The 102,349-nt window shown below is 32.9% G+C and overlaps 8 protein-coding genes and 1 pseudogene across 14 annotated transcripts; 5 read left to right on the forward strand and 4 right to left on the reverse strand.

Annotated features, from left to right (window-relative positions):
- Nucleotides 1-1,152: 1,152 nt before the first annotated feature.
- Nucleotides 1,153-1,776, forward strand: LOC140964692 (uncharacterized). Its single transcript, XM_073424563.1, has one exon. It carries the CDS (start codon nt 1,153-1,155, stop codon nt 1,774-1,776), a length of 624 nt encoding a protein of 207 aa, XP_073280664.1.
- A 12,521-nt stretch (nt 1,777-14,297) lies between these two features.
- Nucleotides 14,298-18,609, forward strand: LOC140964374 (probable LRR receptor-like serine/threonine-protein kinase At1g14390). 2 transcript variants are annotated; one of them, XM_073424081.1, is made up of 7 exons: nt 14,298-15,681; nt 16,836-16,969; nt 17,250-17,496; nt 17,585-17,769; nt 17,887-17,960; nt 18,035-18,143; nt 18,222-18,609. In XM_073424081.1, the coding sequence occupies exons 1-7, from the start codon at nt 14,439-14,441 to the stop codon at nt 18,477-18,479; spliced, it is 2,250 nt and encodes a 749-aa protein (XP_073280182.1). In that variant the 5' UTR covers nt 14,298-14,438; the 3' UTR covers nt 18,480-18,609. The 2 variants fall into 2 exon arrangements, with proteins under 2 accessions (XP_073280182.1, XP_073280183.1); XM_073424082.1 differs by having other exon boundaries at nt 17,887-17,939.
- LOC140964375 (SNF1-related protein kinase regulatory subunit gamma-1-like) lies at nt 18,477-21,141 on the reverse strand. 2 transcript variants are annotated; one of them, XM_073424083.1, is made up of 6 exons: nt 21,018-21,141; nt 20,444-20,620; nt 19,871-20,313; nt 19,294-19,560; nt 19,041-19,213; nt 18,477-18,962 (listed from the first exon to the last, which is right to left on the reverse strand). In XM_073424083.1, exons 2-6 carry the CDS (start codon nt 20,610-20,612, stop codon nt 18,680-18,682), a joined length of 1,335 nt encoding a protein of 444 aa, XP_073280184.1. In that variant the 5' UTR covers nt 20,613-20,620; nt 21,018-21,141; the 3' UTR covers nt 18,477-18,679. The 2 variants fall into 2 exon arrangements, with proteins under 2 accessions (XP_073280184.1, XP_073280185.1); XM_073424084.1 differs by having other exon boundaries at nt 20,444-20,614; nt 21,018-21,126.
- A 3,213-nt stretch (nt 21,142-24,354) lies between these two features.
- LOC140964693 (uncharacterized) lies at nt 24,355-24,828 on the forward strand. The gene has a single exon (XM_073424564.1). The coding sequence runs from the start codon at nt 24,355-24,357 to the stop codon at nt 24,826-24,828; it is 474 nt and encodes a 157-aa protein (XP_073280665.1).
- Nucleotides 24,829-27,432: 2,604 nt separating this feature from the next.
- On the forward strand, nt 27,433-30,922 carry LOC140964075 (transcription termination factor MTEF1, chloroplastic-like; annotated as a pseudogene).
- Nucleotides 30,923-31,861: 939 nt separating this feature from the next.
- LOC140963807 (pectate lyase-like) lies at nt 31,862-37,627 on the reverse strand. The gene is made up of 4 exons (XM_073423215.1): nt 37,273-37,627; nt 32,843-33,488; nt 32,334-32,576; nt 31,862-32,266 (listed from the first exon to the last, which is right to left on the reverse strand). The coding sequence occupies exons 1-4, from the start codon at nt 37,473-37,475 to the stop codon at nt 32,039-32,041; spliced, it is 1,320 nt and encodes a 439-aa protein (XP_073279316.1). The 5' UTR covers nt 37,476-37,627; the 3' UTR covers nt 31,862-32,038.
- Nucleotides 37,628-38,632: 1,005 nt separating this feature from the next.
- On the reverse strand, nt 38,633-42,245 carry LOC140963806 (serine/threonine-protein kinase PBL34-like). The gene is made up of 6 exons (XM_073423213.1): nt 41,464-42,245; nt 40,703-41,037; nt 40,462-40,597; nt 40,156-40,292; nt 39,882-40,005; nt 38,633-39,658 (listed from the first exon to the last, which is right to left on the reverse strand). Exons 1-6 carry the CDS (start codon nt 41,639-41,641, stop codon nt 39,141-39,143), a joined length of 1,428 nt encoding a protein of 475 aa, XP_073279314.1. The 5' UTR covers nt 41,642-42,245; the 3' UTR covers nt 38,633-39,140.
- A 7,701-nt stretch (nt 42,246-49,946) lies between these two features.
- Nucleotides 49,947-58,119, reverse strand: LOC140964323 (uncharacterized). 5 transcript variants are annotated; one of them, XM_073423993.1, is made up of 12 exons: nt 57,954-58,119; nt 57,173-57,479; nt 55,476-55,553; nt 54,806-55,368; nt 53,472-54,104; nt 53,139-53,293; nt 52,088-52,299; nt 51,871-51,998; nt 51,448-51,794; nt 51,264-51,367; nt 50,270-50,341; nt 49,947-49,981 (listed from the first exon to the last, which is right to left on the reverse strand). In XM_073423993.1, exons 2-11 carry the CDS (start codon nt 57,459-57,461, stop codon nt 50,271-50,273), a joined length of 2,580 nt encoding a protein of 859 aa, XP_073280094.1. In that variant the 5' UTR covers nt 57,462-57,479; nt 57,954-58,119; the 3' UTR covers nt 49,947-49,981; nt 50,270. The 5 variants fall into 5 exon arrangements, with proteins under 5 accessions (XP_073280094.1, XP_073280095.1, XP_073280096.1 ...); XM_073423994.1 differs by having other exon boundaries at nt 49,957-49,975; XM_073423995.1 differs by lacking the exon at nt 49,947-49,981 and adding an exon at nt 57,574-57,877 and having other exon boundaries at nt 50,092-50,341; nt 57,173-57,475.
- Nucleotides 58,120-73,008: 14,889 nt separating this feature from the next.
- On the forward strand, nt 73,009-75,077 carry LOC140965168 (homeobox-leucine zipper protein HAT5-like). Its single transcript, XM_073425263.1, has 3 exons — nt 73,009-73,339; nt 73,912-74,276; nt 74,479-75,077. The coding sequence occupies exons 1-3, from the start codon at nt 73,213-73,215 to the stop codon at nt 74,884-74,886; spliced, it is 900 nt and encodes a 299-aa protein (XP_073281364.1). The 5' UTR covers nt 73,009-73,212; the 3' UTR covers nt 74,887-75,077.
- The last annotated feature ends 27,272 nt before the right edge of the window (nt 75,078-102,349 follow it).

Raw genomic sequence — 102,349 nt, forward strand, 5'->3', positions numbered from 1 at the left:
GTGTTTGACTTCAGTTGGTCTCCTAGACTAACAAAGGAGATATGAGCTGCTGCACTGATGGTGTGAAGACATGATTGAAATCAAGTCTTCAAGTGGGAGAATTGTTAGGTGAGTTATTATTTAATGGGGTGGGACCCACATTAAATTAAATAATAATAATAACGTATCCCACATCGGATTGTTTTAAAAACTGAAAGAAAGAATTAGTTATAAATAAAGCTCAATTCCTTCAGTTATTGTATCCCAAAATCAAAAGCTTTTTAGCTTTGATAAAAAGAGAGTGCATAGAAAAAAAGAGTGTATTTTTTTCTTGAGTGCGGGAATTCTCTTGTGTGAGTTAGAGAAATTATTTTCTCGGTATACTCGGGTTGGGAGTGTGAGAAATATTGAGTGTATTGGTGTATACACTTGTTGTAATATTTCTTCCGGTTATAAAAGTTGCAGTGCTCCGTGGACGTAGCCTATATTGGGTGAACCACGTAAATCTTTGTGTTCTTGTTGGTTATTTTATTCCGCATTTTTGAGTACTATTATCATCGTGATTGGCATCGCTTCGGAGGTGTAATTCCCCAACACATATTTAATTTTATATCAGCAATTTTTTTCCTTTTTCTGCAAGCTCATAATCACTAGGTGTATCTATTTATTATGCTTGTTTTCTTTTATTAATAAATATATTGATAATGCCTCCGTAAAATCAATGAATCATTATCTACGTACGATTATATATCCAAAGATATATATCGTATCCTATTGAAATAACTTAGTCTTTCAAATTTAAATATTTACAATGCCAAGTTTCAAGATAAGCTAAGATAAAATATAAGGAAATTAATTACCATGTTGATAATTTTTTTTCTCTCTCTTTAATTTCCATATTGAATCAATTTTTAAAATTTTTATTAGATAAAATATGAAACAAAATCAAGAAATTACTAAATCACTTCAAGAAAATCTTAAAAGATTTATACAAAATCCCTAAAGACCTGAAATTTCCTAGCATAAGCAGCGAGTCTAATGAACAACACACACTACATTCTTGTATACATATTTCTACATATATCAAAGGAACCCCGACAAAGCGGCCATTAAATCGAACCATACAAATTCCGTGAAGAACATCATTTTCTTTAGTCGGCGAGTCTCGAAACCATGATGAGGATGGAAGAAAACGTGGATGAATGTCACCAAGGATTAGAGTACGAAACTCCGGTCTCGAGAACGGAAGCAGTCGATGATAAAAAATACCATACCATTAATTTTTGTTTTTCTTGCAATCCCGTGTACATCTATATGATGAGATCACATGATAATAGGCATGTTGATTTCATGAGCTTCGAAGAGTTGCCCACCATCACGAAATCGATCCGTGTGGACATGCAAGATTTCGATAACTGGAAAGAAGCGTGTGAAAAACTGGATGGACTGCTGACGGATTATCCCATGACCTATCAAATGCGTGAAGAACTGATGAACTTCGCGGTCGATACCGCAAAGAGTATTCTTGCCTCCTCCGGCCACCATGTTCTTGATCTCCATATCCCTTTTGAAATCATTCACGAGCATATTTTCGAGGAGAACAATGCCACGGACGACGGTATTAGTTCATGTGACGTTTACGGGAGTTGCGCGATTTGTCTCGAAGATTTCTACATGGGTTGCGAAGGACTATGCATGTCGTGCTCTCATGTATTTCATGGAGATTGCATCAAAACATGGTTCAGGACTAGCCGGTGTTGTCCTCTTTGTCGTTTTGAGTTGCTGACAAGCGAATGAAATACCATGTAGTAGTTTTTTTCTCTTTTTTTTTTTGGTAGAATTTGTTGAAGAAATTTGCAGTGGATCGATCATCCTGGTTAGATTTCTGAATGTACATGTAAAAGAATGAAGAAAGACATGAATTACTCAATAGATATATGGTTTTGGACCACTTGATTATTTGGAATGTCATATAATAATTATTTGTGTAAGTTCTCGATAAGTGAAAATTTTAACAAGGTTGACTTAATGCGAAGGAGTAAACTAAGGGAGGTGTGATCAGGATTTGGTCATATTGACTCGAGTGTATTTGTCTCTTTGTAATTTTCATCGTCAAAATTAATTATGATACCCCATAGGTCCATCAGGGTTAGGCCCATACCAGATTTATGGAAGGCCCATCACGGGTCCAAATACTCTCCTATAAATATCAGGTTTGAGTGTTCAGTTCATTCAATATATTATTTTTCAGCAGCACCTTTAGCTGTTCTCCACTTATATCCACAGTCTCTGACTTGAGCGTCGGAGGGCTACGCCGGGACACCCTCCCAGCCCCTTTCTAACGGTCTTATTCATGATATCAGGCTCAGGGTAATTTCGAAACATGCGTCTGGACTAGTATCAGATTATTACCCTTATATCTTTCAATTTTTAGCAATTTTTGTCGGGAATACTAATATAGTAATTTATAACCAGTAACACATAAGATATGTCATCTTGAAAAGAGTTCAAGGCCGTGGCAATTTGAAAGGGGATTAGTGTTTGCAAAGAATTCTTTGTTGTTTAAGATCAACGACAGAAATCCTAGCTCTTTGTTGTTTCCGGTGGCTATTACTATCGGTATTTGTAATTGGTTATTGGTGTTGTGAAAAAGTGAAAATTTACGGTAAAAAGTAAAAATCTCAAACTTTCAAAATTATCACACTACACACTTTATAATATTTTTCTCTCAACTCAATGGTGATTTTCTTCACAAATGAGAGATCTATTTATAGAAAATTTTTACAAATAATCCAAAAATAATTACATCATTACCTTCATCATCACACACAAATTTCAATATTCAACACCTAATTTTCAACATTCAAATATTCAACATTCAATATTCAAATATTCAATATTAAAATATTAATTTTCAACAATTGGATAGTATTTTTGAATTATGTGAGATAAATTATATTATTGTTACTAAATGTTTTTTGAATTACCAAACATACCCCTCCCCATTTGCCACCAAATCGCTTGGCCCATAAGTTGGCTTATTTGTATGGGTCATATTTGGAGGCCCATTTTAATTGGGCATTCTCATCATTATAAATGGGCCTCCATGCCACCCCATGTCGAAGCCCATTCTTCACTAATTTTCCTATTTGGTACAAGATTAGTAGAAGGTGACAGACTCAATAATTCACATGAAGATTTTCTCTTAATTTATTTTGTAAATGAGGTATTTCTCAAATTAATTAATATAGTACAAATTTACCATTACTTTTTCATTGCACCCCTATAATTCTTATTTCATTCATCTTTGAATTAATTTTAATTTTAATTTTAATTTTAATCTTGGGTTATTCGAGTTTCATCCGACTAATCTTTCTTGGTGCTATATGTCATTTTCCCATGATTCGAATACGGTCACAATTTATATATATTTGGAGCTTTCTATCAACCCTTCTTCTAAAATTCCTCTATCCATAAAATCAAGAAGAATGGATATAAGACCCTGTCCAGTGTGATTTATTTAACAAACTTGATTTGCATATTATTACGTTAGTTCGAGTTTTTACCAAGCATGCATAGAATGGTAAAGTTCACGTGTTCTCACGTCATTTTAAAAAAAAATTGGATAAAATTTATATATGTATTATACGGTTACCAAATACCAATCCACCCAATTCGGTTCTTGTTCCATTTAATATAATCCATTGTCAATATTAGTCGCTTCAAAGTCAAAAAATTATAATTTTGATTGTTTCCCAACTACTTGATATTGCTCATAATTAGACATTCGACATTTTGACCTTTTTTTTAATATAATCAAATCCTAATAATTAATGCATATATCTAAGTTATTTATAAGAATAACAGATCACGAAAATTACATGGACCCTACAAAAATAAAATTAAAATAAAACCACAAAGCCAAATTTTTTATTAAAAAAAAATCAGAACACCAAAAAACCAATTAAAAGAGAGAAAAAAATTATTTTATTACATACGAATTTTTTTTTATAAAATAATAGTTTTGATACTTCGAAAATTTTTCTTAGAAATCAATATGTATCATTTGTAATCTACTTTTCTCTGATAATTAAATGAATAATAATCTTTAAAATAATTAAATGAATAATTATCATTTAAATCATGATTAAATGAATAATCTTTGAAACAACTCATAGAACTACGAATTTGTTGTTCGAAAATCCAGATGGAAGGTGAATCATATTCATAAATTTAATTGTGATATAATAGACAAAGTAAATGTAAAAAATTCCAAAAATCATTCTACGAGACGTTGACCGAGCTACACAGGGTTTCGGTTCTCTAACTTGTAAAAATCCGATTCTAATGCAATATATATAAATGGCACGATATAATTATCATGTCAACATTCTAGCGAAAATCGCGCTAAATATACAGAAGAAAAGAACGATTACACTAAGATAAAATTTTGAGAAAGGTAGAGTACTGCACTATTTTAGAATTTTATCGATTAAACAGTAAACACATCATCTTGTCTGTAAATTGTTTCGATGTCCTTTAACTTAGAATATATCTTATTTTATTAATAATTTAGGAACAAAAAGAAAGAGACAATTCGGTAGAGACCAAAAAGAAAAAATTGAAAAGTAAAAGGATTGGGTAGTACCAAATACCAATCCATTCATCGCTAAAGTTGTCTACCTCTTCCGACAAACTTCGTTTTGCTGTGTCTGAATAGAATCTCTCATTCTGTACTGGTAAATTTTATAATAAGATAAGAAATTTAATGCATATGAGAATTTTTACCATACTGCATGCTACTTAATATATCTAGTCTATGACGGATGAGGCTTTGGTATAATTGTTAATGTTGGATCAAGAAATTTTATGTTTTGTTGTCAACAAATAATTAAGACGACAAAACTGACCTAAACGAAACTGATCTAGTCGAAAAAAACTGATATGGTCATAAACTGAAATAGTTCATATCATATTATCAGTTTACTCACTGAGTTTCAAAGATTTCAGTTTACTAGAATCAATTTACACAAGCTGACAAAACTGATCGCAATATTGTACAATATAAAGCTAACCGTAAGTTTGTCAGAAATTTGTTGACATTGAGTAAAAAAAAAGTCAACGGACACAAACCAATTGACAAATTTTTTTGGTACAGAAACTATATATAGAGAAAAAATTCAGCTGAACAAAGGTGATTCCAACTATTGAGAAAAATCAAATGTTCAAGCTTTCATCTTAACAAAACTCAATAAGATTGGTACACTTTCAAAAAGTATTGTATCTGATCATTTAAGGATCATCAAATGCTAAGATAATATTGTAATTTATTACTTTCGAATAGCAGTTTGGATACTGTTTATTAGAGTAGAGATTTGCTTGGAGTTTCAGTTTGGCAATTTTTAAGTCTAAACTAAACTGGGATCTTGTAAATCATTTATATAATCCAAAGTCTTCTAGTGTGAGTTTTCCAAAAGGAAGAAGTGGTGATGTAGGAAATTGAGTCTCTGAATATCCAGAAACATATATGTCTACTTTCACTGTCAGTTTACCTTTCAACTGATTTAGACAACCTTGTTTGTGATTTGTTTTAATATATCAGTTTGACTTTTTTACGCACTTATTTGTTAATCAACTGATATCGACACTCGAGAATATATAAAAGTTAGTTGCCAACCCAGCTAAATTAACCAAAATTGTTAAGCGTTTATTCAACTCCTCTTCTAAACACTTCACCCAATCCTACAAGCTAAAGTTGAAGCTCTGAGACTGGTTGGTCTCAAGTTCGAGTCATGTTGATTGCGGGTAGATTTTTTAATTTATTTAGATAAATTTAGTTGTTTATTTGTACTTTTTTGCTCGAGATAAGCAAGTCTTTGGGTTCATGCTCAAATCTTGTTAATAATGCGAGCAGTTACATTATATTTTTATTGTCCGGAACAATATTATACTTATATTTCTAAAAAAATATCTAATCTAGTAAGGGTTCGCTTGGTTTGTAGGATGTGATAATTGAATTATTAATAATTTGATTGATAAATGGTTGATATGATAAGATATATAATTAGAGGGATATATAATATCATGTGTGGTGTCAAATTAGTGAGATGGATAAAATCATGATAAATATATTAATGACCAAAATACCCTTCATCTTAATATTTAATTTAATAACCATTAAAGTTTTTTCCTCCCCAAACCTACAGGATGTCTTCCGATAAATCACAGACCAATTGAAAACCCTCTCACTTTTCTTCGTCCCTGAAGATTGAAAGCTGAAGCGAGATCCGTGAAAGATTTTTTAGGATTTTTTAAACTATATAAATTCTCACTACAGTAGAAGAACACACCAAAAAAACTACAACATAACATTATTCTTTTCTACAATACATTCTTACCAGAAATTGAAAACACAAAAACATAAATCGCTCACAAATCTACTATCAAAGGCCCAATGTAACAGATCCAACATCAGTAATCACACGTAGCTTAAAAGATGTAATTAATCGAGTTTTACCTTCGAATAAGCAACAAAATCTTCAGATCTATAATAGAAATGAGGATTTCGTACTCTCCTGTCGATTTCGAATTTCTTCAGCACTGGTCAATGGCAAGAGTGTACTGATGAAGAAATTGAGAATGGCGTAAAAAAGACACAATTGCAAATTTGATTTTTAAAATCAGGGGTATTTAGGTCATTACTCTTTTGTGGTGTTGTCGGATAGTTTTTATCTTTCTTTTATGACTGGATCTCTTCTCCAACACAAACAGTGAAAGCTGTCTCAGAAATAGTCAATCTCAAGTTTAAAAATCAAAGCAAACAAAATATTAATAATCTATTCAACCTTAATACCGCTAACCAAACCGGGCGTAAATATTTCAAATAAAGCCAAAACAATAGTAATATTTATATCATTCATGTGTCGGCTAGCTCTCTTACGTAAGTTGGCATAAATGAGATTTTGGTTCTTTAATTAATCAAAATTGAATGGAAGTGCAATAAATTTAACTTTGCATTTTTAAAAACTTTTGTGGGAAATTTCATTGATCCTCTGATATTACCAGAATTATTCAAGTATTCCGACAAAAAAAAAATTGTAAATGCAAAAACGTTAAATATATTGGATATTCCTACAAAGTCAAATTTTAAATAATTACCCTACTAAAATCTTTGTAAGTCAACTTACAGAACGATTTTAAAATTTCTCCCAACCTCAAGCATGATTATGCCACTCGGTCTAGATATATTTTTGAACTCATCGAGCTTAAATGTTATAGTGTTAAAAATGAAAAGAGGAAGAGATCCAGTTTTTATTTAAATATAAGATTTAGTGTTCAAAATGAAAATAGAATAAATATATCAACAAGAATCGAATTTACAAATGGTTTGAATAAGTTCATTAACATTTATAAATTGACATAATATAATTTTTTAAATATAAATTTGTTATAGCATTTAAACTTACAAATATATTATTTTAAAGTGTATATTTTACCGCAAAAATTAGAAAAATAGAAATGATAAATATAAGTGTAAACGTTTTCCTGTAGAATGCAAATTTTATATAATTTTAATTGTAAAATATTGAGTTTTAAAATATTTGATTTTAACACTAAAAAAAAACTAAAATGTTTCTACACATACATTTCTTTTGTAAATCGTTAGATTATATTATTATAATTATTATTGTTTTTATTATTATTATAATAAAGAAAAAAATTGAGGATAGAATTCCGTTCACCAAGAGTAAAAAATCATAATAAAATTAAAATAAATGACACATGTGAATTTTTCATATTAGCCCAAATATTATATGTATATGTAGATGTAAGTATGCAATAGATCAAGATTCTAAAAGAGTAAAACTGACGAGTTTGTATTTAATGCCTGTATTTTATTTCAAAAAACAAATGAATTTTGTCTGCATATTCAGGACAAGTTTCTTGAATTTAATTATTTGGCTGTCTCGAGATTCACTATTATTCACGACACAAATTAATCACAAACTTTTCCAGATCTAAACATATATATATAAGCATGTTGGTTTAATCACTCGTATAATATATGAAAGGAATATTTTTTTTATTTTGTCAAATTGATATTATCAATTTAAAATTTTGTCTTACTAGATTATAAAATTTTGTTTGATTTATTTCTAAATGATAAGATCTTACTTGATTTATCTCTAGATATTATATGATTTGTTTTAAAATATAATTTTTTATTTTTAAAATATTTTATTCTTATTTAAAAGAGTTTTAAATTTAATGAAAATCTGTTTCCATATTTTCTAGTACTCTCTTATGAAATTGATTTTAGGCCAATCATTAAGTATAAATATGGAGTCCCTTATACCCGTGGAAGGCCTTTTCGGTGTGAGTCTTTTCGTGAGAGGCTTCAGGAAGGTCAGTAGGAGGAGTTCTTTCATAGAAGAAAAATATGAGAGCCGAGCTTATTTTGATGATAAGTTTTTGTGTGATCGAGTGATAACTTTGTGCAGCTGCTGAAGTTTTTCATGTGATCTGTTGATCACTTTACACAGCTGGTGGAGTTTTGTTTTAACATACACAAGTTCAGTATTGAAGATTTTTGTGTGAAGAGTTTGTGTGATTGATTCACATAATCACCATGTTACTGATTAATGTTGACGACACTCAAGAACAATACTGCGTGAAGTGTTTGGTGAAAACTGGTTTCTTTTGGTTTTAATCAATACGATTTTTTGTTTCATGCATCTAGTATTTACTTTGAGTTTTTGATGCATTTTAATTCCTTGGAGGTTGAAGGAATTTGGTTTTGTTATTTTCACTCGTATTGTTTTGTATAAACGATTTATATATTTTTCTAGTGAATTTTTGTCATGAGGCATTGCACAAGTTTTTAGACTTGTGCATAATTTAAATATGGTCCCTATTTATTCAAGTTATACTTGTGTGTTAAATAATTAATTTATGCTGCATGTTGTGTGCTCGTGTTGACAACACCATAGCACAAAACTAACTTCTTATGCACACAATATATTAATTTCCTTTACTTTTATGATCAACAAGGTCCTTTCAATATATATTAGTGATCGTCGCACGTAATTATAATTTAATCATGAGGAGGAAAAAATATTTTAATAAAACTGATAGGGGTAGTATTTTTTTCACTATGAGTTGATATCGAACTCATTTCTCTCTCTTACTCGCAATATTTATATCAAAAATAGTTTTTATTTGAGACAGTCTCGCATATCTTTATTCATGAGACACGTAAACTCTACTCATATTTACAATAAAAAGTAATATTTTTCATAGGTGACCTACATAAAATATTGGTCTGACAAAATTGACATGTAAGAATGTCTTATGTGAGTTTTTGTGTTATACAAATACATTATACGTGGGTGATATTTTGAATTTAAAAACTACAAACATAGTAGAATTATTGGATGATAGTAATTCGATCAATTATTTAATTTCAATTAACTGTACGTGACAATCAGGCTTTAAGATACTTTTGATGTTCACAATACATTAATTTCAATTAATTGTGACAATGAACCAAAGAAAATGACACTTGTATACATGATAATAACATGAATTAGATTAAGTGAAAAAATGCACATCACATCCATAGCTTAAACGCATATGAAAAACACCATTTAACAACAAAATTTTAAGCTAATGAGTCTAATATACGTAAACTAACTAAAAAAAACTTAGCTTATTTTGCACTTTTCCACTTTTCGTAAGAGTATTGATCCGACGCAAAAATATGAATGTCCCATATCATATTAGCAATGTCAGCATTTCTATTAAAAAAAATGACTACTATTGAAAAAAAAAATCAAATTAGTGGACACAAACTTATTAAAGTGTAACCATAATACCAGATATACAAGGTTAATTTGTGTTCTTTAACAAATTTTAATAATGAGATTGGATAATACTTGGCATCCTCCTGACATTAACTTAAAATCTGCAAGTTAGTCTATGTTCATTGGAGTAATCCTCGTTATATTTTAATATTAGATCACATGAGTTTCTCACATATTATCATGTGTTAATGTTATAGAGTATATTTTTCATAAGACGGTCTCACATATCTCTATTCGTGAAACAGATCACTCGTGTCCATATTTACAATAAAAATTAATATATTTGACATAAAAAATAATATTTTTCGTAAATGACTCATATAGAATATCTGTTTCACAAAATTGATCCGTGAGACCGTCTCACATGGGTTTTTGTGAATGTTCTAAGAGCTAAAATTTCAGAGGAAAGATAACACTCCAGCTATAGCCGTAGGATATAAAAATTCAAAAATGCGATACTGAATTTATCTTGTTTGATAATTTAATTACCAAGTAAAGAAATAATATTTTCTAATTATGAAATATAAAATATGTTTGGCCAATATTTATGCCATGCATAACGGGTCAAATTTGAATTCAGGGTTGCGTTGACGTTGTTTGAACCGTTGATTTTACCGACAATGGACGGTCTCGATGTGCGTTGTTTTTGGTGGGATTATTTAACTAAATGACATTTATTTAACTATGAATTTGAAATTTAACTTTTTAATTTTTTTTATTTTTCTTTTAGTATTTGTATTCCTGAATATTTGAAGATTATTTTGCAATTTTTTTAAAAATATTTGACCAAATTCAAATTTCAAATTATCCCCATCTTCTGTTTGAGTATGAACACCAAGAAAACATGGTCTCATCACAATACCCGGAAGCTCACACTTCCTAATTCTATTTAATTCTCTGTCAACTTTAGCTGGCTTTTGGCATATATATAAAAGATTTTTTAATTATTTTTTCGGTTATTTCAAATATATAATAAAATTTCTATATTTATTTATTTTTCATTGAATAGGTCTTTCATAAGACTGTCTCACGGATCTTTATTCGTGAGACGGATCAATCATGTTCATATTTACAATAACAAATAATATATTTGACATAAAAAATAATACTTTTTCGTGAATGACTCATATAGAATATCTGTTTCACAAAATTGACCCATGAGACCGTTTCACAGGAGTTTTTGTTTTTTTCATTAGTTTACCTCTATTAAAAATTTTAAAAAATGCAAAACTATTTTTTGAATAAATTAATATTAAATGTAAAAAAGCAAACAAAAACTATATATTTGGTATGAAGAATACACTAAGGATCTCTTTGGTAGCCACGATAAGAGAATGATTATTAAATAATCATCCCTTATCTCATCTTTGGTTCATTTTTAATTTAACATGGATGCCCTTGATTATGATTGAAAGCCCTAATTATTTATGTTATTTGTGTGATTAAATATTCTTTCTCAAAGGTGTGATAATGTATAATTTTTGAATAGTGATAATGATAAGATTGTACATTGACAATAATACCCTTGAATTGTTTTCTTCAATATAATATGAAAATTAAAATTAGTGAAAATTTAATAATTAATATAATATTTAAATTTTTATTATATTTTTTTATAAATTAATTTCATATATTTTTATTATTTTCAATCATTTTAAAGAAAATAAATTGTAATGCAAATCTATCTTAAATTAAATTTTTATAAATTTTTAATCTTGTTAATTAATTTTTTTTATGAAAATAAATATTTATTAAATTCTAATTTATTTTGTTTAATGATTACCGTAATATTTTCAAATATATTTCTAATAAATATATTTAAATTAGTTTTAATAAATATAAATTATAATTATAAATATTTAATTATCTATCAAATTATTTTAAAAATATTTATAATTATTTTAAAAAAACAATAATATTGTAATTATTTCTAAACTTTATTTAACATTAACATTCAAAATATTATTGCTATTTTAATTATTAAAGTAAATGCATATTTATAAATTTATTTTTAATAAATATATTTAAATTAATTTTAATAAATATAAATTATAATTATAAATATTTAATTATCTATCCAATTATTTTAAGAATATATATTTAACTAACACTTAGGGCATTTTGGTCATTGCAATAAATTTTACAAAATTAATCAATCATTTTAAAATCATACCAAACACCATGTTATTTATCCCACCATACTATTAATCCATATCTCTCATTTTTTAATCACTCTAATTACTAATAATTTACTTATCCCATCACACGTACCAAACGGAGCCTAATTATATTAGTCGACCTATTAATGGCGTTCAAAGGCAAAAAGAAAAAACATATTTCAATTAAACAATTGGGTTGGAGGTGGAGGCAGTCTTTGTTAATCACTTGCCTACACGGATTGGATGCGGATATATCTAGAGTTATATCTCATATATTTATTTAAATGTATTAATTTTGAAATAATATTTAAAAAAATATTAATATATTTATATATGTAATTAAAGTAATAATTTGCATAAAAAGATAAGAATACAAATATTTATTATTTCATTAAAGAAAAATTTATTTTGAGAAATTTAAATCTACAATGACATACACAATAATTATGAACTATACAAGTATTTACAATTTTTTTTGTAATTCATTAAATTAAATAAGTAAATATTATGAATAAAAATAAAAATAATTATTTAAAGAGAAAGGAAATATCTTAAATTCGCTACAATATATATATATATTTTTAAAAAATACTAACAATACTTAAAATGTTAGAAATCAATAGTCTAATTAAATTGTTTGTCGACGTATTTACAAAAAATTACTCAATGTATAATTTTTTTACCTAAATTAGTTTGACTTAGTATCTGTGAGACGGTATCACAGATTTATATTTATGAGACGAGTCGACTCGATCTATATTTTGAGTGCAAATTAATAATTTTGATATAAAACAATATTTTTTCACCAGTCAGATGGGGTAGAAGATTTGTCTCATGAATTGACTCATGAGACGATCTCATAAAGTTTTTGTAAATTAGCTTTAATATTTCTTATATTTAATAAAAAAATGAATAAAAAATATTGTATATTTATATCAATATTTTAAAAAATTATTGATGATATATTAGGTATTTTAGAGTAAATAAATAAAAATGAAATGTATTTTTTTTTAAATGGAGTTTACTTTTAAGTGTTTGCATTGATAATATCATTTTATTTAATATTGGTTACTGTTTTTGGATTTTGTGTTATCATTATATATTAGTTTTTCATGTTCTCTAAAATATTAAATAAATTATAAAAAAAATTACATAATATTATGTTTTTCAACTTTTTAGTAAAAAATATCATCGGGAATTTTTGATATATCAATTGTCCATATATCGAAATCATTATTATTATTATTTAATCAGAATTTTAGTATAAATATTTTTAAATTATTCAAAATAATAATAAAAATTTAATCAAAATTTTCATCTAATAAATGATTTTTTTTGAACAATATTTATTTATTCTTTTAAATTTTTATCATTAATATTTAAAATCAATCAATACATCGAATGCAATGATAAATAATTCAATTTGACGACATGATTATTATCTTTATTCAAATATGATCTCAAATGATATAAAAAATATATAAAATAATTAAATATATTTATTATATCAATAATTTTAAGTAATTATTTGAATATTTGTACTTACTAATTTTATTAATATCTCGTGCATCGCACATACTGGGACAGAGCCAATGAAGACGAGTGAGTGAGACTGTCCTCCATCAAATTTTAAATTTTATTTAAAAATAATTATATATTTTTTTTCACATCTTCTTTAATATTTGTTCTTATCTATTAATTTTTATTTTCTAGCTCTGTTCTTAAGCGATATATTATCAAAACTAAAAGAAAGGGTAACTAAATCATCAGGTCCAAGGCCCGTGCAAATGGGGTTGTGTGATTGGCTCCAGCAACAACTATTAATTATTTATTTGTTCTCGTTTTACGCATGGATTTGATTATCATAAAAGTCCAAGAAAAATTACTTAACTAATGAAACCGACATAAAACATAAGATTGCATATCATGAATCTTAAATCTTCATCTACAACTTAGAAGTTGCACTTGAACATTAGGTGAAATGCAAAAATTTGTGTGAGACGATCTCACGAATCGTATTTTGTGAGACAGATCTCTTATTTGTATCATCCATTAAAAAGTATTACTTTTTATGCTAAGACTATTACTTTTTATTGTGAATATCGTTAGGGTTGACTCGTCTCACAGATAAAGATTCGTGAGACCGTCTCACAAGAGAGCTACTCTATATAAAATCATTAATTTCACTCGGTTCCTCGGAACTTTTCACACAAAATCAAGAACCAATTCTTCTCATTACTTTCACCTTATTACACACACACACACACACACGCACACACATTCATTTGAAACTTGAAAGCTTTCTTTTTCTCATGATTTTCAAGAGTTTTCAGCACATTTTCTTGAAATCAATCCCCTCTTCCAACCTTCTGGTCAAAACCTCTTTCACTGAAACTCTGAATTTCGTCACGGGCACCGAGCTTGATACTCCACGACAATGGAGAATTCATGGATCCACTTCAGATTCTTGGTTTCTTCATTGATTTTCTTACTTTCATTCCCAGTTTCGAATTCCCAGCTTGCTCCGACAGAAACCAGAATCCTGTTACAAATCCAGCTGCTTCTTGAGTACCCACCAGTTCTTCAACAGTGGAATAACTGGACCAACTTCTGCGTTCTTCCCCCAAGCCCTTCTCTTACAATCACCTGTTCAGACAATCATGTGACTGAATTAACGGTAGTCGGAAACAGAAGCTCTCCTTCTCAAATTCCCCGGCTCTCTCCTTCGAACTTTGCGGTTTCTGATCAGACTCTTTCTGCAAAGTTCTCACTGGATTCGTTCTTCACTGTTTTGACTAAACTCTCTGGTTTACAGAGACTTTCACTGGTTTCTTTAGGATTATGGGGACCATTGCCTCCGAAAATCAACCGGTTTCGATCCCTTGTGGTGCTGAATATCAGCTCGAATTTCATAAACGGAAGCATCCCGGGATCAGTCTCCACTTTCCAAGGATTGAAAAGCCTTGTTCTGAGCAAAAATCTGCTCAATGGGAGCGTTCCAGATCTAAGTAGCTTGTCGGTTCTTGAAAACCTGGATTTGAGCAACAATTTTCTCGGCCCCGAATTCCCATCTCTAGGCCTCAATCTTGTACTCATTTCAATAGCAAATAACTCCTTCAGATCTGAAATCCCTCGAGATTTGAACAAAATGAGCAGACTCCAACTCCTCGACGCTTCATCGAACACACTCATCGGGTCAATCCCTTCTTTCCTGTTCTCCATGCCATCCATCCAACACATCGAACTCGCAAAAAACCAGTTCACCGGAGCACTCAAAGCGGACACTTCCTGCGGTACGAATCTCACTTTCGTGGACATCTCGAATAACCTTTTGGTCGGGAAACTTCCCTCTTGCCTCGCGCCAAATGCTGGAAACAAGACGGTGATCATCATGTTCAATTGCCTGTCGAATACAACATCGAAGTACCAACGGCCTTCTTCTTTCTGCCGAAAAGATGCATTGGCGGTTCAGCCGCCGGCGAGAAGCGGGAGGAAGGAATCGACGCTGAAACTGGGGATTGTGCTTGGGATCATCGGGGGAATTGTGGGGATCTTGGTGGCATTAGGGTTCTTGATTCTTGTGATCTTGAAGAGAACACAGAGAAGAAGTTCGGGTGGCAAGAACAGATGCGACAGCTTCGTGATCGAGAAAACTTCAGTTCGCGGTTCTCCCATCGGAAGTAAGTTTTCTAATTACTATCTCGTTTTTCTTCAATTTCTTGAAACATATTCATACATGTTATTGTCATTTAAATTTTTCCTATATTTACTTTATTTTATATTTGTCATATGTAATGATGTATATTCATTTTTGTCATATGATCATTGTACGTTTTTTTTAATTATCTACATCTATTTCACGAGAGTCTTTAATAATATTGTTTTGTCAAATTATATATATATATATTTTTCCGGAAAGAAATTTGTTATAATTAGATTTCGAGTTTCAAATTTAAGATCTTGATATAAGTTATTATTAATGCATTCGTTTTTTAAATGGTATTAATCTTTTAAACATATCTAATATATGATATTCATCTTTTTATTTATCTGTACGAAAAAAATTCTTATCAGACTGTCTCACAAGTCAATTTTGTGTGACGGATAACAACTCAATCTAAATCATGAAAAAAATTATTTTTTATATTAAAAATATTATATTCGTCTCACAAATAAATCAACTCTTATTTTTAATTATAATAATTTATTTTTGTATGCCCTTATAGGTTTATATATTGTGACTATTAGATTTTTATATTTTGAGTGGTTCATAATCTCTCAGCAGTCGTATTTTTATTCTTATGCATATGCATGTTGAGACATATTCAATTTGCATGAGTAGTCAATTTGCCTAAAAAGGTTTATTAAAGATTTTTTAAATCTTTTTTGGAAAAGTAGGTTGGAACATTATTATACGAAAAAATGGATTTAAATTTATTTTTATTTTAATAATTCCGAATAATTTTTTAATGTTTCTCCATCCAATTAGCAAATCCCAAATCAAATTTGTATTAAAAAAATATTATAATCCCTGAGAAAAATGTGGGACATGATCTAATTAATTAGATTTTGGCATTAAATTATTCAAAAGATATACAAGGTGATAATCTGAATAATTTCCATCGAACTAATTTTATTTCTCAATTCCTTATTAATTAGTTTGTGCTTTTATTATTCGATATTTAATTGAATTTAGATCATTTATGTTTGTATTATTCTCCAAATTCAAAATCATACAATATTCAAAATTATATGAAAAAAAAAATAAATTTTTGTATTGAATAAAAGATTACAGTTAATATTGTGATATGAGAATGTGAGAGCATTTATTCAGGGCATGTGCCACAACCAATGAGGATGACATCACTAGGACTTCCACCTTATCACATCTTCACACTCGAGGAAATGGAAGAGGCAACAAGCAACTTTGATCCATCTAGTTTAGTAGTAGAAGGATCACAAGGCCAGGTAAGATATATTCATCTACTCAAAAATCAATCTAGAGACTAACCGAAATATCCCTTTTCGCCCCCATCGAATTCTCGGAAGAGTCGAACGATTATGGTGAGCGGAAACAGTCTAGAATGAGTTACATGTCTCATTTTAGCTTCACAAGCAAAGTGGTCCAAGTATGGTTTTTTATATTTTAATAAAGTGGGAAATGTACATCTCGACTCATGTTAGAAATCACTTTGCTTATTCAATATACTTTTACACTGTATATGTGATTGGGCAATCATTTTCACAGCTCTACAAAGGGTGGCTTAGGGATGGAACAGTGGTCCTAGTGAAGTGCCTAAAACTGAAACAGAAGCATTCATCACAAGCTCTGCAGCAGCACATGGAGACAGTCGTGTCGAAGCTAAGGCATCGTCATCTGGTGAGCGTCTTGGGGCACTGTATCGTCACGTACCAGGACCATCCCAACACAGCTAGCACAGTGTTTATTGTGCTTGAGAATATTGCATGTGGCTCATTAAAGGATCACATTTCAGGTATAGGACTTTGCCTTTTTAAGGAACTTCATTTACTCATGTCTGAATCTTGAATAGATTAAGCACTTGATGAATTCACTACTGGCAGATTGGAGGAAAAGAGATGTCATGAAATGGCCACAGAGAATGGCTCTCACACTGGGGATTGCAAGAGGGATACAGTACTTGCATACCGGAGATATCCATGGAAACGACCTGAAAATCGACAATATCTTGTTGGATGAGACCTTAACCGCGAAAATAAGCAGCTATAACATAAACTTACCTTCTAAGGTGCGTTCATTTGCATTCCACAAGTCACCCAAAACTATCGCCGTATTTAATTGATCGTGACAACATTGAAAGAAATGGCATGTTTTCTTTCTGTAATCTGTTCTATTCTTGGAACAGGTTGGTGCAGAAAGCCCTCTAAACGGACAAGTTAACTCAAATCAATTGAACAGGCAACTTTTTCCAAATTTCATGTATAATTTTTGTTGCCCTTCCCAAAAAGAAACTGTGGCCCTTATTTACTCACAATAATTGCATTTATCTGCAGTCAAAATCCAGAAAAAGAAGACATTTATCAGCTAGGGGTTATCCTACTTCAAGTTATCGTTGGCAGACCTATAGATTCTCAAAGTGAAATAGATGACCTGAAATTTCAGGTAATGCAACCATTACTCAATTTTTTGTTCCATTTCCCTCGTACTTCATTCAACTTATCTTCATTTTTTGTGTTACAGCTCGAAAGGAGCTTTGCCGATTCACCATCTAAACTACGTGATATGATAGACCCGTCCATACGTGGGACGTTTGCGTACGAGTCGCTGAAGACAATGGTGCAGATCACCTTAAACTGCCTGTGTAAAGATCCGAGCGGGCGCCCAACCATAGAGGATGTGCTTTGGCACATGCAGTACTCAGTTCAAGTTCAAGAAGGGTGGACAAATAGTGGAAATCTCAGCGGAAACCTTAGTGGAAATCTTAGCACAAAGCTGTAAACTAATGCTGCAGTGTTTGTAATTAGCTTTTATCTGTTCCTTACATCATAAAATTAATGTCTTATAAATCAAATTATTCAATGGCTAACCAAAAATGCACTTGAAAAGAAAAACATTGGTGTTGATAGACTGATGCCTGAAGATTACAGACTGGAACAACAATGTATAGACAATGTATAGATTGACTGCACTCAGACGTCTTACTTATTCAATATTTCTTTAGCAGCAAATCCAAAGTAGTCATCGAAGAAGTTTGGAGGTTCTGTGATAAAACACGAAATAACATCTCTCAGCGTGATTACTCCGATAACTTCATTGCCCTGGCCTGAGACGACGTAGACTCTATAAACTGCCATGTAAGCAAGTGTGTCTATTACAGAACCAAGTGTTGAGTCGTGCTTGCACGTTATCGGTGTTGCAGTCTTCCCAACATTGTTGGTTGCGGACGCAATAGTAGTGATGAAGTCCTTGGCAGTGAGCTCCCTGCAATCCACACGGAGTTGTTTTACAATGAAAGACCAGACCCACATAATTCAGGTCAAATGTTTCTATAATTTTTACCGGAAACTTGCAAACAGCTCAGGTTTGAGTAACAAGAAGCGAATATCTCTAATGCTAATGTTGCCAATGATTTTCATGTTCGGTCCCTCAACGACCGGAAGACCTCCAATCTGTTTATCTTTCATTTTCTTGAATGCTTCTAGGATTAAGTCCTCGCTTTGCACACTTACAACCTCATCGATGCATTTTAGGAAAAAGGTCAGCTCGAGCGCAATGTAAGCCGACTGAAAATCAGTTTAATATAAGCAGTTACCTGATCTGAAGACATGAAAGGAAGTCCCAAAGCGGATATAGGATGACAAGTGATGCCGTCGAACCAGTCCCTGCCTTTGCATTCTTGGAGACCATGTATAACAGCCGATTGAGTTATGAAGTTCTTGACAGTCGGGCTGCCCATTTCAATAACAGGTACGTTCCGAAGCCTATATTTTGAAAGCAACAGCAAGACACTCAACATTGAACTGTCTGTTGCCACAGGAACAAAAGGCGCCCATCTATAGGATTTCAAGATCGACCTCACCTATAAGATTATAACCCTACATTAAATAGCCTCCCCAACTTTTTAAAATACAAAATTACTATCGAGCTCAGTTACCTCCTTCAAGCTCGAACTCCGAAAAGTAGTCCCTAAAATGATACCAGTACGCACAAGATTTATATAATTTGTGAAGTTAAGCATAGATTTTTTTTTTTTTCTAGCTACACATTGGTTTCGACAAAGGTGGCTCATGCATAAAGAGGCTCTTTAAGGTACGCATAATTCAACCTTCTATGAAAAGTGAATTCTAACAAAATTATTTTGTTGGTTCGTATTAAAACCATTAATTTACCATGGTCGACTTAAAAGGCTCTTCGTTTAGTAGAACCTTGTAAAAATCTTCTCCTAGCTTATCCGCTGCGGTGGGGGCGTCTTTTCCCATTCCTTTATCTGCAGCCATGCCTCCCACCACGGCCGCCCCAACGGCAGCTGCGGTCAATCCAGCAACGGCAAGAGGACCCGTTGCCCCAAATGCCAGTGCTCCAAGAGCACCAGCAGCACCAGTACCAATCCCTGCAGCAGCCGCCGAGCTAGCAGCTAGGGCAGCTGCAGCAAGTTCTGCATTCTGTAGCACCCAAAGAACGATGGCCGAGTAATCCACGATTCCCAGATACCTTTCTCTCCAATCCTTGCTGTTTGTGGCATCGGGATTTACCACGGGAGCCGATAAAATGTTGGATTCCGACAATATCTTGACAGCATCAAGAACCGTAGTGTCTGCTACAATCTCTATAACTGGCAAAAATGTTTCAGGGAAGATAAAATCAGACTACAAAATCCGATATCCGGCACTTGTACATGAATTAACTAGTATCCAAAATGGATCGGTCGCGAAACTTTCTGACGCCTTAAGGGCCTTGATTACCTTTGCCTCCGGGAACTTGGGGAAATGACGAAACCCGAATATGTGCAAACGCAGATGTTAGAGATTCCTGCAATGAGGGAGACAATTTCTTCCTGCTCTGTATCGTCTCAAAGTACTCATCGCAGCTCTGAACATTATCCTCACTCCTAGATTCTTGCCCTTGCGCCATTTCTACCACTACAAGGCAACAAAAATGGGATATTTACGTCATTACGTGACATAGATTGGAGCAATTATCTAAAGACATCAATCTATTCGTGGCTTCCGACAATTTAAACTCGGTTGTTCTTTCTCTCTAATCTGAATATAGAAGAAACGGTGCCTGGATTATTACATTTACGTCATTACATGAGGTTACAATTTTCACTAAAGCTATATATATAATCATTCGGATAATATGACATACCCCACCAAATGAAATCTGGGATTCTTTCATAAAAATCCATATTCACAGATGAAAGACAATTAGCTTCTAATCCAATCGAATCGCGTCAGATTAACAATGTTGAATAAATAAATATTCTAATTTCATGATAACAACATTAAAAAAACAAAAAACCAACAAATTAAGGACCTTTGTATGATGAAATCTCAATTCAAACCCTGAATCTGCTACCTGTCTGTAATTTTCTTGTTCAGGAAAAGAAGAAGATCGAGCTGCAGCTTAATTTGTTATATGGAACTCAGGTGTATCTGCCACCTGCAACAGAATACATGCACGTGTCAACTTTTACTTATTTATTTGAAAATAAACTATTCGAATCAAAAGTGAAACCAGAGTTTAACCGAATCGATAAATATGATTTCGGTTATGGTTCGTTTTAATTTAGTTAAGATTTGAACTAAATTTTATTTCTTTTAGTTTGAAATTAAGTATGGTTCGTGTGATGATAAAATTAATTAATAATTTTATTTCATAATTATATTATAATTTATCATTTTCGAGCAAAGTGAATTCGCATGTCTGGACCGAAGTCACATTGTTCAGATGAACCATATACCCGAGTTAACAACTCATTATTCATTGACTTACTAACCGGGCCAAAGCTGCGTTGTCCAGTGAACTCAATTTCCAGTACGATGGTGTCACGCCCCGAAACCGAGACGTGCCATCGGCGTCGTTTAACAATTTAAAATCGTATAACAACAAGCCACGTAGTACATCAAATAGTCAAAAGTCAGTATATTACATAAATCAATAATCGTCTTTACAATGCGATTAAAACGAAATGCGGAAGCGTAAAACATTATAATATAACTAAAGACGGAATAATAAGACTGGTCTTGAATTGAATTGGCTTTATCACCATCCTAAAAAATATTATTGTTCTTTATCTTCGATTTGTTCTTCGTTCTTATCTGGGTTGGGAATGTAAGGGGTGAGTATTTGGGAAATACTCAGTAAATGGTGGTCGATCGGGCATAACGAATATCAAAGTTATAATTATACGAATACGTTATCATAATTTCAATCATAAGCATGTTGAAGCGAATACGAACAAAATACAAACATAGCACTGAAAATCATCTCTTTTGCATAGTTTACTGATCAGTCCCCTATATGTTACTCCTCTAAGGGACGAGGCCAAAAGAACGGTTATTATAACCCACCGCATTAGGGCCTTAAACAAAACATATCAAATATCGGAATTTCCTTGCCATTTCTAATTCGAATCATTACAGTGTATTTCAAATATTTCAAACATACTTTCAAATATTATAACTAATATCAAACAAAAAATTGTTCAAAAATTTTCATAACAAATAGGAACGAATATATCATGCCGATTGAATTTCAAGAAACATACATAATGTATTTTTAAGCAAATGTGGACATACTTACGAAGAACGAATATGTTGATATATTTATCGAGTAGTACACTTATGAAAAACAAGTGTACATAATAGTATTGCAACAGCCTACTTACTTGATGATAATCTTCAAAGATTTGAGGGAAAGACAATTAAAATTCGGACACGAAAGCTGCTGGATTGCGTCGAACCGGACAAGAATTCGGCTGCTGCGGTGCTTCGAAACTGGACAAGAATGAGTTGCTGAAATGCTGCTGGAAAGTGTGATTTCTCCTACCCTTTGGCCACTATTTATAGGCTCATGGAAGGGAGGTGAAAAGGCTACCATTACAACCATGTTTATGGCCTTTTTAATGGCCTTAAACACTATTAACATGTTGTTATGGCTCTTCAAATTTCTCTTTGAATTCATGGCTTGAACTCTTCGAACTCCTCTTTGAATTCATGGCTTGAATGTGTTTTTAATTCATGATTTTGTGTGTTAATTCTTTGGGTCTTCATAGATGGGCTTCAATAAACAGTCATTCATCTATTTATTTACGGTAATTCATTAATGTTTAGAATTTTAATAGTATCCTTACAGTATCAAACATGTATTACAATATGACAAGTGTGAAGTTCAATAAAATACAATATCTAATAAAGAGAAAGAATATTTTATCATAAATGTCAGGCCAAATGCCAAAAGTTATATAGAAATAAATTCGGAAATAAAATATCACATCAACGACTTACTTAATAGCTTGCTTTTTTATTTCGATTGCTTCAATAATCCTTAGAATGATAATTTTTGTGATATTATGAGTATTATAAGGCTATTAGATATTCGAGTACCTTAATGTTCAAACTTTTAGTCAAAATTGAGTTTGATATTATATAATATTTTTCAAGAAAAATCATAATAATTTGAAATCATCTCCAAAAAATTTGAAAAGTTTACAATAAGTGTATCTTACTTAGTTACAAGGAAAAACATAATAATTTGAAGCCATCAAAAGGTTTTGGTGGCCGGAAAAATGTGGTTTTCTTGAATGTTTCTGTTTTGGAACTTTGGTGTACTAGATATCATGGTGAACAACTTTTATTTTATATTTATGTCCAAAAACAAGGTGCATTATAGTACAATGTAAGCATCAAAATATTTCCTAAACCTATCCAAAAAAACAAGTGATAGAACTTTGGTTTTCAAAAATAATTCATAATAAATTGTATACTAACTGAAAAACTCTGAAATTTGGATTCAAAGCCCAAAATCAGTACAGAAACCTTCGGCCATAGATTTTAAAAATGACACAGCACGTAATGTACATGCGCCACCTTGCCGGATTGTCGCCGTGCTCCAGCTACCATGCGAGGCCGAAAATTTTCCGACAGATTACTCTTGTTGCATTCTACAACTTTTGTGTTGAACTTTTTTCAAAATTTCTAGCTGATCTTGCCTATATTGTATTTTTCCGACATGGTTTTCAACAGTATTAAGTTGTCAGAAATTACGACTTCCCGCGACTTTTTGAGTGATATTTATAAACTAGGTAACATATTGAACAACTTTTATTATATTTGGAAGATCAAAAACAATATGTAAAACAGTAAAATAAAAAATCATGAACATTCAACTTGTAGATGATAGTTTTTCTTTTTGATTTTTGTTGATGATATTGATACACCTCCAGTACATATGGACTTCTGGGTAGGAGAGGAGTGGTATGTATTTTTTTCAGAATTTTTAGAGAAATTTGGATTTTTAGGTGAATTTATTTCCTAACTCATTCTCAATCACTCAATATTCACTCCACCATCATTACTTTTCTAGTACTAAATGCACGAAACTATCATTGTTTCTCGTGGTTTGAAGTGTTCAAGTATGCATATTTGTGTGGAAAAAATTTACAAAATGTTGACAAGTGATGTTATAATTTTTGACACCTGGTTAATGTTAATTTGATTTGATCATCCAATTGCTATTTTTTCATGGGTTATCTGCCACAAATAGATAATTTCCTAGGTGTATGTTTTATATATTTATTTCTTTTTATTCTCTTATAATATATTTGTTATTTGTTTATTTCTTTAGAATGATTGATTAACTTTCTATACACATGAGGTATTCACAGTTAGATGGATCTTTGGCTCAAGACCATGTGTGGCATCCACCGTTACCAAATCAGTTGCGATTGGATGTTGATGCTGGTTGTTGTGAAATCATGAATAAATTCAGTGTTGGGGTGGTTTTACGGAATTCGGTTGGGGGAGTAGTGGGAGCAAAGGCTTGCCTTGTTAGACTTTCGAGTTCAGTGAAGGGGGCGGAATTTATGTCTATTCGAGAAGGAATTGACTTTTGTCCACGTTACAGTTTCAGGAATGTTTGCATTTTTTCAAATTCAATCCAGGCGGTTCAGACAGTAACCAAACCTGGCGAAGATCGTGGCCCAGATGGGTGGATCATTATGAAAATCAGATCTTGCTTGGAATCTTCGGATTTTATATCACTTCGACATGCAAAAAGAGCGTCGAACAAAGCAGCTCATCATCTAGCAACGGAAGCTATTAAGAATGATGCTATTGGGGAATGATTTAATTGTATGTTTTCATCAACCTTTATGAATATTGTATTGACTGACACTTTGGAGATGAATTAATGGATATGTGTGATTTANTTAATTTAATATATATGAATAAATTAATAGGTTTAATGGTATAAAATAAAGTTAGCTATGTATATTAGAATCCCTTAAATTTTAAATTTAATCTAAGGTTAGAAAATTTTAGGAACCGAAACGAACTGTAGGTCATTGATCAGTCATTTTCACTATTTCAAAAGCCAAACACTAACCCAAGAAATGATAGTCGACAAGGAATTTCATTAATAAAAAGTCGTTTTGATCTTGTAGAATCTACAAACAATATTTCAATGAAAAGAATATCATGCAAAAAAATTAAAATAAAATTATATTATAAATATGTAATATACAAAATTCATTGATTACGTTACACATACAACTCATTTTCCTTGTCAGCCGGCATAACTAACAAATCAAAAGCAAAAAAAAAAATAATAACTTTCGAATTTTCATTCAATATCTATTTGATTTTTTTTTTTAATTACTACATCAGGAAACTTTTTTTCATCAGTTAATCACGAGCTACAAGATAACCAATATGTGCTAGCATCCATCTCAAAATCTACCATGCTAAGTTGCAATCCACATATCCATGAGAGCTTCACGTAGACTCGTAAGGATTAGGGCAGGCAAAATCTTCTAAAATCTCAACTCATCCTGGATCTCGTCTCAATTTTGCCCAGAAAATATCATGACCTGCATTTTTCCGACCTTAGTTTCGGGGATTTTTCCGATCCCGATCAATGTCAGGAAAAAGATTTGACAAATAACCTTAACTCGATGGAATTCCCATCACGATACGAAATAATATTATTGATAATTTAATATTTTATTGCCCGTACACAAATTAGCCAATCTTTTTAAAGGGGCTAGCCCATATATGATATTTTTATGGTTAAAATTAAATTGTTAATTAATTCATTCCAATAAATAAAAAAAAATTCTTATTCTAGCTCATCTTAAATATATATTTTAAAAATAATATTATATAATGTAGCCTTTGGTATTTTAAAAATTCTAAAATACCTTTCATTTATTTATTGTAGTCGTAGATTCATTATTTGCATATGGATAAGATATCTTATGTGATTTGATAAGTTAATGGTAAGAAGAATATCTTGTCAGAGTAAGATATGTGCATTTTGAAAACGTGTTTCCTCAGTTGCACATGTCATGTCACTGTTATTACTCAAAGATATATCACATCGTCATTGAATTCATTAAAACTCTCGATATATCAATGATTGCAAATTTGATCTAGGTATATGAGTTGAAGGGACTATACCCTAACCATAACTTAAGATTTTTGTAGGTACTATTAGTGATACCTAGAGGATCATGGAGAGGTGTTACTAGGCGCTCTTACCATGATTCGATGGATGCAGTCAGCCTTGAGTTCTGACATTCTTGATCAAGAGGTTGATAAAAAGAATGAGACTAATCAGGGTAAGATCGAATGAGAATAAATGTTATTATGAATCACATGAAGTGTTGATCTCACGGCTAGCTAGGGGTGTTCATCGGTCGGTTCAGTTCGGGGTTCGGTTTTAATTTCGGTTTTCGGTTTTACAAATACATAATCCGATATCCGAACCATTTTCACCGGTTCGGTTCAGTTTTCGAAATGGTTCAGTTATTTTGGTCGGTTATTTCGATTTTTGATACAATTATTTAAATTAATGAGATAAATATATTGTAAAATATAATATATTATCTTTTTATATGATTTCTTAGTAAAATATTTAACTATAAAGTCTAAATGAATTACATAAATAACAATCAATTAAGTATTTTTCAAAATAATTCATCATTAACTAATATCATCTCAAAAAATATATAATAAAAATAAAATTATTAATTTAATGAAATTTCGATTTTTTCAGTCGGTTCGATTTTGACATATAACATTTATATCCGAATTATGAAATTCGGTTTTTGGTTCGATTTAGTGTTCGATTTTTTCGGTTTTGATTTTTGATTTTTTCGGTTTTATCCAAAGTTTGAACACCCCTACGGCTAGCTGTATCCCTAAAAAATTGAGGGGCACACAAGTATTGGATTTTATGTTCCTGTTGAGATAGTCAAAGCTCAAAGAATTGAATTTGTTTAATGTAGTTTGATGGAAATCAAACAGTTACTTATAAAAGAGTTTATAAGTTCATTCAATATAATGTAAGATGTGGAAGTAAGCTTAACAGCTAATTAAATTAAGAAAGTGGAATTGCTCATTTTACCGAAGGAGTTCATACAATTACTTATAAAAGAGTTTATAAGTTCATTCAATATAATATAAGATGTGGAAGTAAGCTTAACAACTAATTAAGTTAAGAAAGTGGAATTGCTCATTTTACCTAAGGAGTTCATAGAATTGGCAGCTGCAAAAAATGAGGCAGTGAAAACTTTTATTCTTCAAAAATTTTATTTTTTTTTTATCATATGAACGAGATTTGTACATTCGGCACATCGGTGTTGTCTGATTGTCGATCAGAGTTATAATGAGTTCACAATTATTTATGTAACAAATTTAATGTTTACTAATGAAATAATAACCCTACCTCTTCATCTCCGAAGCCCTGGCTATAAAAATGATGATCTATATTTCCTTCTCAGGACTCAAAGTGCGTGACATTGAGCTAGTGTCGCGCGCGGTGCTGCCCAAGTTTTATGCCGCTGACGTGAGAGCTGAGAGTTACGAGGTCTTTGACAAGTGTAAGAGGAAGGTGATTATAACGGCGAATCCGACGATAATGGTGGAGCCGTTCGTGAAGGATTTCTTGGGGGGAGATAAGGTGATCGGGACGGGAATTGAGGTGGATCCGAAAACGAGGAGGGCCACGGGGTTCGTGAAGAAGCCGGGCGTACTGGTGGGCAAATGGAAGAAATTGGGGGTACTGAAAGAGTTCGGGGAGGAGACACCAGATGTTGGGATCGGAGATCGGGAATCTGATCATGATTTCATGTCCGTTTGCAAGGTAATTAATGTTCCTTTTTTTTAAAAAAAATCTAAACAGATTTGGCCTATTTCCGTGAAAGTGACTTCTTGATGAAATTGATTCAACAGCATGTGCCAAGATTGCTTGATTATGCGGTGAAAAACTTCGTGAATTTTAGATAGTTGAACTTGAAATGTGCAGTAGTTGAAATTGGGAAAACCATCCCCCCTTTCTTTTGTTGAGCAGATTTACGATTTAGGTCGAGTTCACAAAATTGTGTCTTGGATATTCGTTTTTTTAAAACACAATTTTTAAAAGAGACATTAACTTTTAAAAAGATTCTTTCTTAATTAACCCCCAAATCCCAAAATCGAATTGGGCCCAAGATAATTTGAAATCGAGTGGGATGGGATCCAATATCCCTATTAAGAAACGTTGTCGCTCATAGTTCTTTTTTACAGAGTATAACCCAAAAAAATGGAAGCCGAATTCCTCGTGTTCACCATGCTTACTTTCTTTTTATTTGTTAAATAAGTATGAACATAATATATCCTTTATCATAAGAAACCTACTCAAAACTAATTTGTCAAAGAAAGAAAACTTTCTCCATCCAAAATCATTTAAGGGGGGACTACAATGAAAAATATATAATGATTTAATTATGATATATTTTCAAAATAGAAAATGCATACATTAGAGATTTTAAATAATGAAATAATCATGTTTTGATCCAAGTAGGATTTGTGATTTGAAACTTATAATATTTCATTAAAGGTTATATGAAACAAGATAATTTTTGCACAAAAGTTTTGTTTTCGGTCACCTCACAAAATTTTAGAGAAAAATTTCGGCCACTTACGCCATTGCATCACCACCGAATTTTTGAAATTTCGGCGATCCAATCTCGACGCAAATTTTGTTTAGATCTCTAATGCGGTCTATACCAAGAATGCAGTTTCTGATCATAAACCTTATTTGACGATCGAAAAAAGAAGAAGATCCATCCGTAATGATTTACAAAAAAAAGGCCAACTCCATTAATCTCGTACTGGTTTGTTCTTCAGCGTTAAATACGTAAAGATAAAAGATTTATATACATTATGAATGTTTTAAATCATATAACGCTCAAATAATGTTTTGAACGAAAAACAAAAAAAATTTAAACTGCACATGTAATGTGAGAAAACTATGTTCCAGCAATAACAAGAGACGTGAACAAATATTTATTAAAGCTAATGCTATAACAGTAGGGGCAACTCCGTAATAGAAATATACACATTATCTTGTCTGAAATCGAGTGGTGACCAATAAGAGAATTGCACGAGGATAACGAAGCAATAGAGTATGTTGATATGTACTTCATCGACACTACCGTTAACTAATAATTCTTCGCAGGCCTTCAATCCAAGGAACAAATCAGTTGTGTTTTTTGTGAGTTGGGGGCTGACCCGACATGCATCGAGGGGTAAACTCTTCGTTGCTCAATAATGGTGAGCGTCAATAGCATCTGGTGCGCACCCATTTTCTCTCCATTCTCAACAGGTAAATACAGTCGCAAATGCTAAGTGTAGCAGCTTGATATCGCAGAATGTTGCGATCTTGTTGTGGATAATTAACGAAGGTCGAAGTTAAAATCTTGGAATGTTGATTTTGTGTCTTTGTATACTCGTATTTTCTTGAGACAAATGGTAGTGGGCGATTCGGGCTTAGCTTGATTTCCCAAGTATCTAGAGATCGGTGCTTTGTGCTGGCTAACAAGTCCCTTTTTCGTTCAGTTATCCTAATTTAGCTGATTTTGGTTTATTGTACTCTCAACTATCTTCACCAGCTAGACAATAGAATCAGCTTGTTTACAGCTTCATTTTGCTTTGTGCAGCGTGGTATTGAAGCATTTTCGCTCTGGTGGTTGTTTTTGTTGTAATACCAGTATTATATTGTGTTTGTATTTCAATAGTTTTCATTGTTTTCTTGAAGTTATTGTCGTAGCCGTTGATCAGCTTGATTGGTCACTTAGTTACAGTTTTGTTTGAAGATGCCGGCGGCCGCGGCATTGAGCTCGTCTCTGTGCTTCTCTTCCCCCAAACCGGCATCGTGTTCAGACCAACAGAGCAACCTTTTGACTGTCAAACCCAAAACACTCCTGCATGACCACCCACTCTACCATCCAACACATGCAAACATTCCCTCCAATTCAAAGAAAACATCCTCTGCCTGGAAATCTTGGGAGTCGACTCGGGGCGTGCCCTGGCCCGGAACCCGTCTCTCTACTCAGCTTCACTACATTCAATCCACGACATAGTCACATTCTTCCAATCCAAAGGCATCCATCTCAAAGATCTTGGTAGAATCTTCGGCATGTGCCCCAAGATTCTGACTTCAGACATAAAATCTGCACTCAACCCAGTGTTTAACTTCTTATCTGTTGATCTAAAAGTCCCTTATCAGAATACTCGAAAAGTGATCAACAAATTCCCACGACTCTTGATTTCCAGCGTCAAGGATCAGCTGAAGCCAGCTCTGTTCTACCTTCACAGGCTTGGATTCAAGGATTTACATGCGATGGCATATTAGGACCCCGTTTTGCTGGTCTCCTGTGTCAAAAGAACTCTGATTCCGAAGCTGGATTGGGGTTTTCTAAATCCGATGCGGTAGACATGGTCTTGAGATGTCCGAGCCTATTCACGTTAGCATGGAGGGCAACTTCAAGCTGAAATTCGATTTACTTTGCAAAGGAAATGAAGGGGAGTCTGGAGGAACTGAGGAGATTTCCACAATATTTTGGGTTTAGTTTGGAGAATAGGATAAAGCCTCGGCACGCGGAGATTGTACAGAGAGGATTGGAGGTTCCATTGCCATCTATGTTGAAGGCTACTGACGAGGAGTTCAGTGAATTGATCGTAACTCAAGGGAGTGGATAAGTGTAATATTACTTCATCTTTTTCTGTGCATACCTGTGAATCAATGGAAAATAAGTACATTTTCCTTTATGATTAGTCTTTTATTATTTAATCTAAAGGGCTTAATTCTTATCATGTAATTATATGTCTATTAGGTTTCGCAAACCAAATATCTTGTAGTTATCACGTAATCGACAACATGTGTGTTTTTTCCTACATACAGGCTTTTGTGGTAGAATGAAATCAGATGTTCTCCGATATTGTGGAAAGTAACATGATCATTGCATATTTTAACCTTCATCTTATGATATTAAATCTTTGAACTTCACCTGGTGGAAGAGAGCTCTGCATAACAGGGAAAAGCATCATGTTTTCTTTATTATTTCAACCCAAATTTTTCTGCCCATTATTTTGTATAATATTTTTGAGCTAGCCTCGCAAGAGGCGAGAAGGCTAAAAGAACATGTAGATCAGCAACAAGCATTGGTAAGTGCTAGCAACTGAGTGAAGTGAAGATTCACCTTATGGAGGCAATGGGGCAGATTGACATTCAGAAGGTAGAAATGCACACTCTAATTTAAAAGATTGAACAAGCTGGGGACTTAAAAGAAGCCACTAAAAATAGAAACACATAACTTGATCTTGCTCAATAGAGGCATGATAAGTCATTTCGACGGAAGGAAACAGAAGTTGCGGATATCGTGGTCAAGGGACTGTCGAAAACTATCTATTAAGGATCACATGCAGAACGTCCTGAAATCAGAATGCTTATTCCATGAAAACTTGATGGAAACGCTTTCAATGTATCTATTCAGAAAAGTTCTCTTTTTTATTGTGATTACAAGGTAGTTGCCTAGTAAAAATGGTACTAATCCTACAACATTGTAGTATATCAGATACAGATTCATAAGGCTTTTATTGGAGATTGGTGTGAGCCGAATTTAAGTACTATCACTTGCACGCGATGCATCTTTTACATTTCGACATCACTAAAATCAAATTCCTATTTATATTTGCAACATCTGGCTGAAAGATAAGATCCATTTCTGAATTTTGAATTCTATTAATGGTTTTTGGGCTTATCATTGTGACTACTAGGTTGGAATATATGAGTTTTACATTCAAAATCTCTTACCAAGACTGCTAATGCATTCAGAAGATAAGGGCCGATGACATTTGATCAAAAACAAAACAAATTTATTTCAAATAAAATTGTTAAAAGGGCTAAATTACCACATAACAATAACACCACCACTCGAGCAAAAGAGGCTACTGTCATGAATTCTCCACTGAATTAATAAGAAATCAAATAAAAATAAGAAATAAGTCAAACTAGCATGGTTTTCCTACACGGCACTTGAGCGCGCCGGAGAACCGCGTGAGCCTGCCAGCGTATGAACCAGGCTTGAAATTGATCAAGTTACTCTTCCGTGACCTTTTTATTTGTTTGATTGGTGGACCTGATTCGGTAAAGAATGCTCCATTCAAGAACTTGTCACCTTCTGATCTCCATTGCCATTTCATCCACTCGCCCTTCGTGGCGTAGTCCCTCTTCGTCACCTGCTCAGAACAGATTCATTTAGTTGACACAAACCGGATTTGAGTTCTTCAATGAAAATGAGTGTACCTCTTTGGTGTAAAGGTTTTTAGATGCCTTGAATCGGTTGCCTTGGCTGATAATGGTGGGATGGGCGCTGCCGCCAATTGCGTAGAGCTCCCATTGGGCATAATCGTTGTTGACGACATGGAAGAAGCCCCATCGGCACCTTGGCATTCTCTGTATGCAACCAATTCCGAATTTGTTGAATGCAACAGTCACTTGCATTATTGCATCTTTAGAGTCGCTGTCATGTGCACCCAACAGTATCACCTGCATGCATGGTGTTTATAGTTATCAAGGACCACCTCACTGAGGAAGCGACGAGAGGACATCGTTCCCTCGATCCAAAAATTTAAAATTTTAATTGTAACTTTAAAAAAAAAAAATATTTCCCCCAAAAAAGCTCATATGCTATATATCTTTGCTCTCAGCACTCGGAAAAAAGTCGAAGTAAATGTGCAAAAACAAAATCAATTTACTACTATGTTAGCATGTAGTTAATTTGAATGAAGAAATATATGAAAGGCTCAGCTTACATCATTGTGATGGTTGAATTTGCAGTTAGATATTGTAACAGCCGTGGATCCCTCAATCACATCAATGAGACCATCTGTGCCTTTAGCCAAGGACACGTGGTCGATCCATATATTGCTCGAACTAAAGATCGAGATCGCATCCCCATCGCTCCTCGTACGTAGGCCGATGTGGTCGACTGCGTCCCTGATCATCCCACCGGAGGCCGGAACAATGTTGTGCATCCAAATATTGTGTATAATAACATTTTTCACAAATTGGAGGGTGAATCCTGCGCCGTAGGCAATGTGAACTTCAGCACCCCGGCCATCGATGGTCTTGTGGCTGGTGAAAATGAGCTCTTGCCTAAGCTTAATGATCATGTGGTGGGAGAATGTGATCCATAGTGGCCGAGGTTGGATGATGGCGTGGCGGAGGGTGCCGGGTTTCGGGTGGTCCATGTCATCATCGGAAGGGTCGGTGACGATGTAGATCTTCCCCATTTCCCCGCCGGTGGCACGGCCACCGAAGCCGAGTGCACACCTTGCTAGCCGCTTTCGATTCTTGGCCCAGTTACGGTCGCAGCGCCAGCAGTTGTCGATGGGGTTCGTGGACTTGCAACCATTTTGTAGAAGGTGTCTCCTTGTGACATTCTCACTTACCAGCTCCCTTCATGTATCATGGCATGCATGATACAGTAGAAATTTGATTAGCGCAAAGAAACATCAAATATGATATTTTATTTAGGATATTTTAGAAATGAAAATATTTTTAAAATTTTAAAATTTATTATCCATGCATGGCACATATCGAGAGAGAAAGACCGGAAGAACAAAAATTTATATTTTTCTATTTTATATTTAGAAATTAAAAATTTTATATTTCTTGACAAGTCGTCTATCAAGTCGAATTATGGATATTGTAATATCTCATTCCTAAATAGTGTTTTATTAGTTATTAAGGGTTAAGCGGAATGTTATAGCAACTTGGATTACTCAATTTCATAGTACGGATCTTCGGCCCGTAGATAATTATAATGCTAGCCTTACATTTTGCATGATAAATTACAAAAGGGTTATTACATGTGTAGATTGTCGAACCATTATGTGACAAAAAATAAAGAATCCGACTAAATTTTCAGACAAAGAAGAAGTAGCGCACGAGATCACAAAAGAACAACTTCGGAAAATTGAAGAAACAAAATTCTTCTAGATTTGTATTTAAAATTTATTTATATATAAGCGTATAATCAATGATATAGATTATGATTTTTAAATATTATGTGAGTGTATTGATATTTTTACTTTCTAGGGTTAAAAGTGAACATTGAAGATTTTAAAATTTCTAATATTGAGGATTGAAAATGTAAACATTTAAATTAGTATCTAGTTTATATTTGTTCAAACAGACAAATTTGTGAAGTTTTTTTTTATCTTCATAGTCAAAAACTTGTGTGAGACGGTCTCACGGGTCGTATTTTGTGAGACGGATCTCTTATTTGGGTCATCAATGAAAAATTATTATTTTTTATGCTAAGAGTATTACTTTTTATTGTGAATATCGGTAGGATTGACCCGTCTCACAGATAAAGATTCGTGAGACCGTCTCACAAGAGACATAATCATCTTCCTATTTAAGATCTATATGATTTAACTTGTTCTTTTATATATATTGAATTGTGCTTAAATTTTTAAGATTGAACTTTCATGGTTAAAAAAGTAAAGAATTTGCGATGTGAATTGAATTATAACTTATAAAATTGATTTTGATTACAAATGAAATATTACAATGAAGAATTAAAAAATATGTGATTTATTCAAAAAGAAGATTAATGATGAATGAGCATCAACGAGTAAATTAAATTGGCCAAATAACGCAACTCCTTGTATTTCAGAACAAGACTTAACTAAAAGACCAAGACTTGAAAATGAGATTTTTAACTGCTTCCATGTAACAATTTTCTTTATGTTTCTGATCCTGAAATTCGCATTCCAATATTGCAATATCCCATTGAACTACAAGATGAGGCAAAAAGAGCATATATTGACAATAAAAAAAAAAACGATCGAGCCTATATATGATTATATTGAATGTGAAGGTAAAAAGCGTAGAGATTTCAATCTTCTTGGTTTCAGAAATATCAATTGCTTGAATTTTCTATTGAGAAGCAAAGTACATTTTGTTTCCTTTGAAATTAATTCATCATAATTTGACAAATTCACTGTCAAGGGATTTAAAATTGGAAAAGAGTTGATTATAAAAAATTTCATTTAAGAGATATGAACGAGGAAGGAATTCAAGGCATAGCTTTGCTATGAGAAATTGGGGCGACTTGAAAAATCTTGATTAACATATTGATAGAACATTAGGAAAACAATCTTATGAACACATTGAGAGAACTATGTTGCTCTTAAAGGTGCCTATAGAAATTGTGAAGTTTCTTGCAATGCAAGGTTGTGCTTTTAGGTGCCATGATTAATCTGTTGATTTTAAAAACCATGTTGATCACTTCGTTGTGAAAAATGAATCCAGAAATTAGTAGTATTATAGAAAAAGCAACTAAAAATACAAAGCACTACATCAACAAAAATTCAAAGAGAGATTTTGAAAATTATTGTTTATATTGTGAGAAATAAAATTCGTGAAATTTTTGAGAAACCAAGTTTTGTATCCCTGTTGATGAAGTAATTGATGAGTCAAATAAAGAACAAATGGCTATCATTTTAAGATATGTTGATACTGATGGATTCATTATAGAACGATTTTTGAATTTGTTCATTCCGAAAGATCAAGTGCATGAACTTTGAAAAACGATACATGCAATGTTTTCAACCAATACAATATTTTGACTGAAAATCGAAGGGGGCAATGATATGGTGCCGCAAGTAACATGTGTGAGGAATAGAATGAACTCTAGTTGTTATTTCTTAAATATTCTCCACATACTTATTATATTAATTGTTTTGCTCACAGACTACAACTTGTTTTAGTTGCAATTTCTAAAGAGGTGCATGATGTATGGTGTTTCTTTTCAACATTAACTTCAGCTATTAATTTTGTTGAATCATATGCTAAGCATCATTTTCAATTGAAATCTATCTAAAATGCTGAAATTAATGATTTGATAAATCAGGAGAAATTGACATTAGTAATAGAGCTAATCCAAATTGTTCTTTGATACGAGCTGGAGCTACTCGTTGGAGTTCACATTTCAACTCTATGAGGAGATCCATTGGTTTGTTTGGTTCAGTGAGTATACTTCTTCAAGACCTTGTTGACAAATGTCTCAATAGTAACATTCGAGGAGATGCTAAAGATTTGTACTTAGATGTAAAATCATTTGACTTTATATTTGTATCGTTTTTTATGCATGAAATTTTGGGAATATCGTATAAGTTGTGTAAGACATTAAAGAAGAATGAAATAGATATTCTGAATGCAATGCCATGAATTTAATTTCTACTACTAGATTAAATCTTCAGCATATTCGATATGATAGATGAGAAGGATTTATTTGGAGTGTGTTGAAGTTTTGTGAAAGCAATGATATTGAGGTGTCAGACTTTGATGATTGCTACACGCGAGGTACAAAACGTTATTGTCATCCGAAAAATAATATAATCGTCTATGATCATTATCATTTTGAAATATTCAACACAGTAACATATTTTTAGTTGATGGAATTCAATGAGAGATTTCCAAATAGCACAATGAAACTTCTTACTCTCGGTAATTTTTTGATTCTCGTTGATGTATTTAGATCATTTTCATTGTCTGACATTTGTTCTCTTGTTGATAAGTTTTACTACCATGATTTCGGTCAAGAAAAAAGAGAAGATTTGGAGAGATAGTGGGATCATTATGAGTTTGATGTACCGCGTCATGCGCAGTTTCAGAATCTTTAGTATTTGCATCATTTGTGCCAAACATTGGCCAGAACGACGAAGTCAGTTATCTATCTTTTGATTGATAGGTTGATATGGTTGGTCGCAACTATAGAACTGAACATTTTCAAATATGACTCTTTTAAGACATCACATCGTAATAAAATAGAAAATGGTCTTTTAGCAATATCTTGGTTGTTTATATAGAGAAGGATATTGATATGGGTATTAATACAAAATTTTATCATAAATAAGTTTGATGTATAGAAAAATCGCAAAACACGGCTTAAGTAAGAATTCGGTTTGTTTCTTTAGTTTCTTTTATTATTTATATTATGTGAAGTTCAAATTATTATTTATAAGAATCCATGTGTTTCTTTTATTTTTATAATGTGAAATTGATATTGATATTTAAAAACAATCTGCCTACTCGAGAAAATATTTCTCGCTACATCCTGATTCAAGGGTATTTTCATAACTTATCGTGCAAAATGTAAAGTTTTTCCGAGAGATAAATGGAAGGAAAACAGGAAATTAAACATCATGGAGGGAAACAAATGGACTTGTACCTGCCCACTAGTTCGTTAAATTCCTCGGTGACTTCCTCCGGCTTAGGATAAAACGCCTTCAAAGAATCCTCAAGAGATTCCTCAGACCTTTTCTGCAAATACTCATCAAAATTTGCGATTTTACCCGTCGACCGTGGCAGCGTAGCCGCGACGGAGACGATGCAAACAACAGCTAACAATATTTTACTATTACTAATAGCCATCAATTATCATATGTATGTAAGCTCGTTCTATCAAGATATTAGATTAATTTTTCTTTCGTTAAATTTTCACGTCGAATCACTGGAAATTTTGTACCAGTGATTCGCTTTTTTGGAGGAATTGAAAGGAGCAATTTTTATTGAGACAGTTGGTTTTTATTTTAAAAAAAAATGGGAAACGTGGGATTATGCAAAAACTAGGAAAGACAAGGATGATGCGAGGTTATATGCCATAAAGGTGGTGATGAACAACACAAGGCGAGAAACACTGGGAAATCAGTTGTTAAGTAGAGGTCAAAAGTTTTGTGGAACTAACTTCTCAATATATTTGTTGGTTTTATGACAAAATACGAGTGGAAAATTGTAATTTTAATCTTATATATTTGTTATTTACGATTTTGGTAATTTATATTCTATTTTGTTATTTTATGCTATATGATAATGATTTAACTCCAACTTTATATTGACATATTTGTTGAAAAAGAATTAAAATTGTTAAAAATTGAAAGATACTGAACAAAAATTCAATTTCGATAACATGGATTATTTAAATTACAAACGGCAAACATAGAGTAAGAAAATTATAATTTTCCCAAATAAAAATACTTGAAAAGTAAGCCTAAAGCGTGGATTATGTCCGGAATACGGAAAAACGTCACAATTCAAATATAGAATACCATAATATATATAAATAAATAAAAAAATTAGGATATGGCATTGCATAATGATTATATTTATCATCGATTCCTTAATCGATCAAATTTTTATAGCACAGGATATGATCGATAATATTTGAGTAATTTTTCTCATTGATCGAATTTTTACCAAAGAAATTAACTGAAGTTCATTGATGTAATCTCAGCTTAACGATGTCCTATCCTGAATACCCTCTCAATTATCTATGGGAACGAGTCCGTCGGCGATGTGGTGCTCAGCTGGGCTAGTGCAGCAGACATGACTCAAGTGGGCTTCATGTGGCTGTGCACAGCAAGGTAGCCACACAGCTCGGACGCGCTTGGTGAACGATGAGTGGTCCGACGCTATTTGTTGCATAGACGTAACATTCACGAGTATATGGAAAATAGTGTGTGCCCGTGTTCAGCAAGTCAGACTTGTTTCTTTTCAAGAATCATGTTCACATCTTTGTAGGCATAAAAAACTACGCAAATCTTGAATAAATTACACGTGGAATACATAAATCCAACAACATGTGTTATATGATGAGAATTTTCTTGATAATAACATAGACCAAGATACCAAATCATTAATACAGCCATGGGAGTAGAGTTGAGACTGCTTCTCAATCAATGAGACCGACAAAATATACACAAAATGGAGCGAGAATATATAAAAAAATTCACTTCAAATAATGGATACACGCCTATGCTATCATGAAGATTGCATTGACATCGAAAGGCACATCTGAGCTGTCAAACTGTGTGATGTATCATACAAGAAAAGGGGGGAAATCTACCAAGACCGGGAGAGAGAGACGGGGATGGATGCAAACCTTTACTCGGCATCATTCACAATCGTTCTTCCCAAGTTGAAGTCTTTCTTCCCCTCCAACACGACACGTCAGTTAAATGCTAACATTCCTTTCAAATTGGATGCTCACGGAAACAAGAATGCGCGAAGAAAACACAAAGCTAACCAGCCAATCTGACCTTATGGCTTACTATTCGGTTTTGGTGAATTATGGGGAAACTGATGATATGGTGAAGCAAGAGAACCATTTGTAATCGAAAGGCTTCTTGGATGATGCTGACCGTTTCTTGAAACCGAACCTTGGGTTTTGAGACCATTTTTACCATTTGGGCTACACCCTACTCGATCCGCTTGCATCGTTTGGAAGTAGTAAGACGAGCTAGCCATGTCTTTGAGGTTTGGCAAAGGCTTCAAAGCTTCAACAACTTCACTCATTAGAGGCCTAACTTTGGAATCTCGGCTAAGGCAACGCGCAGCCAAGTGTGCAGCTTTTTGGGCACCTTTAATTGAGAAATGACCTTCAAGTCGTGGATCTATCAAACGGTAAAAACGTCTCCTTTCACCAAGATGAGGCCTAGCCCATTCTACAAGGTTATGCTCCCCATTAGGCCGGTTCTTGTCCATCGATCTTCTGCCTGTCAGCATTTCAAGGAGGACTACTCCAAAACTATACACATCACTTTTTGATGTAAGATGTCCTGAAAAAGAGAGAGAACATCCGGAAATAAGTGAGAAGTCCAAGAAATCCTCAATAAAAAGTCATCATATATGTTTATGCCTTTATTGCTTTAATGAGACTTTCTTCCATCATCGTTATTGAAAATATAAATGCATGTCGACAGTACTCACACACCGTAAGTTGGTTTTTGGAAGACTCTAGAGCATGGGTCTAAAATTGAAATCAAAGACACAACATGATACCTGTCATGACATATTCTGGGGCCGCGTAACCGTATGTACCCATCACACGCGTAGAAACATGAGTTTTTCCTTCATCAGGAGCATCTTTAGCAAGTCCAAAATCAGAAAGTTTGGCATTATACTCCTGCAGAAGGTTTAAGATAATAAAATAAAAACGCTTATGTTCAGTAGTTTAGAACAAATATCGCACCACAGTACATTTTAGAAGAAATAGGATACATCGCAACACAGTACATTTTAGAAGAACTAAGTTTATTCAGCATTCGATACTCACAGCATCTAACAGGATGTTCGATGTCTTAAAATCACGGTATATAACCGGTTTTTCTGCTTCTTCGTGAAGAAATGCAAGACCCTTTGCAGCACCTAGAGCAATTTTCATCCTGATAGACCACGGAAGAGGGAGAGACCCTACAAACTACAGTGATTAGAATATCTCAACAGTGCACTATATCACAAATCATACTTTGATCAGAGATCTTGAGGATTTCATTCAAAATATCATCCATGTAAAGAACAAAACTTTTTGACACCAGGAAATTTCAACGCAAAACGAACTGGGATAAAGGTAGATGCATACTTCTGAAGAGGTGGTTCTCCAAGCTTCCTCTAGGCATAAACTCGTAAACTAAAAGCCTCTGATCATCTTCAATACAGTAGCCGATCAATTTAACTAAATTAGGATGAACAAGGTCCCCAAGATAATTTACTTCAGCCTGCCATGTGAAATAGCACTTCAGAATTGTCGATCCACACAAGGTAAAAAGATTAAAACAGGAAAGAAAGCTAATTCAGGAAAATCAATTGCAAATGTATCAAACCATCCATTCTTTGTGACCCTGAAGCCCATCATGATTCAGGGTTTTGACAGCAACAGTAAGCCCTGTCCCAGGCTTAACCGGTGCCGTGCCATTCTCTTCAATCCACCCTTTAAACACACAGCCAAAACCTCCTTCTCCAAGAAGTGATTCTGGTCGAAAATTTCTTGTTGCCAACTTAAGGTCATTAAATGTAAATTTTCTCAGCCGCGAAGAAACTTTAAGTTCATCTTCCAGTTTGAAGCTTGATGAATTGCTTTCAGCATTGCTCGTAGTGGTGGATGGGATCTCCGTGGCAGCTGGTCGGTCTATGCTCATACCATTTGGAGATTTACTTTCTGTTCACGTGCAAAATAAAAGATAAGAACAAAGACAATGCACATTTTATAGACAGAATAGATTTGAAGCATGATTATACAATTAGACATTTTCGGCCGAACAACTATGTAGCATCTATCATAACCAAAAATACATTATAAGTGTTCGGTTGTCTTTTTCAGTGTATTTTGTAACATTTCAGAAAGAATAACATAACAAGTAAAGAAAAGGCCCATGTATTGTTTGTATCATATGCCTCTTCTATGTCTCCAACTTTCATGAGTAATTTAGCTCACAATACCATACTATAATGTCAATCAACACAAGTTGCAACAAATAAATCACATAAAAAGTAATCCACATAACCTAAAGAAAGAATCTTGAAGTTCATGCCAAAAAAAAAAAAATCAAACAAACAAATAGCACAATGAATAGAGATGGATTACCATGTGTGCTGATGCCACTAATAGAGTTATCCACTTTAGATCTTGAAGAAATACAGCTGCCGAAAAACCTTAACCTAATACAGCAACCTGTCTCCACAGAATCATCTTTTTCCTCAGCCCTTTTTGCTTTCTTCGCATTCCAAGAATCCCCCTTTAAACCATCGCCACTAAGTCCCATCTTCCAACAAAAAACTCAAGAAATCCCACCCTCCTCCTCCCTATATTTTGAAAACAGACCCTCAATCCCAATTCAATTTCATCCAACAAATCCCCCCACAAAATCACCTAAAACAACTCGTACCCATATCAGAAAATCAATTAGACATAACAATCAAGAACCTCTCTTCCACTTTCAAGAAACCCCAAATCACAAAAAAAAAATAATAATAAAAAAAAAGCCACCCTTTCTTTGCCTTCAAGAACCGACTTTTAATCAAATCTCAAACATTTTTTTTCTAGAAACATGAAAGATTAGTTAAAACCCACAAAAAAATAAAGAAGAAGAAAACAAAACCAAATCGCTGAAACTGTTCAGATCCAGTTGGGAAAAAAACGAGTGAAAATTACACGAAAAAAGATCCAAATGAACTCGAACACTGCAGATCACATTCTTGACCTTCAAAGCGGAGAACTTTGGCCCTCCGCACTGTACCACAAGCAAAGCTGGAATCAGATAATAACACTATCGGTTCAAAAAGTAAAACTATTGCTATTGCCAATATCACTTCCTCCTCAAAAAGAGACCGAAACCCCAACACAGACCAAATATACTGACCATTTCAATGCTTAAGAAATATATATATAATTATTATTATTACCCAATATTATTTTTAGGTCTATAATTGTATCATTTGTTACATATGAAGGAAAAAAAAATTAAAAGTATTTAAAGAATAGTAATCAGTTGTAGCCTTTTTCTTTATGAAGAATCTACGACTAAATAAAGCAAAGGTGAGCTGCCCGGAGAATACAGGCATGGAGTTAAATATCAAGAATAACCTTCTGATTTTGTATTTAGATTAACATGCTTTCAATATAAATATAAAATAATAAAAAGAATAAGAATAACAAATTTGAGCTAATGGAATTAAGATACATGATTATCAAATTACTAAAAGAAGTTAGAGTTTTGGGCTCTGGCTCCTAGCAACTCATGCATTATTGTTACTAGTGCACTGACGCACGCGTTGTGTGCTTGTATAATATTTTTTATAATTCATTTGATTTATATTTAAATGAGGATCAAAATATAATTATAAGAAATAGTGAGAGACTACACTGTAATTTTGATATATAAATTAAAACTTAAATTGAAAAATAAAAGAATAAAAAATTGATCTCAGTAAGAATTGAACTTATTATCTAAACTCAAAAAAAATAATGACTCTATCCGCTAAACTACGTATAACTTGTATTGAAATTTTATCATTTTATTAATATATATAATTATTAAAACAGACCATGACATCAAAGTTAGTTAATAGAAGTGTTTCAATCTTAATAAAATAATATATTTTATTATTATTATTATTATATAACAAAATGAAGTACTGCTGATAATTTAATCTTCATTTAATGAATTCAATCATCATATTGTTAAAAAAAAAAAAAAAAAAAAAAAAAAACATTGTGATCAACGACATATCAGACAAGAAAATGGGCCATTGAATTTGATGAGTGTTTGTTTTGATGTTCGAGATTCAACTGACGGATTTTAGTGAGTTTTCAATAACAAGTCGATGTTACAATCTTTTTAAAGGTAGATAGTAAAACGTATACTGATTGTGTTTTTCTCCGTCGTAGTTATGAGTGTTCATTGATCGGTTCGGTTTTCGGTTTTATATATAATCTGATATCCGAACTATTTTTTTCGGTTCGGTTTTCTACCGAAATGGTTCGGTTATTTCGGTTTTGATACAATTATTTAAATTAATAAGATAAATATATTGTAAAATATAATATGTTATCTTTTTACATGATTTCTTAGTAAAACATTTAAATATAAAATCTAAACGAATTACATAAGCAACGATCCACTGAATATTATTCAAACTAATTCATCATTCACTGATATCATCTCAAAAAATATATAATAAAAATAAAATTATTAATTTAATAAAATTTTGATTTTTTCGGTCGGTTCGGTTTTGATATATATAATCCGAAATCGAACCAAATAAATTTCGGTTTAACATTTATATCTGATTTATAAAATTCGGTTTTCTGTTCGATTCAGTGTTCGGTTTTTTCAGTTTAGATTTTCAGTTTTTTCGAGTTTATCTGAAGTTTGAACACCCCTAGTCGTAGTATACAATCTTAAACTATAATTAAACATTCATCATAAACCGTTGTTCATTGATTAAAAAAAGATTATAAGAAGCTTGATAACCTACCAATTAAACAAACGTAAAATTGTCCGATAATTTCATATTGAAAAAAATAGTTGAACCAACTTTAATTCATAGCGGCCGGGCCCATGCGTCTTAATTAATATTTTTCATATTTAATTTATTCTTATCTCATTTAATTGAAAATGTGAATTATGTTGATGTTTGGGTCAATTAGAGGAGAAAGTTTGTAATGCTCCTAAAAAAAAGTAAATTATTAAATATAATTAATTAAAAATAAATTAAATTAGCAAAAACAATTAATAATTTAATTTTTTTTATAAAAAAAAAACGTAAGAAAAATGAAATTAGGGTAAAATTGAAAGTGGGTTGGATGGAGCGGTCAGTTTCCATGGAGTGGAAGACAAGGGCAGTCCGGGCATGAGAGATAATGACAGGTGGGACCCACTTGAATGGTGACGTTTCAGGATTCGGTGTGCTGGACGTTACCCACCGCGCGTGAGAGAGGGTTACATTTCGATTGCTGATGTGCATGAATCATCCCGTCTTTGGTGTGACGTAGTCATGACCCACAAACATTCATCATATATTTTTTATTTTATTACTATCTTTTATTTATAATTTTCATTTATATACTATCATAAATATTAATTTATTAACATTATATATTAATTTTATTTAATAAACTAATAATATTTTTCAATTTTATTATTATCTCTAATTATAAGTTTCACTTGATATGTAGTTTTTTTTTTGTGAAAATGTTATTGGAAAAATGAGTACAATGCTAAGCAACAAAACATTATAATTATGGCAAAAACTTGTGTGAGACGGTCTCACGTGTTGTATTTTGTGAGACGGATCTCTTATTTGGGTCATTCATGAAAAAATATTACTTTTTATGTTAAGAGTATTACTTTTTATTGTGAATATCGGTAGGGTTGACCAGTCTCACAGATAAAGATTTGTTAGACCGTCTCACAAGAGACCAACTCTATAATGATATCATAAAATAAAACGAAAGAGTTTCACTCGATTGGCCTTCTTATCCCGACGAATGTCTTTTATCTGAAGTCTACAACAAAAAAGTGAGAGAGATGAGGTTCAAATCTAAGAAGAAAACTTCGGTATATATATAGTATGTCGCTTTTGACCACTCAGCCAAAATAAAACATAATTAAATAGTTGTTATAATACATTGCATAAAAACTTTAAAAAAAGGAAAAAATAGTATCCGTTGAGTATGATTAAGCATCAAACATGATTTGGATTCCGATAAAAGTGTATAAAAAATATTTAAATAAGTCTAGCTATTAAAATTGGACTGACTTTCTACACATAAAGTTTATCATATCAATTATTTTAATATTTTGTAAATTCGCAATTAATTAGATCAACATATTGAGTCTTTTATTAGATAGCGAGTCCATGTAATTTAATTAAATATGTTAGCCCACAAAATTGTTTCAACGATGAACATATCCGAGAAAATCTGAGTTAGTTTGTTAACTCAACTCAAAGATAGATTTCCTCACAATTTGCGAAGTTCATCTTGTCTGGATTGTTTTTAGTCTGTTGGCTTTTCCAATCAAATATTTTAAGTGCGAAAAAAGCGTGGAAAAAAAAATGATTCGACTAGAAACCTTTTTAGAGTATATGGTTTCCGACATCCACTGAAGCAACAAGTATATTAAACAAATTGCTTGAGATGTGGATTTGCCATACAAATTGCCAGTAATTGTACCTGCAATGTTATCTTAATTCATTTTTGGTTGAATTCTCATTTTACTGATATTGTGTGACTTAGTTGATTGGTTACTGTATATTATTTTCTTTTATTTTACTACTTTGTGAAAAAAAATTACCACCAATAGCATTGTCTTTATATTTCTGCAAGCTTATAAGTTTTCCCACATCAGCCATTAATCTGTATCAATTTACATACTAATCATTTTTTTGGCTATCTTTCAATTGGTTTTAAAATTAAACTCAATTTAATTTTTCGACGTTCAATATTTCAAGAATCGAGCTATTGTAGCTCAACGATTATCCCTTAATCGATCATATCAAAATGCAAGAGTAGCAACATCCATAACAAATGAAATTAAATAATTAATCAAAAACATATTTTAACTAAAATTGAATTTAACACCCTATCTTCTTATTTGTTGAAGCTTGGTTCTTAATTTGTTTATAGATGTTCGGAGATAAAAAAAACTCCTACGTCGTTTCTTCTTCCATCTAGGAAGGATTCTCTATAAGATTTCGATTTATATAACTCATTGTGCAAACTCATTTCAACTTAAGACTTATCTATTACTTAATTGAAACTCCTAACACACTCGATTATAGGCTCCAACATCACAATTCACATAATGTTTAACATCTCTTATACCAAGATAACAAACACAATCTTTAATGTTTTTTGTGAATATTCACTCATCTAAACTTTAAAGNTATATCAAACGTATCATCACATTTGGGTTTGCTCCTATTCTATCTAATCTCTTCATGTAAGTTGTTCATGTTTTGAATCACATTCCAAAGCTTGTATTTAATCTTCGATACGTTGTATTTATGATCTCCAAGAATGATATAGCTATTAGACACAAGAATATCAATTTTTGGAAAATTTATGTATGGATTCTGACATTGCAACAGTCAAATTCATATTTCTGTCCATTTTCTGAAACCGAGCTGTTATCAGATCGAGCTGATTAAATTACGTTGATCCGACGGTCCGATCTAGTCTGTTATGAGCTTGAGTCATTGGCTTAATCAAAGATGTTCCAAGTGAACTGTTGTCAGGCGATTACAGATTGAGTTGTTGGCTTTGCTTTGTTATAGCTCTTAGTTCGTCGATTTGGGAAAAGTGGTAAGCATGAAATTGTAACCCTTTCTTTTAACTTACCACGGGATCAAGAATCACTCAATTCCAAGTTCGTATGAGAAAGATATGCCTGACATATCAAGTTGTTAGCAATCTTGAACTAGTTTTTCATTATGTGGAGAACTAACTTCATTGTGGTTTATCAGCTTCTTCGGATCTGATTCATACTTTGACTTATGAAGATAGTTTGTAGATCATTTTCTTAGTTCTGTAATGCATATTGAATCGTTCCATTTTAATAATGGAGATGAGATATATGGTCAAAATATTTGAACTACTCAATTCAAACTGATTGTTGTGTCCGTTTCTATCAGCTCAATTTTTCGACTAATATTTCACTTAGATAACGCTATAAACAACTGAACTATTGTGAAATATAACTTGTGTAAAATTGAGTTTTGTATTCACTAGTTTTGGAGGCTTGTCATTTGCATCACCGAGCTATGAAATATAATCAAAACATTGCAGCTCGTCAGATTTTCAACTTTGTTGATTTCGAGTTTCAATTTCCAATTTGAGATAATAAATTCACGCTTGAGTAAATATATTGGAAACATAGTAAAAAAAAATTTTATCATCAAAATCAAGATTACTTGTGTTTCTCAACCCAACACATTTTATTGGCATTTTTTTATTTGGATAATTTTTTAGGCATAAGCATAATTTAGTGGAAAATTATGGCAACTTTTTGTAACATTTTATTAATTTCATTATAAGTCACGTCGTTTTATTGTGTTAAGCATGCATGAGTGAGAGTAGTACTGGAATAAATGACTTCCTAAGAAGCTTTTGTACGTCAAGCTGCTGATGTTGAGCTGCTTGATCTGGTTGGTTAGGTGAATTATAAAAGAGTTATGCCAGATCTTAACAGATATATTAACTGAAGGGAAATATATTTTCCTAATAATTTCTTAATTTAATTTATTTCCCTAATTGTCTTTCCTTGTTGATTTGATTGTATATAATATTTTGCCTTTCTAGATAATTAGATGATATGATTTTGAATAATTAAATATGTTTTGACTTTCTAGATAATATGATATTTAATGAGATCTTGTCTTTCTAATTAAAGAGATAAATATGCTAGGATTTTATTCTTGATAATAAGATATTATTGTGATTTGGTATCAATATTTAAAAGAGTTTATTTCTAATTAAATTCTTACTTTCCTTGTTGAATAGGTTTTCTTGTGGAGTAAGGCGTCCGCTCCAACGCAGTGAAGTGGAGTAACCTCGATTGGAGGACGAATAAGGCTTGAGGGGAGGCTTGGACCATGAAAATTAAAAGTGGAACTTCGTTTGAGGGGAGGATTGTTGGGATGCAACTAAAGTCCTATATTGGAAGATCTAGAGAAAGATCATGGGTTAATAAAGATGGAATGATATCTCCATTGGTATGAGGCCTTTTGGGTGGTTCCAAAAGCAAAACCATGAGGGTTAAAACCCAAAGTGGACAATATCATACCAGCGTGGAGATATCCGGATTCCATTGGTCCTAACATATATATATATATATATATATATATATAGGCTCTCCAAGAGTACGTACAAGGTCCGATAAAGCAGCGCCGATGAAGCGCTTGAAAATCTTTGGCCTCCAAGAACCGCATGGAAACCTTCAGTGTGGTGAAGTGATTCTCAATTTTTTTTTTACAGAATTTGAAGATCAACAACCAGAAAAATATGATCGTTTTTATTTTTTAATAAATTTTTTAAAAGCTATTTAAATTTTAAAAACATATTTAAAAATTGTAAAAAATCCAGAAAATTAATGATAAATCATAAAAATATAGAAAAATTATAATAAAAAATCATAATTATAATTATGCATATTTTGGTTTTTAATTAAGTGTTTTTTTTTAAATTACCACATGCTTCAAAAGGATTTTATCGAAGATATTTTGGAGTTTAATGGGGATTCATAGTGGAATTCGTCTATTTTTAATTATGTGTATTTTTGTTTTTAAAATTATATTAAATTAATTGTGTGTAATTGTATTTTTTTAATTATGTGTATTTTTATATTTTTTTGTAGTTATTATTTTTTTAAAAATACAAAGTTATTTGACGAAATAAAATTTCATATTTCAACATCATCTCTATAATTTCAACTCACTATTGTAAGAAAACGAGACTAAGTTAGCAATTTCATCTCTTCAACTGTAACTCACCCTTGAACATGACATAAGGGAGGAAAAGACAAATCAAAATTTGTTAAAAAATTTATTTTCTACTAGCAAAAAAGATATCTCTAATTTGATATGACTCTCATTTGTAAATCTTACAATTTTGTATGGGTTTTTTAAAAATAAAAATAATAATAATAATAAAAATTTGAGGTGTTTTATAAATCATAAGCCCATTTAAGTTTATTTTTAATTTTTTTCCTACGCTGACTAATTTTATTATTCTAAACTAGTAACCTTTTGACACCAGTATACTTGAATTTAATAAGAGTTGAGATTGTACGTAACACAATTATATTCTCTCAACAAACATGGAGATTCTCTGCATAATGATTTTATAATTATGCTAATTAATCATTATGATTACAATGATAGTTCATAGAATTTGAAATATCAAAGTTGGACGGTTCGATTTAATACAGTTGCACCACTACCAATATCTATAACTTTTAATGAAGCGTCAGGCGCAGATCGAAACAGAAGTACGACTCTCTTAAAATTTATTGAAATAACACTGAAATTTGGTTGTAATTATCCTCCACTCACCCTGCCTAACTCACAGCATGCACTTCAAAGTTTAAACACGTATTTCGAGTAAATTAATGTATTATACAACCATTGAATCAAAATTCCCGATCATGCAATCAAAGTTTATTTCCCGTGGACTAATTGCATTCATTCTATTTAAAAGTTGCCATCACTCCAGTTGTTCATTTACCTACCTAACTAAGGTTAGAAAGATGATGAAGCAAGTTAGGCTTGCCACGCTCTTTTAGCCTGAATTTAAACCAAACTTAAAATATTAATTGATATATATACTTCACATTTCAACCACACAAATGCAGAGTTTGCTTATAATCTGACTTCCAAAATTATAAAATTCGAAGATGTCGCAATTATATGGTTTTACTCCCATTAGATTGAATGGGACATTAGGGGTTCTTGTTGGAGTTGAGGTGATGGCTTGTTCGATCTTGAGTTAAGCGATTTCGCGAAAATCTTCTCCTTCTGCACAATGGCAACAAAAGTCGCAGCATGATGTAGCCTTCGGATAGGTAAAATCCTCGATAAGATCATTGTCTGTTGATCTGAGACTAGGAACAACATTTTTTTTCAGCCAATACCTCGAAAGACCGGGAAATGGTAAAAAGACGAGGCTATCACGCAAGATTTCGTTCTTTTTTTTTCAAGTAGAACACACATAAAAACCAACTCTGACTAATTTAGTCTTGAATTTGGCCTTTGACGAGATATATAACTCATACACAACATTATATCTCAGATCAAATGAAAGAGCCAAATCAGGAACGCCAAACATGTGTAATTTTGCGTTATGTTTCCGAGATGATATCTAAGATAATCAAAACTTAAAACTAAACGACCTCAGATCACGCCAGTGGAGATGCTGGAAGTTGCATAAATCTTGAGTGAATGCTCGGGCACATAAGTAAGACCTGTCATACCATATACCAAATAAATTCCCAATCATTAGTTCAAGGATTTGTTTTCTGAATCATGCAAACAAAGATAAGCTGAAGAACTGCGAAGAGTGTAAAATGCTTGAATGGTAAATCGAACATCGTGAGAATTGTCATCAAATAAAAGGGGACTGGGAAGGCTATAATGAGCATCTGTTGATCTTCTTCATTTATGGGAAAAAGTCAAATAATTAATGCAGATATAAGTGATTGTACATCAATAACAAATTTGAAACATAATCAAGAAGGATGGAATGGGGCGAGAACAGGCAAACACCTCCATCTTCATACGGAAAACAATACCAAACTTCACGTGCTCTCTCCGAATTCATTAATCTTCTGATATATTATTATATTTGCTATTCGGTATTATAGCAAAAAATATTCATCCTTGTCAAAATGCATAGCTCCAACTCTCTGATAACTTCCATATTTCTAGGTAAGAATGTTCAGACTTCTAGGACACTGATCAAAGTGTTGAGATAGAATTTGCATGGCAGGCAGAGTTGAAGAAAAGAATTTGAATTTGAATTTGAATTTGAATTTGAATCTGAATAATCAAATAAGTATTGACTTCATTGTAAAGATCAAGCAAATCATAGACCATCACCAGTTCACGGATTGGCTCGGAAACTCATCTTATCATTGTTACCAGTTTCAAACAAAATAAATGTAGCAAGAAGATACCAGGTTTCGCTGAAATTTATAACTCAGTAGAATTAAACGAAGACATTAGATATAACATAAAACCTAAAAACATGTGCCCTGTAAATTTACTGACTACTTCAAATGGTATTGTATTAAAGCTGTACAACAGCATCATTAAAAAATAGGAAGGCCCAAGGCCCCAATGAATTAGAGACGGGAATAGATCTGATTAAGAACCATCAGTGCTTACCTTTCTCTTTGACATCAATTTGCAGAGAATCAAGAGTGATTATGCCATCTGTCAATGGGAGAACTTCAAGCTTGATGGTAGCCATAGAGTGAGAAGGGACAGATCTGGTGCAAAGAGAAATATATCTTAAATGTGATTAAGACGAGATTGAGTTCAAGAGAAGAACTGGATGAGAGATGATTACCCGAGTGGTACTCTACTCTGTAACCATAAATGCGTACAACCTAGATCATTACTAGGAACCACGTCAGATAAAGAACTGAGTTCCCCATTCAACGGAACTGATTGTGGACCATCTTCCACTTTCTGTCCTTGGTTCATAGACACTGAGCTCAGGTGACGCACAGCAGTACCTCTCCTATCAGTATTCGCTCTCTCTGACAACTCAACGGAAGAAGCAAAAGGACTCAGTGGTGAGGACGGCGAATTACTCAAAGACACCACAGAAGGAGGAGTAGTAAATGATGCGGGGGCAAGAACTGTCAATGTCAGATCGTCTGACGTCAAATTTGATGCTTGAAGAGTTAAGACCTGAAAATTTAAAGAGCATATTATGAAGCTTAAAACTTCACATGGGAGAAATGGGTTGCTAGTAGTCGTGTATAACCTGAACTGGAAGTTGGGTCCCATCTGACCCAAGTGTTTGCTTTGACATTTCAGATGCAACGGAGATCATAAGATCTCTCGAAATCCGAGGCCGCCAGCTTGTTGTCTGCTTGAAGAACAACTTAGATTCTACAAATATGGAGACGGAGTATAAGTACCGTGGTTGTAAGGTTCTCTTCAGAGTCATTCTCGGAAAACAAATAATTTTGAACTTATACCAGCATAGTTGCACCGACGTGATACAAGAATAGCATATTGATCAGCTGCTGATGCACTATCTTTTCCTTCGGCAATGGAGTAGTTTTGCCTACTTGATGCGGCACTTCCAGTTGGCAAGCGCGATGGTTGTAGATTACTGCCACTATTACCCTTGGGACCTTTCCATAAAGAAGTTGCTGGTTTGAGAATAAAAGAATGTTCTTCGCCTCTCCTGTCACAATTTCATACAACGTGAAATCTGTTAAAACTTTTGGGTCAAGCACCAAGTAAAAAACAAAAGCTAAGTGGTCATCTGCCAGTTATCACCACAAAATACTATTTATGGATGAGGAACCTGCAGGTTAAAAAATGATAAAAGCTCATAAGAGAACAAATGCAAGCTTCTATTCCGAAGGCAAACAATTCTATCCCTTTTTTTAAGAATTATTTTCAAAGAAATAGATCCATATACAATTAAGTCTTGAGATGTCGGCTGTATTTTTTAGAGCTAGGTAGATAAGTTATCACATCCGCAGCACCAAAATTAATAGATTCCAATCCCAGAAAGCACATCTATCATGAAATTTTTCCGTCTGTTTACACGAGAAACAATTATGCCTCATCAGAAATCATGGATAAAGTCATCACAATGTATATTACCAATCCCAGAAAGCACATCTATCGTGAAAGAGTATCCTTAAGATATGTGATGATGGAACAAATTTTTGCTTATCCAATAGAAGGAAAGGTGAAAAAAATGAAGTAATTATCTCGAACAGGTAGAAGTCAGTTTCTCATGCAAGTTGAATTTTCACATGAATTTGATAGAGAAAAGAAAGTGAAAGGAAGTAATCATCTCGACAGGTAAATATCAGGTTCTCGTGAAAGATGAATTTTCACATGAATTTGATATAAAATAGAAAGTGAAAGGAAAAACCCCCTCAACGAGCTTCACAATCCTGAGCTTGTGATTTTAACAGATAGACATGCAGCAAACATGTCAATAGAGAAAGTTTCTGATTTTCCAAGTTGCAGTTTGCCAGTTAATATATTTTCTGAGCGGACACAAACCTCAGTGCTAAATTTGGCAAGTGGTAGTCATTTCCAGCTTCTATGCATGTAATCGGTAAATTTAATGGCGGTCCATCAGTTGAAGTCTCATCAAATATTATTGTTATGGCATCTATAAACACCACGATATCTGAAGCATATTCTGGGGAAACATTCTGTGTGAAAGAAAAACATTCTATATCAATTAGCGTATCAATACTCAACAGACTAAACAAAGCCAATCAGAAATGCGTGTATCCTACTGAAAAGGCATTCATAAAGACCCATCTTCAATCAAGCTAAGAAAAAAATTATAGTGGGCAGGACTGAGGAATAGAAAGAGTAAAAACACACCTTTACATGAACGCAAAGAAGATCATCCGTATTGCAATCAACAGATACAGAATTGATTTCTACGGGTTGAATTATTTCTATATTTTTCCTCCACCTTCTCCCAGGTGTAAAAGTTCCTTCTAAACCACACCTAACAGAAAATCTTTCTGGCTCCAACGGCACGCCACGGAAAGATAGAAGTCCTTCATTTCCGCTTCTTCCACTTTCTACAAACTTACGGAAGGAAAATTGATTCCAATCTTCTGGTTCAAAACTTGGTTTTGCACTAGGAGTTGTGACAGATGAAGGCGGTGTTGAATTTTGAGGAAGTGAGGACATAGAATAACTTCTAAAATTACCAAAAGAGAATAGTTGAGAACCAGAAGACCCAGATAGGGTAGGTTTTGTGGACGTGTTCCGAATATTTGAACCAGAGCTCAAGACAGGAGGAGATACCGCTCGAGCTGGTGGAAGACTAGAATTATTCACGGGAAGCAACCATTTTAACAGATCTCCAGAAGTTTCCAGCTTCTCAGAAGCTGGAGCATGCTGGTTCTCCATAATTGAATTTCTTTCTTGACACATTTCAAATTGAAGAATCTCCAGGATGGGATCTCTCACAAAGTCAACACCAACATTTACCTGTAATAGCACCTGCATCCTTCCAAACAAGAAAGCGAAATTCAAATAAGTAAAACGTATCCGCTAACCAGTTGTGTAAAAAGAAAAAAAAACAGTAATTAAATAAAACAAGAACCAAGAGGGACACCATTAGCTCGACTTTTCAAATAAAACAGTAATTAAAACCAAAACTGCCAATAATCTATAGCTGAACTCCATAATCTAGCAAGCATAAAAATTAAAGTAAAGATGAGGCAAAAGAACATATGCAAAACCTCTCGGTGTTTTTGTGTACATGTGAATAACATGATTTACATGTTTACACTTCATGTTTCGACTCATCTATTAAACAAATACTGCATGATAAAAGTCATAAGACTCATAATTGGAAGATTCTACATTTAAAGCAAGGCATCAATGAGCACCCATAGCCCACGCAATAGTGATTGCCATAACAAATGAGTAAACCATCACAAAGACGTCCTAGCTCAGACTTGAACTGCATGGTCGATGCTCCATACATCATCAATACAAGAATTCCTAAAATCAGGAAATAATATAACATGGTAGAAACTTTAGTTCCTTCCAGCTTTAGTATCTTAGTAGTTGATTACATAGCAATGAGAATCTGTGTATGAACTATAAATTAAGGTATATAATCATATGCAGCCAGTAAATCTTCTGATATAAGAAATAAGACCTGTGAAATTCTTTAAGGTTTCTGTGAAACATACCACTATGTCTCCATTTGGAAGGGAACAGCACTTGGCAGCATCTCTTACTAATCCCCCTGATGTACGAGCATCAAATTTTCCTCGGTCAATTGCCGCATTGATTGAATTCTTCTTTTTCATAATCTTTTCCGTTTCTAAAGAATCTCCACTCAATTTGTTTTCAAATGTTTCAGAAGTTGCGAGTTTGGCTTCTTGCACTCTTCTTTTAGTCCAAAGTGGTTCATGTGACTCCGCAATTCGAGCGAAAAAATGCGAACTTTTGAATTTTTCCAACAATTGTTTTGTCTGCCGTCTGTAATCTTCCATTCTGAGGAGAGATTCACCAGTTGGAACATCTTTTTGAGACTCATCCCCTTCCATCCCATTTTGATCATGTATGCCACCAGCACTCAAGTCCACTCTCTGAGAAACTGGATTTTCTGGACCTTCAATATCTCCGTTTTGTTTATTATTGCCTTTTGCGGTCCAATTTTTATTCATAACAGCGGCAACTTTAAATGGGGTAATAATTTCAGTATCTTGCTTACATGCAGACAGGCATATAAGTGTATGGATTTGTTCACCTAAGGGCAAAAGCAAGCATATAAGAAAGAAAAATTCAAGGACAACATAAATTTGAAGTAGAAACTGTGTGCTAGTCAGAAAAACAAAAAGAACAAAATAATGTTACCAGGAAAAACAAATTTGCGATCCAAGGAGCGAAGAGAAAGTATATCTGGTGCTTCCATCCATTTCTCAGGGACTTCTTCTGAGAAAAACAAATCATGATTTAAAATTAGTTCATGCAACATTTCAACTTGTGGAAAATATAAAATAGATAGAAAACGAAATTATTGCCTTGAAATTACTCAAGGAAATAAGACATAACATGGTAAGCACATCCCAGGGAAGATAAATCAGATCCTTTTACCAGATATTCAAAGATATGTGCTGTTGGTCAAACAAAAACTCTAATAATTAAACACAACAGAACCAGCAAAGACAAACTTCTTATCCCCAATTCCCCATTAAAACGATTAATATACAAAAGCAACATAGTTAAGTGAAAGTACTTACGAATGAAACAACTGCTCTTGGTATTACACAAAAAGACAAATTTAAGCAGATAGCTTGAAACAAAAATGCTGACAAACAGACATAAGCTTATCAAAATATAAAAGCCTCTGCCTTAATATTGGGGAAAGAAACTGTACATTCTTTTTTTACTTGATCAAGAAAAAAATACCTCTAAATTTCGCTGTTTTATCAAGTCATAAATAGAGTATATCCGGCGGGTTAAGGTTGTATAACATCAAGATTTTTTTGGTTCCCTTTGTCACACAATTATTACTGGCTACAAAGTTTCCTTTTGTTTACTCGCGACATTAAAAAACTTCGACTTAAAGGTGAAAAGTTGCTACAAAGGGCCATACTTTCCTGAGTGACATACTGAGTAAGAACTGAATGGAATAGAAAGAAATAACCTAGCATTTCTTTCAAGCTATATTTCATGAAGCATTCATGACTTCCATACAAGTCAACATTTTCTGTAGACTGTAAATAAAGAACTCTAAGCATCATCAGTTTCATTCCATCTTCTAAACTTGACACTAACATTTGAAGTTTTCCACCGGAGCTTTAAGTAACAATGGGCCTGGACACGCAGCTCAATATTAGCATGACACGACTTATGAGTAAACACTTATAGTCATGCTGTCAGTTTAGCTGCTCTCTAAAGGAAATAAAAATGCAGATATCACAACAATATTTAGGTTCTTATTAAGGATGAACATCAAAATTTTGAAACCAAAGAAAGGTCAATTTTGTGGACACGGTCGTTTGCTTTCACGTCGAGAACATAAAACTTAACAAGGTGAATGAACAATAGCAAGAAAAATCTAGATTCTATCAGAATTTTTCGTCTTAACTCATATGAATGGCAAACATAGACAAGCAACTCTCTTGATCAGAGTCCAAGGTTTAAATTACTCAATGCAACTTTTCAAAGGGTGCCATTTTACCAGTCTTACGGTTAATTTCTATCTGTGTTTCCAGTGGCACACCATTAACTTAGTTCCTGCTAAAGTACCAGATTTTCGGAAAGCCGGCAATGTGAAGATAACAAACTGGCCAGAGTAATGAAGACAAAACAGTAAAAACATTGAATGAATGAAAACAAACCAACTAGTTAATAAGATGGGTAGCCAAAGACACTATACCTTCAATCTGCAAATCTTTATTTTTCACTTGATAATTTTTTTTTTAAAAGAAAGAAATACAGTAATATAAAAGATTTGTTGATGATAAGGAACAAGATGAGAAAAACTGCATCAATGATTAGGCATGATCAAATGGAGTAAGCATTTAAGATAGAGCAAGGAGCCTTACTACATGGTATAATTATCAAACCATCATCTTCTCCAACATCTATATGGCTATTTACTTGAGAATTACTCTCTCCACTAGAACTCGTGGTGCTGCCATTCTCACCCTCATACTCATGATTTTCTGCATGGCGAGTTCCGGAAGGTGTACTCTCTGGAAATGAATCAGAAAAAAGACCCTCTAACGTACTAGTGGGTCTTGGCTCATAATTTACCTCTAGCTGAGTCTCTTGAACAGATGGCGGCTCCTGAATTGCCGTCTGACTATGAGACCTCATCATTAGGAAATTCATTTTCCACCAAAATTCTACCTGCAACACCAAACAACATTGCAACTATTGAATTAAAATATTTCACACTTCAAATACATTTGAACTTCATTTAAAACCAATGACATACCACAACATATGTTTTAACTTAAAACTCTTTTGGCACCACCACCCACATATATTTTCAGAACAATTTTCAATCGGTTAGCTGTGTAAAGAACTCCAACAACGACACTGTGTCTGATTCATATGCATTTCCATGCATATTTCATACAGGAGCAAATCCTCGAAACATTTATTCCCAATCATCAAACATAAATTACGAAGTTTTTCTCAAAGTTGCAAATACATCGACTCTGACAAACCCAACTAGGGCTTCAACTTCAAGAATTCAGATTCATCAAAATCCCACATACTCTTGTGCGAATTCATGAACAATTCTACACAGAACACGATGAATCAGATGCAAATGACAATATGAACAAAAAAGCATTAAAAAAACATCGCAAACTTCACCTGATCGAATCTGAGATAGATGACGGATCGCCAAAAACAGTAGCGAACACAGAGATCAACTACGATGGAGTTGCGATGCAATTTTGATACTGATGAGGGTTGGATCTGTCCCAGTTCAGGTGTATCGGTGTTTAATGTTTACCGCTGTTTCTACTCAAAAATTGAAAATAATTTCACAAAAAAAATTTTAAATGATAAAATAACTGTTTGAACCAAAATTAAATTGAACTCAATTAATTGTTTAAGTCCAAAAGTTTAAATTAATAAAGAAAAACAAGAACTTCATTAGTGTATTTAAATAAGCAGACAAAATCCAAGCAAGTAGATCGTGGAAAGAGAAGGAGATCGTGAGAGAAAATGAGAGAAGATCGTGGATCATGGGGGAGTGGAATAAACTGCACTTCACAGTACAGAAATAGAGGAGATCGACAGAAAGAAAAAAGACAACAATCTCTTGCACAACTCCAGGCAACTCTTTGCAGAATTCTCATAAATTTAGTCAAGCTTTTTCATGTCTTTCCAGTCATATTTTAGCATCATCGTACATATTCTAACACTATTTTGTTATATTTTTCATGTTTTTGCGATTTCCTACTGATTTGTTGATACACAATCATGTTGGGAGTTTATTTCATCAATTTCTATTGTCTTTTCTTTCGTTTTGGTATTATATTAGTTTACTATAACGAACGATCAAATTTAGTGTACATAATCGTCGTAATTTTTAGAAGTTAGATTTTCATTGTTTTTACAAAAATCAGTGCATTTTTGCACCTGACACGCCCACAAATCAAATATTGTGTAAACAATTTTTGGCACGCCCAATGGGACACCATTATGCCGCCAAGAAGGAAAGAAAACATCAATTAAGGGGATGGAGAGTCTCTACCAAGCCAGGAAGAGACTCATGCTCCGCATACAGAACAACCGGCTGCTGAAGAGCCGACCAGATAGTTGGATCTGCATCCAAGTCATGTTCCAGAGGTATATGCCCATATTTCAAATCCTTTGGTTGAAAAGTTGACTGCGATGAAAATTGAAGAAATATCACAAGCACTGTCCAAAGCTGTGTCTGATTGCTTGAGGACAGTATTGGGTAAACCGAACCAATCAACCAAAAAAAAGCAGAATGTAAGTGAAAAAGAAGGGAACCAGGGAAGCAACCAATCCATGAATTTGATCAGAGAGTAGGAAACTCAAGGGCTGGTGATCCCCACCACCCAGAGTTCGCACTTCCAAACCAACAGAAAGGAAGGTACACACCACCACATAAAAAGGCAGGAAACTTGATAGGCTCATAATAGTTTGTATTTTTTATTGTCATATCTCTCATTGTTACCACTTCCAACGTGTTTAATTGACACATTTTTATGTGATTTTATTGTAGATGGAAGTTTTCTGCTCTTGCGATAAATCTGGGCTAAAAATGGTTATTTTATATCACAATTAAAGTTGCCGATATGATCTTAGTGGAAGACGTGGAGCAGAAAAATTCAGAAGATGTTTTTGGATAAGGTGTGATCACGCCTTATGACGATTCTTCAGCTGCCTAGTGAGAGTTAAAGAATTTTCATATCAAGGAAGAAATAAAAGATGGAGTTTTTTATGGAAAAAAACTCTATATTGTTGGAGGATATTTCCTAATATATTTTAGATTTTAGTTATTAGGTTTTATTTTTTAGATTGTTGGGCTTTTCTATTTTTATTTTATTGGACCCAAAAATACTTCCCTTCTTGCCTACACACCATTCACGTAACAAGGAGGCGGCTGATTGCACAAGAAAAGATTTTCTCCATCCTCTCCAAAAATCTCACGTGAAGAGTAGAAAAGAAAGAGCTCAAGGATTTTCTCTCCAATTTTCTAGTCTGGTTTAAGGGTTGTTTTTTACTGTTTAATTTATCACTGTGAGGTATTCGTTCTTAGATTTAATATTCTTGTTATTTCAAGTATTTTTCGATTTATGATTTAATTATATGAATATTGTATATCGATTAATCTAACAATTTAATTCGATATATGATTTTCTACTGCTAACCATGAATTCGGTGATCCGTAATTGTCATGAATGATTGGTACATGAGTATCATAGATTAGATGTGTTGTGCTATCATAATATATTTAATCTAAATAAATCAACAAAACTGGATTTATCAATTGCAGCTATCTCGATTGTTAGATTTCAGGATTAACTGTTTTCACAAATCTAAAAGCTATCGTTAATTAAAATGGAACGCTATCGTGCTCAGTTGGTTATTGATAAGTTTTGACTGGATGCTGGGTTCGGTCAATTAATTTAGGAAAACACATGATTTTTAGCGGCTATCCATATAATTCTAAAGTTAATTGTTTGGAACAACTTGAATAAATTATTTGTTTGCCGATGAACATTGATATAATTAAATAGTAGAACTCCCTTGAATCAGATCTTTTTCGTATTAAATTCTTCATTTTAGTCTAGTAGATAAATTATCATTTAAATTTATTGTTTTCATTTCTTGGATAAATTTAGTTTAGTATTTTATTAAATTCATATCCAAAAATTCCCCCTTTTATTTGCATTTTTACTCGAAAGAAATCATCCCTCGTTCCCTGTGGATTCAACCATGCTCACCATTACACTAATTTTATCTAGAGAGTAGGATTTTAAGTTTGTTGGCTCAACGACAGCACACCAAAACTTTAGGTGGAAGAGTTCGGTCATATCCGCATACAGATGGGGCAGGGAGTTCGAAACAACATGTCAACCAAGGCTATACGATTACTAATCCTTTATATCAACCAGGAATGTATGATGATATACCACGCTTGGGTTATCAGGGAGTTGATGGAAGTTTACAAGTATGGAATGCTGGTTACAGTACAGAGTCTCAGGCTCGAGGGACAAACTATTATCACCATCTGCTTCCAAAAAAAATGCAGCAATGATCGATCTTGATATGGTGAGAGAAACTGTGCAAGAAATGTATGGGCTGGCCTTGAGACAATTGGCCGCCCAGAGTTTCACAAGTCATACCCCAACCACATAGATGTCAACAATCCATTTCCCAGAGGTTACAAGGTACCAGATTTCAGCCTATTTCTGCAGAAGATAGTCAATCTGGCCTTGAGCACATTGCTAGGTTCGCTATAAGGTGTGGGGAGCTAGCGAACTTGGAAAACTTTACTAGTTTGAAGTTGAGATTGTTTCCAAATACCCTTACTGGCACGTCATTTTTGTGGTATGCCGCACTTCCCCGAAACTCAATCTTAAGTTAGCAAGATATGGAGAGCAATTCCATACTCAGTTTTACCGAACTGAGCCTGATGTGTGCATCGCTGATTTGTCAAGGATGTCTCAGAAAAAAGGAAAAACAGCTGATATGTTCATTGATAGGTTCAAGAAAATAAAGAACATGTGCAAGGTGTTTCTGCCAGAGACTGAGTTTGTCAAAATAGCCCAAAATGGGCTAGACTTTGAGCTGCGGAAGAAGTTTCAGGGTATGAAATTCAGAGATTTCGTTGAACTTGTAGCAAAGGTTGGGGAGTACGAGGAACTATTGACAGATGAGTCATCTAAGAAGAAAACAACAATGAGCTCTTATTACCAGGAGGTAGAAGAGATTGCGCTGGCCGAAATTCGATCGAACGGCTCGTGCATAGTCCCTTTACTCAAGAGAAAATCAACAGAGTCGGAGAAGAAGAGCACCACCCAATCTCCCAAGGACATGCAGTACACATTCGATGTTTCCAAAACAGATGACACATTTGATTTTTTGGTTAAAGAAAAGTTCATCACTTTTCCACCTTATCATCAAATGCCTGCTAAGGACGATTTGAAAAGTCGAGAATATTGTAAGTATCACAACTCATACAATCATTCCACTAAATTGTGTTGGGCTTTCAATAATGTTCTACAGGAAAGAATCAACAAAGGAATATTAAAATTCCCTAACAAACAAGAGTCCATGGCAGTGGACAATGACCCATTTTCTCTTGCGACGTCGGTAAACGTGAATGTCATAGATTTGAGAAATTTGTTGAATGACAAGAGAAGAAGTCGATCCTTTGCAGTGGAAGATCGAATAATTAAGAAATGGTTGATCCGAAGGGTAAACTGTTTGAAGCCACTGGAAGGTATAGTATTAATCGACTAAGAACATTTCAGCAGCGTTTCCCCAAAAGTGTTAGTGAATCCGCAGTCTCTAGGCCGAGGAACCAACACCTCTTAGAGAGACCAGTGCTTGAGAATCAATAGTTTAGAGGGGAGTCATCTCACAATCAACACCAGAGATACTCGGACAGCAGAAATGTTTACGAAGTCGAACCACGAAAGATAGAAATCAGAAAAAAAAAATCACTCTATCATGATAAAAGTCGGCATGTGAATGAAGCTCCGGTGAGAAAGACCGTAGAGGTCAGGGAAGTTCGACCCAGATTTGTACATCTTGTCAGAAAAGAATTCACCGACGAATGGAGAGTGGCCCAACACAGAAAATTCCTTAGGCCACCAACTCGAACCCATAAAAGAAGGCTATTGAAGGAAAGAGCCGCTGCAAAAAGGGAAGAACTTTCTAAGGTGGACAATGAACTCATACGTGATATGCCAGTCATCGAATCACAAGCGAGAAGTAGGTCAAAGTTTGGTAGGTCCGCCACAGAATATAAATTGGTAGATGAAGACGATGATTTGCTGAGTGATGATGAGAATCAAGAAAGGAAAACACTCGGTTTCTGTGTAGGGAAGTTCCACATCTCAATGGACTGTGCCACAGGAGTGGCGATACTACCAGAAAGGTTAAAACTTGTCGAGGAAGAGTGCGGGGAGTCAGTGTCAGAAGTAGCAGTTGAAGAAATAAAAGTTGGCAGCAAACTCCCCGAAAGAGGTTCAGGAATTATCATCATAGAAGATCACCCTAACAAGCCTAAGCAGATGATTTTAGAAAAGCCAACAGCCGCCATGACTAATCACATAAGGCCTTTATACATCATGGCTCATTTGAATGGCAAGCCAGTGTCCAAAGTGTTAATCGACAATGGCTCGACAGTGAATGTCTTGTCGGTGACGATGTTGAAAAATTTGGGCAAAAGTGAAGAGGACCTAATCGCCACAGAAGATTATGTTGCTGTGTTTATAGGGGAAACCACCAAGATCATCGAGGTTTTCCCAGCTGATGTTACTGTGAGGAGTATGTCGTCTATGCGCGCGTTTTTTGTTGTGAATTCATCTGCCAACTTCCAAGCTTTGTTAGGCAGAGATTGGATCCATGCAAATCAGTGCATCTCATCCTCAATGCACCGGTTCCTTTTATTTTGGAAAGAAGATGACGTGGAGATTGTGGAAGCCGATGCACAGCCTTTCCAAGCTCATGCCAACACAGTGGAGGCCAGATACTATAACGGAGATTTCGGGCCCATCAAAGTTTGTGGCGAGGATAGAAAAGGGAGTCCAATTTACATGCAGTCCCCAACCCCAAGTTTAGTGTTGAAAAAGATACTTAAACTTAAACGTACTGTCATCGGGCCATATAGGCCGATGATTCAGCCAACGATCGAGGAGATCGATGATTGAATACAACCAAAAGGAGAAAGAGATGGCTGCAGCCTCAGTGTGGAAAGTCTGTGTGCAACAGGTTCTGGATATAGTATGCGATAAGAAAAGTGGAATACCCATGGGACGGAAGTGGTTTATGAAGATGAGTTCGAGGAGTATGAGGAAGATTAGCTTCTAGTTGACGAGTTATTAATGGCGCCATCTCAACTCGAAGATGGCCAACATGAGGTACAAGACTTATTAGAAGAGATCAACTTAGGAGAGCTTGATGATCCTAAGCTGGTATATGTGAGCACATTGCTGGAAGAAGAGATTAAACAAGATTTTATCAGCTTGTTGAGTGAGTGAGTAAAGAGGCCAGATGAAATTTTATTCAGCAGGGAGTTGGCCTTATGGCCATTTTAGCATATGTTTCTTTTTGGTTATCCTTGATTGAGTACTGTGAAATATGGTAGCAAAAGTGGGCTCCACAACCACTTTTGTGAGTTAGTTTATGGTTTGAATAGTAGCATGTCGAGAGCTGGGTCTCTCACTTCTTGAAAAGAGATTTTGAACTTGGGGAGTTGAGCAAGCCGATTTATATTACAAGCAATGTAAGAAGGCAGCTGTTTGGATTAACTCAGAATAAACTCCCCAACAACATCCAACAGTCAGAAGAACAAAACAATAGCCAACAGATAGAGAGTGGGGCCACCGCATGCAAGAACAATAAGTAGACGTGTATGCAAAAAAAGGGGTCTAACTGAAGTGCAATGCATGCAAATGGCTGCTTGGGAAGGGGGAATGTGACCCAAGTGATGTGCAACACACAAAAAAAATATTAGAGTTACATTTTGGATGTCAATTCTTGGTCATGTGCATGTTCATTGAAGAAGGGAGCCAGTGATCTAGCGGGGAGTTATGCCAACACATGGCTTAAATCAGCTGTTTGTCGGTGAGGTACACAAAACCACCCAACTAGCAACATGAACTCGATACTAGCAAAGAAACAAAGGACAGTGGCATGTAAGCATCTACAAAGAGCCAACATGGAAATAACATAGAGTAACATGACAGTGATCAATATTGTGGCAAAACCAGTCGTCACTCCCTCAAATTTTTCTAGGAGAGTCAAAGTGCCTCAAGGTTAATCATACAAAACAGAAAGAAATAAAGAGTCTACTCCAATCAAGAATACAAGAAACCGAATAGCATCACATAGTATTGGAGAAAAATGGAGAGAAATTACAAATAGTTGTAGAAGAAGCACAAACAACCGAAGGAAAATCTTTTTTGACCATGGTAGTCGCAAAACCATGGCTTGAAAAGGAAGTAGTGTTCGCTCTTGCAGGGAAGAGAAAACTAAAACCCAATTGGACTCCAGTGGACAATCCAGAAGCAACAGCTAAAGGAGACGACGAGCAGATTCCGATAGAGGCAGTGGTGAACCGGGGAGCTGGTGTGCTGTCATTTTCCACCAAATTAATTCCTACTCTTTTAAGTAAAATTAGTATAATGGTGAGCATGGTCGAATCCACATGGAACAGAGGATTATTTCTTTCGAGTAAAATGTAAATACGGAGGGATTTTGGATAAAAACAAAATAAAATATTAAAACTAAAATTAGAAAGCAATAAAAAATAATAAATCAAAACGAAATTAAATTACCAAACTCTGATTCAAGAGGATTTTCACTATTCAATTGTATCACTGTTCATCGACTAACATATTATTTATTCATGCGGTTACAAGTAATTAATATTAGAATTATAGGGATAGCCGTTAAAATCCTTGTGTTTTCCTAATTTAATTGACGAAATCCAGCATCCAGTCAAAACTTATCAATAATTAACTGGGCACGATAGCGTTCCATATTAATTAAAAATAGCATTTTCGTTTTGTGAAAACAGTAAATCCTAAAATCTAACAACCGAGATAGCTGCAATTAATAGATCAAGTTTCTTGATTTATTTAGATTAAATATGTTATGATAGCACAACACACCTAATCTATCGCTACTCATGTACCAATCGTTCATGACAATTACGAATCACTGAATGCATGGATAGCAGTAGAAAGTTATATTTTATATATCGAATTAACTTGTCAGATTAACCGAAATATAACTTTCCTAGAATTAAATTTAAATCAACAAATACTTGAACAAAACATGAATATTAAATTAAAGCACAACAAGCCTCACAGTGATAAATTGAAAATAGTAAAAATATCCCCTGAATCAGAAATAAAACTTAGCCTAAAGGTGTGGAGAGGAGAGGAGAGGAGAAATTCTTTCGTCTTCTTCTTGTTCTTCCAGTTGAAAAGGTAAACCGAGAATGTTGGGAGAGTTTTTTTTTCTCTTTTTTTGTGTAAAAAATGTTGTAATCTTGCTTCTACCTTCACGTGAGTTGTTGGAGAAGAGGTTGGAGAATTCTCTTTGCTGCCGCCTAATTGCTCACGTGAATGGTGGGCTTTTTCTTTTTATTTTTTTTTGTTGAAGATTTTGTTTGTTACACAAAATCTTATCTTGTCATTCTAAAATCTAAAAGATATTAGGAATCATCCACTAGAATATTGAGTTTTTATGGAAAAAACTCTATCTTGTATTTATTCCTTGATATGAAAATTCTTAATTCTCACTAGGAAGCCGAAGAGTAGTCATAAGGCGTGATCACACCTTATCCAAAAACCACTTCTGAATTTTTCTGTTCAAGTCTTCCACTAGGATCATATCGACAACTTTAATTGTGAAATAAAATCACCCTTTTTAGCCCAAATTTATCGCATGAACAGAAAACTTCATCCTACAATAAAATCACACAAAAATGTGTCAATTAAGCACGTTGAAAGTGGTAACAATGAGATATATGACAACAAAAAAATGCAAATTATTACGAGTCTATCAGGAGCCATGACGGTTGGGGCGTCGGTCTAGCCGAGAATGACAACAACAAAATTTTAATATATTCTTTTTTGGGCAAATTCACAAATACCATGAAGGCACAATGGTGATCAAAATAACTTATGGGTTGGCACGACCGGCGTAGTGGAATAAACAAGGGACGAAGGGTCTGCTTGGAGGAAGGGATTGAGACCAGTAGCGGACCCGACGAACGCAACGGGCAGCGGCACAGAAATGGTGACTTGGGCAGAAATGGCGCCTGCGAAGCTGGATTCAAGGGATCGTGAGCCATACAACAACTTTGGGCAGCAGTAGAGAACAATCGACAGCAAAGAACGGCTGGAAGGAGCTTGAGAGCCGCCGCGGTTGAGGTGTAGGACTGGCGGAGCAGCGGGCTTCCACAGTGGCAGTGGAGAGTAATCGGACGAGGGCAGCGAGAAGGAAGAAGAGAGGGAACATGAGCGTTTTGAATTTGAAGTGTGGGGGAGGGAATCCCTAAAGACGATATAAGAAATTCAAAGTCCAAGGAAGAACGGACTTGAGTTGCTCGGCCCAGCACTGCAAGTCCAATTCACATAAAAACATTTATGGGCCACTACAAATGAAGGAGTTGGAAATGGGCTAATATGCAAGCATTTTGGCCCAATAGGCCAATGCTTGCAAGGGGCATTTGTTTGCACCAAAAATTAAATTGGGCCCAATTAATTGTCTAAGTCCAAAAGTTTAAATTAATAGAAAAAAACAAGAGCCCCATTAATGTATTTAAATAAGCAGATAACGTCCAAGCAAGGAGATCGTGGAAAGAGATGGAAATCGGGGGAGAAAATGGGATAAGATCGTTGATCATGGGAGAGTGGAATAAACCGCACTTCACGGTACAAAAATAGAGGAGATCGGCAGAAAGAAAGAAGACAACAATCTCTCGCACAACTCCAGACAACTCCCTGCAGAATTCTCATAAATTTAGTTAAGCTTTTTCATTTTTTTTAGTCATATTTTAGCATCATCGTTCATATTCTAGCATTATTTTGTTATATTTTTCATGTTTTTGTGATTTCCTACTGATTTATTGATAGACAATCATGTTGGGAGTTTATTTCATCAATTTCTATTGCCTTTTCTTTCGTTTTGGTATTGTATTAGTTTAGGAGACTATAACGAACGGTCAAATTTAGTGTCCATAATCGTCGTAATTTTTAGAAGTTAGATTTTCATTGTTTTTACAAAAATCGGTGTATTTTTGCACCTGGCACGTCCGCAAATCAAATATTGTGTAAACAATAACATAAATGTATTTTTATAATTATATATATATAAATAATTTATTTTGGTCAAGGGTGGATTTAGGATTTCGACTCTGTGGGGGGGGGCGACTTATAAAATACGGACAAAATATTATAAGAAGAAAGACAAAAATTACATCGGTTATATTCAACTAAACATAAGCAGTACGTTTTTAACAAGAAAATTTATAACTAAAAGGAATTCGACGTTCCTTAAAGTTTTCAAAGTCTTCAATAATAACATCTATACAAATTTTTTTAACAATTTCTCTTTCAATAAATATCATCAATGCATCCGAGAGAAAATCACCATCCATTTTGCTCCGAAGCCTAGTTTGACGATATTTATAACAAAAAATGACCGTTCTGTAGTAGCGGTTGAAACTGAAAGAGTAAATAGACTTAACACTTGATAGTAGAAAAGGCTTTTCATATATGATAAATTAAAAATTAATAAAGTATTAAAAAACTAAAAATAAATCAATTATTAAAAAGGAAAAAAACCTAAGATTCGAACCTAGGTTTATAGGTATTGAACTCTTGCCTTGCCATGGAGATACACGCTCTTTAATTTATATTGTGGTGGGCCATTCACACACACACACATATATATATATATATATACACACACTCAATTTTTCAAAAATTAATATCGACTAAAAAAATTAAATAAATTTGGAGTGCCGTGGCCCTCGTTGGCCCTAACAACTTCCATAAATTTATCATAAAATTTCCTGCTATTATATTTTGGAAAATCAGTTATAATAAATTTAGAAGTTGGTGAGAATAATTATTAAAGTATTGAATTATGATAATTTGTTTGTCATTTCAAATCCACAAGAATTTTGAAATGCAAAAGGCAGAAGTTATAAGGACTAGGGCAACGACGTACACATATACAATATTTTTTATAATTCATTTAGTTTATATTTATATGGTAATCAAAATATAATTATAAAAAATAATAAGGGACTAAACTACAATTTTGATATATGAATTAAAAAAATAAATGGAGAAAAGGGAAAAAAGACACAAACTACAACTTGATGCTTGTGAAATAAAAAATATATCTGTTAAATTACAGATGACTTGCATTAAAATTTAATATATCTAATTATTAAAACAGATCATAACATTAAAAATTAGTAACTCTCGAGTATTTCAAATTTAATAACATATTATAGACGAAAGAGGCCCAAATTTTGTTTGGTTACATTAGCCCAATATGCCCGAAATATGAAAGCCCACAATTAACTGTAGCTATTCCAGCAGTGCAAAACAAGAAGAGGCCCATTATTTACTAATTTATGTCCTAAATTATGATTTATTCTTTATAACAAAATTAAAAAATATAGAGATTTTTATTATATTAAAATAAAATGAACACATATTATTTTACTAATTTAAATTGCATGCATCTGTATTGGGAGAGGATTCTGGAATGATTTCCTTTTTCCATTGGCATTGCATGTATTGCATTTAAATTTTTTTCATGATTTGTTATCGATCAAATTTACGTTTCACAAGACAACAATAACATATCGTTTGGTATAAATGATAAGATTTCGCATCTTTACTTCATCGACATTTGACAAGACTTAAACGATAACCGTTGTTAAAAATGACCGAATACGTAGCTTTCAATTTATTATTCACATTATTATAAAAAAAATTGTGAAACTTTATTAAGTTATATTTAAATTATGTTAACAGATGATATTTTTTTAGAGAATAAATAATATATAATATAACACGGACAAATATCATTTAGCCTCTCTATTAATTTTTTTTAAAAAAAAAATTCCACACATTACTTCTTATCTTATTAAATAAATAATCTCTTAAAATTCTGTGTTACAAATAATATAAATGTACTTTATTTTTAAAAATATATTATTTTAAAAAAATTTATTTTATTTTTTATTTTTGGGAAAGGCATTTCAATTACCTAGGAGACATGCGTGCTGTGATTTTTTTACCTAAAAAATCTGCAAACATCAGAGAATCAATTTTGCAGTAAGTTTCACATATATATCGAAAAGCAAAACAAAATTAATATTGGCCAATGAAATCACATCTTCACTGAAAATAAGACAGTTGGCATTGGGAAACATGTGTACCCAATTTTAGAAAGCACGACTTTGATTTTGTCAAAAATATTGGGAGCTTAAACAATTAAAAATATCTATCTATTTTTTTTTCTTTTCTATTATTGATTGAACTCATTTCCCCTTATATGCATAGTGTAAACTCTCGGATTAATATAATAATTTTCGAATCACGTTACTCAAGTAAATTTTATTAAAAAATTCTAAAAAATATCAATAAGAGAAATCGAACTTATGATCATGAGTAAATCGTTTACCTATCGATACAGAATATATTTGTAAAAATACAATAATCATACACAGACAATCGTGTGTCAAGCAAGTAGTTGTTATCATTTATAAAAAATCTCTTGTAATAATTAGCAAATAATTATTATTATTTTTATTTAGAAAGTAATTGAAACGTGATCATTGAATTGTTGTTTAATTTAAAATATTGAATAACATCTGATCATTAAATCGAACTTTTGGAAAATAGCGGGTATTTGATCTTATAGTAACTTTTTTTTATCTATATAAAAAAGAATACTCTTTACTTTTTAAACAAAAATTAATAGTTAAAAAGTACACAATTATAAATTAAAAGTAAAAAAATTATATGTTTAACGTGTGTGTCGAATAATTAATTTAAAAATAATGAAAGTTGTCTGCTGGATGCAAAAACTATAATTTAAAGAAAACAAATCATGCTACTGTTTATTTTTTTAATCGACTACAATATTTCCTTTTTGTATCTATTAATAAAGTGGTGGGACGTGGGCCCATAAATTTAGTATAGAAATATAAATTTTTAAGTAAATAATACTAATTTTATGTAAATTTTTGTGAGACCGTCTTACGAGTCAATTTTGTAAAACGAGTTTTTTATTTGATTCACTTATTAAAAAAATATTAATTTTTATGTGAAAAATATTATTTATTATTGTAAAGATTAGGTTTTTCATAGATTGTCTCACGAATCTTTATTCGTGAGACGGATCAATCATGTTCATATTTACAATAAAAATCATTATATTTGACATAAAGCGTAATACTTTTTCGTGAATGGCTCATATAGAATATCTGTTTCACAAAATTGACCCGTGAAACCGTCTCACATGAGTTTTTATGTATTGTAAATATATATATGATTAATCTGTCTCGTGGATAAAGATTCGTTTAAAAAAGAGGAAAAAATATTAAAAAAATATTGACATATTTATTTTTCGTGTAAGGTTGATGACCCTATAATATATATCTATACATCCATTGAATTTTGATACAATTTAAAATTGGAGAGACACCTAAGGATAGTGATTGATTGGAACGTTGTGTTTGTAGTTTTCGCACATCATCCTTCTCGTTTTTAATTCCTCCTACCTGTGAAATTACTTAATGCTCCCTCAATTCTTTATTTCTAGTTATAATTAAATAATCAATTAATAATTTCTACGGAAATTTTCGATAGGTGAAAAATGAAGGGAAAGACTCATGTGTGTAAACGAATTGAATCGGTTTGTAAAATAAACTCAAAAAATATTTTATTTTTATTTGATTTTTTTTAATTTATATTAAAAATTATCGAATTCGAATTGAACTTGAATATGTTTGATTTTTTTAATTTGAATTCAAGGTTGAATTATTTTGTATAGAGATGGGGATTATATGGTCTAAACCGAAAAGCGAAAATTCAAATCAGAAAAATGAAACTCAAACTGAACCATAATTTGAAGTTTTTATTTGGTTTTTTAACCTAAAACCAAAATTATTATAGTTTGATTATAGTTTTTTTTTATAACAATCGATCTGACTATTTAAATGTTATTTTTTAAAAAATTATTTTTATTTCGAATATTAGTAACTTAATATAATTTTAATAATTCAAATATAAATTATAATATTTATATTTATAATTTTTTTATTCATTGAATTTATATAACTAATTATAATTTTATAAAAATGGTTCAAAAATATTAGCAAGTCTATGATAAAAAATTTAAATAATTTAACTTTACTAACAAAAAATTAAAATGAAAGAATATAATTTAATTGTCAGTTATATAATTTTAACCTCCGAAACTAGGTCGAAAATTATTGAAACTGAATTTAAATGATTATTTTAAACGTTATATGATGAATTACTTGAATTTGTTTCTAAAATCATACAAATCAAATTGTAATTCTATACAATTGAACCCGACCGTAATAAAATTGTTTGATTATCAGATGAAATATTTCAAAAAACCTAAACATAATTTCATAAATATAAAAATTAAAATATTTTACGGAAGTCTATCTTTTTTCTCACTCATATTATTTTTCTTTTGAGTTGAAAGAGTGGTTTGTTACAATTATAACACGGATCTAATATCTCTTTCCAAACTTTAGATATTAATGTCATATAAGCTATAAATCATCGTCGTCTCTGTTTATTCCAACTCTAGGGAGGAATATAGGTGAAATTTCCCAACTAAAATTTTTTATATATTTCATTTATCATCAATGTCTAAAGTTGATATGATATAATAATCCAAGGCCTGAAAACACATGTTTTAATTTATGTAAAAGTATAACTTTTGTGAGACAATCTAACGAATCTATATTCGTGATAGCGGTTGACCCGGTCCATATTTGGAGTTAAAAAATAATAGTTTTGATATAAAAAATGATACATTTTCATAAGTCGGATGTGGTAGGAGATCTGTCTCACAAAATAGATATGTAAAATGGTCTCGTGAGTGTTTTGTGTTAATGTAAATATTGGGAGATAATTAAAATCCAATGCCAAGTCAACTAGTTGATTTTTTTTTTCTTTAGCTCAAATTCAATGTTTGGGGGTAAGTATAGAAAAATATGTGCCCCCATTGAAATTGTTGATTATCTACTATTGATTTAGCTATCTATTCCGAACTATTTTTTGACAGTATTGTTAAAAATATTAGATTTCAGATCACGTCAACAATTTTCTATACCATCTCAGTAATATCTATTATCATATCAGTTATCCAATGAAATGATAACTAAACTTATAAAATAAACAACTATTAAAACTAAGAACAAAAATTGACTAACTAAAAACTCAAAAGCAAATTAGACCAAATGTAGAATCAATTTTGTAATTTTCATTTTAGTTTCAAGGCTAAAAAGCGATGGATCCTATATCAATGGTAAACGTTTTCAAAAGAAAGGGTAAATGAGTAACTTCACCTTCGTAATTGGAAAAAATCGACTTGTTATATTCTCCCTTCAAGCTCTTCTTCCCATACACCTCTCTCTGCATAGTTTTCTGTAAATTCAGCTCTGATTCTGCACAGTAATGGGTTCGAGCACTCGTTACTCTTGCTCTTCTTCTTCCCAGATCACCATTATCCTCAACACCTCTTTCTTTCGTCACGAGTCTTAAAAAATATTCGGAATTCAAGAAATTCAGTGTTGTAAATTTTTTACAGCTGAAAAATTCCATCTTTTGAGAAAGATATGGAGAGTGGCGGGGTTTATGATGATTCCCGCGTGGCTAGTGTTTTTCTGAGGAATGAAATGATCCCTTGCACTTCTGATGTTCTTGATTCTCTCTGGGTTCCTAATTCTTCCCACCCTTTTCATGGTAATTTGATTTTTAGAAAAAAAAACATGGATTTTTTTGTTCGTTTTTTAGTTGTTTTTCTGGGTTTCTCGCCTTGATATTTTCCATGTCGTACAGTTTTTTTTTTTGTTTCTGATGTCATGCTCTGTGGTTTGCTCGCGTTTGCCACTATCAGCTAGTTGAATTACCTGGATCCAATGCTCGTCTAAAATGGAGTGAAAATGTTTGTTTGTTATTTGTGATTTAAATTCAATAATTTAGACTGATATATTTTCTTTTTTCATGAAGCTAATGTTTGAGTTTTTTTACTCCATTTTTTAATCTTGTTTTTCTTGATGTTGAGTGCCACAAATTTCAAAAATCTTGGATGCTTTTGTGGTGTTCACTGCAGAAGAAAAAGGAGACCTTTTGAAAACCAGTCAGTCTCTTGCTTTATTTGATGCCTTTAATCCTTTGATTTTCTTGCGTTGGTGTTGTGGTAAAGTAGCTTTTGATTTGAAAATTTCCCACAACGCCGCCTTCTTAGAATCCAATGAAAAAATGTGTATTCAAAGAAAAATTATTGTAACAAGATTTTTGTTTGCCTGTTTTAGGATCTACTTCAATGATGAACTTCCAAGAAATGAGAGCAGAAAACAGTATTGTCGATGATGGGAACCAAGATTTCGACGAATGCTTCCGCCAACCGGAGAAAAAGAGGCGGCTTTCGCCGGAACAAGTCCGGCTTCTTGAGCAAAGTTTCGAGGTTGAAAACAAGCTTGAGCCAGAGAGGAAGGTTAAGCTGGCTAATGATCTTGGTCTGCAGCCAAGGCAGGTCGCTATATGGTTCCAAAATCGACGAGCCCGGTGCAAAACTAAGCATCTCGAGAAGGAATACGACGTTTTGAAAGCAAGCTACGACAGATTGAAGGCAGACTGTGACACCCTTTACCAAGAAAACGAGAAATTAAGAAATGAGGTACTGGTATAACATTTAGGCACCATTTGGTACGAACGTCTTTTGATTTTTTTTTTATTCGTCATATCATACACTCTTTATCATCACATCTAAAGAACAAAGAGGTGCTTAATTGTAGTGACTCGGGGAATTTTATTTCGTTCAGCCTAATGACAAGTTTTGCATCAATGGTTTCTCACAAGTATATACCTTTTGACCACAGGTTCGTTTGCTAAGTGAGAAGCCTCGGAAGAAGCCCAAGAAAGAACCATATGATCCCATTGTTCCATCGAATGTCGAACCAGAGAAGCCGACTCTCACTCCAAATGCTGCTGCATTAAACATAACCCCACCAGATGCCGCGAGCTCGGCGAAAAGCGACGTTTTCGATTCGGACAGCCCCGATGGAAACCATTCGGCAATGTTGGAGCCAGCTGATTCTTTGCACGTCTTCTTCGAGTCAGAGCATTCTGATTTTTCTCAAGATGAAGATGACTGCCTAGGCAGAGGAATCCTGTCTTCTTCATGCTTCCCAAAACTTGAAACTGAATGGTGTGATGATTTGCAGCCAAATTCTTGCAATTTGGGGTTCCCTATTCAAGATCAAGGGACTTGGTTCTGGTCTTATTGAGCTCAAATTTGGTACAATTTGAATGGGATTTAGGCAAAATGTGTTTAAGTTTGTGCTATGGAAGTTTTTGTAAAATATGTTAGAATAAATAATAAATATTTTAGGAACTCTCCAACACCACATGAATGGGTCTTTGGAGCCTATAGAGCTTATGTTTTTTGCAAACTTTAATGGATGAAATCATTGCCTTATTCAGTAGAGTTGGTAAAGATTTCTCCGGAACATTTTCTTTAGATCTGCAACTTAAAAGATAACAATTTGAAGGTAACAAAGACTCATAAAATTATGATAATAGAATTGAAGTCGAGTCAATAGAGAATTATTTGTTTTAAGACTAATTTGTATCGTACATGATGTTTACGAGATGTGACAATCGTCTCTTAATAAATAACATCTTTTATATTTTGATAACAGCACTATAAATCACAAATTTCATAACCACAAATTTCATAACCAGAAAGGATATAACTCGTTTTTGTATATAAGAAAGAATAAGATAATATGTATGCAAGTGTTTGATTCAAGTGTGAAAAAAATCTTTTCAACAGTTGTTTGTTCTTCTCTTTTTTAATTTTTTTGCATGTACATGATTTTTCAGCACGAGGTGTCTTTTGGACGAGAAAGAATCATCAAAAGACACCATTTGATTATGAAAACTCGAGCTATTAACCTAACTATTTAAGAAACATCAAGCCGGATGCTGGAGTGACATGTCTTTCACTGTTCGGAAAAACTCCAAGCAGTGTGTTGGCGCTGGGGTGGCCGGACCATCATGGCAGTGCCCCACGAGCCGAGGGTTCGGGTTTGTCCTCGGTGCTATCATTTTTTCTAACTTTTCGTCCTGTCGTCGCTTAATTTACATTCATTAAGCATATAAATTTCAACAAATAGAACATGTTGCCTCGCAAATATCTTTTTTCCATTCGATTCGCATTTTAATATTGATGGATACGGTTTTTGTGTAATTTTTTTTATATATAAGAAAATAATAAACATAAAACTAAATGGTAAAATCCGTATTTTTAATGTAGTTTGGTGTTTGTATGGTGCATTGTCTAAATATCGAACNTTTTTTTTTTTTTTTTTTTTTTCTAATCATCGAACATTGTCTAAATAACAAACTTTTTTCTAAATATCGAACAAATCTACAGAGAAACATGGTGAAATCATACGATTATAGATTCTCTCTCCATCTCATGATACAATGTTGAACACTCATAAATGTTCGTCTAGCAGCACTATTTATTTTCATTACTCTCAAGTGTGAGAGTAGATGTCATATAAGTCAACTGTTAGTTAAAGAATTTATTGACTCGTTTGTAATAAACAATCTTTATTTTAATATAATGCATTATTTCATGGTTTGTTATTTCTTTATCTGTATACCCATGTGATCAACATAGATAAAAACATTGATTATACTTTAATACAAATGAATCGTAATTCGATGTTGAAAGTCATTTGTAAACACTGTATAATCTAAATTTGTTCCTAGTCGATTCAGCCGCCTAAAACATGGATAAAGGTCGTTTGAGCTCGAGACTAGCATCTGTGATGTTGTGTACCGCGTTTCTTGATAAGGGTATAAATATGTCTAAACACGCAGATGGGTAGTCATATGATGATTATACCGAACTGCCCTCCCTTAGACTTTTCAAGTGGTTATCATTCATCGAGAGGATAAGTCCATGGTTGTAATTGTACACCATTAATCTTTACGACTCAGGACAACACTGACGCTCTATATTATAGGGCTGTGCTTTGACTCGTTTACCGACTCCATGAGGGTCATCAGGTGGCGAGATTGGGTACAGTAACGACACATATAGGAGTCCGTGCATTGTAGTCGGGAATTCACTGTTCACCTACGGGTGTGGATATACTGTGTGATCTGATGAAATAATAGTGCATGGAATATCTGGCCAGAGTAAGAGATGTATATTAGGGAATGAGTTCTCCAATTGTACACGAGATGCCACTATTTATTCTCAAAGATGTGTCACACTGTTATCGAATTTTTACGCAACCCTCGATAAACCAATGATTGCAGATTCGATCGGGATATATGAGATGACTGGACCGTACTGTACGTTAATCATAACCGACTGATTCTTGCAGGCACTATCAGTGATACTAATCATAACCGACTGATTCTTGCAGGCACTATCAGTGATACCTAGGGAATCATGGGGCGATGTTATTAGACGCTCTTACCATGATTCGATGTGTTTATATGATTTCTGAAATTCTCATGATCAATTGTTGATACATAGAATGAGGCAAATTAGAGTAAGCTCGGATAAATGATTATGTCCTGAATCACAAAGAGTTATGAACTCACGGCTAGCTTTATTCCTGAATCATTGAGGGTCACACAAGCACTGGATTATTTTGTCCTCGTTGAGATAATAAATTCAAGGAGTTGAATTTATATAAAACATTGAGATAATAAATTCAACTCCTTGAATTTATGACTATTAAATTTTGGATGTAATAAATTCAAGGAGTTGAATTTATAATTTAAATATTAAATTCAAATGTTGAATTTATAAATGATTTAAATTAAATGTAATGGATGTATGTATTATGGGCTTGTAGGAGTACAAGACCAACATATAAATTATTAAGGTTTTTAATTGGACTTTAAAAAGATTAATTAATTAATTAAACTAGTTGGACTAGAATAATTAATTGATTAAACCCATTAAGTATTTAATTTAATTAATGGGTCATAATCTTATATATATGTATATTAGGTTTAGGGTTAAACACAATTAACTCATGCAATTTTCGAAACCATAGCCTCCAAGCCAAGGGATTTTCGAAAATCACCTCCTCCCATTCTCTTTGTTTTCGGCCACCATCTCAACGTAAAATCTTTCTATACTTTCTAGTGTAAGTTAAAAGAGAAACAAGTAATCCAGTCGTGAACCGGATTAAGAGATTGAAGAAAGAAGATTTGAAGAAAATTCGTAGGGATATACAACAAGAGCTACGTCCGCTTATACCGGAGTAATTGGAGCCAAGTGAAAATTGTTCACTAAATATATATATTAAACATCCTATGAATGTATGTTTATTAAAACCATACGAGTGCTCAAAACAATATCTTGAATGTCAAGATTTTAAAAAAAATTAAAAAATTCTGCTGCGTTTGGACACGAGAAAACACGATTCACAACATCAAGAACTCACGTTGTTATCCGAAAACATAGGAAGTTGCATTTGGAATGATATATTTTAATTTCATCGATTTCAAATACATTTTTGTAGTTTTAGATAAGCAAGAACATAAACTTCAAATACACTATTATATGTTTTTATATGTTTAATGTAAATTTGGAAGACTTCAAGTTCACGTAATAATGAAGGCATCTATAATTCATTCTTTTCGTAACTAATGTGTAAATAAGTAACTTATTTATTTAATATTTTATCTATTGTTTTATTGTTAACCATAAAAATTATAATTGAATTACATGGATTTCAAATCAATATCCCCAAATGCACCTTAACTTTGCATTTGGATTGATGAATTTCAAATACATATACTTCAAATATATTTTTGTTGTTTAGATAAGTAAGACCATAAACTTCAAATTCACGCTTCACATGTTTATATAATATTTCATGTTAATTAAAATATATTTCAAGTTCATCCAATAATAGTGTCGTTTAAAATACATTATATTTGTTATACTAATGTTTAAATAAGTAACGTGTGAATTTGAAATTCGATCGATTGTTTCATTATAAAGAATAAAACTATAATATAAATTCATGAAAATTTCAAATCTATCTCCCCGAACACAACATAAATTCTGTTGTGAAAAAGTAAAAATTTACGGTAAAAAGTAAAAATCTCAAACTCTCAAAATTATCACACTACACACTTTATAATATTTTTCTCTCTACTCAATTGTGATTTTCTTCACAAATGAGAGATCTATTTATAGAAAATCTTTACAAATAATCCAAAAATAAATTACATCATTACCTTCATCATCACACACAAATTTCAATATTCAACACCTAATTTTACCTAATTTTCAACATTCAAATATTCAACATTCAATATTCAAATATTTAATATTAAAATAATAATTTTCAACAATCTCTATTGTGATGATGATCATAATGATTGTCTTCATTACGTGTTTTTATACTGACTCGTTAAAAACCTTACTAGGAAAAACCCATTGGGATAGAAACCATAGTAAGGAAAAAAGAGTGCAGTCATGTAAACTCTCCCTCATGTTGACACGAACAATTTTTCACAGATTTCGTAAATTGCACATCCCAATATTATATATGTGCTTTCTGAATGTTGTCGTAGGAAGTGCCTTTGTGAAGAGATCTGATGAGTTTTTACTTGATTGAACGTGACGAACATCAATATATTTATTCTTCTCAAGCTTCTTGGTGAATGCGAAGAACTTAGGAGGAATATGTTTAGTTCTGTCGCTTTTTATGTATCATTCTTTCATTTGAGCAACACATGCAGCATTATCTTCATATAGTATCACATGCTTCTCTTCGAATGATAATCCGCATGAGATTTGGATATGTTGGGTCATTTATTTTAACCACACACATTCACGGCTTGCTTCATGTAGTGCGATAATCTCGGCATGATTTGATGAAATTGTTACGAGTGTTTGTTTCTGTGAACGCCAAGAAATTGCAGTGCCTCCACGAGTAAATACATATCCAGTTTGAGAACGTGCTTTGTGTGGATCAGATAAGTATCCAGCATCGGCATAACCAATTATACTTGGATTAGCATCTTTTGAATACAAAAGTCCCAAGTCTGTCGTTCCTCGTAGATAACGGAATATATGTTTAATTCCGTTCCAATGTCTCTTTGTTGGATATGTGCTAAATCTTGCCAATAAATTTACGGCAAAAGATATATCAGGCCTTGTACAATTTGTATGATACATAAGGGCACCGATAGCACTTAGATATGGTACTTCTGGACCAAGAATATCTTCATCATCTTCACATGGACGGAATGGATCCTTTTCTATGTTTAATGATCTAACAACCATTGGAGTACTTAAAGGATTTGATTTATCCATATTAAAACGTTTAAGGATATTTTTTATATAATTTGTCTGGTGAAAAAATATTCCACATTCTTTTTGTTCTATTTGTAAACCCAGACAATACTTGGTTTTTCCAAGATCCTTCATTTCAAATTCTTCCTTCAAGTATGAAACAACTTCTTGAATTTCCTTATTCGTTCCAATAATGTTTAAATCATCAACATATACAACAATAATTACGCATCTGGATGTTGTTTTCTTAATGAAAACACAAGGGCATATTGATTTATATATTTACATATCTCTTTTTTATCAAGTGATCACTTAGCCGATTATACCAAATTCGACCGGATTGCTTTAACCCATATAATGATCTTTGTAATTTCACATAATAACATTATCTGGGTTTTAAACCTTGTGCTTCAGCCATCTTAAATCCTTCAGAGATTTTCATATATATATATTACTATCAAGTGATCCATATAAGTAAGCTGTAACAACATCCATAAGACGCATTTCTAAATTTTCAGATACCGCCAAGCTAATCAAATACCGAAACGTAATTGCATCCATCACGGGAGAATACGTTTCTTCATAATCAATTCCAGACCTTTGAGAAAAACCTTATGCAATAAGTCGAGCTTTATATCTTACAATTTCATTTTTCTCATTTCGCTTTCGAATAAAAACTCATTTGTATCCAACAGGTTTTACACCCTCAGGTGTAAGGACTATAGGTCCAAAAACATTACGTTTATTTAGCGAATCCAATTCAACCTGGATGACATCTTTCCATTTTATCCAATCTTGCCGATTTTTACATTCACCAAAAGATTTTGGTTCATTATCTTCATTATCATTTATGATGTCGATTGCCACATTATAAGAAAATATATAATCAATTTCTTCTATTTCTTTTCGGTTCCATATTTTTCCAGTATTAATATAATTGATAGAGATTTCATGATTCTCGTCAGTTTGTGGTTCTGACATAACATTTTCATCATCATGTGTTTCTTCAGGAACAACATTCTCTATTTTGTGATCATCANGGAATTTCAATTCGAGCAGGGGCATTTGCAGCATGTATATATGATTTAGTTACCCCTTTTGTGTCTGCAAATGCATCTGGTATTTGATTTGCTATTCTTTGCAAGTGCACAATTTGCTGTACATCTTTTTCACATTGTTTTGTTCTTGGATCCAGATGTAACAATGATGATACATACCATGTAATTTCTTTTTCGGTATGTTTCTGTTCTCCCCCTAACATTGGGAAGATTTCCTCATTAAAATGACAATCAGCAAAACGTGCTGTGAACACGTCGCCTGTCTGTGGTTCAAGATATCGAATGATCGATGGACTATCATAACCAATATAAATTCCAATCTTTCTTTGAGGTCCCATTTTCTTTCGTTGAGGTGGTGCAATAGGCACATACACCATACATCCAAAAATTCTCAGATGAGAAATGTCTGGTTCTTTACCAAATGCAAGCTGCAATGGGGAGTATTTATGATATGCACTTGGTCTGATGCGAATTAATGAAGCAGCATGTAAAATTGCATGTCCCCATATAGAAATAGGGAGCTTTGTTTTCATAATCATTGGTCTAGCAATCATTTGCAGACGTTTAATCAATGATTCAGCCAATCCATTTTGAGTATGTACATGAGCAACAGGATGCTCAACAATGATTCCCATAGACATACAATAATCATTGAAAGTCTGGGAAGTAAATTCACCAGCATTATCAAGTCTAATTTTCTTGATTGTATAATCGGGAAATTGATTCCTCAATTTTATTATTTGAGCAAGTAATCTTGCAAATGCAACATTTCGAGTTGACAATAAACATACATGTGACCATCTGCTGGAGGCATCAATCAATACCATAAAGTATCTGAATGGTCCACATGGTGGATGGATTGGTCCACAAATATCACCCTGAATACGTTCAAGAAACATTGGTGATTCAGTTTGGATTTTGGCTGGTGATGGTCTTATAATAAGTTTTCCAAGAGAACATGCTTTACATTGAAACTTATTATTCTGAAAGATCTTCTGGTCTTTCAACGGATGACCATGTGTATTTTCTATAATTTTTCGCATCATTGTTGAACCAGGATGTCCTAATCGATCATGCCAATTAGTTAATATTGAAGAATTATCAACTACCATGTTTGATTCAATGGGACTTATATGTGTATAATGCAATCCAGTAGGGAGCATTGGTAGTTTTTCAATCACATATTTCTTTCCTGATTTATATGTGATAAGACACATATATTTCTCATTCCCTTCATTTATTGTTTGAGTATCATACCCATGGGAATATATATCATTAAAACTCAACAAATTTCTTTTCGATTGTGGTGAATACAAAGCATTATTGATCGAAAATTTTGTACCATTATGTAACAAAAATTGTGCTTTACCACATCCTTTAATCAAGTCTACAAGACCTGATATTGTATTCACCATTATTTTTGTTGGTTTTAGTTCCAAGAAATATCTTTTATCTCGGAGGATAGTGTGCGTTATACCACTATCAGGTATGGAAACTTCAGCTTGGTTCATAGCATTTTCCATATTTGAACTTCAAAAAAATATGCAATGAAATAAAATTACTGACAATACATTTATAAAAATAAAATACAATACAATACACACTATAAAACATTATCATATGAGTACATGGAAAAATAAAATATTTTACATATTTATTCCACCAGCAAATTAATCATTGTCTGAGAAATCAATCAGAAAATCTCCAGCATCAAAATGAGTTGAATCACTCAAAGGTTCACTGTGTTCAGCGAAGTTGGTCTCCTTTTCTTTCCCTTTTATTGATTCTTTATAAAGTTTGCAAAGGTGCTCAGGGGCTCGACAAATACGGAACCAATGTCCTGGAGTACCACATCTAAAACAAGAACTTTCAAATCTTTTTGAGTGATTCTCATTAACACTCATATTCTCATGATGCCTTTCAGTGGATGGTTTGGGACGCTCTTTTGAGATGAGTTATAGAAATAACGATTATTTTCAAAACCACGGCCGCGTCCACGACCACGACCACTTCCACGTCCACGTCCACGACCTTGATTTTGTCCTCGACCAAAATCTTGTCTATAACTTTGATTTTGATTTCCAAGTTTAAATTTATTTTTGCTTACAGCATTTACTTCTGGAAATGCTGTTGATCCAGTGGATCGGGACTGATGATTTCTCATTAATAGCTCGTTGTTCTTTTCCGCCACAAGAAGACAGGCGATGAGTTCAGAATATCTCGCAAATCCACGCACTATATATTGTTGCTGTAGAGTTATATTTGATGCGTGAAATATGAAAAATGTTTTTTCAAGCATTTCTGATTCTGTAACCTCATGTCCACAAAATTTTAATTGCGAGATTATTCGATACAACGCCGAATTGTAATCACTTACTTTCTTAAAATCTTGGAATCTCAACATATTCCATTCATCACGGGCGGTCGGAAGTATAACTTCCCTTATATGTTCAAATCTTTCTTTTAATCATTTCCACATAGCCATGAGATATTTTTCGATGAGATATTCACATTTCAAACCTTCATCAAGATGTCGGCGCAAAAATATTATAGCTTTTGCCTTTTCTTGTGATGAAGATATACCATTTTCTTTAATAGTCTCGCTTAGACCTAATGACTCAAGATGCATTTCTACATCGAGATTCCATGGCATATAATTTTTTCCCGTGATGTCGAGTGCAACAAATTCGAGCTTTGTCAAGTTTGACATGGTGGTACAAAAAAAATTATGATGCATTTTATTAGTTAATGAATATTGCAATACAAAGTAATGGATAAACAACAAATACAAGCATTCGTAAAAATAAAAAAAACACACGACGAGGATATTCTCCGATAAATACAAGATTCGTGAGTATTATAAACAAAATAATTAAAAATAACTTTGTGAAAACCATCTTCTATTTTCTTCAAAAATTTGATGAAAAATAATTTTAGAGAAGAAGAGAAAGTTGGAGTGATTGAATGTATTTGTGAGATTGTATTTATAGAGCAAAAACTAGCCGTTTTGTTACCGTTTATTACCGTTGGTGTATAAGAAAATAAATGTATGTATTTGTATAATTTTATGGTAATAATATGGTGTATATAATATTAGTCATATTTAAATAATTATGTATATCATATCACATTATTATAATTAGGTGTCATAAGTTATTTTGTTTAAAAACCTTATAGGCTTTTATACTTGTCGTATCCCTTACCGGGAGTGTGGGATGTCGTCTTAACATCCTCCCAGGATTTATAACAAGTTTTTGAAAAATTTATTTTATTATAACATTATATTATATATTAAGTATATATACAATAAATAAATAAACAATAAATAAATATTATTACTTTTGTTACCTTTTTCTTCTGTTTTGGAGCTTGGAAAAATATGGAGGACTTTTAGAGCTTCGTGCTGATAACGTGTTGTGAAAAAGTAAAAATCTACGATAAAAAGTAAAAATCTCAAACTCTCAAAATTATCACACTACACACTTTATAATATTTTTCTCTCTACTCAATTGTGCTTTTATTCACAAATGAGATATCTATTTATAGAAAATCTTTACAAATAATCCAAAAATAAATTACATCATTACCTTCATCATCACACACAAATTTCAACATTCAACACCTAATTTTACCTAATTTTCAGCATTCAAATATTCAACATTCAATATCAAATATTAAAATATTAATTTTCAACAAATTCGATAAAATGGGCATCTATGTACTTGAGAATATGATATCTATCTCAAAATCACGTTTTGTTCAACTTTTGAACCAAATAAGTAAATCTAATATGTAACCAACATAATTTTTAGAGAAGTATATCAGATGAGGGTATATCTTATTATTCATAAACATCAAAAAATATTTTATTATTCACAAAATTCTTAAATTATTATACGAAACTATGATTTGTTCTTGCAAATTCAAGAAATTGTAATTAAAACTATTCATATCGTTTTTAAGACAAAAAACTATTCATGTTTTTATGTATTTGATAAGTGCATGTCTTGAATATAGATAATAATGTTGAACAAAATCGAATTGATTTACATACAATAGGATCAAAATATAAATGCGAATTATCATAAATAATAATAAAAAAAATCTAAATATGAGTGGTGAGAGTTGAAATTTGATGACATAATATATTTTTTAGAGTGCAATAAAATTTTATAATTACACTCTATGATTGTTCCAATTTCAGAGCTCCCTTGGAGAATTTGAACAAAAAAATTATAACCCCACGTTATCATCAAATAATAATTCTCTGATATTTATTTTATCATCTGTCCAATAAGTATTCATATTTATATTTAAGAAAAATTTTTATTTTTTTACTAATATATCTCTTTATAAATTATATTATTTATTTTCAACGATTTTTTCTATACCATCAAGATATCCATTAAATAAAAATTTAAAAAAAATTATCTGTTATTGAAAAGAATATTATATTCTTTATTTATTTTTTCGATTTTATAAATATGAAAATATTATATATTGAGTTTTACATTTCTGCACGGACAAGAATTGTTTTTAATTTGATATTTATCCTTAGATATTTTATCATTAATTAAAATAATTTATTCAGAATGAAACTCTTGTTTCGATATATTGTATAACTATTTTATAGAATAAACCCTATGTCAAATAAATGGATAAAAGAGGAGAACAAAGCGTAGCCGCTCTGTGGTTTTTAGTAGAGAAGAAAAAAAAACAGAGTGCTGAACATTTTCGATCAAGAAGATTTTTTGTGCTCGAATTTTGCTTTGTTGTGTTGCTGATCCGTGTTGAAAACAATCGACGAACGACACTCGTGTGGAGTGTTGGTTGAAGAATTGTTGATGCCTTTTGTTTTAAACAATACAATATATGCATATGTGATTTTATTTGATTTATTTTAAATGTAATTTATTTCCTTGAGTTGTCAAGGAATATAGTTTTTATATATGTCACTCGTAGTGGGTTTTGTAAATGATTTACAAGTTTTCTATTGATTATTTTGCACGAAACAGTATACAAATATTTATATTTGTACATATTTTTAATCCGTTATATTCTTGTTATTAAAATTTACTGTGTGTGATAAATAATATTTTCAGCTGCATGTTCTGAACGGTATTGATAACATCGACACACGACATCAAAATCTGATACGCATAAATTTATTGTTTTTGTACTTTTATGTTGAACAATCCTTACAGCTATGATTGTTTTCTAATGATTACGTGATCAGTGTAAAAAAAATTGAAGTTGAATTATATATTTGAGACGGAATAATGTCAAATATCAACGATTATAATTACTTATATATAAAAGAATTTACTCATTAAATTGGTATGCAAACCTTGCTACTTTGATGCTTCTAGAAGGGTGAAAAAAAACGTGGTGGATAATATACAATAACTATAATAAATAATTTGAAAAAAAAAAAAAAAACAATGACGTGGCACAATTCAGAATGTTGTAAAAATTAATTTAATAAATATATGGGGAGGGTGGAGATTACTTGCCAAATTAAATTTTTTTTTTTGTTGATGTTGACTTCTCCTCCTCCGCAATTAATATATTTTGTCTTAGGAAACACAATATTCTTTCCTGATTTATCAACATAATATTTTTTTACGTACATTTAAGTTGGGCAAATAGCTATTCGTAGTCGTGTGATCATCCAAATATTATATATATGTTTGNAACACACACACACACACACATATATATATATATATATATAGAAACCTTGCTAACTAATTAGGGCCACATGAATAATATTTAAGTATTTAAAAAAATAGATCTTAAATAGTTAAATGGTACATGAATAATATTTAAGTTTTTTAAAAAATAGATCTTAAATGATATAATGTATGATAAAATCGTAAGTCAATATCGAAGTTCTTGAAAGATGAATAAAGTAGTGTAAATTTTTAGCAGACACAAAAGGTCGAACATGAAAAAATGAATGAAAACAGTAAAGTAAATCGAGATTTATACAAAGTACAGTGTTCTTAAAACAGATTCGTCCCTCTAGTATGTGCTTCGAGTATCAAGTTGAACGATTGTTTTCCATGAGACAACGGGACAACCAGTAGTAACCTAGCACGAAGGTACTAAGTCGGCCAAATGAAAAGTAACTGAACTATATAACGAGTTGGAGCAGAGCAGAGGAGACAGAGACAAGAAGATAAATAAAAGTAATGTGCAAGTGTTGGATAGTTTTGAAGGACTCGGGACTGCCATTATATACACACACTTGGGTTCCATATAAATAGTCATAGACTGGACATCCTAAAGGCCAAAGGTCGTTCAGTTGGGCACCAGCAGTCATCCATATGGAGCACTAGCAGTCAGACAGGTGGAAGATCACATTCTGAAAGACCTGAAGTGAACCCCTTGGTGCGCAGTTTTGCCTTGATAGGTCTGACATTCGATGCACCCATGTCATGTTCATACAATTGCACACAAGTCAAGTCTTTTCCAGTCAAATCAGGCCCTCGATTTGCACCCCTCCCATACGCAAGTGTGTGCTAGAAAGCCTCTTAACCAATCATTCTTACACATTCAGAAAGTATAACTCAATATAAGCTCACTCATGCTAAGATTATTATTCTATGTGTGACACTTTTCATTCAACACTTAATCATTCACTTAACAAGTTTAAAGACCTTATTTTTTTGCCCAGTCGCATATTATACATCATGTTGTTTTATGTTTCTAAATCTCCATTTAGAAAAGTTGTTTTTACATCTATTTGGTATACTTCAAGATTTTGCAATGCGGCAATAGCAAGTATCACATGAATAAAGATTATTCTCGTTACAAGAGAACAAGTGTTAAATGAATCAAGCCCTTTACGTTGACGGTTACCCTTGATTACTAATATGTCTTTATACTTATCTATGACTCCATCTGATTTAATTTTTTGTTTGAAATCCAATTGCAGCCTAGTGGTTTACTTTCCGGATGAAGATCCACTAATTCTTATGTATGGTTTTATAAAATTGATTCCATTTCAGAATTGATAACATCTTTTCATTGAGGTCTCTTAAATGAATTTACTGCTTCTTTAAAACTTCGAGGTTCATTTTCCATCATGAAAATGATAAAACGAGACCAAATGATCTATGTCTTAGACTATGTCTAGGTTCAACATTATGATTAACCTCTTCTTCTTTTCCAATTTTCTCAGGTGATCTTTTGGATGAACTTGTGAAGGATCGTTTGTGCTAGCACCTTCGAAGATGCTTCAAACAAAATATTCTCCAATGAGCTGCAATAGCTCGTGTTCTAATAATATAAACACCGATGAATTAAATCGAGTTTGGTTTAAACCAAGCGGAAAAAACTCGAAGTAATCCTTCGTGAAGAAGACTTTTATATTAGAAAATATTTTAACTTATGTAAACTGAATAACTGAAAAGCAGGGGATCAGTTGTCGCATATATCAGTTCAGTTGTGGTAAGAACTGAACTGACGGATGCTCTATCTGATCAACAGTTTGAAAACAACAGTTAATCAATTAAATACACAAGATATGTTAATGGATATTTGGAGACTTCAACTGCTCCTACGTCACCCCTTCTACCACCTCGGGTAGGATCCACTAGAAGACTTTGATTCATACAACTATTTGTACAAACCCACCCAGCTTAGGAATTACACATTGTCTAACTGAACTCCTAGTCTAGACCGAAGGCAGTACCTTCCAGCCAACACTTCTTTAATGTCTATGTGAGAAAGACTACATATTCAAGTTTAATGTCTTTGTGCAAGACTATATTTTGGGTGATGGTGTGTGCTCGTGTGTGAGAACTGAACAAAAGTGTTCTCACACATTGAGGAAAGTGAGCTTCTAAATTAAGCTGATAACATGTTGAAGTGTTCTCTCAAATCTGGGCTGATTGCTTCTTCAAAACTAATAAGCATTAAACGTGCCCTTTCTTTTTGCCACACTCTCTCTGGTTCTGTATATGTTTGTATATTTCGTCTTTAACTAATCTTCTCTTTATATAGGCGGGAAACTGATCGTACAGTGAGACTCATTTATTGTATTCGTTACATCTTGAATTCGTTTCTTGGATTTTGTGTCTCGACTTTCTCATACTGCCCTTCTGAAAAATTTTGTCTTTAATACTCTGATGCAACGTCCATTATTGTCTTTTGACTGGACATTTACTTTGTACCTTTGTTTATAGCTGGAATCCACTGAGTAAGTTTGTCTTCATCTATAACTGAAAGATTCTTAACTGACGCTCCGAACTAGGCAGCTGAACTGATCTTCAGTTGGGCTGATGAAATTAGTTAACTCGTCAGTTGAACTGATTTCACTTTCGTTCAGCTGGGTTTCTTCACCAGTTGAACACTCCTTCGGCTGGCCAGGCTTCGAGGTTCTCCTGCTGATCCACCTATCAACTGGACGATCAGCTGAACTGCTCATTTGATATATCAGTTCGCCTGATTCAGTTTGTGCGAACAGTTTGATCTTCAGTTTGCGATTTTGATTCCTCAAAACTGATCCTAGCTTCTGCATACTTAAGGTGAATTATTAGTAACAAAATAACAGGTTTTGTTAACATCAAAATCAAGATTGCGATCTTGAAAAGTTCCAACAACTTGGTTATTCATTAGATTTGCAGGAAACACATGTTCAACAACGAATCATTTCTTGATTCCATTATCATGTTCTTGTGAATATCAGGTATTTGATATTCATGTACAAAGAAACGATAAGCGCTATTGTTTTGTGCATACCCAATGAAATGCAATCAACAGTTCTTCTTCATATCTTTACTTTCTTCGAAGTAGGTACTACTACATGGCAAGTCACCCTCACACTCTCAAATATTGGTAGGAATGAGTTTTTTTTTTTCCATAATTCGTATAGAATTTTATCTTACTTCTTTCGGAACACCTTATTTAAAAGGTAATTTGCTACGTGAAAAACCAGAACCAAATAATAGTGCATTCATCGTTTCTTTCAAGGAGCAATTTTTTCTCCTTGTAATGTCATTTTGCTGAGGAGAATAAGGTGTTGTTCTTTCATGTCTGATGTCATGTTGAGCACAAAACTCAACAAATAGTGATTCATACTTACCTACACGATTAACACTTTAATTTTCTTGTTAAGTTGATTTTCAACTTCACTTTTGTAGTGAACAAAATTTTCAATTATTTCATCTTTACTTTTAAAAAGATACACATAACAAAATTTTGTATTATTGTCAACAAAAGTAATGGAGTATTTATTTTCAAAACATATTTTTATTCCTTTTAAATAACATATAGAACTATGGATTAGATCTCAATACAAGTGTTGCATTTGTGTTGTTTATCAATTTGAAATGTAGGAATGCTTTTCATGTTAATTAGTCTACGAATTGTATCTTAATTAACGTGTTCAATTCTACCATGCCGTAAACAAGAAAGCTCTAGTAAGTAAGCAAAAATATTAGATTTATTAATCATATACTTAATAGTCATCATATTGAATTTGAATATATCATTACTTACATAGCATTTGCCAACAAACATTTTACTTTTAAACAAAACAATCTTATCTGACTCAAAGAGAATGTGGAAACCATACTTGTTAAGAGAGGACCCAGACACCAAATTATTGTGGATGTCTGACACATACAACACATTATTCAGAGTCAGTTCTTTTTCCAGATATCATCTTTAATGCAACTTTTCATTGACATTTGATTTCAGAAGTATCTGAATTTCTCATAAATAGTTTTTTCCCTATTATCAGATTCCTTAAGATTTGTAAGCATCTCATTGATCAATAATTTTTACACATTCATAAAGTGTAATTCAATACAAGCTCACTCATGCTAAGATTATTTTCTTATGTGAGACACTCTTAATTTCACACTTAACCATCTACTTATCAAGCCCGTACTTATCCAAATCCTATTCAAAAATAGAAAAAGCTCAATAGTCCATAAAGTCCAACAAAAGTATATGAATACATTATACATTTGTTTTTTGGAGATCATAATCTACGTGGTTGGAGGATTCGAACTCGAGTCATATACGAGAAAAGTAGGGTGATACCATGAGAACCGATGGTCAGTCTCACATTGTACATCATGTTAGAATTTAACTGTAACGATCATGGGCTATCCCGATCTAGTGCTCTCTCGGGGGCCTTGTCCCATCTTGGGTTCCCACTAGAGCCTTTTCCCTCACAGGTTTTTCACATGATCCATTACTCATAGGACTCTATACCAGGTTGGTGGAGTGATACCTCCCCAAGTGTCGAACCCATGACCTCCTGGCATAAGTACATAGTTCAAAGAGACTTGGTACCAATTGAGCTATAGAAAATGCCCTAGTGGGAACTCAAGATGGGACAATGCTCCCGATGAACCCAAGATCAGAATAGTCCATGATCGTTACACTAACATTCAACGAAAAAATTAGCGTACATTTTTAGGTATTCATGTTAAAAAATTTCAATAGGAAATATCAGAAGCTAGGAAGCTGTGTCATATAAAATTTTAAAATGGCCAAATAATATATCTATATTTGCTTATTATANTATTAATTTTTACTCCATATATGCACTAAATCAACATATCTCACAAAAAATCTCGTCAAACTTTCAATGTACCTAATTAAGCTGAAAAGTGATTTATAAAAATACCGAACAATCGTTATATGACACTTAGCAAATTTGAAAAAGTAAGGACCCTACATTTGGACTTCTTTCCTCTGGGACATGAATAAAAAGAAATATCGAAAAGACAATATATATATTAAAACTTCCAATGCATTAATCCACAAGAATCGATTACGATTTGCAAATCACAGAGGCAAACTACTATACCCTTTTCAAATACTTTTACATTTTGCTCACAAAATCAAAGATAAATGGTTACTCTAGAGATGTTCCAACTTCAGATAAAATCGAAAAAATCGAAAATCCAAACCAAAAAAACCGAACAATGAATCAAATCGAAAATCGAATTTTATAATTCGGATATAAATGTTAAAACCGAAATTTATTTGGTTCGATTTCGGATTATATATGTCAAAACCGAACCGACCAAAAAAAATCGAAATTTCATTAAATTAATAATTTTATTTTTATTATATATTTTTTGAGATGATATCAGTGACGGGTGAATTATTTTGACTAATATTTTGTTGATTGTTGTTTATGTGATTTATTTAAAATTTATATTTAAATGTTTTACTAAAAAATCATGTAAAAAGATAACATATTATATTTTACAATATATTTATCTTATTAATTTAAATAATTGTATCAAAACCGAAATAACCGATCGAAATAATCGAACCATTTCGGTAAAAAAACCGAACAGAAACGAAGAAAAATGTTTCAGATATCGGATTATATATTTATAAAACCGAAAACCGAAAAACTCAAAAAACGAACCGACCGATGAACAACCCTATCTAAAAGAATTAAGATCGCAATTCATAGGCATACTAACAATTCATCCGTGCAAAGTTCGAAAATCAGTAACGAATAAATGAGTTTTAAGTACAATGCGCACAAAAGCTAAGTTTAACAATTTTTCGACTTCAGATAAAACCTGAGTCACTTGGACCTCAACTTAAGTAATAATGAGATAATAGTATAGCAATTTTTCGACATGGGACCGAGAAGTTCAGTTCGATTCGACTCGAGTCGACTCCAGTGCCAAATACATACATGTCTGTTAACACTGTTGTCGCTCGAGATATTTCAGAATATCACATGTTTTTATTCNATAACTACAATTTATAATATAATATGGTATATAGGCACGTGAAAAAATAAAGGTAAGAGCAATGGAATAGCTTTCCGTCCATCATCAAATCAGTCAGTGACACCAAATAAATTTTCCTTTAAAAACGTTGAACGACATAAAAAGTTCAAATATGTGAAGCAGTTTGATCTCCGCCACGTGTCATACATGAACATGGAACAGCATCCACCGTACACGTGTCGGTTAAGGCCAAATATTGCACGCAACTCGGCAGGAGCTTACACCGCTTCTCTTGGGCCCACGTTGGGCCCGTAGACACTGACTGGGCCTTCAACGTGTCTGGTATCCTACGGATTCTAGAATACAATGGGCCCGACCCACCAGTCGCTGTCCGTGTCAGAGATAATAACATTTTGAACTCTATTTTCTTCTAGGCCCAATTCCTAGTGACCCCACTCTATTTGTCGCTTTGCTTAGTTTTATTATCCACCAACAAACGCGGATAACGAAACAGTGAAACTTGAATTTAATACAATTTTTTAGAATTATTATATTTTAAATTTTTGGGTGAAAATTGTTTTTCTATAAGAAAAATCGACTGTAACTTTATTATACAATTTCAAATATTTGACTTGTATCGTAATCAGTAGTTATATATCTTGTTTTCGATTTCTAAAAATTAATAGAAAGAAGACTGACGTAGTACAATAATTGCTCGTCTTATGAAAGTAGGGGTGTGCAACGGTCGGTTTGGTTCGATTTTAATAAACTTCGGTTCGGTTTTTCGGTTTACGGTTTTTCGAATGTCTAATCTTAAACCAAACCATTTTAATTCGGTCCGGTTTGGTTTTTTGTATTGCGGTTTAGTTATTACGGTCGGTTATTACGGTTTGTGTAATAAATTTAGTTATAAATGAAGTTGTACGTTATAAATTTTAAAACAATATAATAAAAAACCACAATCAAATTTGTTTGATTATCTTACAAAAACCAATAATCACTCAATACACACGGTAAAAGAAATTAAGAAAATAATTTTATCATAAACAAATACCATGCACAATATATAGATTAGAGAGCAGAGAACTACCAAAGCAACACATGTTTCTTCTTCTCCAATCTAGAATTGTGTTGTTGGTTGATTGAAAAGGGAATGTGTGAAGCAAGGCACAAGCACAACAATTCAACAAAGATGTGCGGCTGAAATTTTGAATGTCAAAACCTAAATAAATTAATTTATTATTTATTTACTTATTTTTAAGTTTTAAGTTAGGACATGTTTGGAGTACAATATAATAAAAAAACAAATAATTCTCATATATTCGGTTTTTCGATTATTTCGGTTTTTTTTTAAAAAAAACCGAAAACCGAACCGGAAAACCGAAAATGCGTAATATAGAAACCGTAACCGGTCAAATAACAGAAAAAATCGAATTTTACGGTTCGGCCGATTTTTTCGGTTTTAACCAAAATTTGAACACCCCTATATGAAAGCGATGAACACATGATGGATCGGTTCTGGCATCTGCGAAAGTGCTTCAAAGACAATATTCTCAATGAGCTTCAATAACTCGTGTTCTAAAAATATAAACACCGATGAATTAAATCGAGTTTGGTGTTAAACCAAGCGGAAAATCCTCGAACTGATCATTCGTTAAGAAAGCTGACTAATTTGAAAGCAATTTAACTTGTGTAAACTGATTAACTGATATAAGAGAATCGGTTCTTGCATATATCAGTTCAGTTCTGGTGATAACTGACATGACAACTACTCGAACTGATCAAATCATTTGAAAAACAAAAGTTAAACAGTTAAGTACACAAGCTATGTTTATGGATGTTCGGAGACTTCAACTGCTCCTACGTCACCCCTTCTACCACATCGGATAGGATCCACTAGAAGACTTTGATTTATACAATGCCTTGTACATACCCACTCAACTTAGAACTTACCATACTGCCTAACTCAACTCCTAGTCTAGACCGAAGGCAACACCTTCCAGCCAACACTTGTTTAACGTCTATATGTTAAAGACTACATACACAAGTTTAATATCTTTGTGCAGGACTCACTCAGTTATTCAATAAGCTTAACTCTTTGTATATGTGAGTGATTGTGTGTGTGTGAGAGAGAGAGAACTAATATGAATATAACACGAAAGTGTTCTCACACACTGAGAGAAAAATGCTCCTAAACTGAGCTGATAACACTTTGAAGTATTCTATCAAATCTGGGCTGATTGTTTCTTGTAAGCTGATAAGAGTTGAGCGTGCCCTTCTTCTTCTCTCTGGTTTTTCACACACATCTATATTTCCATACTTATTGATTGTTTTGTTCATGGTCTTGATCTTGTATTTATAGTAGCAATGTATGACCGTACATCAAGACTCATCAAATATGTTCGTTGCAATTTGAATCCATTCCTCGAAATGTGACTATACTTTCCGACAGCCATTCTGAAATATTTTGGCTTCAAGCTCTGATGCAACGTCAATTATTGTCTTTTGACTGGACAAAAGCTTTTCCTTAATGCTCATATCTGGATTCCATTGAATAAGCTTGTCGTGTTCTGCAAACTGATTAATTTATAATTGATGTTCTGAATTGATCAGTTGAACTGATCTTGAACTGGTTTGGTGAAATCAGTTGGCTCGTCAGTTGAACTGATTTCGCTGCTTCAGTTGAACTGGTCAGCTGGTCTCTTCATCAGTTGAGCTCTTCATCAGCTGGATGGGCTTCTGAAGGTCTTCTGCTGAACTGCCTGTCAGCTGGACAATCAGTTGAACTGATCTTTGATATATCAGTCGAACTAATTCAGTTTGGGCAATCAGTTGGCGCTTTCAGTTTGCGTGTCGATAGCTTCAGTTTTAGCTTGATAACTGATCAGTTCGAATCCTGATTAGTTTCAGTTTCTGCGCACTTAGGTAAATCATTAGAAACAGAATAACAAGTTTTGTTAACATCAAAATAAAGATTGCGAACATAAAATGTTCCAACAACACACGATATTTGATTCGTTGTACTGCTTAAAATATTTGAGTGAGATCATTATCAATAACTATAACTTTTGGTAAAGCGACAAGTATCCGATCATACAGAAATTTATATTTAATATAACATTCAGGCATGAATAGATTTGTGTATTATCTTGATTTCAAATTGTATAAATTTGCACGTGGTAATGACATAATATTCCACAAAATACAATATAAAATAACTTTTAAAATTGAAATAATACTAGGTTATAAATTACGTAGTTTTTAAAAACAATATGGACATCGAGAGTGGGTCTTATGTGAGACCGTCTCACGGATCTTAATCCGTGAGACGGGTAAGATCCGTGAGACGGGTCAACCTTACCCATATTCACAATAAAAAGTAATACACTTAGCATAAAAAATAAATTTTTTTCATGGATGACCCAAATAAGAGACCCGTCTCACAAATACGAACCGTGAGACCGTCTCACACAAATTTTTGCCGGACATCGAACTGGTCAAAGCCACGAGTCATTGGGTCAATGGTTCAATTCTTCTATAAAATTAGATACTTTTTGTATAAGAAAATAGTCATGATAATTAATATATATGGGGTAATTTTTTTTAAAAAAAATACGTAAACTATATATTCTAAATAATATATCATTTGAGTATCATCGATAATATATTAATTATTTATTAAATATGCATTCAACCAATAAAATAATACATTGTTCTTTTAATTTATGCAAGTATAATAACAACGATGGTGTAGGCATGAATATATGATCAAGTTTGTTGATTTACAAAAACGTATATCTAGTTTTAACAGTATATCAAATATTTTAAATCATACAACTATAGATGATCGGTATGGTATATCGTATCAAAATTTCGGATACCATATACCGTACCGAAAATATCGGTATGAGAAAAATGATACCGTTATCTTACCGTATCGGTAAAATACCGTCATATCGAAAATATATATAAAAAAATTCATTCTCTTGTAATTTCAAGACCAATGATTACCAATACTTAACCAATCCTTCAAGACAGTCAAAGAGACCAAGAAAGATATATACAAAACAAATCCATAAAGACAATAAATACCAACCGCAACATGTGTCTTGAGATCCAAGACTATCAATAAACACCAATAAACTTCAAACGTAACACATGCGACTTCTTCATCCGCTATCTTTGCAACAATGTCTGAGGTCCTGTGATTTCTGAAGCCTGTCAGCTTTTCAACAAGTCGATGATCAGCATCCAGCTCTCTAGCTAGCTGTAAGGTTAGGCTATAAAGATAAAACTTCTCAACAGTTTAAATTCTCAACTATGAGTGGAGTTGCTTAACTGAACTTTGATTTGAACTATTCCAACATGATGAGTCCAAACAGAAGTTAATTTCTTTATTTTGATGTAGTATCGATATATATCGTTTTATACCCAAAAAATATATTTTTAAATTTATATATATTATTTCGGTATTTTGATATTTCGATATATACCGAAAATTTCAAATTCCATACCACCAACGAATTAGTCTGATCTGAATAGTTAGCCTTCGGACAATAGATGATGATTTTACTAACTACCCCAACAAGTATCCCAGAGAACCCGTTACTATACCATACCGAAAATTTCGGTATACCAAAACTTTCGATAAATTCGGTATTTTTCGGTACGGTAACCTCGGTATACTAAAAATTCGGTGTTTTTTTCCACGGTACATACAACTGCACAAGAACGACGAGTCGAGCGTTTTCTCCTCACAGTCATCCAAAAATTCATTCTCATAATCAGATATCACCATAAATGAGAGTAGGTGACATGAACAAACGTTATTATTTGTGAATACGAAGTTTTTACATGTGTGCAATGGCCATAAAGCCCACGTGGTATGATTGATTCCACACGAACAATTTCAGACTCTGATTCCTTATATCTCGTGAACATATTGGGACACCGACCAGTGGTTGATAAAAGCTAGCAATTTCGTATATTTCGAAGGAAACTATGGTGTTTACGTGTTAGTTGTTACAATCACAAATTGGATCGGGTTTTATTATTATCGTTTCGATGAAATAAACATATTTTGTTTAAGAAAAAACACGAGTTAGAACCTAATCAACCCGATCAAACGAGAAAAAATCCGTTCAAAAGCGCACAAACTAGTCAAGAACTTATTAAACCCAAAGTATGTCAACTATTCATTGTCAGCGTATTAAAAAATAAATTTTTTGACAATTCTTTTTGTACATATGCGAGTATATGTTTTATTATTAGGCAAAAACTTGTGTGAGACGATCTCACGGGTCGTATTTTGTGAGACTGATCTCTTATTTGGGTCATCCATGAAAAAGTATTACTTTTTTTATGCTAAAAGTATTACTTTTTATTGTGAATATCAGTAGGTTTGACACGTCTCACAGATAAAGATTCGTGAGACCGTCTCACAAGAGACCTACTCTTATTATTAATGTTAATTAATCGAAAAACAAACATGAGAGCCTTTGCCATTACATTTCTTCTCTCACAAACACAAATATTAGAAAATTTTCTAAAATTTCAAGCTCAAAATGCTAATGAAATAAATATATTTATTTACTCGATCTATTTTATTAAATTTTCATACCAAAGAAACCATATTTGATAAAAAAAAAAAAATATTTATAATTAATCTATCGTATTATGATATAAATTTTTAACGAAATTTGAATTTCTAGAATTCAAATATAATACAATTAATGTTATGTTTCCTTCATTTATAAAATTTATAATAAAACTTTATGTATGCTATTGTATCGAAGCATGTTCATTATTTTTTAAATAATTCATATGTTCTTCAACTTTAAATCTTTTGATAACTCTATCGCAAAGAGGCCAGATCTGGCCCATCGAAGTGATCTTTGTAATTGGGTTTCGGGATTAGCCCAATTCACTTTGTATAATCAAAAGTAGTTTACATAATCAGAGTTGTCAAAATAAGGCAAATTAGTCGAGCCATCTCATACAATTATGAAAATGATTTATGTAAGATTAATAATTTTTCAAAGATTATTTTTTAGTTATACTGGTTTATCATATTTGGTGAAATTTGAAAATTTTATATTACTTATAATGATCGATGAATTTTTAAAAAAATACGTTATTTATAATGATTTATGTATGACTATCGGTTGATGAATTGAAAGATTTATATTATTTATAATAATTTATATTTTTTAAATAAATTTGGTCGGTTGACGGTTTAGCTTGGAGTTTTTCCAACCCACCGAGATGACGGGCCAACCCGACCCATCCCATTTTCAGGTAAGGCGGGCCTACCTATTTGACAACACTATAAATAATCAAAAAATAGCAGTCGAAGTACGGACGTTGTATATACAAAAACTAATGATAATTCAAAGTATAGAGATTTGAGCAATAATTATTTTTTATTTGAGTGTGAAATTGAAAAGATGTGCAATAATTTTATTTTGATGAAAATTGAATAAAAAGTGGGAGAATATGTTAGGATCGATATTAGAAATTTAGAGGGAGTGAATAAATTTTTTTTAATTGTTTCGATTGTGTTAACAATATCGTAGCTTTCTTTTTGTCAGTAGAGTTTTTCAACAAGTCAATTAGTGTGAACTGTGTGGAAGTAGGCTTACTGAAACTAGTTTGAACAAATGACTATTCAGTTAGGTGGTTAAGAGAAGATAAACTAAATGATAAATGAAAGCAATAATGTTTATGGATGTTCGAAAACTTCAATACTTCTATTTCACCCATTCTTCCTCGATAAAGGTTTGTACTAAAAGACTTTGGTAATTACAAGTGATTTGAAATTACCCAATTTAGTAGAATTTAACACTGGCTAACTGAAACTCTTAGTGAAACTAAAACTGAAAAACTTGGAGCCGTGGAGTTCTTTGCTCACAGCTTATGTGAACTAAACAGAAGAATTTTGTGCACGAATATGATCATTGATATGATCATATAAATAACGAATCAATGTATGCTTCTTCTTTAATCTGACTTCTTGTAATATTTTGCAAAGAGATTTGACTTTGTTTTCAATCGAGGATTGTTCTACATGGCTGGTTCAACTGATCCTATATAAGGTCTCAATCTTCAACGGTAACTTGTACAAAAAAAATATCCGTTCATGATTGCAAATGTACTTCTTGCCGATTCATCATCTTTTCTGGTATAAATTGACTTTTGACACAGACTGTCACTCCGATCCATAACACTGATCGGTAAGAACAAAAAACTGTATTACTTTAGGTTATAATCTTTAATCACTGATCGGTAAAGTCCTTGTAACGATCTTGTTTAAAGTGATAGACTGTCATTTTGAATTAAATCAGAAGTCTCTTAATCAGTTTGGCATGTTGATTTTTACGTTGGATATCAGTTTGAGCTTGCGATCAGTTAGGTTACTGATTTCAGTTTTTTACTCGAATTCAGTTGGGATCTTTTTACGAAACACCAAAACTATATGTTCCAACAAATTTCTTTTTTTTGGTGGTTGACAAAATTATGTCAAAAACAAATAAATGAAGTATTGAATTCTATTCGCATGAACTTCAAAACTGACTGCCAAACTGTCTGGAAAAAAGACTGACTAAAGTGAATAAGAACAAATCATCTTCTAAACTAATTGGAGCTAGTTGACTTCTTCTCTTTCTCTTCCCCTTTTTGTCAACAGCCGAAGACATGAGATGAGTGAGAACAGAGTCAGTTGAGAGCTAACTATGTAAAACTTAGAGTTGAAATTTGCATGAACTTCCTCTATCTTGGTGCAAAGTTGAAAGTTGTTGGCTTGAAATTGCCCACCAAGATGAGTTGCAGTTTCTGCTTGTGTTTTTTTTTATCTGATCCAGCTGACTGAATATATCAATTAAGCTTCCGGAGAGATTCGACACATCTTTAAGCGTCTTATCTTTAAAGGACTCCAGAGCTTCTTCAATGTTGAGATTGCAGCATTTCAGAGCTCTAATAGAAGAGGAAATAACAGTCAAGCTAGAGCTGCTGTGATCTAATGTTGTTTCATCAGTAAGGTCAAGATTAGGAGAGGATGGATTGATCGGAGACATATTTTTTGAAGATGGACCAGCTAATTCAAGAGCCTTCTAGTAGAGGGTCCTGCCTGATCAACCATGGCAACTGTCAGATCAATCGATTCTGACTTGTAGTGCTCAGCCATTACTATCTCAACTATGTCTCGAGTGATCTCTCTAATAAAGGCAATTTCAGCATACTCTAGCAACAAAATATCCTTTGGTGATGTGATGTCCTCATTAGGAACAATTTTATCAGGCTGTTTTGAGGTATAAATGGAAAGAATTGAGTTGAGAGGAATGACATCGTCTGTATTGTCAATTTGTTTTTGTGCAATCGATTTCATGGCTTCTTCTACATTGGATATAGAGATGGTCTTTATGGATGGAGATGAGGGATTAACTGATGGTTCGATCAAAGGGAGCTATTTGAAATACGTTTCAGTTGGATTTCAGGAGCTGACTGACCTTAAGAGCTTCCTGATTTCTGACTCTTAGAAGTCACTGGTTCAAACAACTTATTAACATTCTCCCATAGTTTGACTTTCATATGTCCATGTCCAGTTGATTGATTACTGCTAAATTTTCAAATGCAGTTGGGCAGTGAAGATTATAGTTGGATATATGTTCAACAATAACTGAGGAGAGCTTTTGAATTTTCAGCAAATCAAGAAGATACCCGCGTCGTTGAAGTGCTTCTGTGATAATAACCGTTTTGACCTGATTGAGAAAATCCTTTTCAAGAGATATGAATCGTTTCAACACATCTTTCTTTTTCAATTTGGATGCAAATGTGACTGTTCGAAAGTACACACATTCATCAAAGAATTTAATCTTTTCCTCAGCAAATTCATTGACATCATCCATCAGTAGGTCTATTTGTGTTTGAACAGCTGAAGGAGGTACTGAAACAATATATTCAGTTTCCTTGGCTTTTCCTTTATCAGTAGCTGAGGAGTAGGAGGAAAATAATTTAGATAGAGTTGACTGAATTGTATCTCAGATGACTATTTCTTTAGCTGGTCTAGGCGGAGGGAGAGCTGTTGGCATGTTTATGTTCCTGGAGGAAGCCACCACAACTACGAGCTTCAACTTTTCAGCTGATTGGTCTGCAGTAGTCGTTTCAGCAGAGGGAGTCATTGGCAGCTGAGAAATTGGCTTGGCCTGAATTGGTGTAGGTGCTGGTCTAGCCTTGGTAGTCCTGGCTTTCTTGGGTAGAGAAGAAGGAGTAGTTGCTTCGGAATCACTGGATTGCATAATCAGTTTCTTCTTGAGAGTAGGTCCAATAATCTTGCTACCCTTCTTTTCAGTGAGCTTCTTTCCAATGGGCAGCTTAGCTTTCTCCTTCTTGGTGACTGTAACTCCAGTTGAAAAAACATTCGGTGCTTGACCCTTAGGTGTGAGAGAGAAAATGTTGGATGCTGATAGGGCTTTTTTGTGCAATGTGACTGAGTTACTCAGTAGGGCTCCTGAGTCTTCAAACATCCTGCATAGTGGGATTGCGAGCCAACTGAATGTTTATCAGTTTGAATTATAACTTTCAAAATTTGGACATGATAACTGACCAGTTAATTTTTATCCCTGAGGCG

The sequence above is a fragment of the Primulina huaijiensis genome, chromosome 18 (assembly GCF_012295235.1).
Source record: "Primulina huaijiensis isolate GDHJ02 chromosome 18, ASM1229523v2, whole genome shotgun sequence".
NCBI lineage: Eukaryota > Viridiplantae > Streptophyta > Magnoliopsida > Lamiales > Gesneriaceae > Primulina > Primulina huaijiensis.

Excerpts from the sequence above, each read along its gene's own strand:
- LOC140964692 (XM_073424563.1), top strand. The coding sequence starts at position 1,153 with ATGATGAGGATGGAAGAAAACGTGGATGAATGTCACCAAGGATTAGAG.
- LOC140964374 (XM_073424081.1), top strand. The coding sequence starts at position 14,439 with ATGGAGAATTCATGGATCCACTTCAGATTCTTGGTTTCTTCATTGATT. Across the intron at positions 17,497-17,584 it reads ATTAAAGGATCACATTTCAG|ATTGGAGGAAAAGAGATGTC; the intron begins GTATAGGACTTT and ends CACTACTGGCAG. Across the intron at positions 18,144-18,221 it reads TAGATGACCTGAAATTTCAG|CTCGAAAGGAGCTTTGCCGA; the intron begins GTAATGCAACCA and ends TTTGTGTTACAG.
- LOC140964375 (XM_073424083.1), bottom strand. The coding sequence starts at position 20,612 with ATGGCGCAAGGGCAAGAATCTAGGAGTGAGGATAATGTTCAGAGCTGC. Across the intron at positions 20,314-20,443 it reads CCAAGTTCCCGGAGGCAAAG|TTATAGAGATTGTAGCAGAC; the intron begins GTAATCAAGGCC and ends CATTTTTGCCAG. Across the intron at positions 19,561-19,870 it reads AGCCTTTTAAGTCGACCATG|GTGAGGTCGATCTTGAAATC; the intron begins GTAAATTAATGG and ends ATAATCTTATAG.
- LOC140964693 (XM_073424564.1), top strand. The coding sequence starts at position 24,355 with ATGAGGTATTCACAGTTAGATGGATCTTTGGCTCAAGACCATGTGTGG.
- LOC140963807 (XM_073423215.1), bottom strand. The coding sequence starts at position 37,475 with ATGGCTATTAGTAATAGTAAAATATTGTTAGCTGTTGTTTGCATCGTC. Across the intron at positions 32,577-32,842 it reads AATTCAACCATCACAATGAT|GTGATACTGTTGGGTGCACA; the intron begins GTAAGCTGAGCC and ends CCATGCATGCAG. Across the intron at positions 32,267-32,333 it reads AAAACCTTTACACCAAAGAG|GTGACGAAGAGGGACTACGC; the intron begins GTACACTCATTT and ends TGTTCTGAGCAG.
- LOC140963806 (XM_073423213.1), bottom strand. The coding sequence starts at position 41,641 with ATGGGACTTAGTGGCGATGGTTTAAAGGGGGATTCTTGGAATGCGAAG. Across the intron at positions 41,038-41,463 it reads TAGTGGCATCAGCACACATG|AAAGTAAATCTCCAAATGGT; the intron begins GTAATCCATCTC and ends GCACGTGAACAG. Across the intron at positions 40,006-40,155 it reads CGAACATCCTGTTAGATGCT|GAGTATAATGCCAAACTTTC; the intron begins GTGAGTATCGAA and ends AACCTTCTGCAG.
- LOC140964323 (XM_073423993.1), bottom strand. The coding sequence starts at position 57,461 with ATGAATTTCCTAATGATGAGGTCTCATAGTCAGACGGCAATTCAGGAG. Across the intron at positions 51,999-52,087 it reads ACGTCGGTGCAACTATGCTG|AATCTAAGTTGTTCTTCAAG; the intron begins GTATAAGTTCAA and ends CCATATTTGTAG. Across the intron at positions 51,795-51,870 it reads GGACCCAACTTCCAGTTCAG|GTCTTAACTCTTCAAGCATC; the intron begins GTTATACACGAC and ends TTAAATTTTCAG.
- LOC140965168 (XM_073425263.1), top strand. The coding sequence starts at position 73,213 with ATGGAGAGTGGCGGGGTTTATGATGATTCCCGCGTGGCTAGTGTTTTT. Across the intron at positions 73,340-73,911 it reads TTCTTCCCACCCTTTTCATG|GATCTACTTCAATGATGAAC; the intron begins GTAATTTGATTT and ends TGCCTGTTTTAG. Across the intron at positions 74,277-74,478 it reads ACGAGAAATTAAGAAATGAG|GTTCGTTTGCTAAGTGAGAA; the intron begins GTACTGGTATAA and ends TTTTGACCACAG.